We start from the raw sequence: 144,179 nt of genomic DNA, 5'->3' as shown, positions 1-144,179 counted from the left end.
TATTGACAATGCCTTTTATTGGTCTGTTTTTATAATTAATACATAAATAAAGGGCATTGTCAATTACAATGCCAATAGCTCAAACTTCTGTAAATGCAAGACCTATTTCATTTTATAGAAGCGGCCACCATTGTCCTGGGCTGCTTGGAAAGTGAAATGCGCATGGCACGCTGAATGTTGCAGGAAAGCATGTTGTGCCTGAGGTAGGAGAAACTCACTAATGACAATGTAACAACAGAAGTAAAAGGGTCAGTCCTTATGGGAGATTACAAATGAAGACAAGGTGGTACTAAGGAGGGACTAACAAGCCTATTAACAAATCAGAAGTCAGCATTTACTAAGGACAATGGAACAAGCCAATGACAAATATGGGCGGAGAGTGGGCGTGACTTCAAGTCCATACTTGAATACAGCATGCCTCACAGAGCAGCACATTTGCTGCCCAGGCTCACCTAAAAAGGATGTGGAGGTACCCTCAGTAGCTGCAATTGGACGATCAGGTGGATTAAAGTAAAACTAACAATTGAATGTTCCTTGTATGCAAGCCAAGCAGTTCATTAATTCTTTCCATTAGGTGCAATGAAGCCTGTTAGAAATGGGGTTGCCAATTCTATGGGGGTAGCATGGAGCAGAGCGGGCAGGCCAAACTCCTGAGGACATGTGTGAAGCATACACGCAGTACCCACAGATGACACACCAGGCACACTACAAAAGAGACATGACACTGGGTTGGAAGTAAAAGAATAACTCATGTATTGTCTCCAATCTGTAAAGGCAAAACACAGTAATGCACAGAAGGGCGGCAACTGGTGCCAGGGCAGTGGATACCAGGGGGATTATTTACAGGAAAAATGGGCAAAGCAAGAAAAGGTAAGTAAGTCCATTGGTGTCCAGCTGAAATAAAAAGAACGTTAGCAAATGCATGAAACACCGGGTCAATATTGCAGGGCAAACACAGGCATTAATCCTCGGCACCTCCTTAGTAGTAGGCTTTTAGCATACAAGGAAACATTAGGCATAAACACCACCTGGCTTGCATTAGCACCTACTGCAAAAGAAACATGCAACACCTAGCATCAACATCTGGCATAGGCAGGCATAATCACATTTAACATGGGGCATCCATAACTCTTTGGAGAACCCTGGGCAAGTAAGTACACCATCAAATAAAACATTAGGTGCAAACCATTGACATCAGGCCTACAACATCAGTAGAGGGACCTCGGGGCATCAAGGCCTAGCGCGGCCCACTCCGACTCTCGGCGGCCCTCTCCTCACGCCGGGGACCGCGACGGGAGCCGCAAACAGCAGCGGCACTCCTCTCAATACAGCGCCGGGCCGCGGCGGTGATGAGGGGTACTTATAAAAAAGGGGACACTGTTCCTAATACAAGGTGTAAAAAGTCACCTATGTATGCGGGTGCAAAAAGTCACCCATATTTAAACACCAAGAAGGAAAGAGAAACAGGATTCCTAGGTAAAGTGACCCACAATGAACAGGGAAAACATTTAGTGTCCTCTGTTGCCCGCACACACCTCGAGAGGTGTCATGCTTCATCATCGGGCAGTTGCTCCTCGTAGGGCCGGCGCTGCAATTCCCTACGGGCCCCCCGAAGGGTCTCTTTATCGGAGATCTTTTTAGGACTGCCGGATGGTGCAGGTGGGTGTGCGGGGTAGGGGGTCATGTGAGGGTGATAGAAAGTACGTGCAAATATTGTGTAAAGTACATAGTGGGTAACCATGCAGCAAATGTTTGTAAATTGTACCCAAAACAGTCTAAGTTGCTGAATAAATAAAATCTAGCCCCAAGGGCATACTATGCCAGGGTATAGACATAGGTCAACATGTTTCGCGCCTGTGTCGCCTTGAGGGTCGTTGGCGCTTCGTCAGAACCAGAATATTTGAAAATATGTGGTGCACGTGGAAAAAGGTTAAAATACCCTCATAGTCGACCAGGGCGGGCAGTAACCTGTATACCCGACATCTGGCTACAGCTGCATCTTGTAACTGCTCCTGGTCAGTACCTAGAAAAAGAAAATGGACAATAGAATGCAAATTTACGCATCAGAAACATCTTGACGCCACATAATGTGCCACCAATGTGTGCACAAACAAATTTTGAAAACAACCAGAATAGCAGACACAAGGGACACAGGCTCGCACAAGGCAACTACGGAAGCCCAGATCCAGCAAGGCATGGTTTAGTACATATAATGCGCCCTAGTAGGGAATAAACGCCCCTATCCTATACTGTATACAATGCGGTGGTAAAGGAAGGGGCCCACTCGTGACTGTTGCCACTCTGTAAACCAAGGTATCAACCACTGTAGAACATGCTGCTAGCAGGGCCTCATCGAGAATAAATGCCCCGATGCTGTAGACTCTAAATGCGCGCTCACCTCGCTATACTGAGGAAACGCTTCCACTGGCAGCAGGCAACGAACACATCCCGCATTAACAGGCTGTAAAGGTAACAAATGATCACAGGGAGTTAACAAAACAGGCTTGGAATGCCATATCAAGGGTTCTTAGTCATAGCGGTACCCGACTCACTTCCAAAATCTACTCACAGATTCGCTCGTGTGCTGTCTCCTCCACACCTACCCCATTGTTGCGTCTGCCCAGAAATGACATTGCATTCCGCGGTAGTTATTTAAAGCAGATCTCAGGGGTCAGGTGTGCTAGGTGATTACCCTCACCGGAACATCTTACTGGGTAAAGAAGGGTTAGCCCGCATGCTCGGTTGTTTAGGACGCGCATGTGCAGGACGGGAAAGACTACTCCCCAACACATGCGCAGCGCTGACACTCTTGATGCTCGTGTACTCTAAGGAAAAATGCGATACTGTAGTGGAAGCCCAATGATTATAAAAGTCCCCTCTCAAATATAACTCATACTAATAAACTCTGCTTGTTGTCATAATGGCTACTTAAATGCATATGTTTCCCGTTTGCAGGCCCCATAGTCATGGTGGTTGTTACATTAAGCAATACCTGCCCTAGAGGATGAAACAAATAAATAGCCACCTTATTGTCTGAGGAATAGGATGTAAGGTGGAGTAGTGGGGTATATCAGGATTAGGTGAAGCGTCACAAAAGGTGCAATTGGCTTCATAACTTCTCCTCCCTACCTACTCCCTCATCCATGAGAGTGAGAGACTATAAACATCAAGTTACAGAGTCTTAGGTGGAAAGAAATTCCAAGACGCTAAATAAGCCTTTGCAAAAGTGTGGGCTCCGTTGAAGGTTACCGGTTGGCAGAACGATGTTGTCCCGTGTGCTGTAGAAATAAAGGGACAAAACAAAAGAGGATAGACTGGTCCCACGGCGATACCGCCGTGCTTAAATTACTTAACAAAAAGAGAGGGGGGGACCAAGGAGCTTGACCAGGTCCAGTGTCCATGCTCCTAATTTAATAATGTGATGAGGGGTAGGCACCCTATTATTAATTATTCATAATGCGGGGTAGGCACCCGCCAACTTCAAGGGGCCAAAAGCGCGCCAAAATGTGTGGTAGGCTCCCGTGGGGGCTCCATCACGGTACTCTCCTTTTTCTGGCTCCGGGCGGCGGCGGTGTTGTCGGGCCACTTTATTCCTTTTCCCGGGGACAATGGACACTGAGGGGTAGGCTCCCTCCTTAAACAACTCTGCATACAGGCGCCACAGCTCGTTGCGGGCACTATCATCCCAACACGGCGCTCAGCAGGTACACCGCTTAGAGTACACAGCGGCGCTTTGGGGGCAGTCACAACAGCGCTTACAGCGCTCAGGCCAGCAGCAGGCAGTACAGTTCAGGCAGTTAAAGACCACCCAGGGCTTCTGCAGCACAGCTCTTCCGCGATTATAGTGCTTAGCAGGCACACAGCAGTTCAGTTCTTTAACAGGCCAGCACTTCCCAGATCATAGCGCTTTGGCCCACAGCATTTCCTCTAGGCCCAACACTTCCAGGCGCAAAGCAAAAGGGGGGCGGACAGTCCCAGCAGCAAGCCCCAGGGTAACACTCCTCACCTTCTGGGGAGCGGGCCAAGGTGCTCCTTCCCTTCTAGGCGCAGCGCTTGCATGGTGCAAGGTCTCGGCAGCTTCAGGGACCTAGGGGGGCCCTCCTTCTTCAGGGGCCTGGGGGACAGAGCAGTAGGCACTACTTGGCCAGGTCAGCAGTTAGTGGGGGCATCATCAAAACAGGGTGGTAGGCTTTCACCATCCCCCCTGTAGCGAGGCTCTCCTCCTACACGGCAGCCTGAACTCCTGAAGTGGGGCTCCACAAGCCCTGGGGACAGTAGGGGGGGTCCTGGATGGGTGCAGGGTCCAGCACACAGGCCCAAGTGGTGGTATCCCCTGACAGCAGGTCCCCTCACATTTCTGTTTCAGCTCTGTCTCTGCACATGGTGGCACATCCCTCTTATTTATATCCCCCTCCCAGAAAGTGCCAGCAGCTTCTGGAATTCTCTGTCGAACTGGTACAAACTGGCTCAGGGGGAGGAGTAGAGCACCCTGGGTGCCAGGCTTTCCCTTCAAATGCTGGGGTGACTGGGTACCTAACGTCTAGACCGCTAACCTATTGCAATCAGGTGGCACAACGGACAGCCATGGCATCAATTTTAAAAATAGCACTTCACCAGGGTACATTTTACACCATGGGGGAAAATAAGTGTACACACCATTGCATGACAATATCACATTACACAGGGCATCTCATACCTCACATGGCCTATACAGTGACATTTGCCATGGGGGAGACATCCTGAAATTAGGGGGGTGAAAGGTGAAAAATTTCGGGGGACAAGGGCCAAGTCCAACAAAGCTAATGATGTAAACAGCTATATTTTTAACTTGGGTCCTGCACACGTTTCAAAGAAGACTGGGAAAATACAGCAGGTGACCCAAGACTAACAATAAGTAGACCCATGGTAATGGCTTCCTTTCTTCTAGTAAAATCAGTTTGGAATCTCACTGTTGGCACCTAAGCAGCAGTCCTGAAATATCTTGTGATCCTGCTAGAGCAGAAGGTGATTTTTATCTTCAAGCATTTGTGTTGCGTTGTAATTCATTCTTGCCTTTCCCTAAGAATTGTCCCCCCCCTAGGTCGCCATTCCCTTTTCCTTACACGACTGCATTGTGATGTAATCTGCCAGCTGATTCCAATGGCAGTTATTGCCTGTTGACAGTTACAGCCAGTTGCGTGTGTACTTTGTACCGCTCCTGAGTTTCAGGTGTGTTGTCTATTTTGTCTGCGACTTAATAAAGATCTTCAAACTACGCTGTGTCAGAGGAATCCTTACAATTATGGCGACAAGATGACCAGACAGCACACCGGTAAATCCACGCGTAACTACTATACAGTTGGAGAGTGTGTTTTCTGCAGTTTTTCAACTCGAGCAGTATCAGAAAATTCAAGGAGAACAACCGTGATTCCTACAACGAACACCTGTGGTGATTTGACGAGTAACGCAGCCCTGGGACTTCACCTCTTAATGCATCTACGACCAAGTGCGGTCGCTCCAACAGACTCTTGAGGTATTTGAGGTCAGCGCGATTCCCATGGCGTGCGCTTGTGTTAGTGTATGATTCTTGCTGCACGCTCACTTTCGATATTCATCTGTGACCCTGGGTGGCTTCTTCGGCATTCTCCCGAGGTACTTGACCGCTTGTGTGGGGCACGTCTATTCCTGTATGGGTTACCGCCTACGTCATTCCCTACGCATTGCTCGCCATCTTACTTGAGAATCATCTCAGGAGGCGGTTGGCGTTCTACCTGTTCGACGTTACCCACGTTCTCCGCGCATGCATGCGTCCATTTTGAAAGTGCTACATCCAGTCATAGGGAATGTAAAGGGAGTTGCAGTGCATTCCTTCGAATGCTACACATTGCATGGGTGCATACTTTGCAGAGAAAGACAACATTTGCCGTCAGCCCATTACTTTACATGAGCACTCGTGTGGCCAATTCTTGCAGCATCGTTATCGACTAGCTGGGGACAAGCATACAAGTGAGGAATTGTGCTTCTTTCCTTTTCAGGATTCTATTTCATAAGCTTGGTTCTATTTCATGACTGGGAAAAGCTAAACATTCACAATTGTACATCTTGCTTCCCATTATTTTGCTTGATGTTCTTATACTTATTGCATACATTTATACCAGTATATGTTCTGCTGTTTCTTTTGATCTGGTACCATGGCTTCTGGCAATATTTACAATTTGTCACCTCCACAAGCCTTTTTACCTGCGTCGGGAGAACCCACATTGAAGTAGGAAGAATGGTATGAATATTTCACAAACTACATTTCCTCCTTTGATGATGAGGAAGATGAACTAACACCAGTAAAGAAGATTTTTTTTTTTTACATTGTTTAGGGACCGGTGGACTCAAAGTATAAAACAGCATGGACAAAAAAGTAAGGGATAGTGAACAAGGAGATGTTTTTGTCCATGCACTGGAAGACTTGGAAAATTACTACAAACCTACGGTTTGTGTTGCAGTGGATCGCTTCAAATTCTTTAACCGCAAACAAGGGAAAGATGAAAGCATAGGGAATTTTGTCTCAGTCCTCAAAAATTTAGCGTTGTCTTGTCAATTTGGTAATCTACACTGTGATTTCATAAGGGACCAGATTGTAATACGTGCCGCTAATCCCAATATCCAAGATTCTTTATGGGCCAAAGGTGAAAAACTTCTACAAGATGTTATAGACATTGTAAAAAGGGCCAAGTTGACCGGCAGATGCGCTAAAGTAGTACTCTCTGAAAGCAAGATAAAACAAGAAGACTCTAGTGTAGTGGCTAAAATGAGCAGAGCAAAGATGAAGTACCAGACACCTTTTAGGAACAAGAACAAATAAAACTTGGGGACTGAACTTAAGAGCAGCGTCGAAGGTTTCTCTCAAAGGAAGTGTTACCGTTGTGGTAGCAACAGACATTTAGCCAACAACTGGAAATGTCCGGCACGTAATTGAAGTGTACTAAGTGTGGCATTATCAGATATTTTTAGAAGGTATGTCAGAGAAAACCGAGTGCTAGAGTGAAAATAAATTAGCAAAATGCTAAAAACAATTCTGGTTCATCTGATGAATCTAAATGTAACTTGTGTGTGCTTAATGTAATAGAGGCACAAGCCTCTAATACAAGTATTAATGAGAAGGGAAACAAGAAGAAACCCATGTGCATAATAGCCATAGATGTTGTGAGTATTTCAATTGTTGTAGATTCAGGCTCACCCTACACCATTGTCAACAAAGACGGGTGGGCTGAGAAATTCGTACATGTTCTAGGTCAAGACCTTGACTTACCTGATATCACTTAAAAAACTTTCATTGGGGAACCTATTGAGTTAGTTGGTTACAGGAAACTTTAATTTGTATTCAAAAACAGAGAAACCACGAGTAAACTATACTTTTCTGCCACTGGACCCTCTGTGTTGGGATGGAAAGACCAAGGCAAACTGGGCATAACAATTAATCCTAACAGTCATGAACCCGTGTTGTTGACACAACCTGAAAATGATTTTGGATCAGTTATTTCTAGAAAGTTTCCTAAAGTATTCAGTGGTACCATTGGAAAGTTGAAAGGGTTTCAGCACAAAATTCTGCTTAAAGCCAATGCCGTACCAAGCATACATAAAGTCAGACATATTCCCTTTTCCCTAAGAGAAGATATCAATGCACAACTGGCTGTCCTACTCATTGCTGGTATCATAGAACTAACTGAATCTTTCGAATGGGTTGTGCCTTTGATCATAGCCCAGAAGTCCAATGGTAAATTGAGGTTATGCATTGACATACGTGACCTCAATAAGAGCATTCTAGTAGACCAATAACCTCTCACCAAAATTAACGAAATGCTTGCTCTTACCAAAGACATGAAAGGGTTTTCCACCATCTACCTCGCTGCGGCTTACCACCAGGTTTCATTACTTCCAGACAGAAGGTGTCTCACCACATTCAGCTCACCATGTGGGTGTTATAGGTTCAAAAGAGTTCTATTTGGACTGGCCTAGGCGACAGCCTTATTCCACAGACGAATGCACAAAAATGTTAAGGGGTCAGGAACATACTCATCTTCCAAGATGATATTTTGGTAATGGGCAAGAACAAGGATGACCATGACCAAAGGTTTTTGCAAGTCCTCATTACTTTACAAAATTGTGGTATAACTGCTGAGTATAATAAATGCAGGTTTGCTGAGAAGAAAGTCACGTACCTTGGTCATGAAATCACGCAGGAGGATATTAATGGATATCAAGCCTAAGAGGGAGTTCCTTAATGCTATTCTCAATGCTCCTGTGCCACAGAACAAAGATGAGTTGAGAGCATTCTTAGGGTTGGTGTAATTTAATTCCAAGTTGGTGAAGAATTTTTTGACAAAAACATATGACATCAGACAATTGTTAAAGTCAAAGAACAAGTTTGATTGGTCACCTTGTTGTGATAAAGCATTCAATGCACTCAGAGAAGAAATCTGTGATGCCCCTCCACTGCATGGTTTTGACCCCGAACTTGCCATTGTGGTCACTACCAATGCCAGCGGGAGAGGTATTAGAGCTGTTCTCACGCAAAAAAATGAAATAGGTGGGGAGGTGAACAATGCTTTCGCTTTGCGCTCTTGAACTCCCACGGAGGAAAAGTACTCGGTTATAGAGCGCAAAGCACTAGCGTGTGCATGGGGCCTGGAACACCTCCGCCAGTATATTTGGGGAAAAAAGTTATTCTACGCAGTGACCACAAACCCCTCATCAGAGTACTTACCACCAAAGGGTTGTATGCTGCATCACCTAGACTGGCACGCATGTCAGTAAGATTGTAAGACTTCAATTATGAAGTACAGTATTTGCCTGGAGTTAAGAATGTAGTCACAGATTTTCTCAGCCGTTTACTCCTCCCAGGCTGTGGTGTTGCTGGAAGTAAGGAAGAAGAATTTTGGGTAGCCAGAATCACTAAAGAATTTCCTACCATTCCCAGAGAGATGTGGTTGAAAACGTATGAACAGGATGACATTTTACAAAATGTAAGCAGACTCATTCTTTGCGGTTGGCATAGCAAGAAAACCTTTAGATAAGAGTTAAGGACATACTGGTAACCTAGACACGAGTTGTCAGTGGAGGGCGGACTAATTTTAGAGGCAGGAGAAGGTGATACGCCCTGAAGTGCTGAGAGACAGAATAATGGAAATTTGCCATGAGGGGCATCGTGGCATCAATAAAACCAAAACACAGAGTTAGTCAAAGTTAAATAACGCTTTATTCGATTTAAGAAAGATTAAATCATAAACGCACAAATCATTAAAAAGTTACAGGAAAATTGCACTAAATTACAGAGCATATATATGGAATTAGCCAACAATGAAAACACATTATATTTCAGATATAAAAATAACATCAAATAAATATAAAATGAGAGATATATTTCTATCATGAAGTTATTTATAATTTAAAAAATGTCATAGGCTTGCATGATTTTCCTAGAGCGGATCACTCCCTTCAAGAACTTCGCTATATGGGAATAAAACATAGGCTCATCAAGCAATTGTAATTTGATGAAAGGGGGTTGACATTGTCTCAGGCCCTCATGTTTTAAACTAGGCAATATCCAACTTTTCCTAAGTAAAGAATAACATTTACAGAAGATGATGACATGGATTGAAGACTGTACGGAAATGTCGTCACAAGGGCAATTGCACAAGGTACGTGACCAATCATTCGTCTTTGAGAATGAAACCATGAGGTGAAACTGCCTAGACGCAGACGGATCAACAGCATCCTGTCTTACTTCCTTGGGGTAGATGTTAAATACGGTTGTACCCCCAATTGAGTCAGGAGCAGTTGGTTATCTCTGACAGATGGTGTCATAATATTATTGGACTGTCTCAATGTATCCAGGTGACTTAAACATACTAGCTTTATTATTATTATTATTATTATTATTATTATATTTCTTATATAGCGCCAGAATCGACCCCCGAAGGGGTATCTCTGCGCTTGCCTTGGGAACCCGTCCTGGTTTTTCCCTGTGAGATAGCCCCTACAGGGCATCCCCAAGGTGAAAGCCAGGCATCCCGCCGTGGGGGGGCCGTTGTGGAGATTAACCCCTTCGATGCTGATGACGAGCTCAGCTCAGGTCAGGCACCGAAGCAAGAATTATCGAGTCCGAGGACATTTGAGCTCAACACCCTGCCGCGTCGGGAATTGAACCCTGAGCTTTAATTCCTTCCTGGAAATACGACACAGACTGTTGGGGTTAATAAAATACTCGGGGATGCCTATGTCAGTTGTAAAATCCCTGATAAATTTAAGCCAGGGGATGCGTTTGGCCCGTTGTAAATTCAAGCAGTCATTGATCAGGTCACGATTATGACCAGCCTCAGAACTTGTCCATACCTTAAGCCAAAGTAAAAGTGGCTGGATTTTAACTGAATCCAAGAGATAAGGTAATCCCAGTTCAGTGTGGCAAATATAGGTTGCTGGGCTATTTGGATCAGGTAAAAGAAATTTCAAAAACTTATTCTCGACTAGCTGTAGGGACTCAACATTAGTATGACCCCAGATACCTGCGCCATAAGTTGCCACGGGTAAGCATTTAGCTTTATAAATCATAAGCAAATTGTTAATTGGGCGTTGCCCAATTTCTTTGAAAAATGTATCAAAGCTCCTATTGCTTTTGCAAACAAAAGTTTTCTTCTGTCAATGGCTTTGACCCAGGATCCCTTCCTTTCGAACACGATACCCAGATAGGATCAAGTTTATTTTCGTTTATGTAGATGTTTCGACACTTAACATTGCATTTACTACATTTCATGACAAAGGTCTTTGCAATGTTAAAATTCAAATCTATCCTTGTCATGAAATTTACAAAACTTGTAACAATTTTTTGCAAACCTAAAGGGGTACGTGACAGGAGGACAGCGTCATCGGCATATAACAATGCTTCAATGGGCCATCTACCAATACATGGAAGGTCCTGGCATTCCCTTGCAAGGGTAACGCCCACGTTATTTATATAGAGGCTAAAAGGGAGGGGTCTAGGATGCATCCCTGCCTTACCCCCTTCCCAACAGTGAAATTACGGCTGCGTTCACCAGCCAACCCGTAACGGACTCTAGCCTGGGCGTCCTGATATGATTGTTTTAAGAAATTAAGCAATGGCATTTCCACCCCCATGGTTTCTAAAATACTCCATAGTTTCTGATGATCAACGCATTCAAAAGCAGAGCTCAAATCAACGAAACACATAAAGAGGTGATCCTGTTTGGCTTGAATGTATTTTCCACATAAAAGGCTTAGATTTAAGCCCTGCTCTATAGTACCAATCCCTTGGCGAAACCCATACTATAATTCTGAAAGTATGCCAATTTTCTCAACCCAGTTCTGTAATTTGTTCAAGATAACACACCCTGCCACTTTCACGAGTGAGTCATGAAGAGAGATGGGTCGTTACGATCACCCTTTTTAAAAACTGGAACTAGCATAGACTCTGTCCAGGTTGGGGTGAAACCCTGGGTACAGCATGCCTTTAAAACCATTGTTAGTAGAGGGCCCCACAATGAGGGGCAAGATTTTTAAAGGTTCATGGGTATGCTATCTGGACCAGGAGCTTTACCCCCATACTTGCATTGATCGCCATGACCACCTCATCCACATTAAAATCAATTACTATTGGGAGATTACTCCTATTACTTGGGTTGGGACCATCACGGGAAAGCAGGTCTGTACTGTAACTGTATAGCCTGGAAAAATGAGTTGCCCACTTAGCTTCACTTATTGAGATTTCAATACTGGGGAGGTTTGAAAAAAAAGTGTTACTGCCTTCCAAAAGCCTTTGGTATCTTTTAAATCTGAGGCTTTCTGAAGGGCCTTTCATAATTCTACTCTTAAGGCCTCTTTTCGTGTGTCCAGTGTTATTTTATGCGCAACCCTGGCTCTTTTATTGCTTACGCGTCTCTGTGAGTCTTATAAATAGTTATTTTTAATGCAACATGAGCTTTGGTACAATTTGTATCAAATCAACCAGTTTTACCAATACAAGGTCTATTAGCGTCTGACAACAGGTTAAGCTGGATAGCCTGGGTGATTGAATAAAATAAGTTAAGAACATCAAGGTCTTTAGTTGTCTCATCGAGACAAGCATTAAAATCTATTATACATCTACTTAGTAGCGACTTAGCTAACATTTTACAGTCTACACCCTTCCACCTAAACGTATAGCCATTAAATCTATTGAGGACTAAATTGTCAACAGATTTTACAGACTTAGTTCCTCTTGAAAGTACCTTGGCCAATAATTCCAGGGTAACGCTATTAGGAAAATGATTGCTAAAAGCGACAGCATGTGTAACAAAATCATGTAGTGTATTAGAAAACCTATTAGAGATTAGAACATGATCTATAGTTGACAACAAACCAGAACCATTGAATGTACAACTAAATGGAATTGGTGGGGAGCACAAATCATTTGCAAAGCCCAAGTCCAGGGAATACTTAAGCAGGTTAATGTGTTCCCCAGAGGTAGTATGCAAAAAATTGAATTTATCATTCTCATCATCCATTGTTAAACCACAATTACCATCTCCTAGTCGTGTGCAAGGGCCAACATTAAAGTCGCCTCCCCAAACTATACAGTAATCCACCATAGGTTGTGTTTGAGCTTTATCCAAATACTTCTGTAGACCTCTCAAAATTGCCTCCATTTGCAGAACAGGGATATTGTTGTAAAAATGTATTAAGATTGTGCAGTTTAAGCCATCAATTGTCATTTTTATAAAAGGTATTAGATACCAGAAAATCGATCTTTTTTATGTTTAGCCTATAAGAAATATATGTACAGAGGCCACCTTTTTGTCTCCCATGGCTAGAGGGTATGGCTGCAGTAAAAAAGGTTTTAAATCCATTAATATGGTGTGGGCTATCCACCCAAGATTCTTGAACGCAAATAATATCATAGTCAATTACAAAATCAAGCCAGGCGGGATTGGAGAGCTTAGAAAGTAAACCCTCTACATTCCAAAATAGGATTCTCACAAGACTAATCCTATTTGTGACCTGAACATTGCCCATAGTATGGGTAGATTCAACATGGGAGTCCACAAAATTATCATTAGTAGGTGAATTTAAGTAAGGATTGCTTAGTTTAGACAAGTCTACTCTCTTCATATTTTTGCATGGCAAAAGGGTCGAGCCTACAGTGTCGACGAAGGCAAAGTTATCGTTCTGGGCTCCTGAACTATAAGTATGACTACCCACATATGAAGTCTCAGTAGATCTTGAGCTATCGCATTTGAGGTCACTGTAGCCGGTAGCTATTTTATCCTAATTTATTTTGCATTTAAAATCGACCTGTTTTGATGATAAATGCTTACCACTATGGACGAGTCAATAAACATCTTCCAAGAATGGCAATATATCAAATCTATTTTGTGTGGGTATGTGAAATTGGTGTTGAGTATTGAAATTTGAAGAACTTGTCTGCGGGGCATTATACGTTTGTAGTACTGGAGGATAAAAATAACCAAGAGGTATTACGTTTATGCCACTGGTCGATACAGAGTCATTACACAATCTAAGCAATATCTTGCTCACCAATCTAGGCGCTCTAAGGGTGAGGACAATACAATCACCAAGTAATGTTTTCACTTATTCCCCACCCATTCCACTCTTCTCACCATTTTGAATTCTGCAAACAAGGCTTCTGTTAGCCGGTTTTAGTCCTGAGCCAACATAAGGCCTTGTTTCTCAGGGCCTCCCACAATTCATTTACCTGTGGCAAAAGGTGGGCTACATTCGCTAGTATAAGTGTATTTGGGGTTGCCTCAGGTGGCAAGTTAAGTCTTATTCCTACCATTTCCTTTAACGCGGCACTGTTCATAGGGAGTGAAGGAGTTTCACTTGGCTCCTTATGTCCCAGGGGAACCCTACTGTCTGCCATAGTTCTGCTAATGTCTGCGCAATGAGAAATGTCAGTATTTTGTGTAGAAAGTACTAAGGTAGGATGAGATTTTTTACCATTGTCAGCTATAGGATTAGATGTTCTAATCGAGGGAGGAACATGGCTTAAGTTATAGCTGCTTCTAAGCAAATCCTCAATGGCTGTAACCGTAATTAGTAGCTGCTCTATAGGCTCCAAAAATGTTTTGTGGAGGGCATGTAGTCTAAGGCAAATTTGTTCGTAGCCCTCCCTAGAACCACATTTGTCAACTGAAGGTTTTGAGGATTCCAAAAGGCCCAGACCCACTTTTTGGGAATTTTTTGGCTTAGCTTTGGTCGTGCTCTTTCTTCTCTTAGGTCCTGCTATTTTATTATTGATAGGGGGCGCATTCGAGTGCAGAACCACACCCGATATATCAGGGTTTCTAGGGCTCTAGGCCGGGGGTTGACTATCCCGATCCAATTCAAGGGTATATATAACATCTGGCGTATCCTGCACCGAGCCATTTGGCTGTATGATTGGGCCATCAGTAGACTCCTGAGGTGGGCATATCTCTATCAGCGCAGGGGTTGTAGAGCCCCCAGGTTCCCCGTTTCCCCGCATGCCCTGGTCCAAGAACATTTCAACAGTATGGATTTGTTTCTCTATTGTTCCTAGGACCCCTGTTAAGTATTTCATTAATGTGTTCTGTGGACCATCAGCCCCCCTTATAGTTATCTCGGCCTTCCTTTTACCCATGGTACAATGGTACAAACCTATCCACTTTTTAAATTAGGTGAAATCTTCCCGTTTTATTGTGTTGTTGTGTACAGTTTGCCTCTATACATATTTCTAGTGTACCAAGGAAATTTCGTATGAGATTTTAGTGCAGCCGGCTTTTACAAAATTTATAACAATGTCAGGATCACTATTATTACATTGGCCCAGAACTACGCTAAAGCTACAAGTTAAGCACTCAACGAACCAAAAATATCTACTATCAGATTGTACGATTAATCATATGATCAAGGTAGTGATTGCACAATTTAGAAAGTACCACGTAAGTAAACAGCAATCTAGAACTGTCCAGACTTGTAACCATGCCCATATACCAATACAAAGTAATCCACAAGATGTGGGGTTTAAGCGTCCCACCTGAGTGTGAAAACATGCAACATTGTCAAATTTCTAGATGGTGTTTTCACAAGGGGAGGCTTACCCAAATCCATAGTAAATTACAATGGTACACAGTTCACCTCTGAGGTTTTTAAGAAGTACTAGGAAAGAAATGGAGTTACCCACGAAACCACATCCATGTATCACCCAGCAGGGAACGGAGCTGTGGAACGGTTTAACCGGATTGTCAAAGGCACCATACAGTTAGCCAACAATAATGGATTAATTTGGAAGAATGAATTGTACAAAATGATATGGGCATACAGGATCACCCCCAGTGAAAGAACGTCCTTCAGCCCCTTTGAATTGATGAGAGACAGATCCCCTATGTCCAAAGATAATGTTGGTTGGCTCAAAACAGCTAGGAGAGCAGTGGTCTTCCAAAGTGGTGAGAAAGAATGTTTGTGAAGCAAAGAGTGATTGCAAGAAGTGATACAACTCTAAGCAGAAGTGCAAACCGTTGAGTCTCAAGGTGGGGGACAGAGTGAGGGTCACGAGGAGCGGTTTCATCGAAAAAGGTAAGAATCGTTATTCCCAAACCCCTTGTCATTGAAAAGATCTTCTGTAATTCTGCTGTACTTAGTGATGGCAAAGTCTTGCATGTTTCTGTGCTCTGTGTGTGTGAGAAAGCTATAGATAGCACTTGAGAGAGTGGTGAATCTCATGAAAGTTCAACTCAGGCGCAGTGTGCTGCACTTGACCCCGTATGCAAGCAGCAGAGCATTGATTGGATACTTGATGACGAGTCAGGATCCAATGAAGAAGGCAACTATGACTCTGTGCATTCCCAGCCTGGAGAAATCAGCATCCGCTCTACCCAGGGCCACAACAAAACTATGGGTGAACACCTTGCTCTAGGTAGTAGTTATTCTAGTGGTGTACCATGTATGAGGAGTTCAAGCCTGTCAGAAGAAGAGGGTGACTCCGCTGGTGATTCTGTAACTGAGGGTGGAAGTACGGGCAGGTTTGGATGGGTCATTGTTAAACCCAGCAAGTTTAAAGACTTTGAATGTGATTAGGGGTTACTCTCCCTGTACCCCTACAGAATATATTCCTCTTATTAATTTCTCCTTCTCCCTTCTTAGGGAAGGAGATGTGGTGCGTTGTAATTCATTCTTGCCTTTCCCTAAGAATTGTGCCCCCGCCTGCATTGTGATGGAATCAGCTGGCATTCTAGAATGTCAGCTAATTCCAATGCCAGTTTTTGCCTGTTGACAGTTACAGCCAACTGCGTGTGTCCTCTGTCCCGCCCCTGAGTTTCAGGTGTGTTGTCTATTTTCCCTGCAACTTAATAAAGATCTCCAAACTACTCTGTGTCATAAGAATCCTTACAATTTGGTTGTTCACTTTTTTCTAAGGAAAGCTGTCACTCTGCAGGGCGGGGGGGCTTAAGAAGAGGATTGGTACCCTGCAATGGGCACCACCTGTAATCAGGATACTAATCAGCGGGTCGGCATACACATTCTTACAATGCACTCTGTTTCTACAAGTCATATTCAGGTAACGTACTCCACAATGGGCCAGACACTCACTGAGAGAACTGCCCGCAGCTCCAGCTCAACCAGGTATCACCACCACTTGCTACAGTATACATTTTCCAAAACTGTCATCTGACCTATGGGATTTAAAATGTGTCCTGTTTGAGCGACCACCTCACGCCATATCATTATGGGCTACAGGCATTTCTTCTAGTCCTGGGCATGTGATCTTCCTTTTGAAGGTCAAACCATTTCGGAAACTAATTATAGATGCTCCCAAAGCCAGTGGCATCTCTACCCAGAAGAACTATTCAGATTTTTCATATTAGGCTCACAAATTGAAAAAGTCTTGACTTGACATTTATACACACTTGTTTGGGAACCAGTCACTTCATGCAACCTAGCCAATCACTGAAACTGACAAGATTTTACAACATACAGCTCTGAGAAAGCGATGGCATAACGAGAGGCAGCAGGATCAACGGTTTTTCGGCTCACTACCGTGAAACCTGCCAGGAATAAAAAGACATACATTTTACACAGAAACAAACGTTTCCGATGTCTCTGATTCTAGCTGTGACAGACAGTAAGTCAGAACGGACTGGGATTTACATCTGCGTGTACCCATTGTCGTGTATGAAGTGTTGAGACCCCAGATAATTGAAGAAGTTGGCAGGCTCTAACTTCTTCATTACATATTGGTGAACCTGTGGCCGGTCACTGCCTAACTGCAGACTCAACTTTGTGCTTAGCAGTTAAATGGAGCTTCTGACATGAGTTGGCCTATTTATCATGGTTTTGGAGTTGCACACTGATGCATAGAAGTGTTCTGCTGTGAGTGTGTAGACGTTTGTTGTGGCACACATGCGAAACGAAAATGATGCGGTGAAATTCTTGGTGAGTTAATTTTCAGTTTACTACAAGGATACCAGAAGCCACCACTGTACCCTTTGCTAGACGCGCTTCAACTGGCCTCAGTGGAACGCTCATCTAGAGGTCACAGTGATGGAATCCTCATATCAACATTCCAATTGCAACTACTGGTATACAAACATAACGTTATCTCTTTTTTTTTTTACAAAACAAACAGACCATAGTACCCACCCAAATAATAACAAAATAACATTGAAGAGATCATAAAACAATCTCAGTAAAGCTTGACCAAAAACATATCTAGACAAATAAGAACACTAGATATATATGCTACAAATGCGAAATATATTAGAAAAACTGTACTAGAAAATAACATCATTCTTAGTATGTTCCTCAGAATACATATTTGCTCATAGTTTTACAGGTAACCCTCACTGAGCTTCCATGGTACACGTTTTCACGAGTGGATCTCCATAGAACGTGTTGATCCAACTTTTCAAGAACTGACATATTATTTTGGTTTACAACATGACTGGAAAATATTTTTTTTATCATCAACACCATGACTGGATAACATATTTTCATTATCATCAAACCCATTCAGGACATCATCTTGGACCTTTTCCTTTTTTCCAAAATTCCACTGATGACCAACCTCCACCATGACAGCATTTCCACACACCTTCTTCACCCTCAAAGGTTCACCATTATTGCCACTACTTTTCTTCACAAAATGTTTACATTTAACACCTACCATATCTCCAGGTCGAAATATTAGCAGCTGTTTGGTTGGCTTTTTGATATGATGCCTGTCTTTTATTTTATTCGGTACCTCCTCCACCCTACTAAACATGGACCTGATCCACCTTACTTGTGACTTTACTTTGTTCAACTTGGCTAACTAGGCGGGGTAAAGTATTGAGGTAGAATAATGTCCTCTGAGTAGGTCAAAAGGGAACACCTTGGTAAGTGAATGGGGTGTTGTGCAAAAAAAACACAACACTGACTTCATGACTTCATCAATGTCATAATTGGTGTTCTTGGCCCTCTTTATGCCTTCAACCACAACTCTATTAATTTTTTCCACCAAACCATTGGTTTGTGAATGGTAAAGAGAGCTGCTCAAATGCTTCTTCCAGAAACAATTTTATTTCACGATTCACAAACTGAACTTCATTATCAGAGAAGACGGACTCTGTGAAACCCTCCCTCATGAAAAACTCTTTCAGAAAATGTACCCCATTTATAGCCTTGGGATTTGAAAAGAAACAAACGTTTGGCTGTTTGCTAAGGTAGCCCATCAACACGAAACCGTAGCGTAAATGATATGGAAGAAAATAAAAGGTTTCTACTATATCAATGCCCACCTTCATCCATAGTCTGTCAATCAGAGGTATCGGTTATAGAGGTGGAGTCACCACCTTGAACCCTTTCTCAGCTCCTCTATACACCACACACTCTTTCACCACCTTGTCCAAATCCCTGTCTATAGAAGGCCATCAATAATGGGCTCTAACGTTTCTCTTTATCGAACCAAGATGTCCTTCATGTGCATTTGTAACTAACATAGGGCGAATGATATCTGGGGGCACACATTTATCACTTCTCATCATCACCCATCTTCAATAGAAATATCTTCTGCAACTTTGGAAAAAGGTTGAATTTCTGAACACAAGTTCCTTTCTATTGGCCATCCATTCACAATAAACTCTTTGACCTTTGTCGATATAGCATCATCCTCACCAGTTGTTTTCCAATAAATTTCAATACAAGTTTTACTCTCGTCAACATCCACTAGTGCTATGAAGCAATCTTCTTTATCATCTTCAGGATCTATAGTATCCTGATCACTGACAGGTAACCTTGATAAAAAGTCTGCAGTGACATTTTCTTTACCTGGAATGTTCTTCACTTTGCAGTCATATTGAAGCCAGTGGTTGTAAGACAAGTGAAAACGAGTGGTGTACTTAACCTTGTCCCCACTCAAAATGTACACAAGAGGCTTGTGATCAGTATGTATTACATATTTTATGCCCCACACATAACTCCTGAATTTCTCACTCGCCCAGGCACATGCCAGCAGCTCTTTTTCAATAACCGAGTAATTTAATTTCGGCTCTCGAAGCACTCTTGAAGCATAACTAATGACAGTTTCACCCTCACTAGTACATTGAGTTTGGACTGCACCCAACCCATACTTACTGGCATCCATTGTGTGGGTGCAAGATAAACCAAGGTCATACGCGCTCAATGCGCTTGCATTTGTTGTTTCCAGCTTAACTCGGTCAAATATGTCTTGTCATGCACTATCCCACATGGATGGAACTTTGTTTTTCAACATATTGGAAAGGACTTCAATTTTAGTGGCATATCCCAGAATAAACCTGGCATAAAACTCACACATCCCAATAAATGAGCGCAGCTCCTCCTTGATTTTGGTATTGGGACATTTTACACTGCTGTAACTAACCCAGGTATAGGGAAAAAGCCCTCAGTTGGCACACCATGGCCCAAAAATTGAATGTATCTTTTTCAGAATTCAGACTCCTCCTTCTTAACCACCACCACCCCATTCATCTCAAATATGTGGAGTACAGATCTAAGAATCTTGTCGTGATCGTCCAGCTGCCTTGCAAAAATCAGAACACCATCTTGAAAAGATAAGACTCCCTTAACTTTTTCCAGCAGTTGGTGCATCATACGCTGGAACACTGAGGTAGCAGATACCAGGTCAAATGGCACTCTGCAAAATTGGAAAGTGCCAGGCGGTGACTTAAATGCTGTGTAATGGTGGGACGTATCCTTTAACACAACCTGGTGATACCTGGAGCCCAACTCAATTTTGGAGAACCACTTAGCACCTCCAAAATACCACTAATCTTGGGTAGGGGATGGGAGTCTACCCACATTTCTTTAGTGAGGCTTTTCAAATCAATGTACAAACACATGTCACCATTGTCTTTACAGGCAATCACCAAAGTAGAGTTCCACAGACTAAATTCAATGGTTTAAATAACACCATCATTTTGGAGTTTATTAATTTCACATGTGAGGTCCTCCCTAACACCAAGCAGAACAGGCCTAATCTTGTGTTTGACTGCAATAGCTCCTTGCTTGACTTTTATTCTGTGTTTAAAATCCACAATCTTCCCTAAACCAATAGATAAAACGTTAGGAAATTCATCCTCAAAAGGAAATGATGATGGTAAATCCTCGATAAGTAGGACCTGTTCTCTAGTTCCCGGCTTGAGTACCATACCAAAAAGACCTTGGTGAAACCCTCCTAATATATTCAATCCTCTTAATGCCACATAGATTTTGCCTTGGATCTTACACCCCTTAAATTCTAAACCTTCTAACTCAATTTTCCTATTTCATACTAGCTCTATCTAGAGGTAACAACATTTTATCATCCCAAGTTTTGCTAAACAGTCCTGATGTTATCATTGTAATACGCGCTCCTGCATCAACCAACAAATGTAAAGTCTTGCCACCCACATCAATATAGACATAGGGATCCACACATTCACTCGGGTCCCCACTGACCATATTGTACACAACCATGTCTTGTAAAGCTTTGGCCATAAATTAATCCCTAGATTCTTCACTGTCATCACCAACACTGCTAACCTTTGCCACTTATCTGTGCACCCTGGCAAACTTTAGCAAAGTGTCCAATTTTACCACACGTTCTACATGAAATATTCTTGGCGGGACAACCTCAGCCCTCTCTGCTGTGTGGTACATTTCCACACCTAAAACATATATTTGTGCATTTAAAAAACTTTTCTGTATGCTTCTAGTTTCTCAGCGAATCATCTGACCAGAAGTCACTACACTGACATTAACATTCTCTTTACAGATAATGTTGCATTGAGTTCTTTAAGCGATATCTGTCCCAGTTCCATACTTTTTGCAACTTTTATGGCCTCTTCCAACAACTGATTACCCATACTCAAGAGTTTTTGTTGAATATGCTTGTCAGAATGGAGACCAATGAACTGATCTCTTACAAGTTGGACATGGAATTCTCTAAATTTACAATGAGGACATAGTTTCCTTAGCGCACTAATATAAGCATCCACATCTTCATTTTGCGTCTGTGAACATTTGAAAAATGTATGGCACAGATCAACCAAACTGGGCTGGACATCAAATCTGGCAACCAATTTTTTCACTCGCAATTGATAGTCATCTAACTCTATTTTGTCTTAGACATATCTATTATATGACTTCCTTCATGGCCTGTGTTTTACAACAAATGCCTAGGAATCTCAGCTCACAGTAGAAAGGATGATGCTGGACACAACCCTTATCAAAGCCTTTTCCCATTAGTAGATCACGTATATTAGGGGACAATTCCAACATGTCTGACTTGACTCAAACTCAGATGCTGGCCTTCAGATCTTATGCCTATTAAGCCTAATGGCCTCATAACATTGGTGCCTCGTACCAGGTGGTGTCTCGGGACTCAGTGGCAGGAATGGCAAGGTAAATTTATGGCTCAGGTGCAGATTTTCAATTAGATGCATCAGGGTCGCACCTCAAACTTTCTATGAGGTCGTCCATTGCGTCCTACTTAGGCTCCGGCTAATTTGGTAAGGAAACCTGAATTTGGTTGCTCATTCGGGACCACAGACACTGGTAATTGGTTTTCATGTAGTAATGCTTGAAAACAGTGGTATATACCAATGCTGTTGTTCTGTTAATAGTGCTAGTGGTGAGACTGGTGATAGGAGTGTTGTTGGCACTGATGGTAATGGTGTTCAATGAATGTGACAGTAAAGGTGGTGGAGGCAAGGGCTCGCACTTGACTCCTGATAAAAACATTTTTAAAAGGGTATTGCAGGAAAAAACACTACAGCAGTGGCTTCTGATGTCTTTGGATCAAACTGAAAATAAACACACAGTGAATTTCACTACATCATGTTCGTGCCACAATATCGTTTTTGGTGACAAGATGAAGCCACAGAACAGAGCCCACGCTGTTACATTTGCTGCATCGAATGTATGATGTTACAACGCATACATATGCAACGCATGCACTTACAACGCAGTTTTTACATCGCAAAATCCTCTACAACGCATTCCAGTACATTGCATGACACTACATTGCATTTGAAAAACTACCTTTACAACTCATTCCATTACATCGCAAACTACCTTTACAACGCATACCATTACAACGCATACCATTACATCACCTTTAAGGTAAGTATTGGATAGTATAGGGGTAAAAATTACTATTCTAACTCCATGGGGTGCAACAGTAGGGTAAGTGTTGGATAGTGTAGGGGTAAAAATTACTAGTCTAACTCCAGGGGGTGCAACAGTAGGGTAAGTGTTGGATAGTGTAGTGGTTAAAAATTACTATTCTAATTCCAGGGGGTGCAACAGTAAGGTAAGTGTTGGATAGTGTAGGGGTACTATGCATTGTAATGGTATGCGCTGTAATGCCTGCGTTGTAGTTAAATGTGATGTAGTGTCATGCGTTGTAATGGTATGCGTTGTAATGCCTGCACTGTAGTGACATGCGTTGTAATGGATGTTGAGATGTAATGACTGCGTTGTAAGTGTAGTGCGATATAATGACTGCGTGTACTGGTTGTTTCCCGCTACATCACTAGTGTCTCAACTTTTAACCAGGTGAGAGGGGCTGCTGTTTTTCAGTGTGCCCTCAACGCTCATCGAGATTTCACAGAGGGGAAAGACGTAGTCGAGTGCCGGATAAAGAGTACTTCATTGCATGCACGATTACGATGCTGTGCACCCAATATCTGGCCTATTGAAGTCAGACGGGCGGTGTCTGTGCATGACCAACCGTCATTTTATGATTGCACGAGTAAAGCTGGAACGTGCATTTGACTGTCCGCCACTTTGGCATTGCCCGAGTTAAGCTGAAACAGGTATTCAACGTTAAGCACATGTATCCAGCCATTTCCATGAAGATCAGCAAAAGCTGAAACAGACACACCGCGTGGTGGATTTAGCCACCATTTTGGGTATGTAAGGCAGCACTACACGAATTTTTTTTTTGTCCTCATCTCACCATATAGCGACTGCAAGTATAAGCAAGAAACCATCCTTCCAACCAGGGCGCCCCAGGCTTCTGCAGTTGCATTGGCTGTAGGCCTAGCCAGGCCAGCTTCTTCGTGTGAAGCTTGGTGTAATCATTGAAATTAGAGGCATTGGATCAGTCTCATTTGTCTGCCCCATACTAAGAGCTGTGACCACATATTACATCGATTATCATTCAAATGTCCTAAGTCCAAACGAACCATACCCAATGAGGCCCTCAGCCAATTCTCGTACAGCGGGGGCCGTGGATCTTTCCATGGCTTGCAGATCCCTCTCCTTGCAATAAGAATCAGATACATATTCAGATCTCTTTGTGTTGCCAACAGTGAGTTCATCAGGTTGTTATCAATGCCAAATATTACTATTGACAAATTCAAATTGATCTTGAATTTAAAAATAGCACCTAGAGCGCATTCTACATTTTGCCAAAACTCCTATAACATGACACATTCATAAAATATATGTATATCATTGGCCTGGGAAAAATCGCATCTAGGGCATTTTGAGGAGGAGAGAAGGGCAAATTTAGCTATTTTCAAGGGGGTGTAATATAATCTGTTAATAACGTAAAAATGGTTCTTTTTCAACGAGGCAGGTTTGACCGACTTATATAAAATCTGGAGAGAGGATTCATACAGGTCCACAGCAGCGGTATCCAGGGCTGACGTGTTCCAGACTGCGTGCTGTAGGGGAAGATCTAAATCCTCGGCATCCAGAAGCTTCCTATACCAAAACCCAACCTCCTTTTTAGGTCTCGTAGCGAAAACACAGCGCTTCAGCGCTGTGTCTCGCTAGAGATCTATTGTTGCCGACTGTGCTTCCCAGGAGACAGTGCCAGCCGCGCGCATCTCCTTGGAGGCGATTTGAAACTGGAACGCGCGCTGTGGCCAGGCGCTGTCTCCTGGGAAGCTCAAGCACCACACACGCATGCGCATACACACAGACACACACACAAGCGCCCATGCACGCACGCACATACATACATACAGAGACACCCCCCCCTCACACATACACACACGCGCGCACACACACACAAGTGCACCGAGGCCCCTCCTCCCCCGCCGTCATCGTCGCACACATACATACACACACACACGAGCATACACACACACAAGTGCACCAAGCCCCCCCAGCCTTTTGGAACTTACCTGGCCAATGTCGGGGACTCTGCTCTCAGCACGCGGCGCCCAACCTCCTGCTGGCGCGGCCCCGGGGCTCTACACCGCTCACAGGAGCCCCGGGCCGCGAGACGCATCGACTCCGCCTGCCTCCTCTTCCGGTCTGGATGTGGCCCCGCCCCCGTCACAGGCGACCGTGCCTGACTTCCGGGGCGGCCGCGGCGGGCTTCCGGGGGCATTTAGGATGCTGCTGCTTTAAATTTGCCCTGCACCAAGCTTGCTCAGGTTTTCAGACACCCGGACGTTCGATAGACTCGGCGGTAAGATTAATGCAACTTTCAATTTTATGTTCCTTGCGTTCTCTTTCTTGTTTACTCTTGTGGAAGGGCTCAACTGTAGGTATTTGGTGATGCTGGTGAGCATTTTGCCCTCATGCATGTCCAGTACGGGTTTAGATGGTCCTATAATGCGTAGAATTCATTGTGGATGTTTCCAATGTAAATGAGAAGGAAGGAAGAGGCTCTTTTTAAACAGGTCGACCCATGCTTATCCTGCACAGACGTTGTGGCGGCAGCAATGTAGGTGGCCCGAGGGTGTTTTGAATGAATCTATGATAATAAACCCTGTGTGGACACAGATGCTGGCTGTAGATGCTAACGGGCAGCCCTTTCTGGGCGGTCCATGTCTCACCCCCGCTGCAGCACCATTGTCGGACATTACTTGCCCATCTCTCTCTGCTCTTACTCTGCCATACCTGTTACTGCCTGTAAACTCCTCGCTACTTCTGGTAGCTCATTCTACATATTTAGCAGTCTGTGTGCATATTTCCATATGCTAGCCACAATCATACGTGCTGCCAGACACCCGCTTCATGCTTATTTGTTCTACAATTATACCTTCACCAGTGGATTATACTCATTTCTTCATCTGTATTTCTACCTTGTTTTTTTGTTGCTTTTTTTAAATCATGGGATTGATAACGTGCGAGGTGTTGCACTCGTTTCTGGGGTGTAAAATGCACTGAGTCTGCTCACAGACCTGCAGTGGAATTTAGAGATCTACAAATTATTTTATTATCGCTCAGGGCTATATATCCTGAGCATTGCAAGAAAAACACGTTGCAAAAACGCAGAACAGCCTTTTTCGTCCTTCTTTTCCCGTGTTCTTTTTTCCGTGCTCAAATCTTGCAACGATACTTTGCCAGATAAGTAAGCTCTTTAAGCTGAATGCACACTGCCGATTTACACGTACATTCGCGGTATACATATGCTGACGGCGTGTGCTTTCACTTTTTTTTTTAAGCTGGAAGGCATATTTGACAGGAAGCACTCGTCTTTTATTTTAACCACCACTGGTGTGAATTTAAGAGGGCACCGATTCTTGTTTCAGTTCTCTAATTGTGTCTCACTTGTGCAGCTTGTGAAATCACAGCAGGTCATGGAGACGGAAGCAGCACCAGATGTGCGTCACTTACCAACCACCCTGTTCCTCTGCTGGTTAGTGGCTTCATGCACTTTTCGTTTACTTGCCTTCTTCATCCCTACTTCTGTGGACTTGAATAGACAAACACATTTTTTTTCCCCTTGGCTTCATTACGTTCACTGTGCTCTTTACACAGCTCGCCTGTTTACAAAGCAAGTTATAGTCTTTGTGGGAAGTTTGAGGTCCTGGTGTTTATGGCAACTGTGTGTTCCACACAACTCAAATTATCTGCTTATCTTGATAGACACCTGGCTGACTCACACATCAGCTCCCATCATAGTCATAGCTATCACCCAAGGTATAAGATCAGAAGGCAAGACAATTACAATAACTTTTATTTAAGTATTAATTATTAAAAAAAATTAAAAGCCATTGTTATTTGTAATAACAATACATCTAAGTCAAGTAAATACAACACATATTGCATTACAAATGCTATAGGTGTCACATTTGCAAAAGTTATAACTATTGGCATTGTCATACACAATGCCAATAACTCAAACGTTAATGCTGCGAGACCTATTGCATTGTAAATGCTTGTTTATGAAGTTTGTGTTATTATTACTAGGATTTATAAAGCGCATGGCTGCCCTTGGGCTTCCCAGCGCTATTGATCAGTTAACAGGCGTAGAGGGTAGGCTCACATTGCTTGAACAGCCAGGTCTTTATTTGCTTTCTAAATTGCAGTTCATTGCCGATGTCTCTAAATTTCGACGGAAGGGAGTTCCAGAGTTTGGGAGCTAGGTGTGAGAAGGCTCTCCCCCCCCCCCCCATCTTGCTCTTTTGACCTTAGTTTGTATTAGGTGATTAGCTGAACTGGACCGGAGCTGTCTAGGTGGTATGTTCGGCTGAATAAGTTTCTTAATTTTAGCTGGGCTTTTGTCATGCCGTGCTCTGTGTGTGAGGATTAGGGTTTTAAATTTTATTCTTGCCTCTATTGGGAGCCAATGTAACTTAGCTAGTTGTTTTTTTACCGGTTCCCTATTGGGGGTGCTACCCAGTAGTTTAGCAGCTGCGTGTTGTACTGTCTGCAGCTTCCATGTGACATCTTTAGGAGACACGAGGAGTAGTGAGTTTCCATAGTCCATACGGGAGGTGACAAGACAACGGATCACTGTCTTCCTTAAGTGAATTGTCAATCTGTCCAGGATTTTCCTGATGCTTCCTGATGCTTCTCAGTAACCCAAAGCACATAGCTGCTGTTTTGGTAGGTTGAGTCCGCATGGATAGGTCGGATTCTAACCAAAGCCTAGGCTTTTAATAGTGTCTGCTGCTAGCGGTAGTTTCCCTAGGCTCTCGGGCCATGTAATTCTTGGGCTGGGTGTCAGTTTGTTTTCTAGGTATAAGATCTCAGTTTCTTTGCCGTTTAGCTTAAGGCAGCTTTTTGTCATCCATTCTTTAACTTTTAGCAAGCATGGTGATAGCTTCTCGCCATCTGTGTTGTTTCTTGGGTCGAATGATATCACTAATTGGGTATCGTCGGCGTAAGAGGTCATAGATATACCGAATTCTTGTACAATGTCTGCAAGGAGTTCCATATATACATTGAAAAGGGTCGGACTTGGGGGGCGTGGTCAGGCGCCGTCTGAAATGGCTGCCTAATTCCGAACTCCGCCGGGACCGTGGCTGTCCCTTACAATCCGACCCCTCTATCCTTGCTGGAGCGCACTGCCATCGGCGCCCCAGCTTCCTCTGGCATGTACCTGCAAAGTTGCTTTTGGAGCGGAGCCCCGGGGCCCTTCAGGATTGAAACGCCGCAACCGGAGCTTCAGCGGCCTGCCCCTAGTGAAGGGGTGGAACCCGAGCGCCGCCGGCCGCCAAAATCGAGGCCCAGGTCTGCGGCCTGTACAGTGAGCGAGGCCAGTGTGCAGCGGCGTCGGCGCAGGTGGCGCCTGCAAAGTAAGTGCTGCGCTGAGATCACAGCCTCGGCTGGAGGGGGCGACGTGCACAAAACGGGTGCATATAGCTGAGAAGGAGCCTGAGGGTCCGAGTGAAGGGCCGAGACCCGGCGCTATCCCCATGAGGTGGCCATCGAGGTACGGACCGGCCACGCGTAACTACGCCCCTGGATTGTCTGGTCCCCATAAGCACTGTGCCGTGTGGCGAAGCGTCCTGCTGGGCATTAAGATCATAACTGCAGTGACACACTGAACCCCGGAGGGTCCGCTGGCGGCGCGGGCGGATAAGGCCGCAATCAGTGGAGAACGAGGGCCCGGAACGCTAGTGGGCACTACTGGTTGCCTGGGGCTCGGGCCTTTCGAACATTGGATGGCCTACCCACGTGAAGTATAAACCAGGGCACGGCGAACCATCAGTAGGTGGACCAAGGCCCGGATCTCTACCCCGTGAGAGACGCGTGGCAAAGGCAGTCGCTGGCCACCCTTCAGACCGGATCCTGAGCCGGCGCGGGCCCGCGGACAGCCATTATCCCCGGCGGGAGGCTCGAAAGCCTAAAACCAAAGTGCCCTGCTCCGCCATGCGGCCCAAAGGGGAAATGGTGGCCCAAACCAACAAGCTGGACCAATATGCAGTGGCAAGAACGCAGCAGCAATCCGTTGGGGTGGCAAAGGACAGTAAGGATCAGACGGAACCATCCCTGAATTCCATCATGACCGAAATCCAGACCCTAGGCGCCAACCTCGAGACAAAAATTGACAAGATCTCCATCGAGGTAAATTTGCTACGCGAAGACCTGGGGAAAACCACAGAACGGTCCAAGACTAACGAAGGGGACATAAAGACGCTACAGGCCTCTGAAAAACGGCTGGAGGACAGGGTGAACGAGCTCGTTCACCAACATCGACAAATGGCGATGAAGCTCGAGGATCAGGAAGGGAGGGCCCGAAGGAGTAACATCCGCGTGGTAGGTGTACCGGAAGGACTGGAGGGAGACAGCACGGAGCTGTTTCTGGAAGACCTAATCCTTCACCACCTAAAGCCCAAGAGACTATCGAAGATCTTCACCATCGAACGGGCCCATCGAGCCCCGATCCCCAAGCCAAAACCAGGGGCCCCACAGAGAACGATCATCGCTAAAGTGCTTAACTATAGGGACCGCGACGCGATCCTCCAGGTCGCCAGACAACAGGGAGACCTGCAATACGAAGGGGCAACGGTCCGTTTCTTCCCTGACTTCACATTGCAGGTCCAGCAGGAACGGCGCTCCTTCCATGGGGTCAAGGCGACGCTTCGTGAACGAGGATTCAAATACATGATGTTCTTCCCAGCTAAGCTGAAAATAATCTTGGGAGGTAAATCCCACTTCTTCACTTCGCCAGCAGCGGTCCAGGAGTGGTTGGACACCGCGGCACTGGAGGTACGGGCAGGGAGAGACATCAACAACTGGAGAGAACCCGGGGCTTCCTCCCCTGGTTCAGCAACTGGGAGAATGGAAGGAGAAGTACAGAGCCAGCGATCCAGGCGTTCCAGGTCGAACAGTCCCCGTTGGGACTCGCCCCGGGACAATACAGCGAGATGAAGACACAGACATTGGTGCCATGGCTCTTCGAACAGTAACGTATAATGTAGTCATTGTAATGTTGGGGCTGATGTAATTGGGTATATTACGTGTCTGACCTGAGACTCTTAGACTTCCTACCGGTATTTCAAGGTACTTCAGACCTGAGGAAATAATGTAATGGGGCGGCACGGGAATGGCGGCCAAGGAGGGGGCCGGCCAACGTTTTCCCACACGAAGTTCCTCGTAGGGGGCTTGCCTCTCTCTCCGGGGTAGGGTTGGGCGACAGGTGCTCTGCTAATTGGGGTGGTGGGCAGTTTGAGAACCCACAAAGCAGGGAGCAGGGTGGGGGGAACTGTTTTACAGGGGGGGAGGGTACAATACACAAAGTTGGGGGGAAGGGAAAGGAAGGTTCCACAACTGCAGTAATGATCAATGTTTGCATTAAACATGAATGTTGGGGGGGTAGATGGGAGGGTAGGGGAGTTGGGAAGGTTTTACGGTCATGTGTAGTTCGCAATGTTAGAATCGACCCGGGCACCAGAATGCAGGTACAAGTCATTTCACACAGCAACGGTTATGGCTAGGAGAAGGGAAAAAAGTCTCAAAGTTCTGAGCTGGAACGTCAACGGGCTAGGAGACAGACTCAAACGCACCATAGTCCTGCAATTCATTAAAAGGTACCAGCCGGACGCAGTCATGTTACAAGAAACACATCTCATGGGGAACACATGTCAGGCCCTCAACAGGTGGGGGTATACCCTTGCAGTTCACTCCGGCTTCACCTCAGGCTCCAGGGGTGTAGGGATCCTGTTGCGTCGCTCACTGCCCCTTCACATAGACCATACTGAGTCAGACCCTCAGGGCCGCTTTGCAGTAGTGTCCGGCAGATGGGAAGGTTACCACCTGAACCTGCTCTCTGTATACATCCCACCTGGCCTCCAAACTCAAGCATACACAGATCTGGGCAAACTGCTACTCTCCCTCCCTGACGGTCAATTGGTAATGGGAGGAGATTATAATGCTGTAGTGTCAGGTACCCTGGACAGGCATCCTCCCAGAGACATACCACAAGGGCAGAAATGGCTGGCGGACTTCTAAGAAGCCTTCGGGCTCACAGACGTCTGGCGGCTGCTACATCCAGCAGATACTCACTTCACCTTCTTTTCCGGGCCACATCGCTCATTCTCCCGCCTTGACTACATCCTCACTCTACTACAACACGACATAACGGTACAAGAAGCAACGCACCTTTCCCGTGGCATATCAGACCACTCGCTGGTTTTTACCCATATAACGTTCGGGACTCGGCGTGAGGGCTGCATCGCACCAATAAGTGCTTGGCACTTAAAGAATGAGGAGACTAGGAGGAAGCTAACTAAGTCAATTACCCAATACTTTGACAATAACGTAGGGTCGGTGGACTCCCCAGTTATCCTATGGGAGGCCTTTAAAACCGTGATCAGGGGGAGGCGTTATCGGCCATTGCAGGTAAGGGAAAAGATAAAGAAAAGCAGGTTGCCATAGTGGAAGCAGATCTGGCGCTGCTGGAGAGGGATGCGCGTGAAACTCGGGCAACTGACGTACAACATAGACTGCAGCTCAAAACAATAGAATATAGGGAACTAGTTACGCAGGAAGCTCAAACAGTAGCCAGACATAAGATGGAAAGGCTATATGACCAGGGCGACAAAGCTGGGAAACTTATAGCATGGCTCGATAAAAAACAACAGGCCAGTAAAGTAGTGCCAGAAATCCAAACGGCCTCAGGGACTGTTCTAACTGAACCCCGGGAGATAGTGGCCGAATTTGCATGACACTATAAACAGGTTTACAGCCGGGAGTCTGACCGTCCAGAGGAGGACTCGGTGGCCCTCCTGACAGACATCCGAATGCCTTGCCTGTCGGAGGAAGACGGAGAAGCCCTTGAGAGCCCACTCGAAGTCACTGAGCTACAACGTGCAATGGTCGACCTCCGCCCGGGCAAAGCCCTAGGACCAAACGGCCTCCCAATAGAGCTCTACAAGCTAAAGCCAGATGCCCTCAGTAAACACCTAAAACACATGTTTGATAAAATTAAAGAGGCGGGATTGTTGCCACGGGACCAACGCCTAGCAACTATAGTGGCAATACCTAAAGAGGGAAAACCTAGAGAGTCCTGTGCCTCATATAGACCGATCTCGCTGCTTAACGCGGAGCCCAAAATGTTGGCCAAAACACTGGCAAATCGACTTCAATCGGTCCTGTCTACCCTGGTCCATCCGGATCAATCAGGGTTCATGCCCCACCGCAACACCGCACTTAACATTCGACGCCTCAACAGGGTACTCGGGCAACGACATAGATTGCAAGATGATGCGGTGGTGGTCTCTCTTGACGCCACCATGGCATTTGACACCTTAGAGTGGCCCTACATGATCACGGTACTTCGTAAATTGGGCTTTGGGACGAATTTTATATCATGGATCCGTCTCCTTTACACTGAACCGCTGGCCCAGGTGGTAGTAAATGGTAAGGCATCCGAGGTCTTCACCCTTGAGAGAGGGACTAGACAGGGCTGCCCTCTCTCTCCCCTCCTATTCGCACTTTCCCTTGAACCGCTCGTGGCCTGGATAAGGCAGGATGTCTACCTTAAAGAGATAGCCTGGACGGAAGGATGGGAGGACAAGATCTCCCTATACGCCGACGAGATCCTTCTGTACTCTCCAAACCGCGTAGATCTATCATGGCGGCGCTTGACATCTTCACGAGCTTCGGGCGAAACTCCGGATTTTAGATAAACTGGAGCAAATCCCACCTTTAAGTACTCCACGGGGACCCCCCGAGGCTCCCTGCCACTTGTCCTATAACAGTGGCGGAGGACGGCTTCAAATATCTAGGAGTCTTTGTTTCCACAGACAAGACTCTGCTGTACGAAAGAAATCTATTGCCACCTCTACGACGGCTCCAACGAGTCGCTAAATCCTGGCAGCAACTTCCATTGTCATTGCTGGGCCGAGCGGCCCTTTTTAAGATGATGGTGCTACCAAGATTTCTCTATGCTTTGCAGAACTACCCCGACCTAGTACCTAACTCATATTTTGCAGCAGTTGAAACGGTGCAGCGTCACCTCCTGTGGGCAGAGGCGCCTAGAATCGCACTGCACAAACTCACATTGGGGTGGTACGTCGGTGGAATCGCCCTCCCTGACATCCGCAAATATTACTGGGCTGCCCACCTCGCGGCGATCAACCAAGGGACATATAGTGACGGAAACGACTCCGGGTACGGGATGGACGATTGGCTACTCCCTGGGAGGAACTATAAGGTCGCACTCTACTCCAAGCCAGGCAAACACCAACTCACGGGACCAACTCAACACTCAGTACAGCTATGGCACATTGCTCAGCGGAAACTAGGGTGGTCAGATGTCCTCACTATGTCAACTCCACTCTGGGCCTCCGAAAAACTTAGCAACCTGGGGCACACCAAGGGGTTCCGTAATTGGGACCTGATAGGAATCTCACAAATAAGAGACCTCTGGGGCCCTAAAGGAATCCACACGTTCGCCCACTTGCAAGAAACATACGACCTAGCTCATACTGAGCACTTCAGGTACATGCAAGTGCGACATTCCCTGCAGGCGAACATTCCACCAGAGACGACATTGCCTCAGACCTCCCCACTAGAAGACAGATTATTAGACGGGCACATTCCAGAACACGCCATCTCTCTCACGTACAAAAAATTAATCAACAATCCCCCGACACGCTCCTTCCCCTAAAAGAGAAATGGGTCGCAGACAGGCTAGAGATAGATGAGGAAGAATGGATATATGCTCTTGCCTCCCCTAGGGAGGTGGCGATCTCGGCCCGATTGCGATTAATCCAACTGAAAATTCTTCACAGAGTGTATATCTCATGTACTAGGCTTAAAGCGATGGGGAGGGGAGGAGAAGGGCTCTGCAGAAGGGGATGTGGAGGGACAGGCACCTTCTTTCATACACTGTGGGACTGTCCGTAGGTGCAAAGATACTGGAGACGAGTGGTGCAGTGTATGCGGGAGGTGTGGGAAGTTGAGATCCGCCTTGAGGCTAAGAGATGTCTCCTGAATATTTGGTAGCCCACGGACCTGTCTCAAAAGGGGAAAATCTGGGTGACACTTGGGCAGATGGTGGCAAAGAGAAACATTGCTAGACTGTGGGGAGCCCCCAATCCACCGAAACTGATAGACTGGCAAAGCAACATGGATTGGTGCATGCTGAAGGAAAAGATTGTATATACAGCAAGAGGGTGCCCCCGCAAATGGGGAGAAGTATGGTCAAGCTGGAACAACTTTAGGGGAAACATATGCGAGCCTCCCCATGTCCCACAGTTCGGCTCAGAAGATATAGACTAAACTGTTTTTCAAGTGGCTATAACTGTGAGAAATGTATAAATTACAGATGTATTACTGGTGCTGCAACGGATTCGAGATTAATGTAACTTACTGACCGGGCTTGTTTCTTTATTTAACAAAAAGAATTAAAAAAAAAATACTGTTTAATGTTATAAAAATATAAAATCGGACCTACACGAATCCGCATTCTGAACGCGAACCATATACACACATTGATTTATAACGCCGCCGCACCCCCGGGTTGTCGGCACATGGGCCGGTTAACTTCGATACTATTGCATACGTGAGAGAATGTTGCGGCCGGCCCCAGGGGTTGTAGGCCAAAAGCTGTGTAACTTTTAATGGTACAATAAAGGTCTTAAAAAGAAAAGGGTCGGACTTAAGGCCGAACCCTGGGGAACTGCACATTCCAAGTTCAAGACTTCAGAACAGGTGGAGTTTTCTTGAACTTGGAATGTTCTCTTATTCAAGAAAGATTGTAACCATTTGAGAGCGTTGTCCTGTATCCCAATATTGGAAAGCCTTTTACCTAGTAAACAGTGATCTACCGTATCGAAGACGGCGCTCAGATCCAAAAGGAGAAGCAACGCAGCTTTCCCCATGTATAAAGTTTGCCTAAGTTCTTCCACCACCACCAGATTCCGTGCTGTGCTGTGCACGGAAGCCCGTCTGGGTGGGGTGAAGGCACTCGTTGTTTTGCGAGAAAGTTAGACAGATGTTTGTTCACATGTTTTTCTAGCAATTTACCTGCATATGGTAGCAGGGATATTGGACGAAAGTTTCCCAACTGTCCCGGGTCTGCGTTGGCTTTCTTCAGTAGGGGGTTTATTATTGCATGTTTCCATGTTCCTGGGACTTCTCCTGATTCTAGTGATTGGTTCAGTATTGTCACTAGCGTAGGAGCAATGACCGGAGTGACAATTTTAAGAAATTTAGGTGGGGCTGGGTCTAACGGAGAGCCGGATTTCACCCTATCTATAAGTCCTATTGCTTCATGGAGATCCAGAGGGGGGAACTGTGTCAGCTTATGTCCAGAAGCAAGCTCTTTATAATCATCCTCCTCTAGGAGATGGTCTGTCCCATTCTTAAAGTAACTATAGATATTGGTGATTTTAGTGAGAAAGTATGTGGCCAGTTTGTTGCATCTCTCTACTGACATTTCAATGGGGCTAGAAGTAGGGTTAACCTTAGAGAGCGTTTTAATTACTCTGAAAAGCTCTTTTGAGGAATTTTGAGCATTGTTTATTTTTTCCTCAAATAATCTTGCTTGATGGTAGTTTCTAATGGCTTCTTTATATGCGATTTTTAAGGAGGGTTTGTACGTTTTCCTCCATTCCCTTTCATATCTTTTGCATTGTTTTTTTAGTTCAAGAAGCTGGGAGTTGAACCACCCCTCTGTTCTTGTTCTAGCTTTGCATTTAGTCAATAGTTTAGGGGTTACTTGGTCCAGCAAATTATTGATCCAGCTTCCCAACTTAAATACTGATCTTCCACGGATCCTAAGTTGGTTGTATCTGAACTGGCTGTGTTTGTCAGAATTTTTTCCCATTCAGACTGATTGATATTTGCCCAGCGTCTTTTCCCCATTTTATTTGGTGCTAGGCCTTTATTAATGAGATTCTTAGATCTTTTCAGTTCAATTGGAATAAAAAAGTGATCTGACCAAGGGACTGGGGTCGGTGAGTCTACTATTCGATCTGGATTGTTAGTGATTACCAGATCAAGGGTGTGTCCTTTATTGTGGGTGGCTGAATTTACCAGTTGGTTCAGTTGTAGGCTTTCCAGGTCTGACAATAGACATTTGGAGCAGGGGAGTTCCTTATTTTCTAAATGCAAATTCAGGTCTCCCAGGACTAGTATATGACTTCTTTTTAGTAAGAGACTGGTCAGAATTTCAGGCAGTTCTGCTAGGAATTCCCCATGAGGACCAGGAGGGCGGTAGATTAGCAGTCCAGAGAGCGTTAAGTTCGGGGAAAGGGAAATTGAAAAGGATAGGCATTCACTTCCAGTGATCGCCATGGGTTCTGTGACACACTTATATCCTCGTTTCATCACAATGGCTAGTCCCCCCCCTATCTGTCCCATTCTGTCTAGTCTATGTATTTCATATCCTGGAGGCAGAGACATTACTATGTCAGGCATAGAGTCTTCCTTCAGCCAGCTTTCCGTGATGAATAAAGCATCAAGTTTAGCCTCCTCTATGAGGATTCAGATTTCAGTTGTGTGCTTTGGAAGCGATCTACAGTTGATCAGCCCTAGGTTCCAGCACTGCATACAGTTCTCTAATAACTTGACATTGAGTCCTGAATTGGATTTAGTTTCAGCTAAAGGAGAGTAATTATCCAGTTTATGTAATTCCTCCCTGGTGTAGGTTATCCGTGTGATATGTGCAGGGTGACTGGCCCCTGGTCCCGGCCTGGCGCAGACGGGCTTGCCTTTGGCGCGCCCTCTGCGCACGTCCGCTGTGCATCCTGCGGAGCATGGATTTAAATCAGCTCACCCCGGAAGTGTCGATCAGCTAGAGCGCGACCCCTCTCCTCCTAATATGGCAGCTTAGTGCTTTCCACAACCCTGTACTCCCTCCGCACAATCGGGACTTCCCGCGGCGGACCGAGGAGCTGGGTGTGAGGTAGGTGTAGTCTTAAGTGCTCTGCCTCGAAATGGTGAATTAAAAAAATTGGCATTCGGTAGTGAACATTTAAAAAGCAGTTCAAAATTAGCAATATTAAAAATTAACAGTTTGCAAAATCGCGGCAGTTCTACTCAGCGACCTGTAACAGCCAAACCTACTCGTGGCCTCTTTTCTGAGTGCTGCGCGTCCTGTCGAGCATGGATTTAAATGGTTCTGACACCATAGCTCAATTTCCCAGTTTCCGCCAATAGAGTCTTTCTCTGCTGTGAACCAGGAAACCAATTTTATGTATTTAAATCTTGAAAAAGAATTCCCTATTTTTGATCTTAAAACCTCCCAAGGGAGTATTCTGTCTCTAGATATAAGATCAGACCAGATCAGAATACCGGCGTTCTTGATAGGCAACGCAAGGCTGTCCTCCAAACAGGGGGGGTAGCCCAGGGGAATCCCAAATAGGGGCAAAGTCAGAATAGTAACCAATCCCCCATTGTTTCCTGACCCTGTACAGTACATTTAAAGCTGATTTTAAAACTTGAAGAACCTCAGGGAGCCAAACTTATATAGGAAGCCCTCTCCTCCGCCCTCAAAGATAACCATCTCATTTAGCAACTTCCCCCAGTTAGATCCCCCCATTGTGCCAAGTAGTATCCGAATGTTTTTAAACTGAAAATCAAAAGAATACCAAAGTATATCAGGGAGTGCAAGACCCCCCTTCAAGTTGTTAGGCCTTAATTTCTTCCATGAGAGCCTTGCGGTTTTATTATACCAGATGAAACTGCCTATTTTACCCTGAATTACACTTAAATCTCTACATGGGAAGTTAAGAGGAATGGCACTGAAAAGGAAAGTCAGTTTTGGTAAGATAACCATTTTGACCAAATTAACCCGGCCGTATATTGTCAGGGCAGGTTTTTCCATCTTAAAAAAAGGCGGTCAATTTCTTTAGATACCTTCTTTAAATTGATGTTAGGGATATCCTCTAAGTTGTTAACTATGGTTATCACGAGATTTCTAAATTCTTTGCTTATTTTACCACACCAAATATCGACATGCCAACACATTATCTCTGTTTTGGAAGAGTTGGCAAGCTATCCAGAATACGAACCGAATTCCTCCAATAAGGTTTCCACTCTATGGAGAACCTCAGCTGGGTTATCAGTATACACCAGCAAGTCGTCCGCATAGAGGGCTAACTTACTGCTATATTGATGAACAGTGAAAGGGGCAATTGATTCATTAAGTCTTAACGTTTGGGCTAGGGGCTCTATGTATAGAGCGAAAAGTAAGGGCAAAATGGGGCAGCCCTGCCTCGTTCCTCCCGTTATATTAAAACTTGGTGTTAAGATGGCATTTAACAAAATCGTTGCTGAGGCTCCCTGGTAGCAGTTAATCAGTGTCTGTATAAAAGTTGAGCCAAATCCCATTATCTTTAGGGTTTCCCAGAGGAAGGCCCAACTGAAGCGGTTGAACACCTTAACCTTAGCCGCGTGGAATGCCGCCAGGGGTTCTGACCTAGCAACAGCTAGATCTATACTTCCAATTAACTGTAGGGTCTGTTCTTGAATAAACCTCCCCGGTATGAAACCCTTTGGTCCGAGTTTATCAACTGTGGGGCTAGCTTGGCCAATCTCCCTGCCAAAATACTCATAAAGATCTTGTAATCAGCATTGAGCAGGGAGATTGGCCTGTATGAATCAGCTTTGCGAGGATCGTCGCCTCCTTCCAGGAATTCAGGACTCTACCTGTGGGCTGTATACATAGTTGAATAAATCACACAGCCTTGGAGCCAATTCATCCTGGAGGGTTTTATAAACCTCACCTGGGAGAGCATCAGTCCCTGCAGCCCTGTTCTTGATCTTTTTTATATGTATTTTAATTTCACTCTCTGTGATGGGGGCATCCACAGAGGCTCGGCTACCCTCGGTTAAGACTGGAAGCTTTTTAAGCCTTAGCCACTTTTGGATACTCTCTGGGCAGGGTGTAATCTCTTCCCTGTAGAGGTCAGAGAACAGGGAAAGGAGAAACCTTTCCATGTCCACCGGTTCACATGAGGTCTCCCCGCTCTCATTAATGATTAATTCACTTATATTGTTCTTGGCTCGATCTATCCGCGCCTTCCAAGCTAAACGAGCCCCTGCCCTTTCGCCATATTCATAGTGTTGCATGTTGTGAGATAGCCACTGGGTTTTTCCTTTTAGATCCAATTTACCCCTGTAGTCTTGACGAAGGCGGTCAAGATCTTTATTGACTTGTACCAACTTACTAGTAGGTATCAGGGGACTACGGAGCTTTTCACTTTCCAACTTTCCTATCTCTTTTTCTAGGTTTTGAAATTCCAATGACTCTTCCCTGTTTTTTTTAGCAGATTAGGCTATGAATCTGACCGCGTAGATTTGCTTTATAGGCATCCCAGACAAAGTCTGGGGGTGTAGAGCCGATATTAAGGGTGAAATGATCTATTGTAGAAACTTTAAGTGCCCTGATTATTCCAGCATTAGAAAGCATCGCCCTTTTCTTTTTTTTTTTTTTTTTAAATTTGTTTTTATTGTTGCAGAAACAAGGATCATATGCACCGTCATTTTGTCACTGTGCGGCATCAACATTCTGCCGTTGACAGCCACTTATGCAACTTTTCAAATAAGCAGTTTTCTTTTTATAACTTAACCATAAACAGGGTCTCGACATTTGTCAGTTTGCATAATAATATGTAACATTTTCGCTTGAGTATAGGTTTCCCTAGGCATTTAATATTGTACATCACCCGACTGAAGTCGTCCTCATACCTTTTCATCAGGCTCAAACATCCCGCCTCCCCCTACGTCCCTTATCCCACCCCTAATCCTCCCTCTCATGTTAACTCCTCCTCGTCCCCTTCACTATCAGTCTCTTCATCCTCGGGTAGTGGCTCACATATCTCCCCCCTATATACATTCCACGGTGACCATATTTTATTCCATTTTCGTGGGTTGAGCCTCTGTTGGTAGACTGCCCTTTCAGTAATCATTAGCATGTCCATGTTTCTACTCCATTGCGTCAGGGTCGGGGTAGTGCTTGCTCCCCAGTTCAGTGCTATGTCACGTTTCGCCAACATCATCCCAATGATTACCCATCCCTTCCCATGTAGTGTGAGGTCTGTCGGATTCCATACATTCAGTAGGCATACTCTGGGATCAGGGATCACTGAGGTGTGCAAGGTCTGGCCCATTGTGCGTGTAATTCTCCGCCAGTAACCCTGGATAGTTGGGCAGTCCCACAACGTATGGAACAGCGTACCCTCCTCCCCACAATTTCTCAGACAGTATGGGTGCTCAGCCCTCCGGATCCTGTGCAGTGTCGTCCGGGTGTAGTAGACCCTATGTAGGACCTTAAATTGTACTAGTCGAAAGCGTGTGGATATACCCGCCTCCTTGGGCGATGCCAGTGCAGCATTCCAGTCCGCCTCATCCAGTTCCCCAACCTCTTCCTCCCAACGTTCTTTCAGTTTTACCAGTGGGTCTGGCAAGTTATTGATCAGCTTGCGGTATGTGAGTGAGGTAGCACTTGCTTCCATGTAGTCCGTCAGAAGCCGGTCCTCTAACGGAGCCGATTCTGGGATCGCGGTGCCCTGCTCCACCACAGACAGGAGTGCATGCCTGATCTGTATATATCTGTATGTTTCAGTTATCCCCATCTCGTATTGTTCCCTCAGGGCCGCGAAGGAGATCACCCCCTCCCCTGTCCACATGTCCCCCACTGTGGAGATCCCAATGTCGTCCCACTGGTCAAACCCCTTACTACGTCGCAAGTTACCCAGACTCCTGGCATCCCATAGTGGCGTTAGCTTGGTAATCACTCCCTCCCATCCCAGTCGCCTCTGAGCTTTATGCCACAGAGTCACCGTGTGTTTGGTCGGGCCTATCAACTTCGTTAACAAACTTTTATTATATAACGGGGCTAGCAGAGTGTTTAGGCCTAGTTGCCTCCTGTCAGCCATGTACGCGGGATCGTTCTGTGCCGCATGTATCCACTGATTAATCACCTTAAGGTGCGCTGCCCAGTAGTACAATTCAAGGTGTGGGAACGCTATCCCCCCGCTGTACCAGTCCCTTACCAGTTTCGCATGCGCGACCCTGGCCGGTTTATCTCCCCACAGTAGGCCTGATACTTGCGCCGCTACCTGTTTGAAAAATGATGGTGGAACGATTGCCGGCGTGTTTTCTAGGGCATACAGAAAGCGTGGCAGTGCCATCATTTTGAAAAGCGCCGCCCTGCCTAGCAATGTCAATGGGAGGGACTTCCAGTGTCGCACATCTGCCTTGAACCTATCTAGCAATGGCTTTAGGTTCATGTCTAGGAAGGTCGCATGTTCCCGGGTGATGTGGATCCCCAGGTATTTGAAGGAGAGGGGTTCTATCAGCAACGGGCAGTCTGCCGTCAGGGGCGGTGGGGTGCCATTCAGCATGTAGAGTACTGATTTCGACCAGTTAATTTTATATCCCGATGCCGTGCCATGTCTCTCGCATAAGGCCAGTAGGACCGGTACCCCTTGCTCGAGGTCTGTGAGGTAGACCAACATGTCGTCGGCGTACAGGGAGACCCTGTCTTCCCAGTCGCCTCCCCACTGAATGCCCTTCAGCAGCTGTGTGGTCCTGATGACTGTCACCAAGGGTTCCAAAACTAGGGCGAATAACAACGGCGAGAGTGGGCATCCCTGCCTCGTGCCTCTCGCTAGCGGGAACTCTCTCGATATGTGGCCATTGGCCGTCACTCGTGCCACGGGTTCAGTATACAGTAGCCTGACCCACGATATGAATTTCGTGCCGAAACCCATGTGTGCCAGGACCGCCAGGAGATAGTTCCACTCCACCATGTCAAACGCCATCCTGGCATCCAAGGAGAGCACCGCCGCTTGTTCCTCCAGCAGTGGAGCGTGTGCCATTACGCCGTGAAGCCGGCGAAGGTTCATTGCCGTACTCCTGTGCGGCATAAACCCCGATTGGTCCGGGTGTATCAGGTGCACCAGCTGCGGCAGCAACCTAGTGGCTAACAGTTTCGCCAGGATTTTACTTTCTGCGTTAAGGAGAGATATCGGGCGATATGATCCGCAGTCTTCCGGTGGTTTACCTGGTTTTGGTATCGCTATTATGGTGGCCGTACGCTGATCGGGTGGTAGCCGCCCCTCCCCCAGACACTCTTTGTACATTCGGAGTAGGGGCGTGGATAGCGTCTCCGCCATGGTTTTGTACCACTCAATCGGCACCCCATTGGGGCCGAGCGCCTTCCCTGGGTGTAATGCCGTTATCGCCGCCTGTATCTCCTCTGTTGTCAGGTCCGAGTCTAGCTCGTCCCTTTTATCCTGCGGTAAAGTATTAGTAGGTATGCCCTCTAGTGACCCCACTGCTATTTCCTGGGTAACTACGAAGTCAGGGGAGTACACCGATTGGAAATACTCCGCCAGTACCTCCACTATCCTTGATGGGCTGGTCTGCATCACTCCGTCAGGGTCCCTCAGCTGCAGAATGGCCTTTTGCCCCCCCCTTTTCTTCTCTAGCCAGGCCAACAGTTTTCCGGCCTTATCGCCCACGTCGTACACCCTGTTCGTTGTTGCTGCCATTGCGTCCGCTGCCCTGCGGCGCTCATGGTCTGCGTGACTCTGTTGACACAGCCGGAGCACGTGCCGCGTGTGTTCGGTCGGGTCTCTCTCATGATTTTGTGTGGCCTTTTCCAGTCGGTCCTCCAAGTCTAGCAGAGTCCGACGCTTCGTGCGTTTATGGTGTGTTATAGCGGAAACGGCCTGCCCTCGCAGGACTGTCTTGTAAGCTTCCCACAAGGTGGCGTGGGAGCGCACTGACCCTGTATTCTCAGCAAAGTAGGACTTAGTGCCCCTTTTTAGTGTTTTGGCTACTGATGGCTCGTGAAGGTAGCATGGGTAGATAGGGTAGATGCGTTTGCGTGCATGTTCATGACTGGAAAGTGCCATTGTCAGTGGGGAGTGATCTGAGATCCCTCGTGGACGGATTCGAACTTCGGCTACAGTGAGGAGGCCCCCCCCCAGTGTGAGGAGATAATCAATTCTTGATAGGCTGTCATGAACCGCCGAGTAATATGTGTACTGACGGTCCCCCGGGTGAGACTGCCTCCATACATCCACCAACCCCTGTGCCTCCATGAATTCATGCAGTCGGGAGGGCCCCGGTGTTTGTGTGCGCACCGGGAAGCGGTCCATCGTGTTATGTGCCACTGCATTGAAGTCGCCCCCTATGATGAGGTCCCCTCCCGGCAGTTCCAGTAGGAAGTTCCCCAGCTCTGGGAGAGCCGTGGTATGCAGTGCCGGTGGGACATAGACTGACACCACATTAAGCGGTCTCCCCTCCCACCTCCCGTGTATCGCAGCAAAGCGACCCTGTGTATCGATTTTAGTGGATTGGACTATGAATTTTGACGTACGGTGCATTAAGATCCCCGTACCACGGGACCCTTTGGTAAAGTCGGAGTGCACAACCATGCTGTACCCCTTTCTATCCAGGGCCCGTGTCGCTGTGCCCGTTAAATGTGTTTCCTTCAATAAAACCAGAGCAGGATTCAGTCTCTTTATGCCCTGTATCACTAACCCTCTCTTTATTTTATCTCCTAGGCCCCTCACATTCCAAGACATAATGTTCAGCGGGATTGCCTGCCCCATAGTATCACCTCCTCCCACCATGATTGGACTGGTAGTGAGTCTTCATGCCGTGCCATGGTACCTGTACCCTACGCGCTGGCGCCCTGCTTATTGTGTCCTGACCCTGTAAACTAACCAAAACCCCAACTATACCCCTCACCCCAACTCCCCCCCTCCCTGCCCTCTTGCTCAACGGACTACGAACTGCCCGCCCCCCCAACTTAGCAGAGTGCCTGATCCCCCCCCATAACATAGTACTTGCTCGCTGGGGCGAAGGACTCTCCGCAGTCGGCGGCCTCCTTCCTGTTCGCGGAGGCCCTCTGCCCAGTGTCCACAGCGGCATTCTCGGTCTGCGGTGATCACTGTCCAATTGTTCAGGTTCCGGGGCTTACTGCTCTCCCTCATTGCCCCCCTCTGGAATACCGCTCAGAGGTGACAACGACTCTTCTTCTCCCCCTGTCGACTGCGGGCCCCGCTGTGACCCACCATTGCGGTGTTTAGACTGTCTGTTAGATCGACGAGGGACACCTGCCGTCCGCCAGCCCTCCAGCCAATCCTGTGCAGCCTCCGGGGTGTCGAAAAACCAAGTCTTATTGCCGTCCACCACCCGAAGTTTGGCTGGGAAGAGCATCGAATAAGGGATTTCCCTGGCGCGAAGTTCTTTTTTGACCTCGAAGAATGTTCTCCTCCTCCTCGCGACCTCCGCCGTGTAGTCCGGAAAAAAGGCAATCGTTGCGTTTTGAATCTTGATGGGGGGTGAGGTCCTCGCCGCCTGTAGAATGACATCACGATCCCTGAAATTAAAGAGCCGTGCTACGATCGGCCTGGGGTTGGCTCCCGTTTGACGGCGGCCACCAGGGACCCTATGGGCTCTCTCCACAGTGAAGAAGTTCGAGAGTCCCTTAGGTTGTAGGTGCTGCTTGATTAAGTTCTCAACATACAAATCCATTGTCCTTGTGTCTTCCGATTCTGGCACACCTATTATACGGACGTTGTTCCGCCTCGAGCGCCCTTCTTGGTCATCGAGCTTATCTCTCAGTTCCTTATTCTCCTTTGAGATACGTTCCATCGTAATCTGTAGCTCTGAAACATCCTCCACCAGGGCTTTCGTCACAACTTCCATGTTATTCACCTTCTCCGTCATCTTGTGGAAATCCGCCCGGATCAGCGTGATTTCGGTTGAGATGGTCCCCACCGTCGCTTGTACCTGAGTGAGAGCTCGCATGACGTCATCCAGGGTAGCCTTTTTGCCTCCCGTCGCCTCCACTAATTTGCCCCCCTGTGATCTGGCGTCCGGCGGGGGGGTGCCTGGTTTCTCATACGCGAAGCGGTCCAGGCGAGACTGCGGCGCGTTGTTTTTCAGCCCCTTGCCGGCCATCTTGGTCGTGGAGCTTCTTACGTCGAGTTCTGTCTGTTAACTCCCGGTTCTGTATACTGTTCTGGGGTAACCAGCCTTCCGGGAATAACCGGTCCACTGCCTACTCTCCGCCGTGGCTCCGGGCGCCCCGGCCTGGTATCCCCCGGCTCGTCGTAGGCTCCACGACGTCCCTGCGTGTGAACCCCCTGGTCCGCTGTGTGTGTGGCCGATGCACTGTGAGTTGCCCCCTCGAGTGGTACAGGACTGTTATCTGGCTATGGGTGCGCATCTGCAGCGCCCCCCCAACGCCCGTCGCTGTAGGTCTCTGCCTCACCCCCCCGCTGCCTCCGTGGGGCGATCGTCACTTCTTGGTATCTCTGTCCGTGTTTGGGGAGTAGAGTTTATGTGGGCTACTCGGTATGTCACTTAGGCCTCAGTGCCCGCCTGTGCCCGCCTCACTCACTGTGCGCCTTCCCTCGGCGATCTCCAGCACCAGACCGGCCACTGGGTCCCCGCCGGGTCCACAAGATGGCGGGCCCCGGATCCGATTCCTCCGCTCCGGGCGAGTCCGCCCGTCTCCTCCAGTCGACTGCACCGCCCCCCGCCACTCAGCGCAGGGGCGCCTGGCGTCGCGCTCGGATCTCCCGGAGCCTGTGAAGCTCCGCTGGACGTCTGTGGGCCGCTCCACCGATGTCGTCGCGGGCGGTCGTTTCCGTCGGCTCTCTGCCCAGGTCGACTCACTTCCTGTCGGCTCGCCAGTTCAGGCAGGTCCCCGGCTCAGGATCTTCACAGGGGCCCACTCCGGGTCTGCTCGAACTCGCCTCTCCGGTCCCGGATTTTGTCCCCGCTTCGCCGTACCTCTGCCGCCCGGTCCTGGGCATCAGTACCTTCCCGCATGGGAAATAAGTGTGCGGATCACTGGTCGGATGTCCTTGGAGGCCGCTTCAGCCGCGGAGCTCTCCCTCTAAGCTGCCGCCATCGTCGGCTGCTGGCCACGCCCCCCCCAGCATCGCCCTTTTCAAAGTCCATCTAGATCTAGGGCTTTGCCTACCCCATTCACAGGAAAAAGAGATAGGTGCATGGTCAGAAAGAATACAAGATAAGATGGAAATATCACTGATTTCTCTAAGCCCAGCCTATCAGTTAAGACATAGTCAATCAGTGAAGAATGACCATATTCTTTACTAAAAAAAGTGAAGCCAGTTTTGTCACCCATCTTAGCCCTCCAAAGGTCTGCTAGCCCAAAATTATGACTCATGGTAATCATTGCTCTGCGAGTGTGTGGGGCTCCAACATGATGACTATGGTGAGATCTATCCCTTACGGGGTAAAGAAGCACATTAAAGTCTCCTGCGATGTGTTTTGGGGTAGTGGTTTCTATTAGTTTGGCCTGCATATTACAGAGATATGTTGGATCCTCAACATTTAGGCCGTAGAATAAAACTATAGTTAACTCAGCCCCCCTTCTCCGTCTGTGCTATAATCCGTCTTCCAGACTGGTCCGAGGTGACTGATTTAATAGTGCCGTTTGTCCCTGATCTAATTATGATCGCAACCCCCTTGTTATGCGTGACCTGCTCAGAGGAGCAAAAAGACTCGATCCAACGATATTTGCCAAAGATGGTCCTGCACTCCGAATGACTCAGGTGCGTCTCTTGAAGGAGGCAAACCGAGCAGAGGACTGTTGGAGATACTTCATAACCAGCCCTTGCCTACATGGACATCTGAGCCCATTAATGTTCTTAGAGATACATTTGATTTTACTACTCATTGAGGCGGCCTATGTCTGTTGATTATCAATGCAATTATCAAACATTCTAAGGATGGCTTCAATTCTAAGACAGGTTTGAGATTGAGGATATTTTTATTGATTTTCTCCCGATGCACCCCCACCTGTGCTCTCCCTCCCGTCCTCCACCCATCCCGAACCCTTTGACCCCCCTTTCTACACCCTGGAAAACCCCCCTATTCCTCCGGGCAGATTCCCTATGGACAAGGTCCCCTGGACGCTACCAAAAAAAAACAATAATGCACATGATAGACCAGACCCCTCTAAGCGACCCAGTGATATGATTCCATGGTGATTACTACCTTAGGACTCACCCACCCTATATCCCACCGCCGCTCTTTATTTTATCAATGAGGGCATCTACCTCCTCGATCTGTCGCATGTTATACATGTCGTTGTTCCACATAATTCGGAGTGATGCCGGGAATCTTAATTGTACCTTAGCACCCACTGAATTCATGGTTGTCATTCTTTTACCCAGCTCCCATTTTTTTGTTGCGGTAATATGCGATACATCAGACCTAATAGAAAAAGAGAATGGGCTAGAAAAGGAATTACATTTGACCACACCTGCTCTCAATGCGAGGGATAGGATTTTCTCCTTTAGGGAGTAAGTCAAAAAGTTCACAAAGATTTTCCTTGACTTTGAGTTTGCAGGATTCCTCTTACATGAACACGCTGAATGTCCTGAGCTAGATAGAAATCCGGGGAGTCTTTAAGAATTGTATCTTTTTGAAGAGAAATCACAACATTTTTAATATCTCCTGCCTCCAGGGCCTTAGAAACATTTAATATTTTTAAGTTATTTTTCCTATCATGGTTCTCAAGACGCTCTATGTCATCTTTCAGATCTCTATTTTGAAGAGCTAGTTTTTCCATTTCCGCTGAAGAACTCTGCAACGCTTCCTTTATTTTGGGGATTTCAAGTTCCAAAGCGTCAGTTCTTTGTGAAACTTCTTCAACTTTTTGGGTTAACACCTCACATGAGGATTTAATGAAGGCATGTTTAGTTTCAGAGATGGTAAATCTTCTCCCTATATCCTCCCTTAGAGCCAACAAAATATCAGCTAATGGTCCAGCCCCCACAAAGTTAGAGGGTGCCTTTTTATGTACATCTGATATGTCTGGAGGATCAGGTAAATCAGTAACTAAAAATGGTGGTGCTGAAGTAATCAGGGTTCCCAAGGCCTACATGCTCCGAAGATAACCCACTTACACTCAAGAACTGTTGGCACGGAAACTGTAAAAGTCAAAGAACAAGTTTATTAAGACCCCATGGGGTGGTGGTACACTCATACAGCACCCTTCGGTAATGCAAGAGGTATCACACCGAACACCGGTGTGACCCCGTCTTTTATACAGTTTTGAGGTAATAAAAGATAGGCGGCACAAGTTACAACACATTTATGTACATATATGGTCATGTTTTGGAACACAGCCAGCTCATTGGAGGGGGCACAACTCCGCTGGTCAGTTTGGCACACATTCCTGAGGGGTAACTGGTCAGTGGGGACTGCGCATGCGTGAGCTTGACCAGCACTAAAAATAGCCTGTTGCTGGGCAGACTGAAGTGGTCAGTGGTACGGACAACGGACTAAAGGGCACGCTGGCCACGAGGCCGCTTATGGTCTAAGATGGCCGCCGCAACATTCAAAATGGCGTTTTCATGTATAGCCAAGTTAAGGAGGAAAACGTGTAGTTTCAGCTAATCGCTAACGCGGCCATGCCAATTACGACAGACGACCCTTTTAGCGTTTAGCTGAATCTACCTCATAGTGAACATAATCAGGATGTTCGTCCTCGATGTCTATTAACATTATTTGCCACACTTCTTTATGAAGCATCAGTTTGTCATGGGCAAGAGCTCGTGTTGATGGTATACAGGCTGATAGACACATAGAACATAAGGCTGGGCCACAGTGGATACATAAACATACAAAAAACAGTGCCCCCACAACTATACATAAAATCGTTAACAGTTTCCAGCCCCAAGCAGTAAGCATTGACCAGAACCATCCTGAAAGTGTCCAAGTTCCATTGTCCGGGTGTATTTCAGCTGCTATTTTATGGAGCTTTGATATGGCATCATAAACAGATGGAGAATTGTCAGGTATGTATACACAGCAGCTACTTCCGATAATTCTGCATGCCCCCCCACGGTCAGCTAGAACTACATCCAACACCATCCTATTTTGGAGCATAACTATTCTAGAAATCTGAAGTTCCTCAGTGATATTTCCTAGGGCAATGGCAGTGTCATTCGCTACAGCCTCAACAACACGTGTCAATCGTCTTATTTTCCGGCTGTTCAACGCGGCCCCCCACAAAGGAAAACAGTCCCAAATTGAAGTCCACATACTGTTGTAAGGCAGTATCAGTCTGGTCTATGTCATCCAGAACAACAGTCCGCTTAACTCTATTCAGGACAAAATCGTGATACAGGACGTAGTCATTGTGATACATTGGTGGGGCAATGAATACAGGAGGTAGCACAAACGATACATAACACGTGCCCAACCATCCCAATGGAAGCTGATGATAACCCTTCGTTCCACAAATGAAATACGTATTTCGAAATGCTACAAACGAGATGCCATTCGGGCTATCAAAAGTAAGTGTGGTGTTGCATTCACTTTTCCCTACCGCAATCGAACCTTTATTTCTAATACACAAATCGGCTTTAGTAGCAATGACATTAATGACATGTGAGCTGGATACATTGATGTTTCGTTGATTGCTGTACACACGCGGGGCAGATACATTGTCGGGCCTGTACTCTTCCCATTCAAATCGAGTACCTTCGGCCCGTGGAAACCCATCCTTGTCATGGGAGCATATTTTATTCAAGCGAAAAAAGCACCCCCCCTTTGGTTGGCCATCTCAAAGTAAAGAGGAGGGTGTACCAGGCATTGCAGGATCCATTATGCGAAAACGGGAGTGGAATGAGTGGGGTGCCCCCTCTCTTCTGGTGCCCCGGTAACATCCCACACACCCAACAATTGGAAGTATTGGTCATATTATGCGTGTGATGAAGAATCTGAATAAAACTATTATTCAGATAAGTTTGCCGATGTCGTTCTTCATGGTAGGGTAATGTAAAGTGAAAATGTTCAGATGGAGCCGGGGTAGTCGGCAGCAAATGTTCACGTGCAGGTACCACAAGTTCAACTACCCAGGCTATTACAGCTATCACCACAATAGTCAAAACAAAGAGAATGGCACCCAAGATTCGCTTATCTCGTGATGCTGGTGATGCCATAGTTCGGAAAAGTTCTTACAGAGTCTCAAATAGTTCAAATTGTTCACAAAGTCTCAAATACACATGCGTGTATACCTAAAAAAAGAAAAATACGGTGCTGAACTCCGAGGTAGCCATTGTTTTCTTCTCCGGGCCAAGACGGGTGTCGCTACACTGGCAGAACTGATCCCCCCCCCCCTTGGAATTCCCGGTTTCCGTTTCACAAACCTGGAGCGGTAACCAACCAGTCATATACAAAAAAAACCCAAAAAAAATCTTCTTATCAGGGACGCAGGTTGTAGTGCTCTCGTCCGGCAACAGCGTGGTCCGGGAAGGCTCCCTCAACCTCGGCCGACGTCACAGCTGGGCTCTTTTCTTTCTCCAGAATCTCTTTGTAATCAGTCAGCACAGCAGGAGTCACCAGATCCGGAGAGACACGGCGGCAGTGTGTCGAGTGCACCCACCTCTTCCTGTTGGTCACTCGTACAGCGGTCCGGGTCGCAAGGAGGACCTGTTCGGGGCCCTTCCACCTTGGCTCCAAACTGCTCGCTCTCTCAAACGATCGGATCATCACATGGTCGCCGGGGCGAAGATCATGGCCCTCTCCAGTAGAGTTGTCAGGGAGCGCTTCTCGAACCTGTTGATGAATAGAAAGCAAATCATTTGTTAATCGTGCCAAATAGTCGTTCATCATAACACAAGGCACATCATGTATTAATCGCGGCTTGGGCACCCCCCAGATATTCATGGGGCGCCCAAACACCACCTCATATGGTGTAAGGCCAGTTCGTGAATGGGGTACTGATCTAAGAGAGAGCAGTGCTAGCGGCAAAGCATCTGGCCACTTCAACGACGTGGATGCCACAATTTTGGCCAGTTTAAGTTTCAACGTAGCATTGAACCGCTCAACCAGACCTGCCGACTGAGGGTGGAACACAGCGTGGAACTTCTGCTGAATCCCTAACCCCTTCAGTACATACTCCACAATCTTCCCAACAAAATGAGGCCCATTATCGCTCCACAAAAATTTGCAAACTCCAAAGCGAGGAAAGAATTCCTTAAGCAACACCTTAGCCGTTGTCAGGGCTGTGTTATCTTTCGTGGGGAAGGCCTCAACCCATTTGCTAAAGGCACATACCACCACTAGGACGTACTTCAGGTTGTTGCAGCGCTCGAGTTGTATGTAATCCATTTGGAGTACCTCAAATGGTGCAGAGGGTGGAACGAACCCTCCTTTCGGAGTATGGGTCCCCTTTCCAGGATTGTGTTGTAAACATACCAGGCAGGTCTGCACTACTCTCTTAGCAGTATTAGCAATCTCGGGATGTTCCCAAACTCGTGTTAACAGTCGAGTGATTGCAAGGGCTCTGACATGTGCCAATCCATGTGTCATCTGAACCATCGCCTGCAAGTAAGCTGCAGGCAATTTCCATTTTTTCATGTCCTTACTTCTCCAACAACCCTCATCATCTAGTACCCCATCTGCTGCCCATGCCGCAAGTTCTGATTCAGTGGCTGATTTCTGAATATCCAAAATTTCTGCTCTAGCATCGCTCCATCGCTCAGCCTGTGATTGTGTGACATACATGGGGGAGTCAGTCCGAGACATAGCCGTTTGTCTCGCTATACTGTCTGCAAAGGCGTTTCCTTGGCCCACTTTATCAGTGATCTTTTTATGGGCGCTACATTTTATTATCGCTACTTTCTTTGGGCAAAGCAACGCGTTTAAGAGATCACGCACCAGTTCTCCATGCATGATATGTACTCCGTGAGAAGTCAAAAACCCACGCTCTCTCCAGAGTAGCCCGAAGTCATGTGCTACTCCGAAGGCGTACCGGCTGTCTGTGTATATGTTCACACATAGGCCAGCACTCAATTCGCAGGCTCTTGTTAAAGCTATCAGCTCTGCTGCCTGAGCCGATTTCTGTGGTATTCGTGCTGTTTCTACCACTGTCTTAAGTGTCGTGATCGCATAGGCTGCGGAAGTCGTACCATCTGGCAACCTCAAACACGATCCATCAACCCACAGTTCCCCATCCACATCTGGAAGTGGCATATCCTGTAAGTCGACATGACCCTTTGTCTGTTCCTCGGTCAGGAAAACACAGTCGTGATGTTTTTCTTCCTGACCCTCCTCGACCGGATAGGGCAATAAAGTGGCGGGGTTCAGAGTAGCGCATCTTTTCAGTGTAATATGTGGCGCCAAAAGTGTCAGCTCATATCCTGTTAGCCGCGCACTCGTAAGGTATTGGGTCTTTGTTTGATTTAGCAGAGCATCTACTGCGTGAGGAACTAACACCAGCAGTTTATGTGATAACACTATTCCCTCACTCTGCCGTATGGCTACTGCTGTTGCTGCTACCGCTCGAAAACACCCAGGCAACCCTCGTGCTACAGGATCAAGAATGGCAGAGAAGTATGCACATGGTCTCTGCTTGTCCCCGTGTACTTGTACTAACACTGACAACGCGCACCCATCGTTCTCGTGCACGTACAATGTAAAAAGTTTCGTGTAGTCTGGTGTGCCTAACACGGGTGCAGAACAAAGGGCCTGTCTCAACTGTTCAAAGGCCTTCTGACATTCATCTGTCCATTCAAGGGGCATTGGTGTAGCTTTGGACAGTAATGCTAGCAAAGGTTTTATGATGTGTGAAAAACCCATGATCAACTGTCTACAAAAAGACGTCAACCCTATGAAGGCACGTACATCTCTCTGCGTGCGGGGGACTGGTGTGTCTAAAATTGCTTGAATTCGATCAGATGTTAATGCACGCCCCTCCTTAGACAACAGATGACCGAGGTAGGTCACCTGAGGTCTACAATATTGGAGCTTTTTCTTCGAAACCTTATGATTGTTCTGTGCCAAAAAGGAAAGCAACGCAATTGTACTTTTTTCACAGTGCGCATAAGAGTCTGCAGCAAGCAGAAGGTCATCCACATACTGGATGAGAACAACGCCAGTCTGCAACTCAAAAGAATCTAGCTGTCTTTTCAAAGCCTGGCTGTAGATGCTCGGGCTCTCAGTATAACCTTGGGGAACACGACAAAATCTATACGATTTATTATTTAACGTGAAGCCAAACAAATATCTGCTATCAGGATGGACAGGGATGGAAAAGAACACGTTTTTCAAATCAATAACACTAAAGGTTGTGGCCGTTGGTGGTACCAATTTAAGCAAGGTCGTAATATCGGACACCACCGGGTATTGGGGAATGACAATTTTGTTGATCTCTCTCAAGTCAATAATAAACCGATAGACTTTGTCATCAGTATCTCTCTTAAGGATCGGAAGAATAGGGCTGTTACAAACATTATAAGGAACCTCCTCCACTACTCCTACAGAGATCAAATCCTGAACAATATGTGTCAATGCAAGTTCACCTTCTCTCAAAATCTTATACTGTGGTACTCGTGGTAGAGTGGCCCCCTCCTTAACAGTAATGTGTATTGGTGGAATACGCATCTCTCCCACATCCGTATCTGAGGTCGCCCATAACGTGTGCGGTAGAGAGGCCAAAGCTGGAATGTCTAAGATAGTAAAAAACCTATCTGGGTCAGGATAATTGTCATTCAGGATAACCCGCACTCCCTCAGGAGCGCACCGTATCGTTGCTCGAAAATATTTAAGCAAATCAATGCCCAGGATATTGTCTGGTGTATGGGGCGATAACAAAAATTGGCCAAAACTGAAAAATGTATCAAGACATAGTGCAAGGGGCTTTGACAATGGGCTAGGGGAGGGTGTGCCATCGAACCCTACACATGTTATCATTTCGCCAGACAGGGGAGCCCTCGGAACCAAGTTTTTCGACAAAGCGCTACGAGTAGCCCCTGTGTCGACTAGAAAATGATCAGTAGAACCCAGAATACCCGCTGTTACGTATGGACCCTGCTGATCTACCGGCACTTCAACTGATTCCTTACCCCATCCTACGCAGTCCTATGCATGCACATAATCCTGGTGCTCCACATTCTCACCCTCCGAAATCTGATATTGATTCCGTCTATCAAACGTGTTTCGTTCATCCTGGCCACGCCCCTGTCCTCAACCCTTCCACGATCACTTCCGCCACCTCTCGCTCCCGTATAACCTCCTCTCGACCTACCACCTCCTCGACCACGCTGACTACGCTGCTCACGAAGTACCGGACAATCATCAGCCCAATGCCCAAACTCCTTGCAGTAGGCACACTGATCTTCCGCTATATCCGTACGACCATACGACGTATTCCCCCCACCTCGTCTACCTCTATCATTCCCTCTGCCCTGTGTTCCCCGAACCTGCGCCAACATCACCTTCGTTTTCAATTCCTTCGCCTTTTTGTCAACACTTTCTTTAGCCTCCAACTCCTGCCGCTCATAATACTGAGCCATAGTTAACAAAGACGCAGGGGTCGCCGTGGCCCAGGAACTTTCACTCGATTTCAATCGTTTTGCAATCTCCGGTAGGAGATTAGCCACATACTTATCTACGAACAAATGCCGACCCGTATCGTCTGTTAAAGATTGACCACTGTAATCATGGAATGCCTCCTCGAAGCGTGTAAAGAAATCTGAAACCGTTTCATCAGGCTTTTGTTTGCACGAAGCTAACATAGTCCAATCGGTCTTTTTAGAAGGAACAAGCGTTTTTAATTTAATCAAAATAGCCGCCGGAAGGTCTAGAATCAACTGACAAGGCTTACATGCCGGTTCCCTATCTAAATCGGCAGCATTTATTTCTTTCCATGTCCCCCCAAGTATTGTTTCATCATTATTTTTACGAATTTGCCTCCACATATCAGGTGGAAGAATTAACCCAAAAAACAAATCTATGTCAACAAGAGTCATCACACAAGACGAAATAGCCCCTTCCACCCCTTCATAAAATGCCGCCGGATTTTTCCGAAGATCAGGTAGAGAATTTTTCAATGCCATAACATCTGCTCTATTCCAAGGCGTATATACCCAGTTATATATAAAATATCCTTTCGCATCCTTTGACAATTTATCATCATCTGTACCTTCCCCTTTAGGTGGAACATACAAGGGCGCGGCTTCACGCATAGGCATAACATGCAATGCAGAACCCTTATCTGATTCCCGGAGAGAACACTCCTTAATCTGCTCGTTATTCTCTGGCTCGGACTCCTTTTGCTTCCTTTTCCGCTCCTCCCGCAATCTGGTTGTTTCATCTCGCAGCTGGATCAGTTGCTTGAAAAGGTCGTCAACATCTGCAAGATCAAATAAACCTTTATCCAAATTCTCACGATGTACTGACAAAGCTTTAGGTTCTAACGTATCTGAAAGTTGACGATACGCGGCAACAACTTCATCCGCCAAATTAGACAGAAAATACAGTAATTCAAGATCCGTCCACCTACTCCTCTCCGCAACCACCTCAGCCTGAGAAACACAATTCTTATTCACTTTACGAGCCCAACTACGTAAATGTGCGGACCTCTCCGTAGTAAACCTGAGAGCGGATATACCCTTCTTTTCCGACTTATCCTGCCCATCATCACCCGAATCTTCAGCTGGAGCCGTTGGCGAACCGTACGGAGGCGGTGACCGATCTAGCAATGAAAAATCATCAATTTCATTATTAAGGACAGGATAAAGCGGTCGGCGAATAGGAAATTGACCAGTCGTTTGCAATTTACGTTCCCGTTCCTCCCTCTCTCTTTTCTCCTGAGCCTCTTTTTCCTCAAGCTGTAAAGCCTTATCCCGAGCAGCCTTGCGCTGCTCTTTGTCCGCCAAGGCAACTTCACGTTTCATTCGCTCGCGCACCGCTTTCTCCCACATTCGCACACAATCAAACATGTTTTGTCTAGACCTGCGTTGAAACAAACATTGCTCCACAAACTGTACTTTACGTAAATCGAACGACCCATGTAGAGGCCATTGCAATTCAGGATCAGTTTTCGTGTACTTATGCCATAATTTGCTGTACATAATAGGGGGAAGGCCAAATTTAATATACATCTCCCTATTCGGTGTTCCTTCTGGGGGAGCCGGCTGTGCTTCCGCTAACCTAATTGTGGTACCATTTCCAAGACAGCACATCCCTCGGAGTGTGCTGAAAACAGGCATGTTCAAAAAGTATCACGAAAGCGTGACACCGTATATAAAATGGCACTTACAGTACTTCACACAAATGTGCCGCTCAGAGGAAAAAAACAAAGTTAGAGAAACATCTCTACATGCCTGCCTATGTGAAGTGCACTACACATATAGATTCAAAGTTCACAAATTCACAAACGTTAGCTAACTCAAATCAAAATCGTAGGTCATAGGACTCCGGCAAGCGTCCGAAGACTACCTTACCGATCACAAATCATAGAACTTCAGCAAGCGTCCGAAGACTACCTTGCCGAACACAAATCTTACCCAAAATCTCAAATGTCCAGATTCCAACTGCCAAGGTCTTGTGATCAAATCAGCCAAACGGCACTTTCCCAGCAACGCAGACGATCGAAAACTCAGTCGGAGACCGACGCCACCTGGAAGGTCAGATCAGAAGGAAAGGAAGAAACACCGTGGGTGCCAAGACTCGGGTCACTCAGTGGCAGCGCGCGTCCATGGCGAGTTTCCAAGCCTTCGTCACGACCTCTCCTTCGGGCATCCGAGTCGCCGATGAGTCCCTTCGTGGTCGCCAATTTGAAGTAATCAGGGTTCCCAAGGCCTACATGCTCCGAAGATAACCCACTTACACTCAAGAACTGTTGGCACCGAAACTGTAAAAGTCAAAGAACAAGTTTATTAAGACCCCATGGGGTGGTGGTACACTCATACAGCACCTTTCGGTAATGCAAGAGGTATCACACCGAACACCGGTGTGACCCCGTCTTTTATACAGTTTTGAGGTAATAAAAGATAGGCGGCACAAGTTACAACACATTTATGTACATATATGGTCATGTTTTGGAACACAGCCAGCTCATTGGAGGGGGCACAACTCTGCTGGTCAGTTTGGCACACATTCCTGAGGGGTAACTGGTCAGTGGGGACTGCGCATGCGTGAGCTTGACCAGCACTAAAAATAGCCTGTTGCTGGGCAGACTGAAGTGGTCAGTGGTACGGACAACGGACTAAAGGGCACGCTGGCCACGAGGCCCCTTATGGTCTAAGATGGCCGCCGCAACATTCAAAATGGCGTTTTCATGTATAGCCAAGTTAAGGAGGAAAACGTGTAGTTTCAGCTAATCGCTAACGCGGCCATGCCAATTACGACAGTGCCGCCACCACGTCAACCATCACTATTGCTTGAGGGAGACCCGGTCCATCATCTTGGTTTCCTTGGTTTTCTTGATTTTCTAGGGCCGAATATCTATTGGAGATATCGATGGAGGGATGAAAATCCACCTGTTGTTCAGTCGATAGACATGTTTAATCTGTTACCCCAGAGGGAGACGAAAGCAAAGTAGAGTGCAAGACGGTTTCTTGAGGTGGGGGAAGGTTCTGCGGATAGACTGTCTGTGTACTCGGAGATGACATACTAGCTCTTTTATTTAAGCCCTTATCTGAAGGAGTAGAGAGAACCTTGTAAATCGACTTCAGAGAGGGGGTTCCTCTGACTTTAGAGGATAGGACTTTCTTAGCCCTACCCTTCCCTCTTCCACCACCTGGAGAGATATTTTCCGTGGTGGCTACCCTCTTGCCCTGCCTAGCAGTGGCCCTTACCTCTGCAACTGGAGGTGAAGCGCAAGTATGTATATTAGGATCAATGCCAGTGTCGAATTTCGCAATCCTATTGCGCAAGGTATACCAGCAAACAGTTTGTTTTATGCTCTGTTGAACTCTGCTGGGGGCACTACACGGGAGACTGCGCCCCCTATTCTCCATACAACTTTGAGGACCCACCCACTGAGCAATCCAGGCAGCCTTCTCTAGATTCTGCTGAGCACAGGGGTCACACACTCCTGACCACACTCCTCCAAAGCAGGCACTGGGAGACCCGGCACGCTCCCTCTCTGGGTTGCAACCAAAGTCTTACCTCCACAACCACTTGGGGCCAGGTCAAAAAGAAAGCGGTCTGCTGGCTCACCTCAGCTCCCTGCTTTGCTCCATCCTGTTAGCCCGCTGCCTGCGACCCTAGCATTCTCACAGGTGCTGACTCTGCCGCTATGCGCCAGGAACTGTTGAAGGACTGGGCTTTTCTAAGGCCCAGCGGTGCCAGGGGACAACACCTGAAACCTTCATGGGTTACCTGTTCCGGCGTACAAATGACAGAGACACGGGACACTTCCTTCGGCGTCAAAGATCGAGGTTTATTTACTGCAGGGAACACAGAAGTCACAAGAAGTACAACACGTGTAGGTTCTAGGAGACTGCTTCAAATTGCAACTGTGGATCGCTCCTTTTATACAGATTTTTGTCATAGAACAACATGGCGAACAAAAGGTTACAACTCAGTTCCTACAGTAAACTTCAAAAGGGTCGCTTTCATGTATTCAGGGTCCCGGAACATAATTACAGTAGCATCGCCGGTTCCCAACTGTAAAAGTACATTATCTCACCATTTGGTACATTCCATTCCGGCTGTAAACGAGTTAAGGAAGAACTCAGAAACAGGTGCAAGGAAAGACAAAGATAGTCAACAGATTAAAAAGAGTGTAAGGGGGTGATATCGGAAACACGATTGCAGGATCAAAGGAGACATGCCTAATGAATGCACAGCTGAAACAATAGACCGGCACGGCAAGATGAGCCTCGAGCGGGGCCATCTGCCTTTGCAGTATCATCCCCCTCGTCATAAAGACACCCTCAAAGGAACACGTGTCTTCCGCAAGAGCTTGGGAATCCCAGGGTCACGAAGCGGACAGTGTCTGTTCGCTGGCTACTTGAGGGCAAGAGACAAAATGGCTGCTGTATCTAAAATGGAACCCGTGGGTTCAGATGAAGAAACCCACGAACAAGATGAACGGTTCAGGTCAGCGTAGCGAAAACGCGTACACCCACTAAACTCGTCATTTGCGGTTCATAGATACCAAACTCGTCCATATTCGAGCGAGTCGAAAACACCACTTTAATTGTCACGGAACCTCAGACGCTCCTTTTGCCCTCATGTAGGCAAGCACTAGTCGATATCAGAATCGATCTCGATATTCATCAGACCATCCAGATATTGCTGCAACATCATTCTATCCATCAATGCTTCCTTGGTAACAGATGGCCGTCTTATACACGTCGTAGCACAGAGGCCACATAAGGCAGGACCACACTGTACACAAAGACAGCACGTGAACAGAAATGCTACAACAACCCCAATGATCATCAGAATCTTCCAACCCCATGTCGACATCAGGCCCCAAAACCATCCTAGTAGCGTCCAATCACCTACGTCCACGTGTATGGACTCGGAGATCTTATGCAACTTCGAGATGGCTTGATAGACAGTTGGAGCGTTATCAGGGATGAAAATGCAGCAACTCGAATGGATCACCTTACATACACCACCTCTATCTGCAAGAACAACGTCTAAAACCATACGGTTTTGCAACGTCATGAGCCTGTCCGCCTGAAGCTTTGCTGTTATATTACCAAGGGCACTTGCAGTGATATTAGCAGTTGATTCCACCACTCGAGTCAACTGTCTCAGGTTCCTACTATTGATCATAGGTCCCCAAAACAGCAAGAAACCCTTAAAGAAGTCTCCTGCTTCTTGACCGGCAGTGTCTTCTTCGCTAATAACACCTCTCACAACTCTGGTCTTGTGATAATCTGACCCGACTGTGAAAGTCGGTGGTAACAGATTCGCAATATAACAGGTGCCCGAGAAGTCACGAGGCAACCATGTATATGCGCGGTCGTAACATACAAAGTATGTACCCTTGGCAGTCAAAAGAACAGGGGAAGAGGCCGTTGGCAAGACATATGTTTCAGTACAAGCACTCCTCCCAAGCTGAGCTCGCGGGCTTCGGCCAAGACCTTTCAAACAGAAGTTACCAAGATGGGGTACGATCCAGATTGGAGACAAGCTTTTAAGCTGTCTATCACCCACTGACATGGTATACTCAGCCTCACTCAGATCTCTGTATGCTCGCACCTCTTCCTCTGGAATAAGCGATGCGTCAAAAATATCTCTATCTAAATTGGCAATCGCTCTTGCCAAAGGCTTGTGGTACGGGCCAGGACCATGATCTGCAGTGCGTGGCTCTCGATGGGGGTAGGAATCTAGTGCACTACGAAACATAGTTTGGAATGCTCGAGCTGACCCCTGGGAACTATAAGGAAGAACCAAATACGGAATTCCCCTATCCATGGTATGTGGCATTAACCCACACACCCAACAGTTGGTAGTATTCATCACCGACTGATGTTGATGAAGAAGCTGGACAAAGGAGTTGTTCATGAATTCCGCACGTCTAACCTGTTTGTGTTGAGGCAGAGGGTGAAAGGAATGTGGAGAAACAGTGGGAGTAGATTTTGGTTCAGAAGAAGAAGTAGGTAAAGCAGAAGGCAATAACGATTGTATTCCATAATATACTCCACCCACCAATAGCATGGAAACAGTCAAGAACAGTAGGAACACCTGAAACAGAAAGCATTTAGTTCGTACAACCCTGTGCAGTGTTGATCTTTGCGCTAGAGTCTTCTCCACTTCCGACAACTTTGAGAATTCCATCCTCTAAAAACCGTCCGCAACGTTCTTGACGCACTTCGTTCTGAGTAGCGATTATCAATTCCCAGGAGTTCCTAGGAATCGACAAAAGTACCGACCTAGTGTCAGGAACCTGCTAAACAGAAGGAAGTACCCGCACGGCCCTACGGTCAACCCGGATGTAAGGTTCTTTAATCAAACATTCAATTGTAATACAAAATCTCCTAGCTGTGGAAAAACACACGTGGAAAAGAACTCAAAATTAATAGATGCTGCAATTGTTCATAATGTTCAAAATGACAATAAGGGGGTAACGTGAATTTCAGAAAAGGAAAAAAAGGCAAAAAGATATTTATTAGTCTTTGGTATGAGAACGAAGAAAATATCTGCTTCTTCCAGGACGAGTCTGTTCTTCGAATAATTGTTCAGGTTGCGGAACAGAGTCCTGTCGGTCAGATGATAGTTCAAGTCTTGAGTTTTCCAATGATGAAGGTTCAACAAAGTTATCTGATTGCACTGAAGACTTGACTCGCAGGGCCCATCGCTGCACTCCCTTCCCACTCTTTCTAATGAGGAGTTTGCTAAGTGGGCCCTGCGAGTCAAGTCTGGCTCGCCTGCAGACCCGGTAAGATCTGCCCTTTTCAGGGATGTTGCTTTTGAGGGACGCACAGTAGTGTGTTCTCTGATTAACCTCTCCCTGACTTCCGGCCTGGTCCCTGCCAAGTGGAAGCAAGCGGTGGTTTCCCCGATCCTAAAAAAATCATCTTTGGATCCGCTGAGACCAGAAAACTACCGCCCTATATCTTTGCTCCCTTGGCCGGCCAAGGTCATGGAGGCCCATGTAAATCTGGCCCTCACGGAGCATATGACCCAAGTTAATGTCCTGGATCCCACGCAGAATGGGTTTCGTGCTGGCCACAGCACTGAGACGGCCCTTCTGGCAATGGTTGAGCATTTGCGGACTGTGCTCGATGCAGGTCAAACGGCAGCGCTTATCTTATTAGACCTGAGCGCTGCCTTTGACACTGTTTCCCATCGCATCCTTCTACATCGCCTGCAGGACATTGGCATTTGTGGGTCAGCTCTGCAGTGGTTCCGCTCCTTCCTTAGTGATCGCTCCTTCTGCGTTGCCACCCCTCCATTTCAGTCCAAGTACCATCCTTTGGACCTGGGGGTCCCTCAGGGCTCCTCGCTGAGTCCCACGCTTTTTAACTTGTACGTGCAGCCGCTGGCTGAGGTCGCCAGGCAATGGGGCCTAACCATGGTCTCCTACGCCGACGACACTCAGTTGGCGGTTACGATCAGCGGGGATGCCAAGCAGGATGCCCTCAGGTTCCGAAGTGGACTGAGAGAGGTGGCCAGCTGGATGAAGAACAACTGCCTCCAGCTGAACGCGACAAAAACGGAGGTGATGATCGTTGGAAGGGAAGCGGACCACTGGGGGGACGGATGGTGGCCTCCTGAGCTGGGATCAGCGCCGGCCCCTGTCCTGGAACTCAGGAATCTGGGAGTATGGCTTGACCACACGTTAAGCTTTGTGACTCACACGAAGAGAGTGGCGGCCTGCTGTTTTGGAGTATTACGCGGGCTAAGACCCCTGCTCAGATTTTTCGATGCTCCTACAAGACAGCTGGTCATTCAAGCAATGATTATCTCTCGGCTGGACTACGCCAGTTCACTCCTTTTAGGAGCGAACCAAGCCGAGATCCTTCGTTTACAGCGAGTCCAGAACGCTGCGGCTAGGGCGGTGGTTGGTTTGCCCCGAACCTGCCCCACCTCTAACACTCTGCGGTCCCTGCAATGGCTTCCGATAAGCAAGCGAATTCAATTCAAGGCTCTTTGCCTGGTTTTTAAAATTCTTCGAGAGTTGGCACCTGTGATACTGAACAAACTGCTCTCTCCCTACGTTCCTACCCGCTCACTCCGATCCCTTGGACAATCCTTGGTGGTTGTCCCCCGTTTTAGACTTAGTCGGATGGGGGGTCGCTCCTTCCGCGTGAAAGCTGCAACCCTCTGGAATGCGCTCCCCTTGGAAATCCGCCTCTTGGATGATTTAATATCCTTTCGTAGGGCTCTGAAAACCTTCCTGTTTTAAATGTTCCCTGTTTTAAATGCCTCTGCTTTTTTGTTACTGGATTTAGTGTTATGTTGTGTTTACCTTTCCCTGCGCCAGGACGCTCCTTCGCTGGAGCAGCTGTGCGCATTAAAATGCAAATAACATAACATAACATAACAAGTGTCTCCTACAGGCTGAGCATCACTGAACGGCACAAATTTCACCGGAGTTTCTGTTTCTGTTGCGGCGATGCCTGTTCTCACCCACGAGTCTGCTGGTTAAGGTATAGGCACCTTCTTTGTGTGGGTGGCATGCACCCAATTTTTGCAGCCTTCCAAACGAACTGCAGTTCTCGTGGCGAGAAGAACCTGAAAAGGGCCCACGTATCTCGGCTCCAAATGTCGCTTCCGGCCAAAATTTCGGGTGACGACCCAGTCACCCGGTTGGAGCCGATGTCCAGGACCCTCTGTCTGTGCCGGCAGTGCTTCAAAGACCTGTTGATGAATTAACCTCAGTTTAGCAGTCAGATCATGAAGATAATCAATTAACATTGATACTCAAGACTATCGAAGGACTTAGGCCTAGGGACCCCCCAAACATTTACAGGACGGCCAAACACAATCTCATATGGGCTAAGCCCTACTCGAGAGTGTACAGTCGCCCTGGTCGACAGGAGAGCCAGAGGCAAGGCATCAGGCCATGACAGACCAGTCGTAGCTTGAATCTTAGCAAGTTTCAATTTTAGAGTACCATTGTACCCTTCAACCAAACCTGCTGACTGGGGATGATTGGCACTATGGAATTTTTGTGTAATTCCAAGGCCCTTACACACACTCTTCATCACACTCCCCACAAACTCACTTCTGTTATCAGATCATACAATCCGTGGCATTCCATACCGAGGAAAGTATTCCTTCAGTAGGACTTTCGCTGTGGACAGGGCAGTATTATCTTTGAGAGGATAGGCTTCGATCCATCTGGAGAATGCGCAAACCGCAACTAAAACGTACTTTAGGTTATTACATCTCTCCATATGGATGAAGTCCAGTTGGATAACCTCAAAGGGACATGTAGGAGGAGCAAAATGGCCAGGTGGTGTAGGGGTGCCTTTGCCAGGATTGTACATCATGCATACCATACAATTCTTAACCACTCTCTCAGCACACTTAGCGATACCATCATTCTTTCATACAGGGGACAGTAACTTGCATATTCCTTTCGCACTAATATGTGACAAGCCGTGCGCCATAGTCACAACAGCTAGCACATATGCATCCGGCAACATCCACTTCTGGCTTTCCGACAAATCAATCCAACATCCGTGCGCATCCAACTTTCCTGTGCTCTCCTTACACTTAGTCTTTTCAGTTTCGGTGGCCTCATTTTGAATCGCTTTCACGCTCTCAACAGTGTCCTCACACATACCAGTTTCTGCAGGCCACCTTACTGAACTCGTCACGTACATTCGGGTTGCAAGATTTCTAGCTGTCTCTTTAGCAATCTCATCCGCAAACGCGTTACCACGACCAACATCATCCGTCACCTTACGGTGCGCACTACATTTAATGATCGCCACCTGCTTGGGCAATGTGAGTGCGTCCAAAAGATCGTTCACGAGCTGTCTGTGTTGGATCTTCGTGCCATGCGATGTCATAAAGCCTCTCTCTCGCCACAATCGACCAAAGCTATGTGCAACGCCAAAAGCATATTGACTATCGGTAAACACATTCACTCGCTTTCCCTTCGACAAAACACACGCTCTCGTCAACGCAATCAACTCTGCCGCCTGCGCGGAATTCTGATTCAATCTTGCAGTTTCCACAACCGTACTCAACGTTACCACAGCATACGCAGTCGTCACATCACCATTCGGCAACTTAAAACACAAACCATCAACATAAAAGGGATCTGCCAATGGAGTGTTTTTTAGGTCAACACGACCCTTAGTTTCTTCCTCAGTTCGCAGATAGCAGTCATGTGGTGATACATCATCTGATTCCATATTGGTTGGCAACAACGTCGCCGTGTTTAGGACATTACAGCACTTTATTTGTATGTGACTTGCCAAAAGCGTCAACTCATAACCGGACAACCTTGCGCTCGTCAAGTGTTGAGTCTTTGTACGATTTAAAAGAGTGTCAACTGCATGCGGAACCATCACCGTAAGCATATTATCCATGACCAATCCTGCAGATTGTCGAATGGACACCGCAGCCGCCGCTGTCGCGCTTAGACAACTCGGCAACGCTCTAGCTACTGGGTCCAAGGTCGAGGAAAATTATGCACATGGACGCTGCTTACCGCCAAATTGCTGCGTCAAAACACTCAACGCACAACCCTCTCTCTCGTGAACGTATAGTGTAAACAGCTTACTGTATTCAGGAGTACCTAACACAGGAGCCGAACACAACGCATCACGCAATTCAGAAAAACTTTTTTGACACTCTTCAGTCCATGGCAAAGGAGTTGGAACATCCTTGCACGTGAGGGCTACCAATGGTTTCGCTAGCAATGAAAAATTTGGAATCCATTGCCTGCAGAATGACGTGATACCTAAAAAGGCACGCACATCTCTCTGAGTTGTTGGCACAGTCATTCGAGCGATCGCTGCAATTCTCTCTGGGGTCAACCTTCTTCCCTCCTTTGACAATAAGTGACCTAGATAGGTGACTTCTTGACAACAATATTGCAGTTTAGAAGGTGACACCTTGTGATGTAAGTCGCAGAGATGCGGTAACAGCGATACCGTAGCAGTTTTGCAGATCTCTTTTGTGTCCGCAGCCACCAACAAGTCATCAACATATTGGATCAAGGCCGCTCCAGCCGGTAACACAAACGCATCAAGTTGACTCTTCAGAGCTTGGCTGTATATCGATGGACTCTCACAGTAGCCCTGAGGAGCGCGTTTAAACCTAAAGCTGCGACCACCTGATGAGAAACCGAATAGATCTCTGCTTTCCTCAGCAATCGGAATGCTAAAGAAAGCATTCTTCAGATCGATTACTGAGAACCAAGAAGCAGAGGCTTGGATCAGAGTCAGTAAAGCCGTAATGTCAGGCACCACAGGAAATTTTAGAATCACAATTTTGTTCACCTCCCGTAAATCAATAACAAAACGGTAAACAGGAGGCTTGGATGGATCCATGCGTTTCAAGATGGGTAACACAGGACGATTACACGCGTTTCCCCGAGTCTCCTCAATAACATCTTTCTCGATCAAATCATAGATGATCGCTAACAACGCTTGTTCTCCATTAAGAGAGATACGATACTGGGGAATACGTGGCAATCGCACATTCGATTTCAGTTGAACAACATAAGGAGAGATGTCAAGCAGGCCCACGTCATTGGGACCTGTTGCCCACAAAGATGCAGGAAGAGAACTCAATTCCAGTGGGAGCTTATCAGATGACAAATACATAGGAGAGATCACTCTCTGACCCAAAGTAAGCTCCACTCCCGCAGGAGAACAGTACAAGGTCGCATATAACCGTTTCAGCAAATCCAGGACCAAACGATTCTCACCACAACCAGTAGTCAAAATCAAAGGAGCTTTCAGCTCACGAGGCCCAATTGTAAGGGGCAAAGGGCTAGAAACCGGATTGCTAACGGGGGCGCCAGATAATCCAACGGAAACATTCGTTAAGCCAGACAAAGGTGCGCCAGGGAGTTTCGAATGCATGATGGAACTTTTCGCTGCACCAGTGTCCAACAGAAAAGGCTCAACTACGCCCGATGTGGCAACTGCGACGTAAGGCCCTCTCTGATCAACCGGAACTGATACTACTCCCTCTCTTTGTCTGTGGCTGTCCTAGTAGTTACCGTCATCAATATCATGCTCAATATAATAATCGTCTACATGATACTGTGCAGATCTACCTGACGATGAACCACGCTGATCAAAGCAATTATTGGAATCAGACGAATTATTAGAACGCTCATTTGGATTCTGAGTAACACCATGACCTCTACCTCGCAAAGCCTGTTGAGGACCGCTACGACCTCCCCTAGCTGAACCACCACTATTTCGGTCGCGCAAAACCGGACAATCAAACTTCAAATGGCCCTCACCTCTACAGTATGCGCATTGATTATATCCAAGCATAGATCTCTGCGTAGAAGAGTCATTCCGCGACTGTGACCTAGCAGATTGAGATTGCGGTCTATTCCGCTGCTGAGAATCATTTTGATTTGAGCGCGGAGGATACGCTTGCTGCAACAGAACTTTCGTTTTGAGATCTTTCGTTTTCTTATCTGCACGATCATTTTCCTCCTTCTCCCTATTTTCGTAATACTGAGCCGTGGCTAGTATCTGAGCAGAGGTAGAAACAGCCCACGAACTCTCAGAATTTTTCAATTTGTTGCTAAGGTCAGGCAACAAATTCGATATGAATTTATCTACGAACAACCTCTGACCTCCCTCAGTGCTCATATCCTGACCACTGTGATCGATGAATGCCTCCTCAAATCTCGTAAAGAAATCGGAGACACTCTCGTCCTTTTGCTTACACGCAGACAGTTTATCCCAATTAACTTTCATTGCTGGCATAAGTGTCTTCATTAGCGTAATGATTCTTTGAGGCAAAGCCGTAATTAACTGCTCAGGCTTAGCCCCACCAACCTGCAATGCATCAGCCGCTGTAAGTGCAGCCCAATCACCACCTATCTCAGCTGCGTGATCCTCTTGACGTATTTTCGCCCAAACCGGTTGTGGTACTACGGTGCCGAACAACATGTCGATGTCAGCAAGATTCATGATAGTAGCATCCACTAATTGGGACAACTCTTTATAGTATCCTGCAGGATTTTTGCGGGGGTCAGGCAAAGAATGTTTCACCTGCAAGACTTCCGATCGCTTCCATGGGATGTGTATCCAAACTCTCTGGAAGTGTGGCGGAATAGCAGGATTATACACCATAAGAAACACAGGGGGTCTATTAGCTAACTATTAGAGCTATGCTATCACTACGGAGTCACCTAGATCTCAACGTGTGTGCAAAAGAATAAGGACAAAGTAAGAAAACAAGTGGATACAAAGGTGAAAAAGAGATCGATACATTATAGACTATTCATCAGTGGCTGACCAGTCCAAAAGAGTGATGTAGGGTTTCCATCAAAAAAGACTTTTGTGATCAGTCATATCATCTGGCCAAACCCTGGAGTGTGAACGGCTAGTCCCCTGATCAATGGGACTGAACCACACAGTGTTGATATCTTAGGATTTGGTCCACCAGTACTGATGAAACATCCGCAATGACTGATCTATTGATGGTTTTGAAAAAGGTGCAACAAAACAGAAAATGTTACTTAAAATAGGATGGAATGTCCTCCTTTACGCAACTTTATTCTATGGACAAGACATGCCTCCTAATTAAAAACAGAACAGTGCAAGATGACAGTAACAAATATCTGTCTGTAAAGGGGCCAACATGTTTCTGCCTATTGGGTGTCTAATCCCACGGCATTCATCAGGGCCTCTGGTCTTATACTCGTTGCACTCTTACAAGTGAAAAAAGTTCACCTCCACCATAAGAAGAAATGGGAAAACTGAAAAGAGATGGTTCACTACGGTACAACCTGTAATAACCATATGTTGTCACCCTCCGACTCACTCGTACTCTAGTGAATCCTGCGAAGGAAAACACATCAAACAATAACTTATATATCTGATTGTATCGGTTCTCAATACACCCTATCCACCCAACATTAATATGTGAAAAAAGTAGTAAATTCAATGCTCACCCCGACTGATGGGTGAAGCTACCTCACCTCGCCTGGACACTGCTCAGGTATAGGAGGCACCGCACTGGTATAGGGAAGAAAGGAGGAAATGTCGCATAATAAAGCTAAAAACATATAAGCCTATCCCTATGTGTCAAACTCCTTCCTGTATTGCCCTATTTCCCAGAGTTTAAAACTGAAGTAGGTCCATAGCAGCTCCAGTGGACCCAGCAAACTAGTGTCCTAACACTATTACCTCTGACAACTACTGGTCTAAATCCCATCAAGATTCTAATCACAAGATGTTATTTATTCATTTTGATACCAACTCTGTAGTATCTTGGCAGCAAATAGTCTCACTTACCTAACCGTCGGTACCTCAAGCTGTCATCTGAGGCTTGGGGGAGGCACCGACCTCAGTGTGGATTGAGTATAAATAGGCTATGGGGGGTAGTTTGTATGGTAACCTTCCGCCTAACTTGGATACTACATCTCAACCCAATAATCAATGTGACATGTCCTGTTGAGGTAATTGGAATTTCTATGGTCAATTGTGTCCCCTAACGTAGACCCCAAGGGCTCCATGTACGTGCTTCAAGTACATGTAATTTCCCTCCATGACCAGATATAAAGACGCAAATACATTTGCGTCCAACGTTAACATGTCTTCTTTCAGATCCACCATGAATGGGTCGATAATTCTGTTCCTAAGTATGCCGTGCCACCGTCTTTATATGGTGCACTTTCACGTTTTCCTGACTCTGTTGAGATTAGGCCCTGATTTCTGCCATCAAGCCCTTTCTGCCTTCCTGCCTTCTGCCTCAGAAAGCTGCAGCCTGGATCTGCATCCATGACCCTTGCCTTACTCCCTGCGCGGCGAGCGGTGCCCGGCTCGGCCTGCTTGCCTGCCAAGACAATTCAGCCTTCAAGTTATCTGCTCCGCTCCTCGAAAATACATTCCTGTCTAGTGATTTAGGTAAACATCTCCCCAGCTGCAGAGCAAAGGGCCCGGCCTTTCTGTCTCCTTGCATGAAATTCATTGCTTCTGTTACCATGGTAGGCCCATGGCCCCTCGCATTACACGTAGACACATATGCACGCACTAGCAGTCAGTATAGAATAGCCTCTGCCCGAAAGACCTTTCCTTCTAGATAAAACAGTTCTTCAACACAAGATATCAGATATGAATTGGGATTAGGTTGTTCTGACACGCCAGACTTCTGTCTCCCCATGTAGTGCTAAATGTCAAGTCCCCTTCACCCTCCAGTTCCACGTCAATCACACGTCATGTTGCCTGCGCGCGCATCCAGCCATATATTTCTGCTGACACTGCAGGATTCCTCTATGAATCCACCCACTTGTGACACTTTCATGTGACGTTTCTAGCACACACCTCCGTGTACGCCCTTGTGCACGCCTTCTGTTACGCACATGTGTTCTTATCTCGTTTCTCTCAGCTGTTACGCCTTCTGTATCCATCACCATTGTATGCATTTACTATATATAATGTGCACTGTTAATAAAGCATTGTCTATCCCTTCCTGAACCCTCGTGGTGATGGAACATGATACCATGGTTCGAACCATTCCATTACATGGAATAAAACCCTTATAAACTCAGATTCCACGGACTCTGCCTCTCATTTGATTGAGCTATTTTATTGAACTTATACCGCATAGAAATTCAGTATACGGTAAATTTATTTACCACATAATTTTGGCGCCCGAACAGGAACCCCTCCCCCACCTTACACGCCGGCGATGCGTCGCAAGCCTTGCCCCCTGCCACAGCCGTGACGGACAACTACGCGTACCCGCAGGATTTCCTGTATCTCCCTCAGGCCTACGGAGGTGACGGAGACTGCGATCGACATCCAGACGAGGCGGTGAGGAGTGCGGAGGATCCCGACCAGAGCCCAGCCGAGAGAGCAAGGTCCGAGGTGTCTAGAGGCCCACCAGTTCCGAAGTACCTACGTCACGTGTCGAGTCGAGTCCAGTCCGGTCCAGTCCAGTCGAGTTTCCGAGGCCTTCTGTTCTGTGCTTCCCGGTGAGTACCGTTGCTGGGGACGCATCTAGACGGGTGCATTAATTTGTGTCCGGTCAAGACGGGTTTGGGTACACAGACCCGGTCTGCACTGTTTTAGCAGTGTATCTGTACTGTTTAGCAGTATATCCAGTATCCGGTTATCTAGTTATTGTTCGTTCTGAAATGTTTAAATGTATTTTAATGTCGTGGTATGAGTGATAGTTTGATCTTCATTCCTGTGTTTATTGTATTAGTTGTGTCCAAGTCCGAGTAAGTATCAAGTATCAAGTATCAAGTATCGAGTTACAGGATGCCTCTATTCTCTAAACTGAGACAGATAGGAACTAGAAAAGGGATACTTGAGGAAGCTGTCCCCATCCCACCCAGGGACACTCCCGGTTATTTTATGTACCACAAGCACGGCTTAGACGCCGTATTATATCTCGACTTGTGAGTGGATTACACTAAGGACTTAGCAGAGAATCAGAGATGGCCCGCTATAGGGACATGGGATGCCGAGTGCATCATGAGAGTAGAAGAAGCGTTGTGGAAAAAGAAAGCCAGACAGTCACAGAAAGATGCCATTGAATTATGGCGTAAAGAAGCACACAGCGGACAGAGAAAGCACTTAGAAAAGCAGAGAGAAGTAGAGAGGATTCTGAAAAAGCCAAAGAAAAAGAACTACTAGAAGAAGGAGAACGAGTTAGAATGGAACAACACGACAGACAGAGTAACGCCATTTTGACAGGGTTGTATCCAGTCCTGGCCGAGGGCCTGCCCAAGGCGACCCCGGAAACACCGAAGAATCTGCCCCCTCCATTGGTTCCGACTAAATTACGTCATAAGACCGCAGCAGACATTTTTCTTTCTTCCTATTTAGACGATGTAGCTCCTGCATATACCATTGTACCTGCCCGTGTACCACCTGCTGATGTTAACTTACCCCATGATCATCAGCCCCCAGGTCCGCGGCAGCAGACCCCTCCCGGTCCGCTTCCTGCACCCTTACCTGTCGTTCCCCCTGGTATCCAACAACTGCATCCTCTTAATCCTTTTGGGACTGACACGGTTCAGGTTCCAACCCAGTTACAGCAGGTACCAACCCTACAGCCAGGTTATGTCCAAGCCTCAGGAGGTTATCAAACCCCACCACCGTTACACCGAGTGACAATGAGAGAATTCGCAATGGCACGGACACCTAAAGGTGCCCCGGCTGAACAGCTTAGAAAAGAACCTACAGATTGCAGATATGATGCAGTGCCTGGTACGACAGGACCCATGTTGTTAGCATCCCTACGTTTAAGACGTGTTACAGATTATTTGCAATTACTACCAGAAATGCCAGACCATCTAGACAAAATGTATCATTTTATTAGAACAGGAGAAGGACCGGAGAGTGTTGGTGACGCCATGTCACGTCAGAAAGTTGAGAACAAAGGTTTAATCATGCAATTTTTGGTTAATTGTTTGATAAGAGAACAAGATCAGGCAGGTTTTCCACAAAATGAAATGGATAGATTGAACAGATGGAGCCAGAATATTGCGGATGGTAAACATGATAGAGAGAAAAGTGTACATGCCATGGTTAGAAAGATCCGTAAAGAAATAATAGAAATACATGCCCAGCGAGAACCTGAAGAGCCACTCGAATCAGACGAGCCAACCTCCTCGCAGGAGGAGGATGATACAGAGGATCTAGCAGAAACCTCGCAACAGTCAGACAAAAAGATGATAGGATATGTTGGTAGAGAGAAACATCCTAGACCACATGCTTTTGATAGGCCCTTTGATAGACCCATTCGTAAACAAGAAACGTTCGAGAACAAGGAACGTTACCTCTGTCCAATACCAGAGCGATGTACCCTTGAACATGTATTCCAAATGACTGACAAAGTACTAAAAGAAAGGATAGGTTATCAAGAACTCAATACCCTACGTGATCAGGAATTAGCTCGGTCCGCAGTACAGTGGGCCGGAGATGACAGTATATATAAAGATGAGTCCGTAGCGCAAACCTTTTTAAGTCTTACTCCAGAAGAACAGCGATTAGCTGGTATATACATGACACAACACCTTATCATCCAGTATGAAAATAAAGCATCTGACCCAGGTCCGTTATATAATTTACTGCAGGACTTACTCCTGAGAAGATGGAGAGGTCTAGGTACTGAACTAATTGAAATGATTTTAGAACAACGCCACAAATATAGAACCTTCTTGGCTCCACATCTTGTTTCTGTTCCACCCCCAGTCAGGAAACCATTCCACTTTGACTTTGACAAACAGAACCCTTTACGAGAAGTACATCCAGTCAGGAATACTGATGATACCCTTACACGAGTGTACGTATACACGCCTATAACTAAAATGGAATTATTGGAAATGAAGAAAATAGTGCCCAGTCATGATAAAGACCCTGCAGGTTTTCACCGTGAAATAAAAGACATGCTACTCATGGGAGATTACACCTATCCCGACATTATGAAAATATTGAAAGTTTTATTGCCTGCCGGTATTTACGAGAAACTCAAAGAAAAGGAATGGGAGGTGGGAGACAAAAAGATTGATTGGGCTGCATTAGAAACTGAAGAAACGACTCAAACCCCAGGTTTAGGTCTTGGGGATAAAACTAAAGCATTACCAGGATTGTTAGTACAGGTTTTGCCACGATTGTTAGCAACTAAAAAGGAGGACTGGGATGCAATCTCAGCCTGCAAACAGAAACCCGATGAAGACACTAGTGATTTTTATTCCCGATTTGAGAAATGTTTTATTATTAATAGTGGCCTGAAAGCAAGTAGCGAGTCATACCCACACCTTTTTGTATCCAAATTAGTCGAGAATTCATTGCCCCAGGTTAAGAACCGTGTACTGAAAGTCGAGAGCACATGGCAAGCTAATTCGCCTTCACAAATGCTACAAATGTTACAGTATCACCAGAACAGGATCAGGGAAGAACATGACCACGAACAGAGACGTATAAAAGACACGAAAATGAAAATGCTAGTTGCTCAGTCAGTCCCAACTGACGGTCATAGAAAGGGTACAACACAACCACAGTCCAATAATTCGGCAGCTCCTGTTAAAGGGATATGCAACTATTGTAAACAGCCAGGTCACTATGTAAACGATTGTACAGTTTTGAAACACAACATAGCCACAGGTAAAACTAAAGAGAGACCGCGTCTTCCTAGACAGGACCAGGCCCCACAACACGTTCCACAGAATGTTCAGCCTATGCAGGCTGTACAACAGACTGTAGCGGTACCACAGCCACAACCCATTGCCGCAACACAACATGCAACCCAGCAGATGTACCAATATGCACAATCTGACTATCCCGATTATCAGCGATACACATGAAACAGCCTAGAGAGGGAGGTCGGCTTGCCTCTTATTGAGGTTCCTGTAGATCAAGAGGGTCCTTATGTACATAGTCAGGTATTAGGGAAAGATAGAAAGTTTTTGATTGACACAGGGGCAAGCAGGACAACAATCAGTCACGACGAGGTTCCAGGGGCACCCCTCTCAGGCTCACAGAATGTTTCCCTTGGATTTTCAGGAAAGCCTATTGTTAATGAAGTATCGAAACCAGTTCCCCTTGCAGTTGGTCCATTGTCCCGCACTACAGATTTATTACTCACGAAATCATGTCCAGAAAATTTACTTGGTATAAAGACCCTGAAAGCTCTAGGAACTGTAATTTGTTGTTCTCCGGAAGGAGTAAGACTGTTTCTTCGTGACTTTAAAGGCCATTATGTATTGAGAGATTTTGACCCCAGGTTACAGAATGTTCCTGCACATTTATGGGTGAAAGGCCCCACTGATGTAGGTTGTATGAACATCACTCCATATCGCGTCACACTGAAGCCATGAGTAGTACTACCACGTATTCGACAATACAAGTTACCACCAGATGCTGTAGTGGCTTTACTGAAAATCATTGACGAGCTCATTGCACAAGGAGTGGTTGTAGAAACCGACTCCAATATATGTAATTCCCCTATCATTCCAGTTCTTAAACGTACTGACCCAAATGCACCTCCAGTTTATCGATTAGTTATCGATTTACGAGAATTGAATAAATGCATTGTACCACAATATCCCGTGGTCCCAGACATTTCGTCTCTATTGACAGCTATTGATTCCGAAGCGACGTTCTTCACTGTAATCGATCTCAAGAACGCCTTCTTTAGTGTCCCTATTGACCCAGATAGCCAATATCTTTTCGGATTCTGTTTAAATGGCCGAAGCTTCAAATTTGCACGTGCACCTCAAGGATTCACAGAAAGCCCCAGTAGTCAAGTCAAGTCAATAAACTTTATTCGGTTGTTCGAATTGACAACCATAAAAGTATTTACATTACAATTAATAGAACACGTATTCATTAAAAGGAGAAAGTTCAATTCAATTCAATTGTAGTTAAAATCACATGAGTAAGAGCACTAAACTATATCAGACATTAAAAAAAAAACAATTAAAAATAGAATTTCTTTAACGAGCAATATAAATAACAATTCATATATCCGTATTATTACCCTTCCATACTGTTTCTGAATTTAACTGCCAATTTTAAAAAGCTACATATAAACAAAGTGTATTCACAGTTTAACAGCTGGAGAAAATATTGTGCAGGACGAAATTGTGTAAAGTGCAATTTTTTCAAACAGGGTTTCAAATAAAGCTTCCTGGGTATGGTATAAAAAGGACAAAAGAACAGAAAGTGTGCCAGGTCTTGCGGAGACTATTCGTCGCTGCCGCAAGCCGGCAGCACTTGGCCTCGATGAGAACCCCTAGGAACAGCCAACAAAAGATGAAACAGGTTGAACCTGAACCTTGTCAGTAGGAAACGGTCATAACTAGACAGTTGCCATGTCAGGTAGGGTTCCATGAGCAAAGTGCTTTTGATTAGTATATGATTACGTACACTTTCTTTTTTTAGTTCACATGATTCCCTTTCCTGTTGTCTGGAGTCAATAAAAGCCTTCTTGACCATGATAAGATCCATTTTAGTAATGGATTCCGGAAATAAGAAAAGTTCAGAACGACCTAGGTCAGTAAAGCACTTATGTAAGTACTTTAGCCAGGGAACCTCCTTCCTGTTATCCCATGTAAGTGCTTCTCTTAAAATTAGCTTGGTAAGTGGGATATTGTCATTTAACCAACAATTCATCCAGCATATCAAGGGATTCACTGCAATTTTGTCACATACATACGGAACCCCCAATTCTTCATGCACAATAAAATTTGCTGTACCCCTGGGAACCCTTAAAATCTGTTTTAAAAAGTTATTTTCAACTATCTGTAGTGCATCCAGGGGAACATATCCCCATAATTCACTGCCATAGCATGCTGTTGTAACACTTTTGGCCTTATATAGTTGGAGTAGAGCGGCAACTGGGCTATTTCCCATTTTTCTGGAGAAATCCAATATGGCCGCGTTAACCCTAGTAACATCTCCCTTCTTTTTTTGGATCACGGGTCCCCAGTTTAGTTGACTATCAAAGAGGACCCCAAGGTAGGAGAATATGTGAGTGACAGGGATTTCTACTCCAGCTACGTTTAAACGATTTGATTTTTTAAAGCCTTGGCCAACCTTCATTATGTAGGATTTGGTATTGTTAATACTTAAATCTCTTGACTTCATGAAAGAGTAGAAGGAATCTAATAGGATTTGAAGTCCGTTGGCCGTTCTAGATAAAAGGACTGCGTCGTCCGCATATAGTAGGACCGGCAGTCCTTTTCGACCAATATACGGATAATCTGTATTAGTGCTTAAAAGGTGCTCTTCCAAATCATTAATGTAGAGGTTAAAAAGGAACGGGGCCAAAATGCACCCTTGTCGGACACCCCGGTCCACTCCAAAATCTTTAGTCACTTTTAGGTCCTGGGTGTATCTGACGTTTGCTTTAGTATCAGAGTGCATATCTTCTAAAAAATTGACTAGGTTTTTATCCACGCCCATTTTTTCCATGGCGCCCCAGAGCTTCTCCCGACTCACGCAATCGAAAGCCGAGGAGAGGTCCATGAACGCCATGTGAATCGTACCTCTTCGCGCCTTAGTGTACTTCCCAATGATAAGGTACAAATTTAGACATTGAGAAATAGTGGAATGTCCAGGCCTAAATCCGTACTGGATTGGAGATATTATATTATTTTCCTCTGACCATCTGACCAGTCTGTTTAAAATAACTCCTCCGACAACTTTTGCCACGGAGTTTATTAATGATATTGGTCTATAGCAGGCAGGGCTGCTACGGTCTCCTTTCTTGAAAATAGGTACAATTGTAGATACCCCCCATGATTGTGGGCATCCACATAACGCAGCAGCATTAAGTACTGCTGTAAGGACCGGCGCCCATAGTGCTATACATGATTTAAAGAGGTCAGGCGGAAGTCCATCAGGTCCGGGTGCCTTGTTGTTTGATAGACCATTGATTCCCTTTACAATTTCATCAGTCGAAAAACATAGTGAAATTTCTCTACTTTTATTTGGACTATGTTCTGCCTGTGACTCATTGTTGTTTTTAAAAATAGAACTGAAATGGTTTATCCATTCTTCCTCTGGGATATTAGTTCCCACACTTGAAGTACTAGGACAATCGAAGATGGGTTTATTGATAATCTCCCAGAACTTCGAGCTATTTTTTAGTGTCTCAGGGTCTAACAATGACTCCCATACGCTTTTTTTGACTGCTCGCTTGCGGGCGGCAAGTGACTTCTTATATTCAGCCCGCAGGCCCCTGATGGTCAGTGGATCTCTTGGTTTTGTTTTTAAGGCTTTCTTAAGCTCGCGGCTAGCCTTCGAGCAATCACTATCAAACCATTTCGGGTTACTATTTGAATTGATTTTCCCCTTAGTAGATATCGTTAAAAACGACTCCACCTTCTTGGCAATCTCATTGAAAGCCCCAGTATCTACAGCCAAGCATTAAAGAGACAACTTGACAGTATCCACATGCCTGACAACACTGCCCTACTCCAGTACGTCGATGATCTATTGATCACCGCCCGTAGTGAACAAGAATGTGAACAAGCGTCACTGACAGTTTTGCATTTGCTGGCGGACAAGGGACACAAGGTGTCTCCTTCGAAGCTACAATTATGTGCCCAGCAAGTGGTGTACCTTGGGCACTTGCTGTCCAAGTGGGGTAGGCAGCTGACACCTGACCGAATACAGTTAATTGCACATCTTCCACAACCTAAGACACAGAAAGAAGTACGAGCCTTCATTGGACTCACTTCCTATTGCAGACAATGGATTCCACAATATGCATTCCTAGCTAAGCCACTCATACAGTTGACAACACAGGAGGCAGCGTCTTCGACTGTCCTCCCTTGGACTCAGGAACATACACAAGCTTTTGACGAATTAAAGAAAGCCTTATGTCAAGCACCAGTTTTAGCAACACCATGTTACAGCAAGCCTTTTACACTTTTTGTCACCGAACGCGAAGGTACTGCATTGTCAGTACTCACCCAGGATCAAGCAGGTTCACACAAACTGTGTGCTTATTTTTCTAGTACATTAGATCCAGTAGCCCAGGCTCTGCCTGCGTGCTTGAAATCTGTAGCAGCAACAGCTCTAGCGATCAGACAAAGTGATTCCATAGTGTTAGGACATCAATTGACAGTACAAGTTCCACATTCCGTGGAAGTCCTTTTGAACAGAACACAGACTCAGCATTTGACTATAGCACGACTGACAGGTTATGAATTGACATTGTTTCAGCCACACATAGAAATCAGACGCTGCAATACATTGAATCCTGCTACACTTTTACCATTAAGTGAGACAGACCCTTTGGCACATGATTGTGTTGAAGTCATTACCATTACGACGAAACCCAGACAAGACTTAACAGACACCGTATTACCAGATCCAGACCTGACACTTTATGTGGATGGTTCATGTATGAGAACAAGTACAGGAGAGTTAGTGGCCGCATATGCAGTCACAACGGAAACTGAAGTCATAGAAACACATCGCATTGACACACTGTCAGCCCAAGCAGCAGAGCTCATTGCTCTGACTCAAGCCTGTATACAAGCAAAGAACAAGAGAGTGAACATATACACGGATTCACGTTATGCATTCGGAGTCGTACAAGACTTCGGTGTACTCTAGCAAGAAAGAGGTTTCCTGACCTCTCACGGAGCCAAGATTCAGCACGGACCCCTCATTCAAGCTCTGTTAGAAGCGATACATCTGCCTACAGCCATAGCCATCATGAAGTGCAAAGCACATACGAAAGTTACTGATACCATTTCCCAGGGTAATGACCTGGCAGATCGAACAGCCAAGCATACAGCCCAGACTCATACTCACACAATTGATATGACAAAGACAGTAGTCCCGACACCGACACATTGCATGACAGTTAGGGATCCCGCCCTAGATGTAATTGACATACAGACACATGCTACACCAGACGAAATCAAGAAATGGACTGAACTAGGAGGGATACAGACAGAACAGGGATGGATGACGAAGGGAAAAGCCACATGGTTTCTCCCCGACTCTATGGTTCAAGTTATCATTAACACAGCACATAGTCCTGCACATTTAGGAGATAAAGCCATGTTAGACAGTATCCAAAACCTTTGGTTCAATAAGCATTTACGAGCAGCAGCAAAACAGAAAGTACGTACTTGCATGATCTGTTGTCAGTTCAACCCAGGAAAAGGCATTCCCGTAGAGCAAGGTGGATTTCATCCTCCCGATCACCCTTTTGAAGTCCTCCAGATGGATTATATCCAGATGGAACGTTGTCGAGGATTCAAGTATGTCCTCGTAGTTGTATGTGCACTCTACCGATGGACAGAAGCATATCCAGTCCCAGATTACACTGCTCCGACCACTGCCAAGCAGCTGGTACGTGAATTTTTCCCACGGTATGGTTTGCCCCGTATCGTGTACTCAGATAATGGTCAGCCATTGTCGTCCGAGCTTATGAAGCAGGTATCACTCCTGCTAGGATATCAGTGGAAGTTCCACTGTGTCCGACATCCCGAGGCAGCAGGTCTCGTAGAGAGACACAATCAGACCCTGAAAACACGTCTCGCAAAAGTATGTAAAGAGAAAGGCGTAGATTGGATAGTAGCATTACCGGTTGCACTCTTCTACATGAGAATGGTAGCCCATTCAAGAACAGGGCTATCCCCGTACGAGGTGGTCTTTGGTAGGCCGCCGAATATGTGGGGGACGCCTCTGCCTCGTAAGATCACAGATGTTGACTGTAATATGCTGACAGATTACCTTGCCTCCTTGATGTCTGCACTACAATCATGTCGTTCACAGGTAGCCGCAGCCTTTCCCGACAACACCGAGGTGAAGCCACACGAGATCGTCCCTGGAGACCTAGTGCTTATCCGGAATTTCGATTGGAGGAGTCCGCTGGAGCCCCGCTGGCAGGAGCCGAAGCTTGTTCTACTAACAACAAGGACTGCCGTTAAGGTGGAGGGCCGAAAAGGCTGGCTCCACTCGAGTCATATTAAGAAATACCATGGACTTCCGCCAAAAACAGACTCCCAGTCCTGCCCCGTTTCAGAGACTGATACTAAACTCCCCCTGGTAGAAAAAACTCCTCAGCAGGAGTTCCGAATGAAATTGAGGTCTAGCAAGTCAGACAGTTTAATTGTTTAAGTCCTCCCCTAGGTGAAGCGGTTATACAGGTTCCTGACATGTACCAGTTAGACCCCAATAGAGAGAGAGATAGACAGAAACAGATCAGGAAAGAGAAATATTGTAAATCTCTCCGTAGCCATTGTATTGTTACATTATTGATTATGTTTTTTCTGAGTCTTACGATTATTGCTACAAGTTTATTATTACACATGTACTTTCCTATTTCCGTACGTGCACATTCTTCTTCGAATGACACTGTCGAGCATACTTTCAGTGAATTGCCCCCTCACGAGTTATCATACCTACTTGCGCTGCGCAACAATACTTTCATCAGTATGTTACATCATTCTCATCTGACCAGCAACGCTACAAATTGTTGGATATGTGGCCGACTCCCTCCCTATCAGAAATACAAGGGAGTTCTGCCCCTCTTTCCGTCCCCGTTTACACACAACGGTTCCTGTGGTGCATGGTTTAGTTTAATGAATTCTTTAAATTCTGATTCCATAGTTTACCAGGGCAATTGGGTATGGGGAATCTGAACACAGTTATGCATAAAGTATGTTTCCCTGACAAGGAGGGTCTTCCACAAAGGACAGGGACCGATCTAGAAAACGAAGTGTATGGATTGGGTAATTTTACACTTAACCTCATGATTCTGAATGTTCAGTCCGATACAAGACCAGACTTACCTGCTATGACAGTTTTACCAGTCAAAGGTGAATTATGTGTCAGGAAAAATGGTTCAGTACACCTAGGTCATAGTCAATGTACTACTGTGATTGAATTCAGTGATAAAGGCAAGTCTACATTCAAAGCTTCCCGTCATTCCTATTTCATCTGTGGTCAGACAGCTTATGTACGTTTACCTCTAGATTGGGATGGTACTTGTTACATTGCATTCCTTCTGCCACCTGTTTTCCTAGCCCCACCTGATTATCATAGGGACTCCCATCTAGTACACAATAGACCCAAGAGAGATCTCCCGATTGTCGACTATACTGAAACAGCATGGGAGCAATACACAGACTTTAATAAAGTTTTTTTTCCCTATTTAGGTACTGTCTCAAATAGTAAATTGATACGTAAATTAACAAGAACCCTTGAAGCAGTAGTGAATGAAACTACTTCCGCCCTAGGCAACCTAACAGAGGAACAGTCTGCTATGAGACTTGTTGTTCTTCAGAATCGTCTTGTTCTTGACGTCATCCTGGCCGATAGGGGCGGAGGTTGTAGAGTCATCGGATCGAGTTGCTGTGTTTTCATTCCAGAAAATGCCCCATCAGTATGTAGAGCCATAACCCGTCTCCACAAGATTGCAAGTCAGATACACCAGAATCCAGGCACCTGGACTTGGTCCGGTTGGCTTTGGAGCGTGTTATCAGCCTGGGGATGGAAGGTCCTATCCTTCCTCGGAATAGCCCTTCTCATAGTATTCAGTTGTTGCCTATGTTTACAGTGTGGGCCGGCGATTTGTGGCCTGTGCGCCACATCATGTATTCCCCATCCAAGTCCACGTTCTAAATCCCGCCTGAAAAATGAAGAGCAAATGATGTTACATGAACAAATAGATGGACTAATGAAGATTGATATATCATGAAGGGTCCGTAGGGGACAAGGAGGGAATGAGCTAATTGGAATTTCTATGGTCAATTGTGTCCCCTAACGTAGACCCCAACGGCTCCATGTACGTGCTTCAAGTACATGTAATTTCCCTCCATGACCAGATATAAAGACGCAAATACATTTGCGTCCAACGTTAACATGTCTTCTTTCAGATCCACCATGAATGGGTCGATAATTCTGTTCCTAAGTATGCCGTGCCACCGTCTTTATATGGTGCACTTTCACGTTTTCCTGACTCTGTTGAGATTAGGCCCTGATTTCTGCCATCGAGCCCTTTCTGCCTTCCTGCCTTCTGCCTCAGAAAGCTGCAGCCTGGATCTGCATCCATGACCCTTGCCTTACTCCCTGCGCGGCGAGCGGTGCCCGGCTCGGCCTGCTTGCCTGCCAAGACAATTCAGCCTTCAAGTTATCTGCTCCGCTCCTCGAAAATACATTCCTGTCTAGTGATTTAGGTAAACATCTCCCCAGCTGCAGAGCAAAGGGCCCGGCCTTTCTGTCTCCGTGCATGAAATTCATTGCTTCTGTTACCATGGTAGGCCCATGGCCCCTCGCATTACACGTAGACACATATGCACGCACTAGCAGTCAGTATAGAATAGCCTCTGCCCGAAAGACCTTTCCTTCTAGATAAAACAGTTCTTCAACACAAGATATCAGATATGAATTGGGATTAGGTTGTTCTGACACGCCAGACTTCTGTCTCCCCATATAGTGCTAAATGTCAAGTCCCCTTCACCCTCCAGTTCCACGTCAATCACACGTCATGTTGCCTGCGCGCGCATCCAGCCATATATTTCTGCTGACACTGCAGGATTCCTCTATGAATCCACCCACTTGTGACACTTTCATGTGACGTTTCTAGCACACACCTCCGTGTACGCCCTTGTGCACGCCTTCTGTTACGCACATGTGTTCTTATCTCGTTTCTCTCAGCTGTTACGCCTTCTGTATCCATCACCATTGTATGCATTTACTATATATAATGTGCACTGTTAATAAAGCATTGTCTATCCCTTCCTGAACCCTCGTGGTGATGGAACATGATACCATGGTTCGAACCATTCCATTACATGGAATAAAACCCTTATAAACTCAGATTCCACGGACTCTGCCTCTCATTTGATTGAGCTATTTTATTGAACTTATACCGCATAGAAATTCAGTATACGGTAAATTTATTTACCACACTGTACTATATTGTTTGCCCCAAAACATAGAGGACAGTACCTTTTCCAGTGTTCAATACCCATTAATGATCAAATAATAAGTATATTCCACTGCGCACTACTTTGCGTTCGAAACCACGCTCCAAATCACGCGTGATCTCATGTAAAAACTACAAAACTGCATCATCGCGGCCATCTTAGTAGTTTTCCCGCGATCACTAGGAAATAATGCGTGATCGCGCGCGAAGGACTACCAGATATCGTCACGGCAGCCATAATTGTAGTCCCGGCATCGGCGTCTTTCAAGATAGACACAATTACACCGATATTAGGACAACAACAAAAGGGAAACAGTCTCCCTAGGTGTAAAATAAGTGTTAACCCCTCAGCTCTCCCATAGTGGCAATAATTAGGGAAATAGAAGGACTAATGGGTATGGCGTGATAGCGCGAGATCTAGCGAGGTCTCCATGGTGGGAACTACTCAGTGACATCACTTCAGGGCAAACTGGTAGTCCAGCAATGTCGCGCATAGGCAAACTATATAGGATTACAAATGCAAAGTAGATGACTAATGGGCTAAACAGAATTGCACAGCCAATCTGTGTATTTTGACCTTACAGAGACCAATATTACTGTATATAGAGAATGACACATGACAAGCCAAATGCGAGTTGTTGAGACTCGTTACATACTGATATAGAAGTCCTAGTGCAACATGTGAGCGAGACAGCTCTGATATACTATTAAATCACACTATGCACTATGAACACGAAGACCACTGGCCATAAAATACTACCATCTTGGAATTAAATTGGCATAGTGTTTTTTGAAAATCATTCTCTATATACAGTCATGGGGACTTTCTACAAACAGGAGACTGGTTAACCAGGTTACATTTGAAGGATGCTTACTTGACAATTCTGATTTGGGAACCTCATCAAAAATTGCTTCTGGCAGGGTCGTTTGCAATAAGGAGTTTTACAATGGACAGGACAAAGTGTTAGATTCTTTTTTGAATGAACAAGGTATCTGCTGTAAGATATGTGAACATGTTAGAAGGACCGAAATCAAAAGATCTGGCAGATTCAGTCAATGTGTTTTGGGAATATTGCTTGAGAGAGAACATAGTAGTGCAGGTGAAATATATACCAGGGTTGAGCAATGTGGAGGCGGATTGGTTCTTGAGGAGTTACAGGGATTTGAGCGATTGCACTCTAGACTGAGCAGTTTTAATGAGATTGATGGAGCCTTGGGGTCCTTTTTGGTTCACAATCTTGCAAACAGAGTGAATACCCAGATTAAAACGTTTTTCAGTTGGCATCCAGACCTGGAGTCAGCGAGGAACGATGCATGCAGACACGATTGGAGGAGCCTAAAGCCCTATGCTTTTCCTCCATTTTCTATGATAACTCGGGTGGCTGTGATGGTATGCAAGTGAAAGGAGATGGTGGTGGTAATAACCCCTCTTTGGAAGTCTGAGGTCTGGAATCCAATACTTTTGGAGATGTCAATGGACTGTCAAATTCAGTTGCCAATATTTCTGGATATTTTGGTAGGTCCAACAGGAGAGTTGCACAATCTGGTCTTGGAAGGTCAGTTGAGGTTGATGGAATGGAAAATTTCAGGTGAGTATAGGAGATGCCAGGCCTTTTACAGTGAGCAACAAATTGTATTAAAGAGTCCTGGGTGCCAAGTACTCGGAAAATGTATAGATTGGCATGGCAAAAATGTATTTGCTGGTGTGTGGAGAGGGATTATGATACATTTCAGTTGATATTGGGGAGGTAGTGAATTACGTATGTGAAATGGTTGAGAAGGGATTTTCCTACCGAACCATTAATCTTCATCAATCGGCTATTGCTGCTGGTCATGTTCTAGTTAATGGCATTATGGTAGGTCAAAAAGTTATGGTGAGGAGATGTATGTGGAGTATACAGATTTATAAACTGCAGGTTTCTAAATATAATTTGGTTTGGGTTGTGACAAAGGTATTGAGTTATCTGGACGGTTAGGTGCAAATTAGTTACTATACTTGAAGGTGTTATTACAGAAGTTAACAATTCTGTTATGTCTGGTATCTTTTAGAAGAGTATCAGATGTTAGGGCTTTAGTAGTTTCAAACAGGCTCTTTTCTCCGAAAGGAGCATTCTTTTCCCTAAACAAAAGGACAAAAACAAATTATATGTCAATATTTTATCAATTTTTCGATGATCATGAAAATATGTGTTTGGTTCGCTAGTTGAAGGAGTGTGAGAGTAGGGCGTTACAGTTAAGATTGGTGAATGTAAAACAATTGTTAATTTCCTTTAGGTATCTTCATAGAGAGGTGTCATTTCCAACTCTTGTTAGATAGGTAAAGGATGTGATGAGTAACTCAGGTGTGGATGTTAGCTTGTGTGGAACACATTCAATAAGGGGTTCTCCTGCTTTGCAAGCTTTTACGCTGCAAGGTACATTGCAAGACATATTGAGATGTGCTGATTGGTCAAATTATGCAATTTTTCGTATATTTTACTTTAAGCCTGTTGAGAATGCAGCTTGTTGTTTATTAAGGAAGCTTTGAAATTGCAATAATGTTAGCCTGCTGTCTTGACATAAAATGTATATTTTCCCCCCCTTTGGTGGTCAGAAAATCTGGATTTTATTAAAGACACAGAATCTAATATTATTCCCACCCTGTTACCCAATGCTGTTTACATGTTAATGTGTTATTTTGTAGCCCATGCTCAACAATAAAGGAAGCGTATGGAGAAGTCTGAATCATCTCATGATGGGAAATGTTCTTGGAGTTTCTGGAGTAGGATTCATTATGGACTTGGTTTTATGGACTCTTGTTGATTTTTAGAAAGTTTGAAGAACATGTTTTAATAGTTATGTTATGTGTTAAACTTAAATGCTGGCTCAGAGACACTAAGAACTTTGACCTCGAGAAGCTGACTACTCGCTACAAGAACGACCTACATCCCCCCCAAATCTATCTCACAGAGCACTACAATTTAACTATAGCCAACATTTTAGATGATCTAGCCCTGCTAAATCTCAAAAGGTCCCTAACCAAAGGCAAAACCCCCCTGGTTCAGCTGACCCCTCAATAGCGAAAGGGGAGCTCTCCGACTCAAAGAAAAGAACCGGAGACAGCATCCCCCAGCCTCCCAACTTAAACTTTTACGCCAGGCCATAAATACCTACAACAGGAATATCCTCACGTCCAAAAAAAGAGTTCTTCAGGTCATAACTAGAAAATGCCAAGAACAGACCCTGCAAACTCTTTGAATTAGTCAAACTCCAATCTAACAAGCTAGCAAAGTCATCCAAAGAAATTTCTAAATACCTAATTACCTGCGATGAGTTCTCCTCCTTCTTCACAACCATAAACAACTCGCTAGGAATCAAACTTTATGCTCCCTCAATCTCCCCTCCTCCTCCTACCGAGTCCCATCTCTCCTCTTGTCCCTCCCTAGCAACACCCAAAAACAAGGCTCACTGGTCCAACTCCGAACTTTATGATGACCATTCCATCTAACTGAACACCCACTTCAACGACCGCCTCCCCGCCAACTGCTTGGCAGCTACCACCCTACTCATCGTTCCCATCTGGACCACAATTATCATTGCTTCCCTTCTTCAAGGGCCCATCCCTGACTCTCTGAAAACCTGGCAAGTCATCCCCATCCTAAAAAAAACCACTCTGAATCTGGAAATTTCAGGCAGCTTCAGACCAATTTCGAATATACATTTTCTTGTGAAAGTACTGGAGAAATGTGTGCAACTACAACTGAGCCAGCACATCACTAATTTCATTTTGCTTGACGATTTCCAATCTGGGTTCAGGTCGGGGCACGGCATTTAAACTACTATTCTTCGCATCGTTGACGATGCCCTCCTAGCCTTTGAACAAGGCAAAATCTGTCTTTTGATCCTTCTGGATCTTTCCTCGGCATTCGACACAGTCAACCATGAGAAACTTCTTGAACGCCTCGAACATAGGATGGGTCTAGGAGGTACCGTCATCAAATGGTTTGGTTCCTTCCTCCAGAACTGGACACAGAGATTCTTGGTCAACAGCAACCTATCTGCTCCTTCTCCGATATCCATTGGTGTCCCACAAGGCTCTATCTACTCTGTCACCTACCCTCTTCAATCTCTACCTAGAACTATTAGCTGAAATTCTTCGTACTGCTAACATATCCTTCCTCATGTACGCTGATGATACTCAGATATACATCAAAATCTCTTCTTTTGAGGAGTCTACCTATGTGAATGATGCCCTGAAACTGACTGTTCAATGGCTTGCCAGCAACCAGCTCAAATTGAATGCCCAAAAAATGGAGTTCCTTCTCATCTCCCCCTTAAAAAAATCCAATGACATCCTGAAATGGATTAACTCAATCACAGCACTCAACTGCAAACCGACTGTAGTGGACTTTGCCATATCTCTCGGGATAATCTTGGACAGCAACCTGAATATGCATGAACATACATATCAATTCGATGGCCAAAACTGCTACGTTCCATCTGAGCTACTTGAGAAAGCTGAAACCCTTCCTTGAAACGGCCAACCTCAAATCCGCAGTTCAGGCGTTAGTTATTTCCAGAATTGAATGCGGCTGTTCTACCCTATCTGGCCTACCAATGACTTCCACGGCCCCCCTAAAGGCTTGCCTCAACGCAGCAGTTAGACTCTTATCTAGCATAAATAAATTTGACCACATTTCACCACAACTGAAGGCCTTGATAGCAAAATCCAGCTTAAGCTGGCCTGCATCACACACAAAACCTTGTACACGAACTCCCTGGCATATCTTGCCCAGAAAATTGTGGTATCTGGGAGTTCCTGAAACTCCCGGTCCGCCAGAGACCGTGTACTCCAGCCACCCCGCTTCCGCAAGGAGAAAACTTACAACTGAGCGTTCTCTCGGGCTGCACCAAGAATCTGGAACATGCTGCCTTCCTCTATCAGGAAAATACTGTCAGTCATTCTTCAAAAAGGAAGCCAAAACCTTCCTAATGAGCAAATTCCTCCATTAACTCTCTGCTGTTGCGCACTCCGCCTCTTTCACGGCTTTGGTTTCTGTCCCCTGTAATGCTTGGTCCTCCCTGTGTACCAATTCCCACTCCCTCTAATGTTCTGCCTGTATACTTTTTGAACATACACCACAGTGTTGTATCCTGGGTAATGTTAAACATCCAAAGGGCACGAAGATGGTATATCGATTTCTGCACTTGGCACTAGTCCTGGCCATGCGACGCACAGCTATAACCTGGAAGGGACAGAGAGTGCCTGACTTTACTCACCGGTGCAGCGATATGTTAAAATGGTCAATAGTAGAAGAATCTCACATGAGGCTTACCAGACGCTATGACAAAGTAATAGAAGAGCTTGTTCTTTGGAATGACCTGTGTGATGTGTTCTTAGATCTGATCTGGAGGCGACCAAGACCTGTTCTGACAGAGAGGATACCGAAAATAAGGAAACCAATGTAGAGGAAGCATTTGGGGTGGGTGTCCAATACCCGAGGAATCCTGGTCAATAACAGATTTTTGGAAACAGAGTACAAGGTTTAAACATACATGGAAGGTGGTGGCGCCAACAATTAGTATGTGTGTAGTGTAGCTTGAATTCACGTAGGACGGTGGTACGGGTTGACCCTGAACCCCTAAATCGATTGACGCACGGTCATGCAAAATAACAACGAGCCTGTGCACATTTAAACATTATCAAAAGATCAATTCACTATGTTGAAACTTAGTCGCAAAGCTGGACACACAGTATTACATATATACAGTGAAATGAGGATGAGTAGTCATGAGAGGTATTTTCCCTTCTTTTTAATCCAGAACGGTTGCCCAGCCAACATGGATTTCGTCTGGGGAAGTCCCCAAGACTTCTTCAGGGCTTCTGGCAAAATTACTTGCAGTGAGAATCTCTCTCTCGGTTGTACTTCCGTCCCGGCTGGAGAATGGAAGTGAAAGTTCTACAATATGTTAGGCCAAGAGTGAGGACCTTGGAAGTGAGCCGAACATGGAGGTTTCACCGTAAATAGAACAGCGTATTGTTGATGATATGCCCGACTCCCGCCCGGTGTTCAAATGATTAAATTAAATATATGGATCAGCGAGTACACCGCCAGCGTCAGACCCACAGCATCGGAAGCCGGAAAATACAGATGTTTATGTGAGTGCAGTGAGTTGAGTATCTGGATACCCAGGAAAAAATTACATGGTGCCAGTTAGGAGTTTGTTATATTTCTCTGAACTATTGGTGCTTTATTGTATGCTTACATTGTCATACTATGCTGCTGTACTGTTTATAATAAAACTGAAAAATAAAGGTTTTTAAAAAAAACATTCATTTAATAATACACCATCATCAACCAACCATATTTTGCTATTTACTGCACCTGACACAATACCATAACATAATACTTACGCAATCACTGAAACACAGCACATGTCACAAAACACATCATACGAGACCCTATTAATACTCCCCAAATCAGACTTCTGGGCAACATCTCCAGCTAGTTGTCATCCAAACATTTGCACTACTTAGCCTAAGTAATTAATTAGCCTATTATCCATACCTATCGACCAAAAACGATTGAAACTTTAGTTAGGAAAATAAAGGGTGATTTGGTGGGAATTGGACTATCTGAGTTTCTCATAAACTTAGTCCAAGGCTATTAATTAAACCTCCTCATCACAAGATTCTAAGAATAACTTTATGACTTTATTACAAAATAGTGTCACTCAAAAAGCAAAACGTTTAATTATAAATTAGAATAATTATAAGTATCAAAATACATCTGCAAAATAGTCTGTCTTCAGAGAAAGCCCAAAACACCATTGCTCTGTAGTGAAAAGTAAAATGAACAAAAAGACATTATGTAGAAGAGTTGGATTATATATGTTTCATTCATTACAACCAATATGGCTGTTAGTTGGTACAGTAGCCATAGAAACTACTACTTTCCAAAACATATTATTGGCTAAAGCTGTATATATTTAATTAAGGAGATGAATTTACACTTTATGAAAGACAGGAATACAATAGCATGTTCAACTACCAGCAGAGCTTTGCTCTGGTGTGACCTGGTCATGTTACCTGAAGCATGCTCAAATTAATCCTTTTGTGTAACAGATTAAAACTATAACACTCAACTCAATACTTTCTACTATTCCTTCTTTCAAAAGTTTGTCTACTTCAGTGTGAACGTTTTCTCTCATACAGAAATGGATATTATGTACGTTGTATATCACAATTTTATGGATTCTTTAAAACATTATATTGTGGTAAAATTCTTGCAATTGTGCCTTCTTCCCTGAAAACACTTCTGGGAATTTATCACACATAAGTTCAGCAAATGTTGTACTGTTCTTCAGTGATAACACTTAGTAAGGACTATTCAGATCTTACGTGATATCTAAATTATCTTGGCCTATCTAACCTAGGACATATGGCCATTTTTCAGACACATATAAATTACCCTGAGTTTTCCTACCCTTTCATTCAAATGTTATTGCGTGAAAACAAAATAAGGCATATAGATCCTCCAGTGAAGCTGTGAGGATGTATGTTTAGAGGTTTTAAATAATTCCCCAACACAAGCACACGTTTATCAATTCACACCCACTGATTAATTATAGTGAGAGGGGACCCCGAATCAGCAACAATTTCTAATTCTATGCCAACTGCGGTAACAGGGTACATTGGTTTGCTGCTATATGTTGTATACATGTTTATACCCATGACATCAGATTCAATACTCAGCACACACTGTGCAACATTTTACTCATCAATTTCTGAGATCAACTCAGTTAGTAATAATGCAGTTCACACTTCCACAAATGTTCTTCTTTCAGCAGACTCTCACAAAATGCTCAAGGATATAGCATTTGGAGCAATGTTGTTTAAGGTTTGGACAGAGTTTATCATGGGCAAAATGGTTTTTAGTAACACGTCTATAGCACCCTTTCCAGTTCTAGCTGACTTGGAAATCTGGGTGACTGGAAGGTTTTTGAAGCTTGGACATTTTTTAAGCATTTTCCAACTTATCATTCTTTGAGATATTACTTCCTCAAGATTGAGTGACTTTACACACCACTTCTTGTTTACTTGCTCCTGTAAGAGCTAATTTAGCACATCATATAGAAAGTTTACCTAACTTCCTTTAAAGGAGTGCCTCTGTTAGACCACAATCTTTTTTGAGCTCTAATGCCATTTGTGTGCATTATGAATCGGATCACTGACATAACCTCGAATGACCGAATATCGACTAGACAAAATATTGTTGCCAAATTATCGACTACAAAAATATCGGCTCCCCATACTTAAACAAGAAAACACAAAAATATCGAAACCAGAATATCGTCTATAATTAATATCGACTACAACTATATCGACCAACAATATTATCGCTTTTAAAAACATCGATTTTCACATCTTAACATTAACATAGCCAAAATATCGACCACAAAAATATAGAATGCAATAATATCGTCATTTAAACATTATCGACTTTACAAAAAACATAAATAATGCACTTTATAATTAAATATCTTTATTATATTATTCTCAAATAACCATAAGCTCTTTTTTAAAATATAAACAACACACAATAAATATTGCAAAGTGTTAAAAATAATATTTATATCAAACAAACATTTTAAAACACATAAACAACTTTTGCAAATTATAAAACATTTAGTACTGCACATTATAACGATTCTTGCACTTTCAATGTAAAATAAGGCATTACCTACAGAAATAAAGTCCCTTACACGTAATAAAAATAGTAATTGGCGTCACCCATATAAGGAAACCAATTAGCATAAAATTTAAAAAAATTCAAATGCACAAATAGGAATAAGCTATCAATTTAAACAACCAATAAACTTTCAGAAACAATTAAACTAATGCTATAAAAACAAGATTAAAACCAGCAAGAATTGCAGTCAAAATCTCCAAACAAAAGGAAGGGGAAACTCTGCAGGATTGCTGAAAGAAAACTGATTGACTTCAACAGAAAACGAGCTACACCTATCTAAAGTAAGTACTACCACCTTTATATATATCCAAAACCTAACTCTGAATGCTCAAACCTGTATTTAAAAAACAAATGCCTAAAAGATATCTTTTATTTCTACTCTATTTTCCACAGAGGAAAAGTAAATAAAGAAGACCTACACAAGATCTGCACTTCTAAGAAAAAATATAAAAAGTAAGTATATAATTTAAAACATGACTTAAAACATTAATAGAGAGGTAACAAACTACAAACTAGCTAGCAGAGCACAACCAAAGAAACATAAGTGCTTTAAAAAAGATTGTAACACATTTTCTCAATCTCCACAGGTACAAAAGAAATACACAGAAAAGAACAATTTGAATAACAGCAACACCTGACAATAACAATTTTAATAGAAGCAACACCTGAAATCAACATAGAAATATACAGGTAAATAATAAATGTGCAAAATTGTGTTTTCAGAATAGAACATACATGATTTATATACTTTCCAAATATTTAAATTTTAATTTCTCCTAGCACAAAAAGGCAAGCATGACTGAAGGAGCAAAATGTGTTTATTCTCAAAAAGGGAAAATGCTTCTTTGTTACATGGGATATGTTTACACTCAGGAGAAACAGAAAGATATGAAAGGTTTTTGGAAGTGCGCAAAGTAATATTCTAGCAAATGTTATGGTACAGCTATCACTCAGGAGACCACTGTTACTTATACTAAGGAACATAATCACCCACCCAATGTAACTGAAATAGAGATTAGGGAAATGCTTGATTCTCTCAAAGAAGCTAGTACTAGTACTGATCAACCAACAACTGCTATTTTGAAACATTTAAGTGTACTGCCCCAACACGCTTCTAGCCAACTACCATCTATAGAATGTCTTAAAAGAACTATAGCTAGACAAAAAAGAGCTACATCAACTACTCCTCCCACACCTACAACTTTCGAAGAAGTGCAAATTCCCCCTGAACTCTTTGTAACTCACAGTAAAGAACCATTTATCCTCTATGACAACAAGTCTAAAGATAAAAGAGTTATTCTGTTTGCCACAGCAAACAACATGACTAAACTAAATCAATCCCAAACTTGGATGATGGACTGTACTTTTTCAGTATGTCCTAAACCTTTTTACCAAATGTACACTATCCACGGTCATTTCCAAAATGCAAATATTCCCTTCCTATATGCCCTCCTACCAAACAGACAGCAATCTACCTATCTGGAAAGACTAACCCAAGTCAAACAACATACTAATGACTATTTTCCACAAAGAATAATCATTGACTTTGAGAAAGCAATGATAAACAGCATCCTTAAAACATACCCACACACAGCAATACAAGGTTGCTATTATCATTTCAATCAATGTATATGGGGACACCTCCAAAAATCAACATTAATACGCCACAGACAGCACCTTTGCTTATCAAATAAAAAACAAATTTCCCTAGCCTATGTGCCTGTGACAGATGTTGCAGAACACTATAACTTATTAATAGAAAGCCCCTACTATAAAAGAAACGAAGACAGACTAAGCCCTATGCTTGACTACTTTGAAGATACATGGGTAGGAAGGCTACACCGATCTGGCCATAGAAGACAACCGAAATATCAAATAGCCTGGTGGAATGTCTACCTTCGCACACTAAACAAGGAAGCTAAAACAACAATGCAGTTGAAGGGTGGCATAATGCCTTCCAATCAACTACAGGCAGAGGGACACCTACCCTTCACAAATTAATACAATCCTTACAAAAAGCGCAAAGTTACCAAGAGCTCCGAATGGAGCAATCAGTAACCCTGATTGGACCTAAATTAAGCAAAGAAACTAAAAAAATGTATAACACACTCCAAAGCCCAGTTACCCTCTATCCAACTAGCAAAGGACTGGAATATCTCTCAATGATACCTAAAACTATTCTATAAAATATAACATAAATATACATGCAACATTAGCCACTTCTAAATATAACATTTCCTACCTTTATTATATGTAACAAATTGTAATTAAATTATCAAATACATTATTAAAACATATATTAAATGTATTATGGTAATTTATTTACCAAATGTTACATATAACATAACAATATTACAAATTTAACCTCATCTATGCTAATGGTTTTCCCCTCCTGTGCTGAAAAACACAAATACCAGTGTTACATGACGAGCTGGGCTCGTCATCAGCGTGCGAGGAGGCTACACCATGACGAGCCCAGCTCGTCATCAGCCTGGAAGGGGTTAAACAGTTTTGCCACCCAAAAACATTTTATTTAAATACTTACATTTCCGTCGCTGCTTGAAAAGTAATCCAATGTCAAACAATCCATACCAAAGCTTTAAAAATATCCATACAATCCAAGGAAGCCCAAAAAAAAAATGGAGAAATATAAGCAAATCCATGGCGCCTCCTTTCCAATGTAATCCACAGGATGTACCCTTCAAAACCTGAAAATAGTAATTTGAAAAAAAATAAACGCTCCTGGAAAACCCGAAAAACAAAGTATGTGTGTAAAAATAAGAGTATATAATACTCGTCACACAACTTTATAAGAAAAAAAACGACCTCCTCCAAAACATTAAACCGCAACGATAACCTGAAAAATAGAAATATACATACCCACCCACACAAATACACCCATACAGATATAAAAACATATATTTATGCTCTGAACATATCCATTACAAACATTTAAACATTTTAGCATACCTCACACACCTAGTACTGAAACGCGGTAAAAACCAAATATTGTACGCTCTAACTAACACCTAAAACACAATCTAGGATCACTAATACTATCTAACTAAACCTAAACACACCACACATACACTTAAAATAACTTCATTAACTTATAAAATATAATGAAAACAAATTTACCCTCTCCAACGTGAAGCAGCATCCAACCGCGACCTGTTCCACCACCAAATGAGCCAAAATAATATTACGCGGTAAAAAAATAGTCCCTGTATATGTGAAAAGGCTATTTAATTTCTATTTTTCTACACTTTAAAAGTAAAAACAAAGCCTTACATTATATGTTAATACTGATGATTATTTTTTTAAATATTTAAAAAATATTCTTTGTTTACAAAAAATTATTTGCACTGTTATTTAACTAACTGTTAAAAAGAAAATTATTATTTATATGTACACTTTGTAATTAATTTAAATGTAAAAATTACTTCTATATGGAACTTTGTGTTAAACATTATGTTTATAAATATGTTAATTTTATGACAATTACCTATGTATTTAAATATATTCTGAATTATTAACCTAATTAATATTATTAATATTTTCAATATTAATTTTATTAATTTCTAAATTAACCTATTTCCATTTTGTAACCCACAAAAATGTTACTATTGTAAAAAGTTTATACAAATGTATCTATCAATATTCTCTACTTTAAAAGATGAAAAAATGTATATACAAATATAACAATTATTTTCAACAAGTTTACTATTAAAATATTTCTATTTTGTATGTGATTAAAATAATTGTTATTTAATAAAATGTACACTATGTTATTATGTTTGTTATAAAAAATTACAGTTAAAATAAATGTGAATAAACATAAACATGTTTTAAATCCAATTGAATATTTTTTATAAATGCATATATAGACTTGCTATATTTTTTGTGATAATAAACAGTATCTACTCATTAATCAAATTATTTACTCATTAATGAAATTATTTTCTCTAATTCTCATTTGTTTTTCCATTTCAATAAACTGTATTTCAAGTGTTCCATTTAACCCTGTGTGTGTCTAATATTTTATTATAATTCTTTTATAATGAAATAATAATTTTAATATTTTGAGATAATTTTTGTAATTTCATAATTATTATGATTTATTTATCAATTTATTAGTAAACTAACATTAATTAGAATTACAAATATATTTTGTCTATTTTTATACAAATAAATCTTGTAGTATTGTAGCAAACAAAATTTATTCTGTCCAAATCTTTTCCTATTCCCACTTCACCAATTTTAAACTCAAAAAATGTATTAGACAGTAAACCCATAAAAATTACTATTCCCATTCCACCAAGTATAAACTCAGGGAAGTGGATGGATATTCAACCCATATAAATTACTATTCCCACTCCACCAAGTATAAACTCAGGGAAGGTGATGGATATTCAACCCATATAAATTACTATTCCCACTCCACCAAGTATAAACTCAGAGAAGGTGCTGGACACTAAACCCATATAAATTGCTATTCCCACTCCACCAAGTATAAACTCAGGGAAGGTGCTGGACACTATAACCATATAAATTACTATTCCCACTCCACCAAGTATAAAGTCAGGGAAGGTGATGGATATTCAACCCATATAAATTACTATTCCCACTCCACCAAGTATAAACTCAGAGAAGGTGCTGGACACTAAACCCATATACATTTCTATTCCCACTCCACCAAGTATAAACTCAGGGAAGGTGCTAGATACTATAACCATATAAATTACTATTCCCACTCCACCAAGTATAAACCCAGAGAAGGTACTGGACACTAAACCCATATAAATTACTATTCCCACTGCACCAAGTATAAACTCAGGGAAGGTGCTGGATACTATAACCATATAAATTACTATTCCCACTCCACCAATTATAAACTCAGGGAAGATGCTGGACACTATAACCATATAAATTACTATTCCCACTCCACCAAGTATAAACTCAGGGAAGGTGCTGGATACTATAACCATATAAATTACTATTCCCACTCCACCAAGTATAAACCCAGAGAAGGTGCTGGACACTAAACCCATATAAATTACTATTCCCACTCCACCAAGTATAAACTCAGGGAAGGTGCTGGATACTATAACCATATAAATTACTATTCCCACTCCACCAAGTATAAACTAAGGGAAGGTGCTGGACACTAAACCCATATAAATTACTATTCCCACTCCACCAAGTATAAACTCAGGGAAGGTGCTGGACACTAAACCCATATAAATGTCTATTCCCAATTCACCAAGTATAAACTCAGGGAAGGTGCTGGACACTAAAACCATATAAATTACTATTCCTAAACCACCAAATATAAATTATTTTATACCACACTATTAACATACTAAATCACAAACCAATCATTATTTTGTTAAATTAAAAATCAATTAAAATATATAAATATGTAATAAAAATATTTGAACTTTTTATTTACTTTTGAAATAAATATTAAATTTTTTTATAAATTTTTACCAAAATATTGCAAACAATATACACAAAATATTCATACATTTCACTACTACAAATAAAAATCACTAAATAATCATAACTTTTACCAGTTAAATGAAATTTCGAACACCAAAATGTTTGCAAAAATTAAATTTAAATTTTTAAATACATTTCTAAATTTAAATTTCTTAAATTATAAAAAAATTCCAATACTATTTCTGTACACAAATAAATGTAAAAATTAATTTGAAATTTAACATTGAAATTAATTTTGATTTAATTTTTTAAAAAATATTATTTAATTTTTTGAATTTAAAATTAAATTTGAAATTTGATTATTTAGATTTTTAATACACTTCCCACCCTATTCCCCCAAAAACCCACAACCCACTCCTTTTTAATTTTTGTTGAAATTTTAAATTGAAAATTATTTACAATTTTTTTTTTCTTTTTTAAATTATTATTAAATTTTTACGTTAAATTTATTTCTGAAATTTTAAATGTTACATTTTTAATACACATCCCACCCTATTCCCCTAAAAACCCACAACCCACTCCTAAAGCATAAATATTACCAAAATTGTACATAAATTTTAACTTTTATTACTTTTTTCTTATATATTTTAAAACACTTCCCACCCTATTCCCCTAAAAACCCACAACCCGCTCCTAAAAATTATTATACATTTAAAAAAAGATATATATATATTTTTTTAATTTGTACAATATTTGCTATATTTTACTTTTTTTTAAATGTTATAAAATTTTAAATTATATATTTTAAAACACTTTCCACCCTATTCCCCTAAAAACCCACAACACGCTCCTAACCATTATTATACATTTTTACCATTTTTCTTTATTTTCAAATTAAATATTTATATATTTTATAACACTAAATTAACTAACATTTTATTTATTTTAAGCAAAAATATAAATATTGCAACATTATAAACACTCTACATTTAATATTTTGATTTTCTGACAGTCGATATTCCAACAGTCGATATTCTGACAGTCGATATTCTGACAGTCGATATTCTAACAGTCTATATTTTAACTTTCGATATTTTTTACTAATACAAATAAACAATATTTTTATCATTCGATATTAATTACTCGATATTTTTAACTTCGATATTTTTTACTAAACATAGAAATCAATAAAAAATACATCGACATTACTTACCTCGATATTACTGCCATCTCGATATTCTGGAGTCGATATTCTGTCCAGTCGAAATAAAAAACTCGATATTTTGACGGCATACCTTATGAATCATGATTTGGACTCTTATTACTATCCATATAGTGCCCCAAATTTATATGAGACAATAAGCTTTTTTGTTATGTGACACATTCACCAATAAATTCAGTATTGCTTTGTCTTGTTTGTATGATACACATATGGAAAGACTAAAGTGGTAATCTAGGGCATCAACAGTTGTAAGAAACACATAGGGCTCGATTCCGATCCGGTAAAAAAAATCCCCCGTACGATTTGTATCCGGAGCCGTTTACGTACGAATCGTAAACACGCCGTACGACCCGGCGAGTACGATCCGGACCGGGTGATCAGGACGCTATTCGTACGGTCGGCGTCAGGTAAGGGCGATTCGTACGGAAAAGCGCTCCATCAAATACACACCGTACGCCGCGTACCCCACATGATCGCCGGGGTACGCGCCGTACCCCTGCGATCATGTGGGGTATGCGGCGTACACCCAGCGTACATGGGGTGCGCACCGTACACCCACCGTACATGGGGTACGGTGCGTACCCCATGTACGCTGGGTGTACGCTGCGTACCCCACATGATCGCAGGGGTACGGCGCGTACCCCGGCGATCATGTGGGGTACGCGGCATCCCCGGGGGGGGGGGCGTACTGTACTTGTTTTGGTGCGAACTATGCGTTTACGGCAGTTTCCAGCTCCCGTAAAAAAAAGGGTCGTACGGTGCGTACCCGACACGAATCGTACTTGCTGGATCGTAAAAACCAGCCGCGAACCGTAGCGCTGTCACGTACAGCGGGTTCCGAGTGAGACTCGTACGGATATTTTAGTCGTACAGAGTCCTGTACGATTCGTACGGTCTTTAGCTCCTGGTACGGATCGTACTTCGTCGTACGTACGGGGACGTGTACGGGTACGATTCGTACGGGGAAAATTGCTCCGTACGACGATTCGGAGCGCATTTTACCGGATCGGAATCGAGCCCATGGTTTTCAGTATTAGTTCTAGGTTTTTCCCATTTGGCGATATGATCATAAACTCTCTCTGGCCTTAGAGTTTGTATCAATATTTTTTTCTGCTGGCAGAGAATTATTTTTGTCGAAATTAATTTACAAAAGTAGGGTTTCAATTCCGGCCACTTTATGAGTGGTTCCCCTGGAAAAGGTAAAAACGCTTGAGCCGAAGGTGAATAACGTTTTTGCGCATATGTTCTGTGCAGTAGTTGGGCTCCATTAGGATGGCGGGGCGGAAAAACAGCGTTTTCCGCCTGTGAGCTGCGGAACTCACGTCCGCAACATTAGGATAGGTAAACACAGGTCATTTCCCGTCCGCCGCGGCGCGCTACACACCACCACTAAACAACGCCCGCCAGCGCGGCGGCGGGAGCCAATCGAAAGCCTCCACCGCGCCCGATGACGTCCGGGCCGTCCAACAAATTAGGATGGGCCAAACAAACAGACGCACCGCAGCGGGGACACCGCACAGCTGAAGCAGGCGGAAAGTCGACAGCGGAGCACGAACGCAGAGACCCAACATGAACCCCATGGACCCAGCCCTCCACATGCATCCGGTCATGTACCGGCTGCAACACTATCGCCAGATGGGCCGCCGCAGACGCCGCCGCAGGTATGCCACTACACATGTGCACCGCACAACACACATGCCGACACAGGGCCCCAGCACCACACTGGCATCCTGCTAGGGGACACAACACATCCACATGGGCACCCACACATCACCTACCTCACTACAAGGCACTCCACACCATCCGGAACACAGAACGTCCGCAAACCAGCAGGAACGCCCCGGTCACGGTCAGGTCACCGCCGCGGTCGACACATGCGCACAATGCAGAAGGCAGGGCCAAACCAAGGCATGGGCAGGGCACCTACATCACAGAAACACACCACCCCAAACCACACTGCACACCACCCGGGCTAGCCACAGGCCAGGAACTATTCCTGTGCACCCCCATGCACACCAACAAGCACAGCAACAAGAAGCACAATACACACACACTGCAACACACAACACACAACCAGGGACACAGGCACTGCAGGAGTGGCTGAGAATTAACACACAACACCAGTGCACTCCCCATTTTTTTTGTAAATATCTTTTTATTGCAGCAAAATAGGTGGTACAATCAAAGCATTTGTCTCATTTCCACTGTTGACCATTATATATATGAATCCCCATCATATGTGCCACACAGCCATTCAGCTCACACCCCGGAGGTCGAGCGGCGCAACAGCGGAGAAAGTTCTGTGCTGGAGAATACATCATGGCTCAGCGACAACCAGTCATCCGGGAAATGGCAGTGCTGCTTTTCAGTCCTCTCATTCGCCAGTGCACTCCCCATAGCCCACACAATTGCAAACAATCATCCACACAGGGCAAGACAAAACCAAAAACAGGCATACAACTCCTGGCTCACACATGTGTGTCTCACACCATACAGGGGCACACATACATACACCACAAACCAACACCCTTCACACTGCACACCTCTGCCACACCCAACACCACACATGCCATGTAAGCCATGCCACCTGGACTAAGGGCCAACACAAGATGACCATACACATACACGCCTGGGCACACAGAAAGGAAAACAAGGTGACCTGTGAACAGTGTATGCAGCAATATGCAGCAATAGCAAATCCCCAACAGGAAAATAGCATTGTCTGTGAAATAGCCATTACAGAGTACAACATCAGCTGGGCCAGAATGGACTGAAGAGGCCGTCACCCCTGTATAAAAATAAGATGGCCACAAAGAGCCTAGCAATGTTGAACAGAAAAATAGAGCATGGTAAACAGTCAAGCAAATGCAAACAAGAAGAGGATTTCAATCAGCAACGAGACTGAGAAAACACACACCAGAAGTTTCTGAATGTATTCATATATTGCACAGATGTAGCAATACAACATTAGTAGACAACAGCAAGCCACACAGCCATGTACAAATGGCAGAGACTATGCAGAGGTCATACATGAACAGGAACGGCAGAGTCCATGGCAGGGGAGACAGCAAGTACATGAGAGGCTGCACAGGGGAGAGCACAGCACATCAGAGCAACAGGCCCAGAGTCCTTGGCAGGGGAGACAGCAAGTACATGAGAGGCTGCACAGGGGAGAGCACAGCACATCAGAGCAACAGGCCCAGAGTTCTTGGCAGGGGAGAGCACAGCACATCAGAGCAACAGGCCCAGAGTTCTTGGCAGGGGAGAGCACAGCACATCAGAGCAACAGGCCCAGAGTCCTTCGCAGGGGAGAGCACAGCACATCAGAGCAACAGGCCCAGAGTCCTTGGCAGGGGAGACAGCAAGTACATGAGAGGCTGCACAGGGGAGAGCACAGCACATCAGAGCAACAGGCCCAGCGTCCTTGGCAGGGGATAGCACAGCACATCAGAGCAACAGGCCCAGAGTCCTTGGCAGGGGAGAGCACAGCACATCAGAGCAACAGGGTTAGCAACACACCCAGGTTGCAAACACTGGTCCTGACTAGCACACCTGTGTGTGGCACAAGCGTATGAGGGGGTTATCAACTCGATTCGATTCGATATGTCTTTATTTCGAATTAAAAATTCATAAAAGACAAGAATACAGTCATACACAATGTATAAAAAAGACACTCCAGCAATATAATATTATACACACAATATTCCTAAAAATGAAAAGATTATTTAAACATATGTATATAAAAACAGATGGGACAATGATAATTTGCACAAGAATTAATACCACTAAGAACAGTACAGGGTGCTATATACAAGTTAATAGAAGGACATTCAACATACAGGGATACCCAATTTCTTAGAACGGATCAGCCAGGCCCATCGTAAAAATTTTGCAACACCTACCACTACGGTTTCTGATCTGATAACACGAAGTTTGTGGAGTGCGTCTCGAAAGCCACCACTGTTCAGAGACAAGCAGATCGGCCTTAACCACTTGCTTCTTGGTGCACGGTAAGCAGGGCAACCAAAGAAGAAGTGGCCAACACTTTCCTCCTGGTCTGCACACCAGTGGCATTTATTTCCTGTAGACATGTCCCATTTTGCTGTAAAAGAATTGATGGGCAAGGTGCCAATTCGGAACTGGTGGTATAGTTTACGATCTGGTACACTTGTGATTAGGTCCCAATACTGTTCTAATGAGGGAACAGCCTTAAACACTAAAAAGGAGCCAGTTATGTTAGCATCCAGGGATTGATTTACAAGGATAGATTTTCTCCAGGCCCAAAAGAGTGCTTTAAACTCAAGTTTAGAGGGAAAAGTTGCCCCCCCCGGGTTGGACCAAAGCTCCGGAAGACCCATCAAATTCAAAACATTTTTAACTACACAAAACCATTGTATTTTGTTTGCCCCCCACATGAGTTTTACCTCCTCCAACTCTTGGATAAACAGGCCAAGCTCAGGAGTGGTCCAGATGCGGCGCCAAAAGGCCACCACCCGATACAGGGCCATCTCGTCGATTGGTCTGCAGCCAAGATCCAATAATAGAGGTTTAGTTGGGGTGGACTGAGGGAGACTAACCAGATTCCGTAGGAACCTGTTCTGCGCAGTTGACAAACTGGAGAGATTCTTATGACCCCAAACTTCTGCACCATAAAGGGTTGCGGGGATGACCTTCACCTCAAAAATTTTTAACACAGGGCTAACACACCTAGTAAGGGAGTTCTTCTGTTCATGAAGCAAACAGCCAGCCAACCTGTTAAACTTAAGTTTGGACGTTTCCACTTGGGGGTTCCAGCTGAGTTGGTGATCTAGGGTAACACCAAGATATGTCATAACCCTGACCTGCTCGATATGAACTCCGTTTAAAGAAACGGTACACTTAGGGGGGGTTTTCTTGCAAAAGACCATAAATTTTGTTTTATCCACATTTATTTGCAGGTCATTCTTGCTACAAAACTCGGAAAATCTGTTCAGGGCTACCTGAAGCCCGGCTCTAGTTTTAGAAAGCAGGAGGGTGTCGTCTGCAAAGATCAACATGGGGTACTTTCGACCACCCAGCATGGGAGCATCCGACTGTGTGTTAATAAAGTGTTGTGTGACCTGATTAATAAATAAGAGAAACAACGTGGGGGCCAGGACACAGCCTTGACGCACCCCCCGTTGTACAGGGAATTGCTTGGTCACCTGCCCCTGGCTGCCCCACCTGACCTGGGCATAATTGTCCTCATGAAGTCGCTGGACTAGGATCAAAAGCTCAGGCGGAAATCCCATGCGGTTAAGGGCCTCCCACAACTTCTTCCTTGGCACCAAGTCGAAGGCCGACTTGAGGTCAACGAAAGCAGCATATAACGTACCACCACCCAAAAAAACCACCTTCCAAAAGAGTAATGTAAACCGGAAGACTTGGTCAACTGTGCTCGTCCCAAACCTGAAACCCGCCTGCATAGGGGAAAGTATGTTATTTGAATCGATCCAATCCAGAATTCTTGCTAGGATCATTCTTGACACAATTTTCTGGATTGAATCGATCAAACTAATGGGCCGATAGTTGTTGGGGAGGGAGCGGTCACCCTTCTTGTAGACTGGCAGAATTTCTGCACCCTTCCATGAGGGAGGAATCTCGGCCCCTGCAGCTATGTTATTTGCCAGTAAGGTTATATATGGGATCCAAAGGTCAGGTTTGAGTTTAAAAACGTCAGCGGGAATAGCATCAATGCCAGGAGCTTTACCCGGCTGAACTGACTCGAGAGCGAGTGCAGTGTCAGATTCCAAAAATAAAAGTCTGTCTCCGGTATGTGGGGGTTGGCACATCAGTGTAGTTTCCATCGAAGGAACTGCCGCTATGTTTGGGTCATTAAACTGTGCGGAGTAGAATTCCACCCACAGTTGGGCGGAGACATGATTTACTGGAACCTGGGCTGCAGGGTCCTTTCTCCGCCTTATAATAAACCAAAAATCCGTTAGGTTGGGGGAGTCGCATGCACCTAGGAGATCGAGCCAATAAGAGTCATCCCATTCACGCTTAGCAGCCTGAATGGTACGCTTATAGCATTGTCTTGTCGTCCTTATGGCATCGGAGTTCCGGGCCTTCACAGCAGCTAATAAGCTGCTGTGGGCATCTCTACACTTCTTATTGTACCATTTTTTGTAAACTCTAGTTTTAGCAGGCCTGGATGGTTTCGTGAGAAGGTTTTTAAGGGTCGAAAAACACTCCTCATGAAGGTTGGTGATTATGGGGTCCGCAATACCAGCAGAAGATAACAAAGACATCCTACTCCACACGTCCCTTACCTCTTCCTCTATCTTTGAAGTAAGTACGGGGTCCTCCAGAACTCTAGACCATTGAACACGGCGCCTGTTATGGCACAGAATAACATCAGATGTTAGGATATTAGTCCTCCTGGCAGGTGCCCCCATGCCTGGGACCAAAATCCCAAGTGAAAGGGGATTATGGTCGCTCTCCGGGCGGGGTTCTATCGCCATGTCTTGTACAATGGACCAGCACTCGATTTTAATCAAAATATAGTCGATACGGCTTGAGCACAAGCCGTTATCGAAGGTGTTGGACCCAAGGCAATCGGATCGTGTACGACCATTGGCCGCCCGTAGGCCCCATTCTAAACAAAAGCCCAGCCAATGAATAGCTGCCTCAGTACCCTTAACACCCTTTGCAATAGTAAGCGGGGGGATTGCCCAAGCAGTGTCCTCCTCAGACCCCACGTCCTCTGCCAAGGAGGAGATGGGCTCAATGGAGGTATTTAAGTCTCCCGCCACAATTACAATCTGGTCGGACCCGAAGTTCTTAAATAAAAGGTCAAGATCGTCCAAGACGTCTTGTTTTTTCCCACCCTGACAGCCACGGGCATAAACATCAACTAAAATAATATCTGGGGTTTTGGGTTTACACAGGCTAATACATAGGAGATCTGCACACGCCACCGGTGTTTCCCTACCATGGAAACCCAAATTATTTTTTATCCAGATAGTAAGACCACCAGAGGCCCTACCCTTGGGGCTCTTAATTGCGGGTTTTGAAAAATTAAAATAACCCAATTTATACAATGGGACGGTTGACCAGGTTTCCTGGAAGATGACGATATCATATGAATCAATGAAGTTGGCCCAGTCGTCATTCTCCAGACGTCCCCTAAGCCCAGCAATATTCCAAGAGATGACTCTTAAAGGGCAATCTGTAGTTAGTACACATGGTAACTGTACCACGCTCTGTACTTCATCCATTGCCAAGACAGGAATGTGTGCTGGATCTAAAGCTGTGCCCGGATTGTTAGGCGACGAACGGCCGACGAGAGAAGGACTTGGGGATGGAGGACTCCGTCGGTGAGACGAAATCTTAGAGGGAGATATGTCTCCAGACCACCCAAGTCAGTCCACCTCCTCCAAGCAGCCGAACCTATTAGAGGTTGAAAACCCTTGCCACCAGTTTGGTTGGTTCTGACCAACAAAACTATAAGTTGGGCGACTAACATTCCTAGCGGTGGTCCATAAACCCTCACTCACTGGTTGTTGTCTGGGAGGGTAGAAAAAAGTGAGGGGCCTCACTACTATTGCGGAATTGGCCTCAAAGGATGGCCATGCACATAGGTGCTGAGCTGTGTGGGGATCAGAAAAAGAAACCACCACACAGTCTCCGGCTATAGACTTGTGAGTGCGGCCGATCCAAGGAACTCTCCGAACCATAAGTACACTGCTTCTTTGCTGGTCGGGGAGCTGTTTGTTGGAATTCAGCCAGTAAATAACTTTATTTTTTAATGAAAGATCGTTCTCCTGGGATTGTTGATCCAACTCTGGGACACCGGCTAATATAACAACGTACGGCCCTGCTTCAGGCGGGAGGTCAATAAACCCTCCTCGAAAGTTGTTGCGACTGGCCTGGCGTGGTGGATTGCGCATTGAGGGCGGCCTGAGGGGGTGGTTGACTGGCACCCTGGAGTCAGTGTTCGACCTATGTGCTGGTTTGTTCGGAAGAGGGGGTTTAGGTACTACAAGGCTAGGGGTAGGTACAATAGTTTTAGCAATGGTGGTACGAGGTTTTGGGATGGGTTTGGATATTGACAAAGTCTCGGGAACGATTGGTACTGGTTGTAAAGGAGATTGAGCGGGTTCTGTAACTAAGGGCTGGGGAGTGGGTTCAGTTGCACATAAAAGCTTAGCGTCCATTTCCTTGAGGCTCAGGCTAGCCAGGGTGACAATGGTCCTATCCATTTCAAGGAGGTTATTCTCTATACGAGAAAGCCTTAGTTCTAGGGGGGAGAGTAACTGCTTAAGCGTGTCCCATACTAGGTGCAGGAATTCACTATCACCCTCCCTGTCAGACACCGGGCCAGTCACCCGACCCTCCGGGATATTTGTACTATTCTGACTAGGAGAGATGATAAGAACATCATCTACCACCGAACTATGTGTTTCCATAGTAGCTTCCCCATTGAGAGCACTTGGAAACGGTTGGGGGGTAACATCCTTCGCCCCAAGAGATCCCATAGCCCGCCTGTTATTAAAGAATTTTAATCTTGCTATTCTGGCTTTTTTCCTTGCGTGCAAAGTTCTCGCAAGGCATTTCTTTTTGTGTGCTGCCGCTTTCTTATCACTACAAAGACTTGCTGCTTGGGATGCTTTAGGAAGAGGGAGGGAGGTTGCGATGCTAAAAAGGGGAGCAGGGCCAGTATTTAAATGAACTGGGTTGGGTTGGGAGATTGGAGGGGAATGTAAAGGAATGATGGGGGGAGCAGGATGCATCACTGCCGTTGCTAATAACGGCCGTGGAGCGATTGAACGGTCAGGGGTACGGGCAGATGCAATATTTCCCAGAGATGATTTTTTGGAGCTAGCAATATGCGCTGACAACCTTCGTGCAGCATCAAGTTCTGAAGAGACCTTGTGCTGCATTTTACTGATTTCCTCATCAATAGCCAAATTGGTTTTGACTAGGAAATCTTCTATGGACCTGTTGGAATTGCTAGCTGCCATAAGGGTCTTGCTCCGACTACCCCGTGAACACATAATACAGAGTACAGGTCAATAAATTAATATACACACAACAATAAAACTATAAGATGTGCCACACAGGAGTAAACCCAGAAACAAATAAAAATTAAGGGAGGGTGGCCCAGCCCAGCCCTCTTAGACCTCGAACGGCCTCAAACGGCCCAGTCTTTGTCCTGTCTTCGCCCGGGCTGCGTCCCGCGCTGCGGGAGTGCTAAAGCAATAAATAGGGGGGGCGTGGCAGCAGGGAGAGCGGACCGGAAGCTGTAGAATGGTCTCGCAGGGGCTCCTGGGCAATGGAGTCCCCTGCACGCTCGCAGCCCCGCTGACCGCACTCACCCAGAAGCCTGCAGCCCCTCAGCAAAGTCCCGATGTGCAGGTAGGCGAAGCGGCACCCGCGGAGCGGGTGCGGCGAGATGTGGCGCCTTGTCCTCTGTTAGCCGCTGGGTAGCGAGGTCGATCCCAAAAATGCCTCCAATAAGCCTCTGTTGCCTGGAAAAGCGTCCCGCCAAAGGAAAGGGTGAGAGAGGTTTTAAAGTGCAGGGGGCGGGGGGCGGCAGCAGGGAGAGCGGACCGGAAGCTGTAGAATGGTCTCGCAGGGGCTCCTGGGCAATGGAGTCCCCTGCACGCTCGCAGCCCCGCTGACCGCACTCACCCAGAAGCCTGCAGCCCCTCAGCAAAGTCCCGATGTGCAGGTAGGCGAAGCGGCACCCGCGGAGCGGGTGCGGCGAGATGTGGCGCCTTGTCCTCTGTTAGCCGCTGGGTAGCGAGGTCGATCCCAAAAATGCCTCCAATAAGCCTCTGTTGCCTGGAAAAGCGTCCCGCCAAAGGAAAGGGTGAGAGAGGTTTTAAAGTGCAGGGGGCGGGGGGCGGCAGCAGGGAGAGCGGACCGGAAGCTGTAGAATGGTCTCGCAGGGGCTCCTGGGCAATGGAGTCCCCTGCACGCTCGCAGCCCCGCTGACCGCACTCACCCAGAAGCCTGCAGCCCCTCAGCAAAGTCCCGATGTGCAGGTAGGCGAAGCGGCACCCGCGGAGCGGGTGCGGCGAGATGTGGCGCCTTGTCCTCTGTTAGCCGCTGGGTAGCGAGGTCGATCCCAAAAATGCCTCCAGTAAGCCTCTGTTGCCTGGAAAAGCGTCCCGCCAAAGGAAAGGGTGAGAGAGGTTTTAAAGTGCAGGGGGCGGGGGGCGGCAGCAGGGAGAGCGGACCGGAAGCTGTAGAATGGTCTCGCAGGGGCTCCTGGGCAATGGAGTCCCCTGCACGCTCGCAGCCCCGCTGACCGCACTCACCCAGAAGCCTGCAGCCCCTCAGCAAAGTCCCGATGTGCAGGTAGGCGAAGCGGCACCCGCGGAGCGGGTGCGGCGAGATGTGGCGCCTTGTCCTCTGTTAGCCGCTGGGTAGCGAGGTCGATCCCAAAAATGCCTCCAATAAGCCTCTGTTGCCTGGAAAAGCGTCCCGCCAAAGGAAAGGGTGAGAGAGGTTTTAAAGTGCAGGGGGCGGGGGGCGGCAGCAGGGAGAGCGGACCGGAAGCTGTAGAATGGTCTCGCAGGGGCTCCTGGGCAATGGAGTCTCCTGCACGCTCGCAGCCCCGCTGACCGCACTCACCCAGAAGCCTGCAGCCCCTCAGCAAAGTCCCGATGTGCAGGTAGGCGAAGCGGCACCCGCGGAGCGGGTGCTGCGAGATGTGGCGCCTTGTCCTCTGTTAGCCGCTGGGTAGCGAGGTCGATCCCAAAAATGCCTCCAATAAGCCTCTGTTGCCTGGAAAAGCGTCCCGCCAAAGGAAAGGGTGAGAGAGGTTTTAAAGTGCAGGGGGCGGGGGGCGGCAGCAGGGAGAGCGGACCGGAAGCTGTAGAATGGTCTCGCAGGGGCTCCTGGGCAATGGAGTCCCCTGCACGCTCGCAGCCCCGCTAACCGCACTCACCCAGAAGCCTGCAGCCCCTCAGCAAAGTCCCGATGTGCAGGTAGGCGAAGCGGCACCCGCGGAGCGGGTGCGGCGAGATGTGGCGCCTTGTCCTCTGTTAGCCGCTGGGTAGCGAGGTCGATCCCAAAAATGCCTCCAATAAGCCTCTGTTGCCTGGAAAAGCGTCCCGCCAAAGGAAAGGGTGAGAGAGGTTTTAAAGTGCAGGGGGCGGGGGGCGGCAGCAGGGAGAGCGGACCGGAAGCTGTAGAATGGTCTCGCAGGGGCTCCTGGGCAATGGAGTCCCCTGCACGCTCGCAGCCCCGCTGACCGCACTCACCCAGAAGCCTGCAGCCCCTCAGCAAAGTCCCGATGTGCAGGTAGGCGAAGCGGCACCCGCGGAGCGGGTGCGGCGAGATGTGGCGCCTTGTCCTCTGTTAGCCGCTGGGTAGCGAGGTCGATCCCAAAAATGCCTCCAATAAGCCTCTGTTGCCTGGAAAAGCGTCCCGCCAAAGGAAAGGGTGAGAGAGGTTTTAAAGTGCAGGGGGCGGGGGGCGGCAGCAGGGAGAGCGGACCTTGTCCTCTGTTAGCCGCTGGGTAGCGAGGTCGATCCCAAAAATGCCTCCAATAAGCCTCTGTTGCCTGGAAAAGCGTCCCGCCAAAGGAAAGGGTGAGAGAGGTTTTAAAGTGCAGGGGGCGGGGGGCGGCAGCAGGGAGAGCGGACCGGAAGCTGTAGAATGGTCTCGCAGGGGCTCCGCGGGTGCCGCTTCGCCTACCTGCACATCGGGACTTTGCTGAGGGGCTGCAGGCTTCTGGGTGAGTGCGGTCAGCGGGGCTGCGAGCGTGCAGGGGACTCCATTGCCCAGGAGCCCCTGCGAGACCATTCTACAGCTTCCGGTCCGCTCTCCCTGCTGCCACGCCCCCCCTATTTATTGCTTTAGCACTCCCGCAGCGCGGGACGCAGCCCGGGCGAAGACAGGACAAAGACTGGGCCGTTTGAGGCCGTTCGAGGTCTAAGAGGGCTGGGCTGGGCCACCCTCCCTTAATTTTTATTTGTTTCTGGGTTTACTCCTGTGTGGCACATCTTATAGTTTTATTGTTGTGTGTATATTAATTTATTGACCTGTACTCTGTATTATGTGTTCACGGGGTAGTCGGAGCAAGACCCTTATGGCAGCTAGCAATTCCAACAGGTCCATAGAAGATTTCCTAGTCAAAGCCAATTTGGCTATTGATGAGGAAATCAGTAAAATGCAGCACAAGGTCTCTTCAGAACTTGATGCTGCACGAAGGTTGTCAGCGCATATTGCTAGCTCCAAAAAATCATCTCTGGGAAATATTGCATCTGCCCGTACCCCTGACCGTTCAATCGCTCCACGGCCGTTATTAGCAACGGCAGTGATGCATCCTGCTCCCCCCATCAAGGGTTATCAACTCACTCCTGGCTGTCATGTGGACTGTGACCTGGCTGCGTGTCATGGACAGCAGGTCTACTTGACTGGTGTGACAGAGGGCCATGTGATGTGGCAATAACAGAGGGCCTGCAAGGGCTGTGTGGACCAGGTGGCACAGTGGCACATGGAGGTGGAGTCATGCACACCCTTGACACAGTGTGGGTGGGAGAGGTTGGAGGGGTCCCCTTCCACTTTTTTGGTACATGAAATGGCTTGCCTGTCTTGGGGTTGATGGGAAGTGGAGATGGCAGAATAGGCACACACACCAACTGTCCCACATCAGGGGCAGACACTGGCACTCCCTCAGGTGATGTGCTTGATCCTGCAGAACGCTTTGGCTGGCTTCGCCTCCGGACCACCCTACCCTCTCCGGAAGGTGTACCCCTCACAGTGACCACCTTACCACTGCCCCCAGGGGTGGTGCCCACAGTGCCCTCCTGTCCCTCCTTGCCAGGGCTGGTCACAACACTGGGCTTTCCTGCCTTAACCATTGGGCTGGTCCCAACAGGGCCCTCCTCCACCTGCCTCGATGTACTTTTTTTTGTTGTCGATGTGGTGGGTGGTTGTGTCCCTGTGCTCTCCCCAGGTGTAGCCATGACATGCCACACATCCTCTGTGGGCATCGCTGAGTCATAATCTGGTGATGCCTCTGCAGCATGTGAGCCTGATGTTTTGGACAATGATCTTGTGGCCTTACTTTTCTGTGACTTCACCTTGTCCATGCATATTGGGGGGCCCTGCTCTTCTTCTGGGATGGAGTCTGTGGACGGGATTGTTTGCTTTGTGTCTGACCTGTGCTCCTAGTGTTGTACCGTTTAGTAGACGTAGGTCCCAAGTGGACAATGTCATCTGATGTGTCCCCTGAATGGGTGTTCGTCACTGGCACCTGAGCTGCAATGGGACCATGTGCCTGTTGGAGGCCTGTTGTGACTGTGGCTGACAATGACTGGACTGTGCGGTGTAGCCCACCCACGTCAGAGTGTATGCCCTCCATTAAAGCTAGAACCTGGCCAATTTGTTGTCGTGGGCACTGAAGGCATTGAGCAGGGCGGACGGCCCACGCAAATTTGGCGCAGGAACTCTACGCACTCTGCACTGAGGGCAGCAGGGGGGACAGGTGCAGGGGCAGCGGTGCCATGTGTGAATGTCACACGTCCCCTCTTAGTAACACGGATACGGGCAGCACCAGAGGAAGTGGATGGGAGTCTGGGCACTGGCCGCTGGGTGTCAGATGCTGTGGCACACTCCACATCCCCTGTGCCTGCAAACAGGGATGCATCCCCGCCGCCATCATATGAAGTGGTACTTTGTGTCTCAGCTACAGATTCCTCATGCATACTCCTGTCACCCTCAGGAGCGCTGGTGTTCTCAGTGTCACTTGGCTCAGTCTCACTTGCCTCCACCGCCGCTGTCGTGCTGGTCTCGCCAACACTTGTCTCAGGATCATGTACCACTGTGTTGTCTTGCGAATCTGCATTAGTGAGAGAAACAGGTTTGTGTAAGTGTCATCATCTGTACACACCATAGCAGATCAATTTTGCACAGTAGAGGCCTAGAGCTACATGATAACCACCACACCCTGCAAACACTGTGCATCTACACACGATATACACCACAACAGTGCCTGTCATGCAGACAAACTTCCTGGAGTGAGGCATGTCGATGCCACACAGCACCACACCCTGCCCATGGATGGTCGTCCCCCAGCCCACATTGACCATCCCCATGGACATGATGTAGCCACAACACACATCACCACTTACACCCCTACAGGGAATCAGAGGGGACCACACACACCTGTATTGACTACACATGCCACAATGCCAACTAGGCCATAGCAAACACCATGTGGCAATCAGGCTACACATCATCGCCGGATGTGTGGGCCTCAAACATCATGGATACATGCAAAGTAGACAGACATGGTGTGACACTCATCAAATGGACACTGCAGTTCGGCACAATATGGACTCCCCACACCATCACAGAGCAGAGAGACCATGTGGACACATAAAATCTGTCAAGGACTGAGAACTGCATGCATGGGCAGAACAGTAAGGCCATGGTGGCGCAATGCCTCATACAGGCACACATCACAGTCGCCACTCACATCATATGACACAGCATGGCAACACACGCACATCACATGTGTCACCGCTGGCACCGGCCCTGTACACATGCATCCACTCCCAGATAAACTCTCCCTCCCCAGATACTCACCTTCTCTGTCTTGCAGCTGATGCTCCTTCAGACGTGCATCCAGGTCTGGATTGGTCACTGCCAGTATGCGTCCCTATCAGCGGAGTCATGGTGCGACGTTCCAAACGTCCTGTGCGTGGTACCTTACCCAAGGTCATCTCTGCCACTTGCTTAGCCAGTCGGCTGATGTCGTCCCACCTCTTGTGACAGTGTGTGTGTCGTCTGTTTGATACCCCCAGGGCTCGCACCTTTGCTGCAATGGCCCTCCACACGGCCTTACGTTGGTGTACCTTGAGCTGCAGGCACGAGAGTAAAGAAGGGCAAAAGAACATTTACACAATGTAAGATGTCAGCATCTATCATTACAGCAGCCAGACACAGACTCTGGACTCACAGTAACCTCCATCCCTCCAGAACTGGGCGTACCCTCTGCATGGCATAACTATTAGTGTATGCATGCACACATTGTGGTCCCTAGTCTCCATGATATGCACACAAAGGCATAATGCCTCAACACAAATGCATCGACAGCAGTGTGTAAATCGTAAATTGCACAGGGCACTGATGGGGTATATCCACTAATGAGTGTGAAGCAACTGTAGCAGGTAAGTTGGCTGATGTTCAAGGTTTGGCTATGCTGCCACTGAACCCACTCTGTGGCTCACACTGACTCTGACTACAGGGGCACCCTGAAATTTCCTCACAAGCGTTCACTGTCCTGGCATCTAAAAGGCTAACAACCGTTGGTTCTGTATGCCCGGCAATGTAACACCCCCCACTCACACATACGAGTACAGGCCTAGGAAAGACTCACATTGCAACACACACACTACCTTGAGCAGGAAACAGCCTGTCTGTCAGTGTAAGTCATCACCCCACATCCCCAAGCATGTACTGCAGCATCATGACTACACGTCTGACACCACCCTGCCCTGCAGCTCCCTTCATGGCGACTTACCACAACATTGGGACCACCAAACAGCCGTGGGTACTGTGCCAGCACCCCGTCCACAAGGACATCCAGCTCCTCACTCGTGAATGGACTGGCACGGATCTTCTCTGTTCTTGACATCAGTGTGGATATGGAGGACCTGTGGCGGAAGTGAGTTGTGAGGGGTCCCAGGCAGCAGGCTCCTGGAGCAGCAGGACAGGGTCCCAGGCAGCAGGACAGGGTCTCAGGCAGCAGGACAGGGTCTCAGGCAGCAGGCTCTTGGAGCAGCAGGACAGGGTCCCAGGCAGCAGGACAGGGTCCCAGGCAGCAGGACAGGGTCTCAGGCAGCAGGCTCTTGAAGCAGCAGGACAGGGTCCCAGGAAGCAGGACAGGGTCCCAGGCAGCAGGACAGGGTCCCAGGCAGCAGGACAGGGTCTTAGGCAGCAGGACAGGGTCTCATGCAGCAGGCTCTTGAAGCAGCAGGACAGGGTCCCAGGAGGCAGGACAGGGTCCCAGGCAGCAGGACAGGGTCCCTGGCAGCAGGGCAGGGTCTCATGCAGCAGGCTCTTGAAGCAGCAGGACAGGGTCCCAGGCAGCAGGACAGGGTCTCAGGCAGCAGGCTCTTGAAGCAGCAGGTCAGGGTCCCAGGAAGCAGGACAGGGTCCCAGGCAGCAGGACAGGGTCCCAGGCAGCAGGACAGGGTCTCAGGCAGCAGGCTCTTGAAGCAGCAGGACAGGGTCCCAGGAAGCAGGACAGGGTCCCAGGCAGCAGGACAGGGTCTCAGGCAGCAGGAGATAGTCGCAGGCAGCAGGCTCCTGGAGCAGTGGGAATGTGAGGCTCACTCCCACAGATTTATAGCCCCCTGTGGTCGTTAGGAAGCTTGAAAGCTGCTTCAATTAGTTGTCCGGGTCTGCCTCATTCAAGAGCATCCAATGACCGCCTCCGCGGTAGCGGAGCACACCTCCTGCGACTTTCAAATCTGCATCATGCCAACGCAATCATCGATGCCATTGGCTGTATTCAATGCTCCACGGCGGTCACGCTCCGCCGGCGCCCGGAGTGCGCTTACGCGATGGTGCATGATTTAGAAGTATCCAATGACCGCTTCCGCGGTAGCGGAGCACACCTCCCGTGACTTTCAAATCTGCATCATGCCAACGCAATCATCGATGCCATTGGCTGTATGCAATGCTCCACGGCGGTCACGCTCCGCGGGCGCCCGGAGTGCACTTCCGCGATGGTGCATCATTTAGAAGTATCCAATGACCGCTGCCGCGGTAGCGGAGCACACCTCCCGCGACTTTCAAATCTGCATCATGCCAACGCAATCATCGATGCCATTGGCTGTATGCAATGCTCCACGGCGGTCACGCTCTGCAGGCGCCCGGAGTGCTCTTCCGCGATGGTGCATCATTTAGAAGTATCCAATGACCGCTGCCGCGGTAGCGGAGCACACCTCCCGCGACTTTCAAATCTGCATCATGCCAACACCATCATCGATGCCATTGGCTGTATGCAATGCTCCACGGCGGTGATGCACCGCCGGGGCCCGGTGGTAGGTTCCGCGAATCATGCTGCGGAGCATGCCAGCGCCATAGTCACATGTCCATATGCCAATGGCTAACACACTCCTGAAGGGGGTGGTGCTGGGGTCACACCACCGGGGACCGGTGGTAGTTACTGTCATGTTCGTACACATTGCTGTGTATTACAATCAGGGCCACTGTATCAGCACCCTGCAGCAACATGGTGAAGGGCACATCATTGTACACACAATGCCACACAGCCATGTCATCCACAGGTGGACGCACGTTCAGTGTGAGACACTTTGGCCTGTTGTTCATCCATATTAGTGAGGAATTTGATGGCTGATGATGATTGACAGGCTCCAGCTGGTGTAAATGATGTAGTGACGTGTAATGTGTTGAGGCTCATTTCAGACCTTCACCTGGATGTGTTCACTGCATTGTATCGGACATGACTTCTGCATTCACAACTGCTCATGCACACAACCGGAAGTGTCCCTCCTACTGTGATCATTGTGTTGATGAATGTGTTCAGACTTCACATGATGCTTTGAGGTGTGGCAGGTACACCAGATGGGTATGATAGACATGGTGAATCACAATAAATTGGCGGGTCTTGCAGCACCTTGTATGCACATGTGAATTGTTCATCCATTATTTCCACTTCCAATGTCCCAGAGGTGTTTGTGGCACTTGGGTATTGTCACTGGAGAGGCGTGCCCTCTGTGTATAGCTATTGGCCAGCCAAGTCACCTGAAGTGCCATGCATCTCTCTGGTACTCCTTTGTTTCACATTACATCATTGATGCTCTATGCCATGCTCATCACATGTTGCTTGTCACTGACATATTCATTTCACTCCTTGACTAGGAGTAGGCCGAATCTACTCCGTCACCTGACAGTGCTGCAGGACATGGAGGATGAGGCAATCATCAGAAAATTCAGGCTGGACAGACCAACACTGAAGATCCTGTGTGATCTATTGGAGGCCCACCTGCAGCCTCGCCGTCACTATCCTACGGCATTCACACCCACCTACAAGGTGATGGCGGCACTCCACTTTTTTGCGACTGGTTCCTTCCAGGAGACCGTGGCGAACGCTGGGGGGATGTCACAGCCCATGTTCAGCATGGTGCTGAGAGATGTTCTTGCGGCCATGATGCAATATCGCAATCGATACATAAATTTCCCCAGGGGACGTGAATTGGCTGCTGTGAAGGGTGACTTCTATGCCCTTGGGGGCATCCCACATATACTCGGTGCCATCGATTGCACACATGTAGGTCTGTTGCCACTGCATGCGACGGAGCACATTTATCGGAACCGCAAACACTACCACTCCATGAATGTGCAGGTGGTGTGCCTTGCGGACATGACAATTTCACAAGTGTGTGCTAAGTTTCCCGGTTCGGCCCATGATTCGTACATCATGAGGAACAGCATGGTGCCACGGATGATGGAGAATTGCATCCCGAACGTGCCTGGATTGTGGGTGAGTTTCACTACTGCAATGGCGTGCTGTGTGTCACTTGCTACACTCTGGCTGTACAACATTTCAATGTGTGTTTTCCGTTCACATGTGACTCAGCATATCCCAGTCGCCCATGGCTGTTGAGCCCACTACGGAATCCCCGGACACCAGCAGACATCCGCTACAATGATGCCCATGGCAGGACCCGACGGGTGATCGAGCGGACTTTCGGACTGCTTAAGTCAAGGTTCCGGTGCCTTGACAGGACCGGAGGCGCACTGGCATATTCGCCTGGGAAGGTGTGCAAGATCTTCGTGGCATGCTGTATGCTGCACAACCTGGCCATCCACAGGAGGGTCCCCCTGCTCCTGGATGATGGTCATGACCCAAGGCCACAACCTGCTCAGGGACCAGAATCCAGTGATGAGGACAGGGAGAAGAGGCAGGAGTTGATCAGCGCCAATAGCTAATTGAACGCTATTTCACTTGAAGGTGGCTGACGAGGTACAACATGTACATTGTCTGATGTTGTTGTTCCTGGCCTGCATACTGTACATCATTTGTACACATCGTGGACATCTGCAACTATGTAAATACTGCACTATAAAATTCACAACACAAATTCTTGTGCATCAGGTATCTTATTTTTGGAGTGTACATGTGATTGGTGCGGTGATATTTACATGAAGGCGTGGAATGAGCACTGAGTTGACAGTCCAGTTCAATGAGTTGTAAGAGTAGAGACCACATGGATGTGGTGACCCAGTCCAACAGTGATGTGCCATTGCCAGGGCAATGTGGGGAAGGATAGTCCAAACTGTGAATGCATTTGGGAAGAGGGTTGTCTTCACAGCTGGCTCTGTGACTGGCGTGTGGTAGGTGCATTGCCTCCAGAGACTCCCAGGCTCTTCTTAGGACGCCCCCTAGATCTTTTTTGGGGGGGCCTGCTGATTGGCCAGCGACGTCAGGGGACTCGTCCCTCTCTGTTGGTGCAGGGGAGGATGGAGCACTTTCATCCTGCGGCACAACAGGAGGGGACGGAGATGGTGGTTGGGACACAGGCCTGTCCCTCTGCAACGCCACTTGCTGGCCCATGAGGTCCACCATCTGTCCCAGACTGTTATCGATGGACCTCATCAGCAGGATGAGCTCCCTCATGAGTTCATCAGACCGGCCACTTTGTCCCTGGACCTCTTGGTAGGCCTCCACAACTCTGGTGAAGTGGTCCAGGGATGGTGTCCACTTCTCCCGAGGTCTGGTGGTGACCCTGGCCCTCCCACTTGTTCTGCCGCCACGGACCTCTTCTCTCGCCACTGGGGGACCACGCACTCTCTCCCTGCCCTCCACAACTGTTGGTGTGGATTGGTCATCCCTGGGGACAGGGAGGTTGCTGCAGGTGGTACTGGTGGTCCTGGTGGTGGTTGTGGCAGTGGCGGTGGTGGCTGTGGTGGTTGTGGTGGTAGAAGCCGTGGCTGCAGGGGTCTGCTGCGTTGTAGTGGCAGCAGAAGTGGTGGTGGGGAGGATGGGGGCATGGGACCTCTGGGTCTGTGGCACACCTGATGGGCCGGGCTGGAGCTCATCATCCAAACTGTCCTGGGAGTACACTTCTGAGAGTCCATGGGCCGGGGGTGGAGACTGGCTCTGCTGGTCGTTGGTGTTGTCCTCAGCAGTGAGTTCTTCATCACCTGTGGAGTAGATGGGGAGTGGTCAGTGTTAGTGTCATCTGCGTATCATCATCTGTCTGTACACTACTTACATGTGCAGTCATCAGTTGTAGTAATAATGGCAACACCGTCTAACATTTCATAGTGCTGGGGGACATCATGGAGTCATACATATTGATTGTCAATGCTTTGGGTTAGATTGTTGTAGGTTTACTGGATGCAGGTCACACACACACACATCATGCGGATTTACTGTAGATACGTACCTGTTAAGTCACTGTGCAGGAGGCAATGGCTGACACATGCTGCTGGGTGGGGGAGTCCTCCATGATGCTGAGGTGTGGAACAGGGGGGGTGGTGGGAGTAGTAGTGCAGGCCTCCCTCCCTTCCACACACTCCCAGTGAAGATGGCTACCAACCTGTGAGTCTGTTTGTCTAACAGTGCAATGGCTGACACATGCTGCTGGGTGGGGGAGTCCTCCATGATGCTGGGGTGTGGAACAGGGGGGATGGTGGGAGTAGTAGTGCAGGCCTCCCTCCCTTCCACACACTCCCAGTGAAGATGGCTACCAACCTGTAAGTCTGTTTGTCTAACAGTGCAATGGCTGACACATGCTGCTGGGTGGGGGAGGCCTCCATGATGCTGGGGTGTGGGACAGGGGGGATGGTGGGAGTTGTGATACAACCCTCCCACCCGTAAACAGTGCTCCAATACAAGATGGCTACCAACCTGTGAGTCTGTTAGTTAAACAGTGCAATGGCTGACACATGCTGCTGGGTGGGGGAGGCCTCCATGATGCTGGGGTGTGGGACAGGGGGGATGGTGGGAGTAGTAGTGCAGGCCTCCCTCCCTTCCACACACTCCCAGTGAAGATGGCTACCAACCTGTAAGTCTGTTTGTCTAACAGTGCAATGGCTGACACATGCTGCTGGGTGGGGGAGGCCTCCATGATGCTGGGGTGTGGGACAGGAGGGATGGTGGGAGTAGTAGTGCAGGCCTCCCTCCCTTCCACACACTCCCAGTGAAGATGGCTACCAACCTGTGAGTCTGTTTGTCTAACAGTGCAATGGCTGACACATGCTGCTGGGTGGGGGAGTCCTCCATGATGCTGGGGTGTGGGACAGGGGGGATGGTGGGAGTTGTGATGCAACCCTCCCACCCGTAAACAGTGCTCCAATACAAGATGGCTACCAACCTGTGAGTCTGTTAGTTAAACAGTGCAATGGCTGACACATGCTGCTGGGTGGGGGAGTCCTCCATGATGCTGGGGTGTGGGACAGGGGGGATGGTGGGAGTTGTGATGCAACCCTCCCACCCGTAAACAGTGCTCCAATACAAGATGGCTACCAACCTGTGAGTCTGTTAGTTAAACAGTGCAATGGCTGACACATGCTGCTGGGTGGGGGAGGCCTCCATGATGCTGGGGTGTGGGACAGGGGGGATGGTGGGAGTAGTAGTGCAGGCCTCCCTCCCTTCCACACACTCCCAGTGAAGATGGCTTCCAACCTGTGAGTCTGTTTGTCTAACAGTGCAATGGCTGACACATGCTGCTGGGTGGGGGAGTCCTCCATGATGCTGGGGTGTGGGACAGGGGGGATGGTGGGAGTTGTGATGCAACCCTCCCACCCGTAAACAGTGCTCCAATACAAGATGGCTACCAACCTGTGAGTCTGTTAGTTAAACAGTGCAATGGCTGACACATGCTGCTGGGTGGGGGAGTCCTCCATGATGCTGGGGTGTGGGACAGGGGGGATGGTGGGAGTAGTAGTGCAGGCCTCCTTCCCTTCCACACACTCCCAGCGAAGATGGCTACCAACCTGTGAGTCTGTTTGTCTAACAGTGCAATGGCTGACACATGCTGCTGGGTGGGGGAGTCCTCCATGATGCTGGGGTGTGGAACAGGGGGGGTGGTGGGAGTAGTAGTGCAGGCCTCCCTCCCTTCCACACACTCCCAGTGAAGATGGCTACCAACCTGTGAGTCTGTTTGTCTAACAGTGCAATGGCTGACAATATGCTGCTGAGTGGGGAGGCCTCCATGATGCTGGGGTGTGGGACAGGGGGATGGTGGGAGTTGTGATACAACCCTCCCACCCTTAAACAGTGCTCTAATACAAGATGGCTACCAACATGTAAGTCTGTTTGTCAAACAGTGCAATGGCTGACACATGCTCCTGGGTGGGGGAGGCCTCCATACTGCTCAGCTTTGATACAGGGGGTATGGTGTGAGTTGTTGTACAGACCTCCCTCGCCCATACAGGCCTCCTAAGCAGGGTGGCTGGCTACATGTTGGGTGGGGATGGACAGTAAAATGGTGTTTGGGTATTGCAAGGAGGTAATTCTCATTGTGGTGTTGGACATTTGTCTGTACTTACCAGCCTCCGCTCCCCCGGCTATTCCTGTGAGACTCTCAGGTAGAAGGATGGCAAGCACCTTCTCTTCCCATGGTGTGAATTTCTTTTGTAGGATGGGAGGGCCACTGCCAGTCACGTTTGCCAGCGTCCAGTTCTTGCTCTTCTTCTCCTTGACAACCCTCTTGAGATCATTCCACCGCTTCTGGATCTCCTGCTTGGAACTTGGGGTGGCCCCTTCTGCATTCACCCTTTGGACTATCCTTTCCCACATTTGTGTCCTGCTGGCTAATGGTGTCTATTGGACCAGGCTACCAAATAGTTGTGGCTCTACTCTTACAATCTCGTTGACCATGACTGTCAACTAACTCTCTGTGAATTTGGGCATTTTTTGTGATGTCATGGTGTGGGGGGGTTGAGGTGTTTGTGGGTGCAGGGGTGTGTGGGTGCGGGGGTGTGGTGATGATGTGTGTGAGGTGTTGTGTGGTGGGGGTTTGTTTGTGATGGTGTGATGGTGGTGGTGGTGGTTGGTGGGTGGGTGTGCTGTGCTCTTTTGCCTCTCCTGTCAGATGTGGTGTATGGCCTTGTCTTCTGGAGTGATGCAAAGGATTGTGGTTAGTGCAGGGGGTGGCTTTGTACTCAGCTGTGTGGGTGTGTCCAATAGGATTTAGGTGGTCAGGTGTGTTGTGGGAGTGGTTGTGTATTATTTTGGTTATTTATGTTTCTGTGTATGTGTGTTGTATGTTTTGGGTGCAGGGCTACTTTGTTTATGCAGTGTTAGGCATCACTGCAGTGTTTTCACATCGTCCGCCATGTTTATCATGTTCGTCCGCAGCGGTGGCTTTGCTGCTGTTTGTCCGCCATTTCTCCGATTCACTCCTGGGTGCGTCCGCGGCTGTCGGTGTGGGCGGTTCCGCCCGCAACACCCTCGGGGTTATCGTAATTTCCCGTGCGGTGTCTCCGATGTACCTGTGGACGGTTTTGTGTTATCCGCTGCTTTTCCGGCCGCCGCGGTCGGAGTTTTGCCATCACCGCACGCGTCGGGCGGTTTTCTTTTGGCAGCTACCGCCGCGGTCGGTTTTTCGTGGCGGGTGATCCTAATTCGCATGCCGGTTTTTCCGCGGTCATGGCGGGCAGTTGATTTCCGCCTCCGTGGCGGTCGGGGTGGTTTTCCGCACGCTATCCTAATGGGCCCCGTAGACTTTAGCAAAGTGGTAGTGCAGAACACCGAGATTACCTTACATGTATGCAGTACTCTCAGGTAAAGTACATTTGATTTTAATAGTCATGCAATGGTACAACCAAATCAAATTAAGATATTTTGACAATTTAAGTAATTTTTTCTTGTTTTTAGACATCCTAATGTCAATCACCAGCCTTAATTGGAAAGTCCTGCTAATTTGGATGATTCTGTGATCTCGACGGGATACTCAATCAATCAAAGATATGTTTATTTAGACCAATGGCTTTTAAACAATACAGCATTAAAATATGGTAACACATACATATATAATAATTTTTATCTGGTAAAACCATAAATAGGTTGTTCAGATAAAACCTATATTTCAATAAATTATGTATACAGTTCTTAAAAATACACCACACTTATACTTGTTTTCAATAAACACTGCATTAACTGCTCTCATAAATCTACCAATAGTGCATTCTATATCTAAGAAACTCATCTCAGTTAAAAATTCTGTGGCATGCCCTCGAGTCATAATTCCATATTTCAAGAATATTGGGAGTAGCCATTGTCTACGCTGTTGTCTGAGTTTTAAGCAATCCAACAGAATAACCAACATATCACATTTGGTGTTCAACCCACAGACACAATTCCTTCCTATGCCAGTAATTTTTGCTTTTGCCGTATTACTTATCTTACAGGGGTTGAGACCAATTCTTACTCTCAGCACTTTGTTTCTTAACAACGGAGTTGGTAAGGTGTCCACATATGGGTAACTCACTTTATTGCACCATGCATTTAACATAAAATTTACAGATATTTTCTCTCTTAGATATTGGTAGTCATTTTCTTAGGGTAAATCTTTGCCTAATGCTTTTAGCTCACTCTTGGAAACATCAATATGTAAGGACTGCGGAAGCTGCTGAACTTTATAGCAGTGCAGATGGCGGTCAGGTTAGCCCTAACCCTTTTTGCCCATTTTAATTCACTGGGCACAATTTCATTCTTACACAACTGAGAAATGTTTTGTCCATCTTCCTCATTCAGTTTCACCCAGAATCTTAAATGGGTTTTTGCGGCCAAGTTATTCCATGAAATCATGTCAGTTTCCAAATCACAAGATCGTCTGAATACAGGAGGCATGCCACATGTTTGCCTCTCATCTTAGGGCTATATCCATTTGCAGTGGCTAAGTCTCTGGCAGATCAGCAACAAATAAAGAAAAGACCAAAGGGGCTAATACACATCCCTGTCACATCCTGTTGTTTACTTGTATTTTTTGAGTTAGGGTCCCCATGGTATCCAGAATAACATGGGCCCAATTCCTACTGTGCAGCTCTTGAATTAGCCTTAAGAGGTCTTTGGGGATATCAAATTTTCTCAATGCCTCCCATAGGCGGATTCTGGCAACAAGATTAAAGGCTACACGGAAGTCTACAAAGCAACAAAATAGGCTCCTCCGCTGCTCCACAGACGTACATGCAATGGACCACAGTGCAAAACTGTGGTCATTTGTCAAGTGCCATTCCTTATATCCCCCCTGTTCCAGTGGTACTATACCATTAACATCTGCCCAATCTTTTAACATTCTCAGGATTATTTTTGCAAATACCTTTTCAACCACGTCTGGCATGTTGATCAGCCTATAGTTTTTTGGGTTTTTTATCTCTCCCTTTTTATGGATCGGCCTGATAATTGCACCTCTCCAATTTTCTGGAATGATCCCTGTACTCAGGATTCTATCAAGCAACCTGTGCTATAATTCCGCCCACCAATCAGGGCAATGTTTTATTATAATCGCAGGCATATTATAAGGACCAGCGGCACGGGTAAGGCTTAGTCTTGTGATTATATCTCTAATGTTTCATAATGCAAACATTTCTCTGGTATCCTCACCTACTCTCTCCCACGGTGTTGACTGGTCCTCTACCATCTTGCCTTCTTTACCATATATCTCCTCCAGATGGTCCACCCAAGCCTGCTCCTCCACTACACAGACCATCCAACCCTGAGTGTTCCCCGACCCCTCTTGTACTCATTTCCAAAAGTCTTTTATGTTTTTAGTTTCAATAGCCTCTATCATAAGCCTCCAACACTTTTCTTTGAGTTCCGTTTTCTGGTCTCTTTTTAGGTTTTTATACCTACGCCTTAGCCTCATCAGTTCATTATGGCTTTCACTATCATACCTTAATTTAAGGTTTTTCTCCCCTTTTCTTAATTTCGCCTTAAGGATCATACATTCCTCACTCGTACTTTGATCTGCCATTGCTATGTTTTTTAAATGAGTGATTTTACAAACAGTGCTATATTTCAGTGCCCTTTGCTTCATCTTTTGTTACATTGATTATAACTTTATCATGCAGCAGTAGAAGTTACATAGGGCTACGATAGGCAATTCAACCTTGACACTTTCCAAGGATATGAATAGTATGTTTTTCCCGATTTACAAGGTTACTCAGCCCTACTAAGTACTACACATCAGTGGTTAGACTAACGCATTTTAGTCCTGGTTTTCACATCACTGTACTAAAATGCACTAGTCACCCATTTACAGCACCCTAGCACTACCATGAGGGATGCTCAACAAAGCTGCTCTTTGTTCCATTTAAGCAGGCTGTAGTGCACTCTGCTGGCAGTGTGTGCTGTGCTGGGGAGAGACTGCTGTGTTAAACACAGGAGTATGTCTTTACATTACTGTACTGTATACGCCATGAGGGCTGCAATGAAGGCCGCCATGCGGGCTGGGGATTGCTTCAAACAAGCCGAGCGGAGCTCTCTGTGATGGTTTCTCCTACCACATGGACTCTAATCGCAACGTAATGAGAGTCACGTGAAAACCAAATCCAGAGGATTCATTCTGGCAGTGCCAACACGTCAGTTTACTGTTTTCTTTGTGTTTGCTGGTTCTACCTACAGCCCAATATACACACTGGCAGGAACTTTTCCTTGATGACTAGGCATGTGATGGAAGCTGGGCTCTACAGGTGCACAACGCAAGGGTTTTTCAAGCCAGCCCAGGTTGCTCTTTCTTTCTTTCACCACTGCCCCACCTCATCTCACTTTCAAGACCAGTGACAGAGGGAGACAGCTCAAAGCTAGCTTATGGTGCCTCTCCTCCCGAACCACGTCGTTCCTGCAGGTTTGAGCATAGCCCACTATGACTCTGCTATGTTTTTCGAGCCCTCTCCTCAGCTGATCCTATCCCAGAGCATTGTGCCACTGCCCGGTAGGGGACCTGCAAGCACTGAACCCTTCTCCTGTACCTCCACAAGTGTTGTGAGAGTAGGGGCTGGGCTACAGTTCCCGGTGGCCATCCCAGGCTAGTGGAGCAGCTTTTCAAAGACATTGACATGATCCAGCCCGTTGTGACTGACATCCGTCGTCTTTACCAGACAAATTAATTGGGTCGACGACTTAGGGCTTGATTTAGATCTCAGTGGACGGGTTACTCCGTCACAACGGTTACGGATAACCCGCCTGCCGAAATATAAATCCCATTATATTCTATGGGATTTATATTTCAGATGATGGGATGTCCATCTTCGTTGTGATGGAGTAACCCGTCTGCAGAGATCTAAATCAGCCCCTAACTTATTAGCATCAGCAGTAATTAAAGCCCCTGAGAGCCTTGTCTGCCTCCCTATTACCAGATCAACAATGTATGGAGCAGCATTGAAGCCTTTCAAGACACAGCCCAACTGCCCTACTTGCACGATGCTAGCACCGAACTCAGGAGAGAGCCTGCTGCCTTACCAGCGTTACAGTGGCACCAGCTGGCAGCATCATTGAGGCAATTTTGCAGAGCTGATGTAACCAAGGAGGACTTCTGGTGCACCACAGTGAGAGTCCAGTAGTGCACAGACGTTTAGTGCAGTACAATCATGGGAGCAATGATAATGTATGGTATTGTGTGTTTCAGGGGCCAAAGACATCACATTCCTAAAAAGATAAAATATTCATAACTATTTTGGTCTTTCATCTTCAATTAACCATATATAAATATATCCATAATGCACTGTGAAAAAGTGTCATCTTTCTTGCATTGGTATGCCCCTACTTTTTGCTGAATTGCTGATGTTCTTTGACTGAGTGTGCCCTGGGCTCCAACCAATCAGGTGTCCAGGGCCTGTGTTCCTTCCCTAAAACTGTATTGAAGCTGAAACCTCATTGGCACCTCTAGCCACATGTCAGTCCTTGGTAAATGGTACCTTAGGTACCCAGGGCATTGTGACTAGAGAATACCCTCAGGGCTGCAGCACTTATTGTGCCACCCTTAGGGGCCCTGCACCCTGACACTCACACACTGCCTTTGCAGGCTGAGTGGCCTGGTGCAGACCTAAACAAAGTCTCGACATGGCACACATCCCTGTGTGTCATGCCCACACACCCACTGCCCTAGCATACACCGGTCACCACTCTAGCTGGGTGCCCTATGCCAGTGGTGGGGGCAAGGGTGCATGAGCCCTTGCCCCTACAGTACCCAGGGCCATTCCTGGGCACTGTAAGTGCAGTGATGCCAATAAGAGTATATGGTGCTGGGAGGTTGTCATTACGAACTCCACATCATTATAATGGCTACACTGAAGACTGACAAGTTTGATATCAAACTTCTCAGCACATTACACCTACACTGATGTCAGTGTGGGATTTAATGTAAAATACACTACAGAGGGCATCTTAGAGATGCCCCCTGAAACTGAACCTACAATACACGTCTGGTCTGAGAGGCTGCCTAGGCTGCCACACAGCAGACATGTTGCTGGACCCCTGGGTGGAGAGCCACTGCTCTCCTGGGCCTGTAACAATGCACATCCTGGGCGAAGTGCTAGGCCTCCTCCCCTAGGATGGGCAGGGGGAAGTTTCAAAGGCATACCGCCTCTTTGAGCTTCTCCAGGCCACTTGCTGTACTCAGCAACTGCCCCCCACTAGTTCTGACCCCCACTCTGGCGGGAATACTGGCGGGAAAACCTACGCTAGGAAAGGGGGTGTGCCAGCCTGTGCCAACTCCACCTTTCAGGTGGGAGATGAGAGTGAAGTACAACTCAAGGCTCCGGCCATCATGGGGAGCCCTGCCCAATTACAGATGGTCTCCTGATCCCCTCCCACTGGAGAGGAGCAGGATAGGAGGTGTACTGACCCCAGGTAAGGGACCTATTGGTCCCTGCCCTTCCCCTACCTCTAGCACCCCTAAATGTAGTATTTAGGGCCACCCTGAACCTTCCTTCCTCAGATCCTGCTTTCAAAACAAGAAAGAAGACCAAGAACAAGAAGACCTGCCGTGCAGCTGCTAACAAGAGGACAACACCAACTGACTTGGCCCCAGCCCTACAGGCCTGTTGATCCTTGAACCTGCTCTTGCTAACTCCTGGCGTCTCCTGCGGACAGCAACCTCAAGAACCCCGGAGGACCTCCCTACCTTGACCCTCTAAGAGACTGGGACTCACACGAGCAGTGGCTCTGCTCAAACAGCAATACCCCTGGTGCCAGCCAGGAACCGCGGATCCAGCCCACTTTGCACCCGCCGAGCCCGGCCTGTGCCCAAGTGGACAAAGACCCTGAGGACGTCCCCCCAGAGTTTCTGACCTGGAATCCAGTGCCCAAGGATCCTCCTCGACGACCCAGATGACGCCTGCAGACTCAGAACCAGGGACCCCTCCTGCCGCGACCAGCAGAGGGTAAGATTTCCCGATGTGCAAAGACACCCCTGCACCTGGCGACCCCCGGCCTCCTGGTCCCAACTCCGGGGTGCCTACCTACCCTCCAAGATCCCAACTTACCCCTTAAAGTGTTGGTCACTTCGGAAGATCCACCGTCCCCAGGCCTGCAGCCTTTGTTCCTTCTCAAGATCTCCATTGAATAACATTGAGCGCCCGACGGCTCAAAAGCACCCTGCACCCAGCCACTCGAGTGCCCCTGGCCATGCAACCTGTGTCCTATCCTACTTCCCCATTTGCCCTGAGCAAGTGACCAGGAGCCCAGCTCCCACAGCCGTGTGGCCTGCTAGCCAGCAGCCACCAACCAAAGGCCCCCTGCCTCTCATTGGATAACATTGGGCCTAACTACCTCTGCACCCGGCTGCCCCTGTGCCACTGTGGGTGTGCCAACTGTACCTACCTGACCCTGGGCGACCCCTGAGGCTATTCCCAGAACCTTAACTCTGTCAGTCGAGTACTTACCTAAAAGCTGATAACTCACTTTTCTTCCATAGGCTAACAATGACTGTTTTCACTCAGAAATTCTTTTAAGTGTGGAGTTTTGGAACTTTAAAGTATTCACCTAAAATCAGCCGAACAACTAATTCCGATTCACTCACATGTTATCAGGAAATACCTCAGTGCTGCACCTTTCAGCCCAGCGCCAATTTTAACCGTACTTGCCTGTAACCTAAATTTTCTTCCATAGGAAACAATGGACTGTTTTTCTGTGAAATTTATTCTGTGTCGATTTTTTCAAGCTACAAATATTCTTTAATAATTGTACCAACTATCAAAACATACTTACTTACCTGTTTTAGATAAAGGTCCCAGTGCTGAACCTAGGAGTCCAGTACTGGATTACAAAAGTAGCGTAAACATACTTTACCTGCAACTTGAATTTTCTTCCATAGGAAACCATTGACTGTTTTCTGTGTAATTTATTCTAAGTGTTGATTTTTGAAAACTACAAATATTCTTTAAAAATCGTACCAACTGGGGGGCGTGGCCTGCAGCCAAGGAAGATGGCCGCACATTAAGTGAGCAGCGAGCCATATCCTTCCTTCACACTCCTAACCCGGCATAATCTGCACATCCTGGTGACACCTGCCGCTGTCGGAAAAAGCAGTGCAGCGGTGGGCGGTGTCAATCTACAGTGAGACCCCCGTTTTGAACTCCGGTGGTGGCTGCGGGCATACGCGGCTTGGGAGCTCGGCGGTGACAAGATGGCAGCGGCGGAGCTCAGAGTCTAAGAGCCTGCGTCGCTGGAGAGCGGGGAGGTAGCGGACGCTGGTAGGAGTGCGCCCCCTCTTCCCCTCCGGGACACAGTGTGCGCGGCGGTGACGTCCGCGCTGGAGATCCGACGCCCGGCTGGGTGGCTGCGAGAGAGGCGGTGAGAAGGCGGGGGCAGCGGTGCATTGGACACTAAGCCGTCTGGAGAGTAGCGCCTGCTCCCGCGCGGGCCCTTGCAGTGGCGGTGATTCTCGGGGCTGCGCTTCACTCCTGCCCCGGGGTGCAGACAGGCGTAGTGCACCGGGGCCTTCATGGTAGGGCCTGCAGAGACATTGCTGGGCTGAGTGTGTGAGCCAGGAGGGCCCCGGTTTCTACTAGAGACAACGGGTGGGAGGAGTGCAGGCCCCCTCCCCGAGAACCAGCACACTTCGGATATAGCGCCAGGAAGCACTGGGCTAGAGGAGACCGGGATGGCTGGGAAAGACCTGAGGCTGGTGGTTTGGCAGGGCCTCGAGAGCTACACCAGTGGGCCCAATGCAGTAAGTGGAACTGGGCAAGGGGAGACTACGGCGGTGAGAGTGGGGCCTGGAACACGTGAACGGTGGCTTGTGGACAGTGAAGTGCCAGACGTTCGTGCCTGGGGCCCCAGTAGGATCCTGAGATTGTGTGGTGGGGCCGCCTGGACAGGGCCCGGTGGACAGAGCCAGATACGCGAGCTCCAAAAGTGCAGCGAGGGCCCGCAGTGGGTGGCCTACTGGCATTGAGGTGTCAGACGTGCGGAGAGTCCAGTGCACAGGCCGTGGAGTGAAGCCCAGCCAGATACAGTGAGTGGCGTGGCGGGTGACTGCACAATGAGCCGCAACCGACCCTTAACCCAGAGCCAAACTAACTCAATGGATAACTACACCGTCAGTGTGGGCAGAGAGGAGGTCCCAAGAAGTGAACATAAGCAGGGTGAGACGGCGGGAGGTGGGCTGGATCCTTCGCTTAAGGACATTATGGTCACTATTCAGGAGATGCGCGGAGCCCTAAATGATATGCGGGGCACCATGGAGCCCAAGCTTGACTCGGTGACGGAGGAGGTTAACCTGCTGTGAGCAGACTTCAGTAAAATGTCGGGTAAGATATCGAAGGCTGAGAACGGTATAGGCAGCCTACAATCGAAGACGAAGAGGCTCGAGGAGCAGGTTGCCGCACTTACGAAGAATCAGGCCGACATCGCCGCCCGCCTCGAGGATCAGGAAGGCCGGGCGAGGCGCAACAATATCACAATCCTGGGGGTCCCCGAGGGACTGGAGGGGCCCTCTATGGACTACTTTGTGGTGGACTTCATAATCAACCACCTCAAGCCGAAACACCTCTCCAATTTCTTCTTGGTTGAGCAAGCCCACCGCGCGCTGGGGGGAAGGCCAAAGCCGGGGGCTCCTCCGCGCGCCATCATAGCGCGGATCCCGAATTATCGCGATGCCATCCTGCAGGCTTCAAGGGTGTCCAGCGATTGAAAACTCGAGAATGCCACCGTCCGCTTCTTCCCTGACTTCACGTTGCAAGTACAGCGTCAACGCAGGTCATTTGAGGGAGTGAAGCGGGCCGTTAGGGATCATGGAGTGAAGTACATGATGCTGTTTCCTGCGCGCCTAAAGGTCATTGACGGGGATAAGGCGTACTTCTTCGATTCACCGGAGGAAGCGAGCGACTGGATGGAAGGATGGCAGACCGTGGGTCGCCGAGGTGGATCGCGACGCCCGTCCCAGCACAATAAGGGCCAGGGGGCCAGGACTGACACCACCCCGTCACAGGATCCTCCTCTGGCAGGACATTCTCCTCTGAAGTGACAGAACTGAGCAACATTGTGTGAGAGGGTCCTGTCTTCGAATGTAAGAGGGGTTGCTTGCCTCAGGGTCCCGGCCTCTCAATGTCTGGAGGGTGTGGGGCTGAAGCTCCGTGGCGGTCTGCGAACTTGGAAGCCTCGGGCGGTTGCTGACCCACATGATTGACTTCCAGAGACTGCAGTACTAGGTTTAAAGATGAAGAGGTGCTGGGGCTGTTTTGCAGAATTTCTCTAGGGGGTGTGTACTCCGTTTCTACATTATGACTTCTTCGGCGGCTACAGCCTCGCGTTCCCTGACTTGATTGATTGTGGGGTTATGGGGCGATAGGTACTCTAATTTTTATTATGATGGTGGGTGGTTGGGGTCCCACTGAGCAGGGAGGCAGGGTTGGGGGTATGGTTAGGGGGGAGGGGAGGGGTGTTGTGGGAATGCTTATGTTATTCTCCAGGTGTGTTTGTATGGCAGCTTTATAGGGTGGTCCTCAGGTTCCAGCAGGGGATCGAAGGTGGTCCGGCGCATTCTAGAGCCCTGTTCTTCAATGGGTGATCGGTCAAGATTAAGAATTTGGTCATGGAATGTTAATGGGTTGGGTAATGAAATAAAGTGCACGCTAGTTCTGCAGCATCTGAAACGCTGCGGCCTGGATATAGTTCTCCTACAGGAGACTCACTTGAGAGGGAATACATGTAGGGCGCTGGACCGGTTCGGTTATAAGCTACTAGCGCACTCCGGGTTTTCGTCAGGCTCTAGGAGAGTGGGAATTTTACTCCGCACAGCCCTTCAACTGATTATCACGGGTAAATGAGAGGAGGACTCGGGCTGCTGGGTGTCACTAGTGGCCAAATGGGAAGGTTGCGCTCTACTGTTGAGCTCCTGTTACATTCCACTATGGCTACATGCCTCGTCATACATGAAATTGGGATCCCACTTGGCCTGGAGAAGGACCTCACAGTCCTGGAATTAGGTGAAGCCCTCAACGCGCTTAAAGCTGGGAAGGCACAGGGGCCGAACAGGCTCCAAATAGAAATTTACAAATGACAGTCCAGTGTAGTGACTGAACCCATGAGGCGCATGTTCCTTGAGGCACAGCAGGTTGGGATACTGCCACCCGACCAAAGGGAGGCCACGATAGTGGTAATTCATAAGCCCGGGAAACCGGCGGACTGTTGCTCCTCATATCACCCGATTTCGCTCATCAACGTGGAGGCCAAGGTCTTGGCTAAAGCTTTGGCGACGCGACTACTCACAGTCTTGCCGGACCTGATACATGTCGATCAGTCGGGATTTATGCCTCATAGGAGTATGCGACACAATTTGCGTTGGCTCTATGGAGTAATGTATATGACAGAGGACGTGGGTGACACTCAAGCGGCATTGATGGCGCTGGACGCCTCAGTGGTCTTTGACAGTATCGAATGGCCCTATTTATTTATGGTCCTGCAGCGTCTGGGATTTGGGCCGGTCTTCCGTGGCTGGGTGCACTTGTATGAGAGCCCGGTGGCGAGGTTAAGGGTCAACGGAGTACTGTCCCGGGTGTTCCCCCTTGTGGCGTGGTACGAGACAGGGGTGCCCACTGTCCCCTCTCCTATTTGCCCTGGCGCTAGAGCCATTGGCCCATTGGATTAGGGGAGAACGGTCATTCTGGGGCTTGGCGCTTACGGACGATTGGGAAGAGCGTATATCTTTGTACGCTGATGATATAGTCCTCTACATGGCTAAACCCTACCATTCCATGGTGCAGGCGCTTTACCTTTTTGAATTATTTGGCAGCTACTCTGGCTACAGGATCAATTGGTGCAAGTCCTTAATTTACCCCCTCTCGGGGCCCCCCCCCATGGGTCCCGTCACGATGTCTGGCCTTGGTTGTCACTGAGGGCTTTAAATACCTCGGAGTGTACATTACTAGGAACAGGGCGGAGTTCTTCACCAAAAATCTGGAGCAGCACCTGGCAAGATTGGCGTCAGACATCGCTCACTGGCGTTCCCTGCCTCTCACTCTGATGGGGCGCGCCGCGATTTTTAAGAAGTTGGCATTGCCGCGTCTCCTGTACATCCTACAAAATTCGCCTAATCTGGTGCCAGACGGAGTGTTCCAGCGCATTTCCCAGGCCATGAGGACGTTGCTTTGGGACGGGGGCAACCCGAGAATCGTGCTGACCAAACTTATGAGGGTGGTGTACGATGGGGTGCTGGCACTACCGGACATTTGACTGTATTATTGGGTGTCTCAGCTTCAAGTCATTAATGACTGGGTCTACGCGGCGGACTCGGAACCGGCTTACAGTGTACATAGGTACGTCATGCCCGAGGGTATTTGCGAGCCTCTTCTCTATGCAAGGAAGCACCAGAGGGATTTGCCCTCGCACACAGGGGTAGGACTGCAGTGCTGGAAGGAGGCTAACAAGTTCCTAGGCTGGGCTAACGCCGTAACCGGTAGGACAACGCTTTGGTGTGGTGACCAGTTACCGGTGGTTGGGAGACTCACTGGATTTAAGGGCTGGAAATTGATTGGCATCGAATACCTGGGGGATGTCTGGAAGCGGGATGCTCCTAGGTCTTTAGAGTACTTGGGGAAGGAATACGTAATGCATGCCTCACAACACTATTATTACTTGTGTATTACACATGCTCTGTGCTTTCATATTCCGGTGGGGACCTCAATCCCAGAGTACTCGCCAATGGAGGACAGGCTCTTACTGGACCCCATTTTAGAAAAGCCCACAACCACTATTTATCGCAAACTGATTAACAACATACTTGACCCTCTGTTGTCACTGTGGACGAAGTGGGAGGAGGACATTGGAACCCTAGAGGATGATGATTCGCAGGACGCCCTGCAGAGCCCGCGTGAGATAGCAACACGGGTCCGGTTTCGTCTTGTCCAAATCAAAATTTTACACCGGGTCTACTACCCGCGCACTCACTTATTCTCATGGGGCAGGACTCAATCTCCTTTGTGTGCAAGAGGTTGCCATGAAGAGGGTACTTTTTTCCATATCCTTTGGGACTGTCCGAGAGTGGCACCCTTTTGGTCTAAGGTGGCTCATACCATGGAGATAGTAGTGGGGTCGCCAGTTCCGGTGGAGCCAAGATGGCTTTTATTAATGATTAAAGGGCTGATTGACTGGCCAAGGTACAAGGAGATCTGGCTGGCCTTGGCAGCCGGGTTGGCGAAAATAAATATTGCCCGGGGTTGGGGGGCGCAGGAGGCCCCACAATAGGACCAGTGGTGGCGGGATTTGGATTGGTGCCAGAGGGCGGAGGAGACGATTTACAAGGCCAGGGGGTGTGTGAAGAAGTGGAGGAAGGTCTGGGGCCCCTGGCGGAAATACTGAGGAGCTGGGGGGAGGCGGTGATGTGTGAGGCAGGTGGTGGTCTTTGGAAATGTTTTGACCTGCCCAATGTATGTACCCGAGATCGCTAACTATCTCCTGCTAAATGTACGCTGCTATGTATTTTCTGTACCTGAGAGCAAAGTTAATAAAATAAATTTACAAAAAAAAAAATCGTACCAACTACCAAAACGTAATTGCTTACCTGTTTTAGAGAGAGGTCCCAGTGCTGAACCTAGGAGTCCAGTACTGGATTACAAAATTAACGAGAACCTACTTTACCTGCAAAGTGAATTTCCTTCCATAGGATAACATTGGTAATTTCATCTGAAAAGGTTTCTGACGACTTTTAAAATACAATTATATTCCTTAAAAATCACTTCTGTAACCAAAACGCTTTTACTTAACTGTTTACAGCTCATGTCCCAGGACTGAATCTAGGATCTAGTCCTGTTGTTAGAAAAGTAATCTACAAAGTAACTAATTGCGTTTAACCAGAAATTCCCATTGAGCTCAATGTTGCATTGTGTTTGAAATTGTGTTGCCTATTGCAACAAACTGTAACTATTGCATTCAAAAAGTCTATTGCGTATTTGAAATGTACTTAACTAAAGTAACTCATCCAGAGAAAGTATATTTTGATACCTTGTTGGTTCTAAAATAAAACAACTATATCTTTTGATACAAAACCATTGGCCTAGAGTTCAGTTATTGAGTGTGTGAGACCATTTGCTGACCATTTGCTGGCTGACAACAAAGGCTTTACACTGTCCTCTGATACTGCCTTACTGCTCGACCAAGCTACAACTTTAGAGAGTAAGGTTATATCTAACTTTAGCCTCTGCCAAACCGCTGGGGACTGGGGACTCTATACACACTGTACCTTACTTTTGTCCGGTATATATAGAGCCACTTTCCTACATGCACTTTATATGAAAGATGACTATAAATCATACAACTTAAATTGATGGGAAAATGCATTCTTTTTTTCTTATACGTTTACCTTATGAGTACTCAGTTGCTTAATGCAATTACTTCCGAAAGTGTGTGTGTGTGTGTTTGTAACTGTTGTCGTATAAACCTTCCATTTCAAGTGTGTTGCAGCAGTTTCAAGATCCTTTTAAAGCTTCTCATTGCTCAAAAGAGTTTAATTTCTGATATTATGCCTTTCTGTTCACTTCATTGCTTGGGTTTACACACACATACGTGTCACTCTAAGTGTCACACATTTGGCTCTAGGCCTGATTTAGATCTTGGCGGTATTACCATCATCCTGAGGTATTCCCAAGTACTCTGTCGAGCAGACGGCGGTCCGCCCACCTTATGCAGATGTTGTGGCGTCAGTCGAGCTGGATTGTGCTTTATGAACTCTGAGATACATATGAAAATACAGTCTTCCATGCCAACACGTTTCACTCCTTTCCTTATACAGCATGGACTTTTTATAAGCACTGCGCCTATTTCGGTAAAATATGTTAAGTAGTAAACATAGCTGCCTTAGTGGAGGAGCCGCCACGGGGGTTGTGTCTGGGGCGTCCATATGACACCCTTTCTCCACTCCAGAGGGCTGCCTTCAGGAGATGCACTAAAAGTTCACCACCTTTTTGTGTTGCACTTTCAGTGCGCCTCCTAAGGGTATATTTGTCTCCCTTCCCACATCCATAATATGTTGTGGGTGCAGAGGTAAAGCGATTCCCTCATTTGCATGGGACCACGGCCCATGCAATAGAGCGAATGTCTTCTCATGATAGTTTTAGTGCTACATGTGTGCCAGCCCTATCAATATTACAAAAAAAAAAAAAACGCACGAGTGTCTGGGGTCCCTTTTGTAATATCATTGTATTTGTATTGACGCACAAAGCAGACACACGCCCGTTGCGCCTCAGGACACAATGTATAATACGACCCCAAATGTGTTGCAGAAAATATCCCAGACCCTCAGGTGGTCTGAGAATCTGCATTTCAAACTGACAGCTTTACCATCTTCTAAGCTGATGGCCTTGCAGGAGAGTTGATCCCTTCTTTTCAAATAGCTCACACTCAAAAATGGTAAACTCCGTATTAATGTACAGCCTTCCATTAGTACTGCACTGTCATGTTTGCGATGTTATGCTTTGATGCATAAAGGTCTACAGTGCTTTGAGGATGTGCCTCAGAACACAATCAAGTGAAGGCTGGAAAAAATGTAAACTGGCCTACTTTTTAAACAGCATTCATGAAATGTGAAACAAACCTTGTTTTTTCTAAACTTCGCTGAAAGAAAGCACTGATTAGTTGCTTTGTACTACCAGTTCGGTTCATGTATGCCTGGTCCATATAGCTATTTTCTTTGAGTCATAATAAAGTCTTGGAGAAGAATGGTTCTTTTTTAATGTGGAAAAAAATATTTGAAGTTGGCTAGTTCTCAGCACTTTTTGCAACAGAACATTAAATCCTTAAATGTAAGCGTGTACACATGTTTTTTAATTGTTGATTGTTAACTTTTGTTTTTTACATAAGGCACAGCATTAAAAAGACGTTCGACTTAATTTTCTGTCTCAGCATAAAATCTTCAATCAACTCATGTTGAAAACATCTTTGCATTAATTGGAGTGATGGTGCCAGCATTACTGGCTGGAAGCCATTTTTTGTTGGATTATACTGCTGAGACTACTTTGACATCATTGCTTAGGGGAATTAAAAATAGTTTCTGATGAACAACTGACTGAAGATATGAAGCATAATTTTTTATGCCTAAAGCATAAATTAAAAATGGCTATTTTATCATTCTACTATTGCAAGCACATGTACTGTGCACTTTTGCTTCAAACGAATGCAAATAAAAAAAAGCATTGGTAAAGACAATAGCTTGGCTTTTTGAAACAGGTGTATTTACTTTGCCAATACTTGTTTCCCTATGCAATTAAACTATATATGCCCTTGAATTCAGCCAATCCATTTGTCTTATATAATTGCTGAAGTGGTTGGACACAGTTGTACTTTGTTTCACTTGCTTCTTCTACTTTTGTGTTGGTTTTATCTTGTTTATAAGAGTCAACAAATTAAAAAGAAGAGCTGAGATGAGCCACGTTATGGGTCTCATCTGGTTCTAAAAGCACATTGGCCAGCCGAGCCTTGAAAATATTTAGCATGTAAATCATGCAACAAATATAATTTTAGAATAAGGCAAGGTGTCTTTATAAATACAAAATGTTTTATTTCTTTAACACTTGGAATAATTTCACCTTAGTACATGAGATTATGTCCCTGCATTAAGAGGCATTTACTAATAGGGAGAGCTGACACTGAGAAACATTTCTGCCCCGCCCTGACAACAATGCCATTAGTGAACTAAAAGGCAAGTCAGTTGTCATGAGCACCCTACATGTGGCCTAGATTCTTAATATAAACAGAGCAATATTATAGGCTATAAAATCAGACCCAACAGGTATTTGGACAGTGCACAACACCCTGAACTCATGTACTTCAAGATGTTCTCATATGTGATCATGAACAACAAGAAGGCTTGATAAAATAAAGCATTTGCTGAGATGCACACAATTGTGCCAAACAACGAAGCCGGGATTGAACCCAGATCTATAATTTTCACACTACAATTAAACCATTACATGGATATCTCTTTCTGACATCAAATGTTAATGCTTTGTCCTTAATTCTTGAAGTTTGAGATTAGAGTGTGGGTGGCCAGCAGAATCCCTATTTTATTTTTGGCAGCTTTATAGTGTTAACCTTCACAAAGGACATATGAGCGTTTCACGACAGGCACAGACTATGTCACTCTTTTATTTTTTGACACAGGGAGAATTACGGGATGCTATGTTGAAGCCAAATTTAAACCTGGTTCCTTGTGTTGCATGGTCAACAGCTATAGCCACTAGGCCACATTGTTACAGTGAAGCTCAGCTTTTTTTGGCTCGTGGTTCGAGAAGGACCTCGAGCTGACCCAGAGCCAGGCTTCTGGCTCAAATCTGGCTCGAGCTTTCAGTGGCTCGCCCACCTCTATTGCTTATTGTGTAATATTTTTGTTCCTGTTGCACTATAGTTTAAACTTTCTATGGTGGCTCCTGTGCAATGGCCAGGTTATGTCAAGGAGGACGTATTGCATATCAATCAATAAGATGTACTTTAAGAAAAATAAATAGTGCTGAACCTTGTGCGGCCTCAAACTGCAAGATTTGCAAAGCCTATCAATTAATCAAAATTGATTTCCTACATTTTTATGTTTTTGATTTTCATATTAGGAAAACAATAACAGCAACATCAGAGATAGCTACACGTATGATACAGCTCCTGCCCATTATAACTAAGGCTCACAGTTTTCCATTTTTACTTTTTTTTACAGATAAATACAGACAGAAAACAATTTGTTTCCTGATTGCGTTCATTTTTAAAATTGGAAAAATAAAGAAAATTGAGCTTCATTTAAGTGACTATTGAGGCTATCTTTCATCAATTCCAGGCCAACAGCTGAACAAATAGACAGCAAGATGAGTTAAATAATGGGATGAGATTTCCTTAAATAATGGAATATGTCAACATGCAGTTGTAGCATATGCTAATATTTACCTGTAGGTGAATTGGTATGTTATATTTAGCTACATAATTTGCTAAAACGAGACAGGTATCAACATATGAGTGTACATTTATCAGTTAAGTAAGTGTGGAAATATACAATTTTACAACTTCATTTATTCACAAAACACAATATATGGATAAATACCAATAAGATGGCCAAAAAATAAATATGGGTAAATACAGATGCAAATGTTAAAACAAAAATACCATAAAACTGGGAGCCCTAGTTATAACTAAAAAGCTTTTCCCTTCATTGTTGTCAATTAGTACTCGTGTGGTGCGGTATCTGCCATATGACTTTGTGGCACTATTCTGTAATCCAGGGTGTGATGTATCAACCATATCCATTGAAGTCCAGTGCTGAGTGTGTCAGTCGTAATGAAATGTGAGGGGTATTTTGCTGGGTGAGGTCAGTGGGATGGACCAATTTGCTTATGTTTCTGACGGTAAGTCTTGCACCAGCCTTCCATCATCTCCCATTTCTTTGTGTTTGACTGCTCTACCACGGCTGCTACTGGTAAATCCAGGAAACTTAGGGTCACATGTACAAAGGTAATTGTTTGCGATTTCCAAATAGCTAATTTTTGTGATTTGCTATTTGGTAATTGCAAACACCAATGTACAAATGTGTATTTTACACATTTTCAGATTCCCAGTGGGTCGCAAATAGACCTACCTCATGAATATTAATAAGATAGGTGTAGGTTTGCGACCCATGGGAATCGCAAAAATCACAGGGATGGTGCCTGTTGGGGTCAACAGACCAACAACACTGTGATTGCTTTTAAATAAAACAATCTTTTTTTTAATGCAATCTGTTTTTCTTAAAGTAAAACAAGACGTGTTTAAAAAAATGAATGTTTGAAGAAATATATATATTTTAATTTTTCAAGAGTAGGCAGTGGTCGATGGGACCACTGCCTGCTCTTAAAAAGGTTTTTACGATCCTTCACATGGGCCCTTCCCCTTCCCATTTGCTTGAAGTCTGCGGTAAAATGTGAGTATTTTGCAACAGCATTTCGGTCACAAAACATTCACACATACCACTGTGATTCAGTGCTAGGAAAGTATGGCTTAAACACACCCCTTCTTAATACTGAATCGAAGACTCAATTTGCGATTCGGTTATAGGTAAGTTACCGAATCGCAAATAGGGCTTTGTACATTTTAAAAGGTTTTTTTGTTTTAGCAACAGGGATGATTCTGAGTATCGTCCCGTTTGCGACCACAAAAACACTTTGCACATGTGGCCTAGACTTCCTCTAACCATTGGACCTGTTATCTGGCCCTTGATATCTGTCTTGCACCCTCACACTAACCACCTCGGATCTTTTCACGCTCCCGTGCTCTACGCTCAACACGTCTCTCCCTTAAACCACCCAGTCCATTTTTCTCTGCATTCAGCTCTTCTCCCAGCTCCCAAAACTGCTCACTCTTATTCGGCGCTTTCCTTCCTGTGCCCAGCACTTATTTGCATACATTTAGCACTGCATCCCCCTGCACTCAGCTCAAGCCCGTCTGTCCTTGTTTTCGCCCTTTGTCAGACCCCTCCCCTGTGCTTCCACGCAGCCTCCTTTCTGTCCTTCCAGCTCACGCTGTTCTTTACACACTCCTCGTGAGCCTTTCTCTGTGCACTGCGGTCTCGAGTTACCTGCCTGTGCTGACCGTCTCCTTCCTGTTGCTCAAACAAACAGGCTCTGCAGTATCATTTGGCGCGTTCGGCCTGCCTTGGCCTCAAACACTATTATAATAATAATAATCCTCTGGTGCCCTTACGACCTGCATACAGGAGCCTGGCACTGGTATTTCCTGGCTGATATGAGACGTACGCTGAAACAAACACCAGAACCTCTGAAAGACACACGGGCGAGGCACGGTGCTTATGCCATGTACACACACACTGATGGTCGTCACCAGGGACGCTATTCATTATAATTATTCTTTGCAGCCAGTTTTTATAAGGCACTAGAGCGCGTAACATGGAACCAGTCGCTATTATTTTTCAGGTATAGAGGTTAAGTAATTTGCCCTAAATCACAGGATGTTCAGCAAGTCTAGCTGCGGTACCACCTCAGGTCCTCAACTTTATTACTACCGATATTATCAGGGTCGGACTGGGACAAAAAAAAAGTCCTGGGGACAAAAATAAAAGTAGCACCCACTAGTGAAGCAAATGGCAAAAAAATAAGTGGTAACATCAGGAAAACCAACAGGAAAAAAACGACTAACCTGGCCATAACATCGACCCAAAACTACTACAAAAAAACAACCTACGCACTGATTCAACTCGACATGCCGAACATTCAAACAGATTTTATTTTGAGTGGCAACATGTACAGCTTCAGAGTTACTGTGTATTTTCGGTTTTCCAAAAAACAACATTTTGAAATTACTCGTTCCGTTCCCGTGCAAACGTCATCAGGTTGGGTCGAAAATCTGCACTTAAAAAAGTTTTTTCCAAGCGGTGTCACCAGCTGCCCTCGTTGTGGCACTTCACCCTCGAGCTTGCTTGGTTGCGACCTCTCTAGGCTTCCGTACCAGCAGCAGCAACTGGTCACGTGACGCGTCAAGTTTATTATGATAAGGTCACGTGACGCCAGTAGGTTCCAGTTGACCGGTTACGAAATAGGGGTTGTAGGGTGCCCAGCGGAAGAATGCAAGAATTATCTAGCTTTAATGAACATACCTAGTAACAGCCATACATACAGCATACTTTACGAATAAATCGTGCAACATACACTAATGCACAACCCAAGACCCCAGTAAAACATCCAACTAAATAAAGTAGACACTAATTACCTGTTCCAAAAAGCAAATGGGATGAATTTGAATTGTCTTGATATGAGTTCTCTGGATGTAAAAAAAGCTATGACTTCAGGGAGGGGGGGGGGGGGGCAGCATTGGTATTTACGTGAATTTATCCTTTACCTCAGCTTTCAATTCTGAAGAAGTGGGGTCTATTTACAACAGGTCACTGTTGTCTCGAAATCGAAGGGGCTGCAGCAGCATCATTGTTGGCCAAACAAAGGCCCAGGGCCAGGCCACAACATACTGGCGAGGGAAAGCCATGTATATAGATAGATGGATGGATGGAGAGACATGGAATGAGAGAAGACAGACAGACAGCTAGCTAACTAAATAGACAGACAGACAATCAGCCAGCCAGCCAACCAGCCAGGCAGCAGAGACGGACAGACCTATAGATAGATGTATAGTCGGATATACAGACTAATATATAGACGCCCTCTTCTCCATCTGTCTTTCTCCAATTGCCAATTCCGGCGAACCCTGAAAAAGTCTTGTCGCCACCCAAACGTTCTCTTCCTTAACTCCACGTCATCGCGATTTATACCATCATTCACGAGATGTTTTTAAGTTAGTACTCACTCAAAGGTTCAGCTGGCATCCTTCCAGTCTCTGAGGTCCTGGTGTCTGTGGCCAGAGTGTGCGAGCTCTGCTTTGGGCTCGCTGAAGCCGCTGTAGGTCTGCTGAAACTTAAGTCCTTCCTTTCCTGTTGGTGAAAGTTCAGCTGCTGTGAGGCAGTACAGTGGGGGCTTCCGGGGTCTGGCAGGGAGCCTGGAATGTCAGGCTGGGCTTGGAACGGTGGGACGGCTCCGGGTAGAAAGGCCTTCATCTGCACCAGGCAAGGCGAGGAGTGAGGTGTGTAAAGAAGCGTGAAGACCTGCTTCTAGCCACTGGTATCCTGTTTTTAGGTCTGGCTTGTGATCAGCCTAAAAAAGATGACTTTATGAAGCACCACCAGGAGAGAGGCTTTGGCTCTTCCCACATGTTGGTAGGCAGGGGTAGGGGTACTTTTGATTCGGGAAAAAGTTGTGTGCTTCCTCAAAAAAAGTGCTCCCCTCCATGCAGTTGTGATCATCATTTCGTTTACATATCTAGCTGCCCAGCTTGAGCTTTCAGGAGAAAGGGGCACACACTTGACATTGTAATGCTATTAAAGTGTCTTAAATAACTAGATAATAATTTAGTGTTTGTTTTTCTCTGGCAGTAGAAGAGAAGGCAGCGGTCATTAACTTTTGACTTCAGACTGTTGTTTTGTGTTTGAGAACCTAGGCCTACACTAATATATATGGATCTTTAGGTCTGTCTTGACAATGCTACTGTTGCTAGACCATTGATCAACAACAAGCATTGGCAAAGCCATTAGGTGTCGCGTCTTTGAGAGCTATTGACTTTGTTTTTTTATCTGTGTTGTACATTACTGTCTGTGGTTGTCTAGTATGTTTGAAGTTGTATTCTAAATTGCTATGAAACAGCCGTCTCTATTTAGTAACAATAGAACATCCCTTTATGGAAAACCGCATCTGAAGTGTCTAATATTTCATCTTTTTCTTTGAATGGTACAGGTACATGAAGTGAAAGGTGCTTAAAAGCAAACACTTAAAACATTAGGGGTGGTCCTCCAAAATGTAAATCACTGAGGTGAGGGGCTTCTATGGGTCTTTTGCAGGTTAACAAGGAAGTATCTAGAAAAACTAAAGAGGGTCCCTGGGGTTCTACATATAGGGAGAGGAATGCAGGGAAAAACCAGAAACAATAACGAAAACCTCTCCCTAACCATTAATGAATACACAGGTAATACATCCTAAATAAAAAAAAAACAACATTGTCCCACAAAACAACTGTTTATAATTTTTTATTTATATAAAAAAAATGTTTCTTTTAAATTTGTATGTAAATTCATTTATATAAAAAACTTCGCTGTACAGAATTCAAAATAGAGCAACCCCAAGGAAAGCAATACAAAAAATATACAACAACAATATAACACCACAAACCACAAGGACACCAATAATACCATACATAACCCAAATAAAAAAAACAGATTGCACACAACACACTGTATAACAAAAACAGTTACAATACACAAACTTCAAAAATAGTTTCAAGACTGAGAACAGCGCTGACGCGCGTTTCGGAGTGGGACCTTTGCCAACAGTTCCTTTGTCATGGCGCAACAGATACAATTCACTTTGTGGTCAGATACCTTCTGTAGATCACGGACATATTTATAAAGCGTGGTGTGAGAGGCTCTGTATCACAAAACATTCATGTGTATATATAAATAATCTGTGGGGTGTCGTGTCCCCTGACCCAGGAAACACACAAGAAACGGTGGGGCTGATCAGGTACCACTTTATTACAGATGTTGTACAGCGTGCTGCTGCCCCGACCTCTCACCTCGAGGTCCTGCTTCCGAGTGTCCCCTGTCCCCTCCCTTGACCGGATGTGGTGTCCGGTGTCCCTTGGCTTATGTCCTGTGTCCCAGGGTCCTAGTGCCCCTGTCCTGGGCACGACATCTCCCCCCTTGTTGCAAAACAAACATTTTTTTGAATGCAGCCTGTGGTCAGAGAGAGAGGGAGAGAGAGAGAGAGAGAGAGAGAGAGAGAGGGAGAGACAGAGAGAGAGAGAGAGAGACAGAGAGAGAGAGAGAGAGAGAGAGAGAGAGAGAGAGAGAGAGAGAGAGAGATGTTGTTCGATGGCCCATAGGCCTCTTCATCTACACCTCCTCAATTAGTCTCTTTGGTTCCATGTGTTTCCTTCTTGATCGCAGTTTTCTGATGTTCGCTTGAGCTTCTTCCTTTTGTGTGTATTTCTACAGTTCATGCTTTGGCCTTTCCGCTTCTCTTGCTTCTGCCTTGCTGATATGCGAAAGGTGCCCTGTGACGTGACACTGCCCAAACTGCCGCCTTTGCCATCCGTTCTTTTGCTTTTGTCATCTTCAGCTTGCCTCCGGGGATCTCGTTGCTCCATTTCCTCGCTTGTCCTTCTTTGAGCATCGCGATGCCTCCTTTCTTTCTTTTTCGTTTCGTCGCATGTCTTCCTTTCTTTTCATGAGCCTTTGTTGTTGCGTTTGCTTTTTGAGCTCTTGCAGCAGTGTCTTCTTGTTCCACTCTTCTTTCCCTTCTTGTGTGTGATAGTCTCACTCTTCTTGATTCCCTCATCGCCGTTCCATTTCTGCTTTCTTGTGCCACCACCTGTCTTCGGTGATTTTTTT

General features: G+C 46.1%; 1 protein-coding gene across 1 annotated transcript; it reads right to left on the bottom strand.

Moving 5' to 3' along the window:
* Window positions 1-46,966: 46,966 nt before the first annotated feature.
* On the bottom strand, window positions 46,967-120,583 carry LOC147697715 (uncharacterized). Its single transcript, XM_086936130.1, has 4 exons — window positions 120,334-120,583; window positions 116,980-117,981; window positions 111,563-111,640; window positions 46,967-47,466 (listed from the first exon to the last, which is right to left on the bottom strand). Exons 1-4 carry the CDS (start codon window positions 120,581-120,583, stop codon window positions 46,967-46,969), a joined length of 1,830 nt encoding a protein of 609 aa, XP_086792256.1.
* Between the last annotated feature and the right edge of the window lie 23,596 nt (window positions 120,584-144,179).

This window comes from Lissotriton vulgaris, chromosome 8, assembly GCF_964263255.1.
Source record: "Lissotriton vulgaris chromosome 8, aLisVul1.2, whole genome shotgun sequence".
Taxonomy (NCBI): Eukaryota; Metazoa; Chordata; class Amphibia; order Caudata; family Salamandridae; genus Lissotriton; species Lissotriton vulgaris.
Note: the sequence above shows the minus strand (reverse complement) of the source record. Positions and strands in the feature narration are given on the sequence as shown.

Bases quoted from the DNA above. Each gene is read 5' to 3' on its own strand.
- LOC147697715 (XM_086936130.1), bottom strand. From the start codon at position 120,583: ATGTGGGAAAGGATAGTCCAAAGGGTGAATGCAGAAGGGGCCACCCCA. The intron at 111,641-116,979 runs GTAAATATCACC...TCACTAATGCAG, and splicing joins TGCTCATTCCACGCCTTCAT to ATTCGCAAGACAACACAGTG. The intron at 47,467-111,562 runs GTGAGACTGAGC...CTGATCCTCCAG, and splicing joins GACAGCGGCGGTGGAGGCAA to ACATATCAGATGTACATAAA.